Source organism: Dipodomys spectabilis, unplaced genomic scaffold (genome assembly GCF_019054845.1).
Source record: "Dipodomys spectabilis isolate Male_0828 unplaced genomic scaffold, ASM1905484v1 ptg000366l, whole genome shotgun sequence".
In the NCBI taxonomy this organism is placed as follows: domain Eukaryota; kingdom Metazoa; phylum Chordata; class Mammalia; order Rodentia; family Heteromyidae; genus Dipodomys; species Dipodomys spectabilis.
This window is the reverse complement of record NW_024871043.1, coordinates 1,231,716-1,367,445: the sequence shown is the minus strand read 5'-3', so window position 1 is coordinate 1,367,445 and position 135,730 is coordinate 1,231,716. Positions and strand designations below refer to the sequence as shown.

At 48.9% G+C, this 135,730-nt stretch overlaps 8 protein-coding genes and 1 non-coding gene across 24 annotated transcripts in view; 7 read left to right on the top strand and 2 right to left on the bottom strand.

The window, feature by feature from the left end:
* Nucleotides 1-4,555, top strand: part of Prr14 (proline rich 14) — a 5,785-nt gene extending 1,230 nt beyond the window's left edge. For all 4 annotated transcript variants that reach the window (XM_042666804.1, XM_042666803.1, XM_042666802.1 and 1 more), the window contains 9 exons: nt 1,017-1,135; nt 1,208-1,397; nt 1,941-1,981; nt 2,067-2,263; nt 2,570-3,155; nt 3,275-3,344; nt 3,641-3,732; nt 4,008-4,079; nt 4,172-4,555. In XM_042666804.1, the coding sequence (XP_042522738.1) occupies nt 1,017-1,135; nt 1,208-1,397; nt 1,941-1,981; nt 2,067-2,263; nt 2,570-3,155; nt 3,275-3,344; nt 3,641-3,732; nt 4,008-4,079; nt 4,172-4,448 (1,644 nt within the window). In that variant the 3' untranslated portion in view covers nt 4,449-4,555. The remainder of the gene's footprint in view (nt 1-1,016; nt 1,136-1,207; nt 1,398-1,940; nt 1,982-2,066; nt 2,264-2,569; nt 3,156-3,274; nt 3,345-3,640; nt 3,733-4,007; nt 4,080-4,171) is intronic.
* A 1,933-nt stretch (nt 4,556-6,488) lies between these two features.
* Nucleotides 6,489-18,804, top strand: Fbrs (fibrosin). Of its 2 annotated transcripts, none has more exons than XM_042666665.1 (18): nt 6,489-8,010; nt 8,287-8,466; nt 9,165-9,200; nt 9,295-9,324; nt 10,250-10,298; nt 10,389-10,689; nt 11,948-12,249; nt 12,459-12,664; nt 12,778-12,822; nt 13,062-13,157; nt 13,574-13,642; nt 14,529-14,558; nt 14,951-15,022; nt 15,381-15,498; nt 15,601-15,681; nt 16,579-16,662; nt 16,852-16,993; nt 17,081-18,804. In XM_042666665.1, the coding sequence occupies exons 1-18, from the start codon at nt 7,555-7,557 to the stop codon at nt 17,649-17,651; spliced, it is 2,868 nt and encodes a 955-aa protein (XP_042522599.1). In that variant the 5' UTR covers nt 6,489-7,554; the 3' UTR covers nt 17,652-18,804. The 2 variants fall into 2 exon arrangements, with proteins under 2 accessions (XP_042522599.1, XP_042522598.1); XM_042666664.1 differs by having other exon boundaries at nt 16,786-16,993.
* Nucleotides 18,805-30,566: 11,762 nt separating this feature from the next.
* LOC122096307 (Snf2 related CREBBP activator protein) lies at nt 30,567-80,434 on the top strand. Of its 5 annotated transcripts, none has more exons than XM_042666859.1 (34): nt 30,567-30,638; nt 32,510-32,583; nt 34,839-35,101; nt 35,334-35,585; nt 38,702-38,887; nt 39,573-39,713; nt 44,583-44,805; nt 44,921-45,198; nt 48,946-49,036; nt 49,141-49,230; nt 50,048-50,254; nt 50,333-50,661; nt 50,770-50,947; nt 51,445-51,581; nt 51,745-51,914; nt 52,054-52,246; nt 54,645-54,781; nt 54,869-55,055; nt 57,986-58,155; nt 58,485-58,750; nt 59,184-59,471; nt 60,160-60,324; nt 60,623-60,808; nt 61,021-61,287; nt 61,644-63,112; nt 70,303-70,568; nt 70,710-70,912; nt 75,461-75,630; nt 75,776-75,972; nt 76,054-76,168; nt 76,356-76,475; nt 76,856-77,050; nt 77,207-77,290; nt 77,397-80,434. In XM_042666859.1, exons 3-34 carry the CDS (start codon nt 35,048-35,050, stop codon nt 80,040-80,042), a joined length of 9,660 nt encoding a protein of 3,219 aa, XP_042522793.1. In that variant the 5' UTR covers nt 30,567-30,638; nt 32,510-32,583; nt 34,839-35,047; the 3' UTR covers nt 80,043-80,434. The 5 variants fall into 5 exon arrangements, with proteins under 5 accessions (XP_042522793.1, XP_042522792.1, XP_042522789.1 ...); XM_042666858.1 differs by lacking the exon at nt 30,567-30,638 and adding an exon at nt 30,856-30,919; XM_042666855.1 differs by lacking the exon at nt 30,567-30,638 and having other exon boundaries at nt 44,921-45,189.
* LOC122096328 lies at nt 48,747-48,875 on the top strand. The gene has a single exon (XR_006145274.1). It is a non-coding gene; the product is annotated as a small nucleolar RNA SNORA30/SNORA37 family (small nucleolar RNA).
* Nucleotides 80,435-80,522: 88 nt separating the features above from the next.
* On the top strand, nt 80,523-84,966 carry Tmem265 (transmembrane protein 265). Of its 2 annotated transcripts, none has more exons than XM_042666861.1 (3): nt 80,523-80,616; nt 81,985-82,155; nt 84,189-84,966. In XM_042666861.1, exons 2-3 carry the CDS (start codon nt 81,988-81,990, stop codon nt 84,348-84,350), a joined length of 330 nt encoding a protein of 109 aa, XP_042522795.1. In that variant the 5' UTR covers nt 80,523-80,616; nt 81,985-81,987; the 3' UTR covers nt 84,351-84,966. The 2 variants fall into 2 exon arrangements, with proteins under 2 accessions (XP_042522795.1, XP_042522794.1); XM_042666860.1 differs by having other exon boundaries at nt 80,523-81,005.
* A 1,864-nt stretch (nt 84,967-86,830) lies between these two features.
* On the top strand, nt 86,831-98,645 carry Phkg2 (phosphorylase kinase catalytic subunit gamma 2). Of its 5 annotated transcripts, XM_042666812.1 has the most exons (10): nt 86,831-87,635; nt 87,960-88,072; nt 92,153-92,328; nt 92,588-92,642; nt 94,175-94,240; nt 94,326-94,489; nt 97,474-97,564; nt 97,654-97,807; nt 97,880-98,005; nt 98,100-98,645. In XM_042666812.1, the coding sequence occupies exons 2-10, from the start codon at nt 87,978-87,980 to the stop codon at nt 98,391-98,393; spliced, it is 1,221 nt and encodes a 406-aa protein (XP_042522746.1). In that variant the 5' UTR covers nt 86,831-87,635; nt 87,960-87,977; the 3' UTR covers nt 98,394-98,645. The 5 variants fall into 5 exon arrangements, with proteins under 5 accessions (XP_042522746.1, XP_042522747.1, XP_042522749.1 ...); XM_042666813.1 differs by lacking the exons at nt 86,831-87,635; nt 87,960-88,072 and adding an exon at nt 88,092-88,164; XM_042666815.1 differs by lacking the exons at nt 86,831-87,635; nt 87,960-88,072 and having other exon boundaries at nt 92,172-92,264.
* A 121-nt stretch (nt 98,646-98,766) lies between these two features.
* Ccdc189 (coiled-coil domain containing 189) lies at nt 98,767-102,923 on the bottom strand. Its single transcript, XM_042666777.1, has 9 exons — nt 102,680-102,923; nt 102,000-102,031; nt 101,206-101,271; nt 100,936-101,105; nt 100,357-100,427; nt 100,070-100,186; nt 99,695-99,755; nt 99,520-99,615; nt 98,767-98,945 (listed from the first exon to the last, which is right to left on the bottom strand). The coding sequence occupies exons 1-9, from the start codon at nt 102,884-102,886 to the stop codon at nt 98,767-98,769; spliced, it is 999 nt and encodes a 332-aa protein (XP_042522711.1). The 5' UTR covers nt 102,887-102,923.
* A 498-nt stretch (nt 102,924-103,421) lies between these two features.
* On the top strand, nt 103,422-118,337 carry Rnf40 (ring finger protein 40). 2 transcript variants are annotated; one of them, XM_042666650.1, is made up of 20 exons: nt 103,422-103,501; nt 103,574-103,777; nt 104,133-104,300; nt 104,411-104,552; nt 105,640-105,846; nt 106,664-106,785; nt 106,907-107,053; nt 107,151-107,225; nt 107,867-107,986; nt 108,089-108,268; nt 108,688-108,823; nt 110,140-110,261; nt 110,352-110,779; nt 110,865-110,982; nt 111,088-111,237; nt 111,413-111,625; nt 111,703-111,828; nt 113,918-114,058; nt 114,162-114,263; nt 117,175-118,337. In XM_042666650.1, exons 2-20 carry the CDS (start codon nt 103,646-103,648, stop codon nt 117,349-117,351), a joined length of 3,006 nt encoding a protein of 1,001 aa, XP_042522584.1. In that variant the 5' UTR covers nt 103,422-103,501; nt 103,574-103,645; the 3' UTR covers nt 117,352-118,337. The 2 variants fall into 2 exon arrangements, with proteins under 2 accessions (XP_042522584.1, XP_042522585.1); XM_042666651.1 differs by having other exon boundaries at nt 103,426-103,462.
* A 2,932-nt stretch (nt 118,338-121,269) lies between these two features.
* On the bottom strand, nt 121,270-129,963 carry Znf629 (zinc finger protein 629). 2 transcript variants are annotated; one of them, XM_042666862.1, is made up of 3 exons: nt 129,764-129,963; nt 127,071-127,177; nt 121,270-126,906 (listed from the first exon to the last, which is right to left on the bottom strand). In XM_042666862.1, the coding sequence occupies exons 2-3, from the start codon at nt 127,141-127,143 to the stop codon at nt 124,442-124,444; spliced, it is 2,538 nt and encodes an 845-aa protein (XP_042522796.1). In that variant the 5' UTR covers nt 127,144-127,177; nt 129,764-129,963; the 3' UTR covers nt 121,270-124,441. The 2 variants fall into 2 exon arrangements, with proteins under 2 accessions (XP_042522796.1, XP_042522797.1); XM_042666863.1 differs by lacking the exon at nt 129,764-129,963 and having other exon boundaries at nt 121,270-126,925; nt 127,071-127,162.
* Between the last annotated feature and the right edge of the window lie 5,767 nt (nt 129,964-135,730).

Below are 135,730 nucleotides of genomic sequence, written 5' to 3'. Positions count from 1 at the left end.
AAAATCTCCCCCAGCAACTTTGTTCAAGACCAGAGTCAGACCAGATCCCGAGGAGGATACTGATGTGATTCTCATGTCCATCACCCAGGCAACTTCCTTAATGCTAGGGTCCTGCATGGCTCCCACTAATGCCACCCTAGAATAAAGCAAGGTCTTCAGTGACCCACCTCCATATCGCGCTGGGTCCACATTTTGTACAGTTCTGAAGTCTAATGAACATTTCCTGCTGAGCACAGGTGCTCACACCTGTAAATCCTAGGTATTCAGGAAGCTGAGATGAGGATCAGGGTTCAAAGTCAGCTAGGAAAGTCCTTGAGACTCTTATCTCTAATCAGTCAGCAAAAAGCTAGAAGTGGAGCTGTGGCTCAAGTGGTAGAGCACTAGCCTTGAGAAGAGAGGTGGAAGGAACAGTGCCCAGACCCTGAGTTCAAGTCCCAGTACAGGCACGCACACACACACACACGCACACCTGCATTTTTTTTTCCTTGAGAAACATGCTGATATATTTGGTTGTACTGCACAGATGAGAAAAACTGAGATTCAAAATAGGACAGGGGAGGGGGCGTGCTGGGAAGGTGGCTCGGTGGTAGAGTGCTTGCCTTGTATGCATAAGGCCCTGGGTTCAATTCCTCAGCACCACATAAACAGAAAAAGCTGGAAGTGGCACTATGGCTTAAGTGGTGGAACACTAGCCTTGAGCTGAAGAGCTCTGGGACAACGCCCAGGCCCAGAGTTCAAGCCCCACAACCCACAAAAACAGGACAGGGACCCCCCCCCCCAAATTACCGTCCTTTTTTCAGTTCTCCAAACAACCTGGGAGAGATTACCTACAGCCCACACCTGTAGCTTAGGATGCTAATATTAATCTGACCTCTAATTCAGATAATCTCACCTCTTCTTTAAGGATCTGAGTGAATTCTAGCCACAATCTCTGTCAACTATGTGTCTCAGAGCATTGTTAGGCAAAGGGAGACTTGTGTAATCCAACCTCATTCCAGCACTTCTTTTTCTCCTAGCACCCCTTGGTTCCCCAAAGGGATACACCTGTCCCACAACACCACAGCAAACATAAGGATTCTGTGTGCAGTCAGTCACTTGCCTCTCCACCTCAAGTCAAGTGGTCCTCACAGGCCAGGTGAGCATGGTGAGGAGAGAGAGTAGGCTGGGGACACAGCTGAGCCCACTGATGTTCCTGTTCCTTTTCTAGGCCTCCCGACTCGCTGCATTTGTGTCGAGAGCCCTTAAGCCGAATCCACAGGTCCTCTTCTACTCTAAGGCTGCGATCACAAACAACCCCTGGCCCAGAGGAGGGCGCTTCACAAAAGGTGGACCAGGGCCCCCAACCAACCCTGGTAGTGGTGTTGGAAGACATTACTAGTCCCAGACTCCAGGCTGAGGTATGTTAACTGGGTTGAGAATGTCAGGTTCAGCTGGGGCAAGCACTCCAGTGAGGATAGAAGACAAGGGGAGGAGTTCTGCATCTGGGTTGGCTTTCTCTGGGTTCTGCATCTGGGTTGGCAAGGACACTAGTATTTTAGGTAGCACATACTACACCAAAGCAAAGAATATATCGAAAGAAGCTGGGTGCTGGTGGCTCACACCTGTGGATTACAGCTACTCAGGAGGCTGAGATCTGAGGAGCAGAGTTTGAAGCCAGCCAAGGCAGGCAAACCCAAGTGACTCTTTTATCTCCAATTAATCAGCAAAAAGCTGGAACTGGAGCTATGGCTCAAGCAGCAAAGCACTAGCCTTAAGCAAAAAAGCTAAGGCATAGTGCTCAGGCTCTGAGTTCAAACTCCAGATCCGGCCAAAATAAAACTACACGAAAAGGTCTTTGGTATGCATCCAAGCAGATACGGGGACCAAATGAATCAAGACATAGAATGAGGAGGCCAAAGAGGGCTTCCTTGCCTTCTCACAACTTCCCTATTTATATTCAGAGCTACGCCAGTGACAGCCCCAGCCTCTTCTCTGCACAAAGGTGAGAGGGCTGGGAAAGGGATGATCAAAGTCATCATCCCAGTAGCTGAGGCATTGGGATTTATGTATCATTTCCTTCTTTGTAGCACCTCCAGAAGCCCTAAGGGACAAAGGAAGTGCTGGCCTAGGTGGGATCTGGACTCCGAAGCTCCCCCATCGCCCCTCCATCCCAGAGCTGAGCCCGTGACAATGGCTCACCAGCTCCCACCTACACTCGGAGACTCACAGCCTCCATTCCAGCCATCTATCCTGCCTGCGGACCCTCCACAGAGCCCACTACCAGGTGAGGACTCAGGGAGAAGGGATGAAACTTAGGATCTGGGAAATCCTAGCTAAGCTTTGAAAACTCAGGGTCAGAAGTGGGTATGGGCGTAACCCCTCCTAGGGCAGAACATAGTGCAGGAACTGGTATTTCGACTTCACAGACGTGTGGTTTGACTCCTCATTGCAGGACTTAATTTTTTGGAGTGGGCTCATTCCTCTGTAGACAGTAATGAGTGTGTAGGGGGGAGGGGTTGAGACAAATGAGGTGTGAGGCTTAAAAACCTGCAGTCGGGGAATGCCAACTGTGACCCTATCCTTTCTACAGCCCCAGATCCTGTTATGGAGCCCCCATCGACCCCACCACCGTCCAGCCTCTTACGCCCTCGCCTCAGTCCCTGGAGTTTGGCCCCCCTTTTCCGCTCCGTCCGCTCTAAGCTAGAGAGCTTCACTGATATCTTCCTCACACCCAACAAAATCCCAAAGCCCCCACCCCCATCACCCCCCATGAAGCTAGAGTTGAAGATTGCCATCTCTGAGGCCGAGCAGTCCAATGCTACCAAGGAAACTGCAACTGTCAGCCCCCGGCCCCCGATCCACCAATGGCGAACTCAGGGCTGTAGTACCCCAGCACCTTCCCCTAAGCTCTCTCTAGGCCGAAGCCACTCCTGCCCTGATTTGGGGCCTGCTGGCCCAGTCAGCTACACCTGGCCCCCTGCTCCACCCCAGCCAAGCCGGCCAAGGCCTCGGCGCCACACTGTGGGTGGTGGGGAAATGGCCCGAGCCCCACCACCACCCCGGCCCTGTCTCCGGAAAGAGGTCTTCCCTCTTGGAGGAGTGGGAGCCTCTCCTCTCACCACATCTTGTTCGTCCACTGCATCCACTTCTTCCTTCTCTGAACCAGCAGAACCCAGGTAGAGCCTCCTGGAAGCCTTGGCCACAGCCTGTACCCAGCTTCCTTCCCTGAGTGCCCAGTGGGCAGGAGGTGGGGTTTTGTAGTGATTTCTGTTCTTGAGCTTGCCCTTCTTTGTAGGTTGGGTTCAACCAAGGGGAAGGAAACAAGAGCCTCCAAGGACCAGGTGCTTTCAGAACCAGAGACCAAGGTAAGAATACAGATGATGGGGGCTGGGAAGGTGGCTCAGTGGTGGAGTGTTGCCTTGCATGCACGAGGCCCTAGATTCGATTCCTCAGCACCACATAAGCAGAAAAAGCCAGAAGTGGCGCCACAGCTCAAGTGGTAGAGCGCTAGCCTTGAGCTGAAGAGCTGAGGGACAGAGCCCATGCCCAGAATTCAGGCCCCATGACCGACAAAAATAAATAAATAAATACAGATGATGAGCAGGAGACAATTGAGGGGCTGAGCCTCTGCTTCTTTTTCACCCCCTTCTCATCTTTACAGGCTATGGGAAAGGTTTCTGGATTCAGAATACGCCGGACACCCGTCCGTCCTCAGCTAAAGCTCACGCCAATGGGGCTCCCTCGACCAATCAGGTGAGTGGGTCACCAGGCAGAGAGTTGGTTTAGCCAAGCGAGCAGAAGCTTATACTCCCCTGAAGTATGGCTATATCTCCTATCAGCACCAAGGTCCAGGCTGGGAAATTCAATTTGGTATGGACAAGGTTTGTGCTTAGAACTTCCTGTCTGCCTCAGATAGCACTCACTAATCCTGGCAAGTCCCAGAAACTCAACTACAAATCAGCCCTAATGGAGTCCTTTAAACTCTGCTGGGCTGTGGTTTCTTAGTGGCCTCTGCACTTTGCTCTCAGGTTGAACAAGAAGGAGTTTAGCTTGGAAGAAATTTATACCAACAAGAATTATCAATCGCCAACAACCAGGAGGTGAGATACTTGGAAGGTTTTGAAGGTGATACAGGGAAACTAGAACCAAGAGCCATGTTGGTAAACAGCTGCTCTCTCCCTGCTTGATCCAGGACCTTTGAGACCATCTTTGAGGAGCCTCGGGAGCGCAATGGGACTCTGATTCTTACCAGTTCAAAGAAGCTCCGGCGGGCTGTAGAATTTCGGGACAGCAGCCTTCCTCGATCCCGGCGGCCATCTCGTGGCATCCGAGCTGCACCTAGCAGGACCCTTACTCCCAAGGTGTCACCCAGCAAAGATGTGGGAGCCCTGCTACAGCAGCGTCTGGAGGAGCTTGACGCCTTGCTCCTGGAGGAAGAGTTGGATGGGAAGCAGCCCCATCAACCCTAGGAGCTCCAGCTGTTTTGTCCTGCCATCCATCCTGGAGGGGAAAACCTCTGAAGCAATTATATTTTTTTCCTCTATATTTCTAAGTAAAGTTTTCAATATGTTTGATTCTTTTGTGTCTCTAGCTAAGTTGGAAATTGACCATACTGATACTTTTCTATGTTGTCTGGAAAAGTGGGGGTGGGGGAGGGGGTAGGAAAAGATGAGGGACAGAGAAGAAACGGAATTGGTCATTGAAGATCTGCTCTTCTCCAAAGCACAGGGCTGGGTTTGGAACTCGGTATCTGTGTTTGCTTCACTTGCACCCTATCAATTGAGCCGTGCTTCCAGTACCACTTTTTAATGTTTTGTCAGTTCTGGGGCTTGAATTAGGCCTGGGTGCTGTCCCCAAGCTTTTCTGCTCAAGGCTGTATCTCCACCACATTGAGCCACAGCTCTACTTCCTTTCTTTTTTTTCTTTTTTTTTTTTGGGGGGGGGGGGGAGTCTGGTCATGGGGCCTGAACTCTGGGCCTGGGCGCTGTCCCTCAGCTCTTCAGCTCAAGGCTAGCGCTCTACCACTTGAGCCACAGCGCCACTTCCAGCTTTTTTCTTTTTGCTTATGTGGTATTGAGGAATCGAACCCAGGGCCTCATGCATGCAAGGCAAGTGCTCTACCACTGAGCCACCTTCCCAGCCCCATAGCTCTACTTCCTTTACTAGTTATTTTGGAGACAGATTTTTATGCCACCTCTGGATATCAGCTTCCTGAATAGCTTGGATTATAGGCATGAACTACCAGCACCAGGCCCCAAAATAACTTTTTATTTGTAAATTCTGAGAAGGATACTTCTGAATGAAACCTGGGATCCTTGTCAGAATTTTCCCATGCCATTTACATTAAAGAGGCTTAAAGATACAGAGTAAGCTAAAGCCTTGATCAAGATAGTCCTGAATCCCTTCCAACTTGCAGATTTGGATGCCAGAGCAAAAGCTAAAATCAAAGTCCTAGTGCCAATGGCTCACTGTAATCCTAGTTACTCCCGAGGCTGAGATCTGAGGATGGAAATTTGAAGCCCGCCCAGGCAGTCAAGTTAGCACCAATTAACCACCAAAAATGCCTGGAGTGAAACGGTGGCTCAAGTGGCAAAGTGCTAGCCTTGAGCGAAAAAGCTAAGGGTCAGCCCAGACCCCGAGTTCTGGCCCCAGTACTGGCACGCACACACACACACACACACACACACACACACACACACACCATAATAGCCTGTCACAGGTAACAACGTAGCCCTATGAAAGAATTAGGGTTAGGGTGTACATGACACATTAAAACGGGTCAGTCAGTGGCACTCGCCATCTTTCACGTGGAGTCGGTGGAATGCTGGCCAGAGATGGCTGGAACCAGGATCCTAGCTGCTTTACCCGTCCTCGGTAAAATGCGCAGATAGCAGCGTGTGCAGAGAATTGCTACTACCAAATGAGTTAAAAGGAGCTCGGGGAGCTCCGTCCAGCACTCTAACCCGGCTGTAACCCAACGCGGTCTTCCCACACTCCCAGGCACTAGAAAATAACGCGAGGCCTTGAAGCCATCTGACACCGCGGAGCGATCTACCAAGGAAGCCCTAGCGGTGGTGCGGTCACCAGGCGCATGCGCAAAACGCCAAGCGACGAAAATCGGAGGAACTGCACGTAGAACCGCACCTTCCGCAGCCGCGCGCCGCCAAGCGGCCAACTGCCCCCTACGACGAACTCCTCGCCCAACTCCTTGCCTGAACGCCGTCAGAAAGAAGCCAATAAACGAAGAGTAGGAAGAGGCGGGGCTACCGGGGGAACCACCCCAAACACCTACTTCTAACCAGTCGAGTCACAAGACTTGGGAGAGGGCGGAGCTAACCTGATGTAACCCAATCCAAGATTTGAGGGCGGTTACCTATTACCCACTCCCCAGAGCTTGACTCCGCCCTTCGCCTTGACGCACATTTGCCCACCTATCAATGACTAGGCCTGTGCGGGGGGAGGGGAAGGGGGCGGAGAGTGGGCGGAGGCAGAGAGAGGAAGGAGGCGTAGGCTGAGGAGGAAGAGGGAGGAGGGGCAGGGGAGTCCTGGCGGAGAAGAGGCCTGGGACTCCAAAGGAGACAACAGGAAGATGCGCTGGAGTTTTTTCGCGGCCCAACGGTCGTTCCGCATCCCCTAAAGCACAAGTTAGGCAAAGACGGAAGAAAAGAGGAAGAGACTTTTATGTCGGCGTACAGAGGAGCTACACCCGTCACCGTTGCCTCACATCCGGGGCTTTGGAGGGCTGGCCCCGGGGCCCCGCCCCCCCTCGCGCCTTTCATGGCGAACGGAGGCGGAGGATGGAAAAGCTGGGTTCGGAGAAGGCCCCTTTAAATCTTAAAGGGGTGGCCACCGATCTCTGCCGACTTGAACGCTAGCCTTAAAGGAGAAGCTGTCGAACCGAAGATTGACAAATCGTGAACTCTGCTGTTGGGAGAACCGGGACGATTGGTTTTTCTCTTCTCTGCTCCCGCCCCACGGAAGAAGTCCTTTAAACTCTGCTTAAAGGGGAAGTGGCTGCTTGTGGAGGAGTAGAAACCAGCTCTCGAGCTCTTAAAGGATCGGCCTGCTGTTAGAAGGACCCTGGACTCCTTAAAGGGGTGGCCTCTTTTAGCCGGAGGACTTGAGACACTTTTAAAGGGAAGGTCTGCGTTTCGGGTCGAGCTTTCGGCCCCTTTTAAAGGGGTGGTCCTTCCTCTTCCTCGGGGAGACTTGCCTCGACCCCTGGCAGGGGGCGGCCACCGCACTAGGCCGGCCGGACACCGGCGGGTCGTCTTAAAGGGGCCGGGGGCTGGACAGCTTGAGGACTCGCCTTAAAGGGACGGCCGCCCCGTTTTCGCCGTCGCGGCCCCGCCGGCCCCACAGGGGGGGCCCTCGGGCTTGTCGCCCCGGGGGCGGCGCCGGCTCTCCGGGCCTTGGCCTTGGGGCGAGTTCGGGGCCAGCAGATCCTGCTTTAGAGGGGAAGCCGGGGCCTTCTCTTCCCTGAGCCGCCGTCAGCACCGCGCCTGCGACCCCCGGCCTGCGGACAGGCCACTCCGGGCCGCGTCGCCTCCGGATGCGGCGCTGAGGGCCGTCGCCATGGAGACAGCAGCGGCCGCAGCCCCAGGCCCGGGCTGGGTGGCCGAGGGGGAGCGACGGCGGCGGCGCTGCTCGCGCCGGGACCGAGACCGGGAACAGCGGCGCCGCCGCGGACCGGGCGGCGACGCGCCCCGGGCCTTGCTGGCCGCCCCGCGCGGCTCTTCGTCGTCGTCGTCGCCGCCGCCGCCCGCCAGGCCCTGGTCCTCCGCCTCGTCGGGTGAGCGGCCCGGGGGCCCGAGGCGGCGGCGACCTCGTCCCAGACCGCGGCCCCCGCGGCCCCGAGCTCGGAAGCGGCCCGCCGGCTCGGGCAGCCGTGGGGAAGAGGAGGAGGAGGAGGAAGAGGGGGGCCCCGACGACGGAGAGGCCGAGGAGGAGCCGGAGGAAGAGGAGGAGGAGGAGGAGGACTTGATCGATGGCTTTGCCATCGCCAGCTTCGCCAGCCTCGAGGCCTTGCAGGTAAGGCCTGGCGGGATTGGGCCTGGGGGTCCGAGGGGCAGAGCAGGCACCGTGCCTTGGGTGGGGGAGTGGAGGGGGGGTTGCTGCCACCCAAACCAGAGCGACCGGCTCCTCTGGCCGGCCTCGCCCCACCCTAGGGTAGGAGGAGGTAGAGCAGTTAGTCTCCAGGGACCAGCTGGGTCACCAGCCAGAGGCGCTTTGGAAGCCTGATCACCCCTAAAAGAGGTGGGAAGCTTTCATTTTCCATCCACGTCAGTCCCACCTCCTCCTCCACAGAAGGATGCATCTCTTCAGCCCCCAGAGCGACTGGAACATCGGCTGAAGCATTCTGGGAAACGGAAGAGGGGGGGCTCCAGTGGGGCCACTGGGGAGCCAGGGGACAGCTCTGATCGAGAGCCTGGCCGGCCCCCTGGGGATCGAGCCCGCAAATGGCCCAATAAGCGGAGAAGGAAAGAGGTGAGCTCTTCCCAGATACACATCCTCTAAAACTGACAGGTATAGTGTCTTGACTTAGGTCCAATCAGCAGTACCACTGCCCACTCTAAACAGTGATCCCAGTCTTTAATGCAGAAAAGAATGCAAAACCAGCCAGAGTGCCCCCCCCCTTTCAGGTCTGACAAAGAATTATGTACAGTCAGATTCACCTGCTTGTGGTTGGTATTATGTCTACTTCAAACATGCTAGTAATTCAAGACACATCTAAAGGACTTGGTTGAATGATAAATAAGTTAAATGTGGTCCCTTTCCTTCCCTGGAGGTGGTGGCAGTGGACAAGTAAACATTTGGGCCATGATTTGGGAGGCTACATAAGGTGGGGATTTGGGAGCAGTGCTGCAGAAACCAACATGAGGAAGCCACTCATTCGGCCTGGGGGATGGGCAGAGGGTTGTGGTTAGGGAAAGCCCCCTATGATGTCTTAGGCCCCGAAGTACAGTCAGAAGTTTGCTAAGAGGAGAAATGGAGAAAAGCTGTTTTGAGCAAAGGCACATAGATGTGAGAACCTGTTGTACTTAAGAGCCTGGCAAGCACATTGGGAATGAGAGAAGCTAGAAAAGCATGAGGGACCTTGAATACTGAACGGGGAGTTGAAATTTTGTTGAATTGCCTGGATATCTAGTCATCCTGCCTTACCTCTGGACTCTGGTCTTTCTCAGGCCTTCTCTCGCCATTCTCTGGAAGCTGGATACATAGTAAGTGCTGTCCCCCTAAATTGGCCTGTCCTCACCCCTTGTATCCCACTTTTCTTTCCTTTCCTGACACCTCTCTTTTTTTCCCTCTTCCCAGTGTGATGCGGAAAGTGATCTGGATGAGAGGGTGAGTGGGGCTGGAACTTGTTGGGTGGGCAGTGTCACAGCCTATCAAATAGACTATAATTTAAAGACCTTCTGAATGCCCCAAAAGCCTCCTTTTGAGTGGGCAACATGAATTAGGTTGAGCCAGGAAGACTAGCTGCAAGTCTTGGTATGGCATCTCTTCTAAAGAGCCATCACCATTTCTTCATGGTAATCCAGAATGGTTCTTCCTAGCCATTAGTCCGCTTATACTATAAGGTGTTTTGAATGAGGAGTCTGAGCAAAGACAAGCCATAAGACGTGAAGCTACTTCAGTGTCATTGAAGGAGCTCTTCCATGTAGGTGAATTTCAGTTTATTATTAGAGCTTCATTTGCTTATTCTGAGCTAATGTATCCTAGGAAATAATGCTATATCCATTTACTCCTGTAAGTAACTCAGTTTGTACTTACTGATGTTTGTCTCATTTTCCTTCAGAAGTTTTCTGGGCATGGAGTATGATGACCCAGAGAACCGTCTGTCCAAGGGGAGTGGCCAGTTTCCTGCCACATGAAAATAGGGATCCATTCTCAAGAGAATTTTAAGTCTAGGTTTTTAAGGAGTCTCTAGGTTTCATAGTATTAGCAGCTTAGTTTTTTACTAAGGCTAGGGAGCCAAACAGATGTTTAGGCCAGGTGGGCCTAAGGCCTGTCTGACACTTTGATTTGCCTACTTTTTGTTACTAAAGTGCTGCCTTGATTCAGTCTTCTTGGACTAGCAGATTTTTTTTTGTTTGGCTCTGCTGCCCCACTTCTGTCTCCAAGCTTAACTCCCGCTAGAGCCCAAAGTCCAGTGATAGAATAGAGTTGCTATCACCCCCATACCTAGCAGGCTCCAGAGGCTATGGGCCTTCCTAGGTGGAGGCCTGGCTTGACTATAACTTAACCATCTTCCTGCCTTCTCTGCCAGGTCTCTGATGATGACCTCGACCCATCCTTTACTGTCTCAACCAGCAAAGGTTGGTGCCAAGGGCTGGGATGGAGGCAAGCGGGAAGAGTTGGGTGAGCATGAACTTCAGCTGAGCATGTCTGCTGTCCTGCCCTCACAGCCTCGGGGCCCCATGGCGCCTTCAATGGGAACTGTGAAGCAAAACTCTCCGTGGTCCCTAAAGTGTCGGGCCTGGAGCGGAGCCAGGAACAGCCCCCAGGGCCCGACCCGCTGCTAGTGCCTTTCCCCCCAAAGGAACCACCGCCTCCACCAGCCCCTCGGCCTCCTGTCTCACCCCCTGCACCCTTGCCGGCCACCCCCAGCCTGCCACCCCCACCCCAGCCCCAGCTGCAGCTTCGGGTCTCGCCATTCGGCCTCCGCACTTCTCCCTATGGCAGCAGCCTGGATCTCAGCACTGGCAGGTGAGTGACTCAGGTAGCTGGTCTGATCTGGAAGGGCCTGGTTATTTGGCTCCAACCCTTGCATTCTTTGATGGACATGGGATGGGGTGTGGCGTGAAAAAGGATTCTGAGGCTAAAAAGTTTGAGAGACACTGGGTGAAATACAATTTCAGAGATGACTCTAGGACTTATCTGGGCAATCAATCCTATTGGTGCCATTTCCAGGTTTTATTTTCTGGTGAGAATTTCTTCTAAAGCAAATCTGCTAGGAATAGTGCTCTTTGGAATATACTTTGGGAAATTCTGACATGATACTTAAAGAGTGCTGGCTTTGGTGTCAGTAAGACCCGGATTCAAATTATTCTTCTGCCACTTACTGGCTCTGTGATTTCTGACAAGTCATTTAACCTCTGAGCCTCAGTTTCCTCTTTCCTACAAAATGAAATAATAACGGTACTTTCATCCTAAAGCTGTTGTCTAGCTAATTCGGAGTAAATACAGTGTTTCCGAAAGCGTGTATACTCGTCACAAGTGGGGACTGGGGATGATGCCAGGTCTCACCTGAGTTAGCTCTAAACTAGCCACAGGTTAGCTTTTATGTGCTTTAGGAAAACATGGCTAGTACCACAACTTGAGTTTACGTGTTACTGCTTGGGGTGAGGCCAAAAAAAGAGAGTGAGTTGTAGAACTTGCATAGTACAGATGGTTGTATGGCCGCAGCAGTGTTGAGAAGTGGTGTAAATGCGGGAAACTTGCCATAGCTTATAAAGCAGTGCCAGCAGTTGGCCTACAGTAAATGCTCACCAAAGGGTAAGGAATCGTTGATACTGTCATTATTGTTGCTCTTTCTGTTGTCATCATCATTGTTATTATTGAGAAAACTAAGGCTCAGAGAGGGGCAGTGACTTGCTCAAGGTTTCCCATGGTGTTTGTGGCAAGATGTGCCTAGAATTCGATCTCCTGATTCCTAGGACAGGCCAGTGTGGTTGTTCCACTGTCTTAGGGTGGGAACCCAGGTGGCCCAGTGTAATTAGACATCAAAATGAATGATCTGTTTGGTGCTGTGTTTGAGTCAGAAAAGGGAAAGTCATATGGCCAGAGATGGCAGAGGTAGAAGAGAGGGGGTTTGTCGGGTGTGGGAGGCACCTCAGTCTGAGGCTGGGTTATCTGAGGGAGTTCTGTTTGGAGAAACAAAGTATTATCACCCAGGCTTCTGACCCCCTCCCGTCAGAGCTGGCACCTCCCACTTCCTCACTCATCTCCCCACTTCTCTCCCCAGCTCTTCACGGCCGCCCCCCAAGGCCCCGGCCCCTCCCGTGGCTCAGCCTCCCCCCTCATCATCCTCTTCGTCCTCCTCCTCCTCATCTGCCTCCTCCTCGTCCGCGCAGCTCACCCACCGGCCCCCAACGCCCTCACTGCCCTTGCCTCTGTCCGCCCACAGCTTTCCTCCCCCGGGCCTGCGGGCCCCCCCTCCACCCCACCACCCCTCCTTGTTCTCCCCTGGCCCTCCCCTGCCCCCACCCCCACCCCTGCTGCAGGTGCCAGGGCACCCTGGGGCCTCAGCCGCTAACGCCCTTTCTGGTGAGTGTGGGGTCCTGGCCGGGGGGTGGGGGGGACCATGGCTCTGAGCTCTGGCCCAGTTGGCTTTAGGGCCTCTGGGCCTCAGCCTACAGCAGTACTTGAGGAGGGAGTGAGTGGCTCAAGGCCAGAGGGAAGGCGAGTCACTGGGGCCTAAGGAGGCTGACATGGTGGCAACAGATACGAAAGCCTTCTCCCCTCCCCTCCCACAGAGCAGGACCTGATCGGCCAGGACCTGAACTCTCGCTACCTGAATGCCCAGGGTGGCCCTGAGGTGGTGGGAGCAGGGGGCTCAGCCCGGCCCCTGGCCTTCCAGTTCCACCAGCACAACCACCAGCACCAGCACACCCACCAGCACACCCACCAGCACTTCACCCCTTATCCCCCGGGCCTGCTGCCACCCCATGGCCCCCACATGGTGAGCTCCTCATTGGGCTGGTGATGAGGCTCAGAGGCCTGGGGGAGGGCGTGGCTTCAGGTCAAGGCCCTGGGTCCCTCGCCAGCAGCTTACTCTTCCCTTCTCTTCCCTAGTTTGAGAAATACCCAGGAAAGATGGAAGGCCTTTTCCGACATAATGTGAGTGTGTGTGAGTGTGTGTGATGTATGGATATGGATGTGTCCATGCATGCATGTGGCCCTGACTGTTGGGGTCCAATCTTTAGCTCCAGGAGCCAGAGCCTTAAGCCTGGGAGAGCTCCAAGGGGATGTGGGGAGGTAGGAGGGTTAGGGTGGAGGCCCGAGGACTGACTGATGGGTAGACCAGATCCGGACTATACCTCCACCCCCTGCTTGGACTAGTCCCCTTCTCTCCACAGCCGTACATGGCCTTTCCTCCCGCAGTGCCCGGGCTCCCTCCGGGCCTCCCGCCAGCTGTCTCCTTTGGCTCCCTGCAGGGGGCCTTCCAGCCCAAGGTGAGCCTCCAATCCAGCCATACCACTGCCTCCCACCCCTTATAGACTCAAGCATCCTGGATCTCCATGCTTTTGTTCCCATTCCTCTAAACCTGTCTAGCTTCTTGCCCTCCTTTCTGGATCCAAGTTTGTTTTTTTTTAATTTTTTTTTCCATTGTGCTGTTTCTGTGTCCCAAACATAAGATTCTTTGACTTGTGCTAGTCCTGGGGCCTGAACTCGGGGCCTAGACACTGGCCCTGAGCCTTTTTGCTCAAGGTTAGCACTCTAATACTTGAGGCACAGCTCCAGTTCCTGGACCCAAGTTTTTGTATAACCATGTTCCCTCTCTGTCCCACCCCCCAGCTTGGTTCTAGACCTCCTTTTTTAATGCTTGGTGCCAGCTCTCCTGTCTAATTCCTCCACTCCCCTTTCCCAGAGCACGAACCCTGAGCTGCCACCACGACTGGGGCCAGTGCCAAGCGGGCTCCCCCAGAAGGGGACACAGGTGAGGGGGTCAGGGCAGGTCCTGGGGAAGCTAAAAGGTATGTTGAGGGGAAAGTAGGAGAGTTAACCATTGACTCCTCCCTTTAATACACAATCAGAGGTATCCCTAGGTGTCTACAGAGAGAGGATTTCTATAAATAACAGGATTTCCCAGGCATGAGAAATAGGAGGCTTATTATGTGGGCCCAGGAATAAGGTAATATTAGGGAAATGGTTTTATTTTTGGTGCTACTGGGGATCAAACTCAGGGCCTCACCATTCCTAGCGTACATTCCACCACTGTTACATCCCCCAGCCCAAGGACAGTAGATTTTGTGGAGCTTCTTGAATTAGGTCAAATTTAATTTTTTGTTCCCCAAATGACATAGCAGGAAGCCCTGTCCACAAAGCTTTCTCTTTGAGAAGTGGTTGAGGAGCCAGAGATTTGCTTTTCTCTTTGGCACATGTAGCAGCCTTAGACTTGAAGGCTGTAAGAACATGGATGAGTACTGCATGTGTTTCCTAAGGGCTAGACTAGACCAGCGTTTTCCAGCTTCCTTGAAAGGTGTTTTTTTTTGTTTGTTTGTCTGTCTTATGTTTTTTTTTTAAGATAACTTACTTAAATTGATGCTTCCAATATATAATACTGCTCATTGAAAGAAGTATCCTGCCTGCCTGTAGCAACTCCTCAACCCTCCGAGCAGGGCACTTTCCTGGGGAGGTGTTGGAGGAGAGATGGCTGGAGTGGGAGAGAGAGAGGACAGAGAAGGGGATTTTGACACCAGAAATGTTGAAGGGAGTCAGAGACTCAGGGAGGCATCTAGGGGCAAATAGATGCTATGGATATGAAGCACCAAGGTTAGTGAACACGTGTGAATTGCCTTCAATCTTTCCTTTGCCATCCCCAGATCCCCGACCATTTCCGGCCACCTTTGAGGGTGAGTTTGTTGAGGACCTCAGGCTGCATGAGGCTGGGGGCTGGTGTTATAGGGCATTCTGACTAAAGGGTGGGAGGGTTCCTACTTGGGAAAGATGAAAAGGTCCAAGACACGGAAGAAGCCAAATGATGTGACACAATAGAAAGGGAAGGTCTTTGAAGTCACAGACCTCGGCTCAGATATAACCGGCCATGGGACCTTGGGCAAGACAGTTTTATCTCTCTGAGCCTCAGTTTCCTATACTTTAAAATGAACCTGGTCATCTCTTGGTTGTAGGAATGGTGAGTAGGGACGTTGTGTGGCAAGGCTGGGCTCACGGCCAGGCCTAGAGTGGGTGATGAGTGAATGTTCTTTGCTTCCCTTTCCCTTTGGTCATCCATCTGGGGCGACAGAAACCAGGGAAGTGGTGTGCCATGCACGTGCGCGTGGCTTACATGATCCTGAGACACCAGGAAAAGATGAAGGTACTGGGGCCGGAGGGCTGGGGAGAGTGGGTCTGAGAGTCAAGGATGGCCTGAGCTCTGGGGCAGCTGCATTCAATGGAACTCAGTAGAATCTTGGCCAGAAACATTCTCTCCTGTCTCATCAGTGCTGCACAGTGTGTCCTTTGGTTAATTCTGGGATGATGGTCAGAGAGGTAGAAGTAGAGGAAGAGGATAGCAGCTAAGCTCCTTCTCGGTGTGAGCCAGCCCTTGGAAGGGAGCTCATGGTGGGAAAACGACAGTAGGGACTTCGTAAGAAAGAGACAGAGAAAAAAAATCGCAACAGTACTGGCCCTGGCTCTTCACTCACCTATTTGCCCTCTCCCTGTGTCTCACACAGGGTGACTCCCACAAGCTTGACTTTCGGAACGACCTCCTGCCCTGCCTTCCGGGGCCCTATGGGGTCCTGCCCCCTGGGCAGGAACTCTCCCACCCGGCCTCCCTCTTCACTGCGACTGGTGAGTCTGGCCAGCCCTCCCAGGGTCTGAGATTCCCCACCTATGGCCCAGGGTCCACCTTGCGCCAACTCAGCCTCATGAGTTTCCCACCTCTCTGCCCAGGTGCCGTCCACGCTGCAACCAACCCTTTCACGGCAGCTCCCGGGGCCCACGGACCCTTCCTGAGCCCCAGCACCCACATTGGTAAGAGCCAAGGGCATGTTGGGCATCCCAGGCCTTGTCCCCAACTTCCCAGATGTTCTGGAGCTGCAAGATGGACATCAGACCCGAGAAGCAGCTAGAATGGGGTGGATTCTGGTTCCATTTGCTTTGTGGCCTTGGGCAAATTACTCGACCTGTTCTGAGCTGTGAGTTCCTTAGCTATAAATAAGTGGCAAAGAGCAGTGACTCCCTCTTTCTGCCATAGCACACTCTGTCTCTGAAATAGCCAGGAATAGAGGAGTAGCATGCTACCTGGGAGAGGAAAGGGGGAAGGGGTAGCTAGCTGTGCAGGCTCAGGGGAACTTGGCAGGTTTCTTGGGGCAAGATTTAAGCTCGCTATGGGTGGACAAGAAGGAGTTGAGCTTGGATGGAAGCATTTCTGGCTGCAGTTCCCATGGGCTAGTTGTTCTACCAGCTGTGACACATTCATGAAGTGAGGGTGAATCTGGGAAGGGCTCTACATGGGAGAAAAGACAGCTGAGATCTTCAGGCCAGTAGCTTGCTAGTGTCAAGGTCTGCTAAATGGGTCCAGGTGGCTGATGTGAGGGAATGGGAATAAGAGCTTGATCTCTAATATCAGAACGGCCCTGGTTTGTGAGTACACCTCACAGTTTGATGACCTTTGACAAGTCATTTCACCTCTCTGAGCCTATTTTATCATTTGAAAGTGGGAATACTCCTGTATCCTGGTGCTTGGGACACTGGGCTAATAAACAACATGGTACATATCAAATGACAGTGCCTTGCCTGGTCCAAGGAAATGTTTAGGACTCCTGGCCTGCTTACTGATTTGCTTCTTCCCCCCATTTCTTTTCTCCTGCTCACAGTTCTGTGCCCATGCTCTGACATCTCTCCTTTCCCCCCCCCCCCCCCCAATAGATCCTTTTGGGCGTCCCACAAGCTTCGCCTCCTTGGCTGCCCTCTCCAACGGGGCCTTTGGAGGCCTGGGCAGCCCCACATTCAGTGAGTGCTGGGTGGGGGTGTGCAGAGGGTTCTGGAGGGGGGCGGGGGATTGTCACTTATCACACAGGATCTGGAGCTTCTCACTCCTGGCCCCTATGGCTTGCTATTTCACTATCTGCCTAGACTCCGGCGCCGTCTTTGCCCAGAAAGAAAGTCCAGGGGCCCCACCAACCTTCGCCTCTCCCCCAGACCCGTGGGGCCGCCTGCACCGCAGTCCTCTGGCGTTTCCTGCCTGGGTCCGGCCCCCTGAGGCCGCCCGGACACCAGGCTCAGACAAGGAGCGGCCTGTGGAGCGCAGAGAGCCTTCTATCACCAAGGAGGAGAAGGATAGGTATGTCTCCCTGCCCTGCCAACATGCTGCTCTCGCCATCCTTCAGTCTTCTGGAACACCTTCATTATTTCCTTATCTCTGCCTTAGAGACCTCCCTTTCTCAAGGCCCCAGCTCCGAGTTTCTCCTGCTACTCCTAAGACTCGGGCTGGTGAGGAAGGGGCACGGCCAGCCAAGGAGTCTGTGCGAGTAAAGGAAGAGCGGAAAGAAGAGGCTGCTGCTGCCGCTGCCGCTGCTGCTGCCGCCGCCGCTGCCGCCGCTGCCACGGGGCCTCAAGGCCTTCACCTGCTGTTCGAGAGGCCCAGGCCACCCCCCTTTCTGGGCCCTAGTCCACCAGAGCGCTGTGCAGGCTTCCTGGAGCCAGCCTGGTTGGCAGGGCCCCCACGCCTGGCCAGGCCACCTCGCTTCTATGAGGCCGGTGAGGAGCTGACTGGACCTGGGGCTGTGGCTGCTGCCCGCCTCTATGGTCTAGAGCCTGCTCATCCACTGCTATACAGCCGCTTGGCTCCTCCACCGCCACCCGCCGCGGCCCCAGGAACCCCTCACCTTCTCAGCAAGACCCCACCAGGAGCCCTCTTGGGGGCACCACCTCCACTTGTGCCCGCCCCCCGGCCCAGCTCTCCACCTAGGGCCCCTGGCCCAGCCCGGGCTGACAGGTGAGGGGAGGGGAGGGACCAGCAAAGCTCCATTCCCCTTTTCCTTTTGATAAGGCCCTGGGCCTGAGGTTTTTGAGCCAGTGCTGGAAGGCAAAGATCATGACCCTCTCAGCCATCTCTGAGGTCATGGGCCTGGGAGTAGAACTCCAACCCCCACAAGGTCAAGTATCCTATGGACCGTGGGGACACTGGGAGGGTAGAAGTCACAAGCCTCTGGAGAGAGGTGTATGTGTACATGAGAAGAGGGGTCATTTCAGAGGTCATAGCAGACGACCTCCTGAGGTGCACCATCATCCCCTCTGAGGTCCTCTAGGCCCTTGGCCTGCCTCCCCAAGGGCTCACTCAGCCAGAGGCCAAAGTGCTCCCTCCTCTTCTACCATCCAAGTCCTTGTGCCCTTCTAGGGCTGGAGGATGAGGGGGCTAAAGGAAAGGGGGTTCCATGTACATATTTATCACCCCTTCTATATAGCCCCCAGACCTTTTGTACATTTTTACAGGGGTGCCCCTCCCAATGACCCCTTCCTGGTTAATTAAATCCTCAGACTGGTGCTGTGTTCCTAGCCTCTGGCCTCTCTGTGGGGGGAGGGGGGGTCACAGGGGAAAAGCTGGGAGGGGACAAGTAGTAGCCCCAGGGCTTGTCCCTGGGGATACATGGGGTCCAGCCAGAGGCAGACCAAGTAGGGGGAAGGACCCTAGGGACCTAAGCTAGAGGGAAACACATTGTCAGCCCAGGTTCTCCTCAACGAGTTCTGTTAACTTTGTCCCCAGCTCTAAAAAGCTCAACCTTCAAGCCTCAGACGCCACCTCTTAATGGCTCAGTCCCCACCCCTACCCCATTTCCAAGTGCCCCCAGGACTCCTGGGCCCTGCTCCACAAAACCCTGTCCTAGGCTGGGGGGTAGGGGGCAAAAAAGGTCACCATGTACCACACACCAAAGAAGGGGGTTGGCCCTGGGGTGGGCAATACAGGCAGCTTCTTCAGCAGCCTCACGGCAACAGCCCCAGCCTTCCCAAAGCAGCAGACGCCTCCAGGCTGGGGCCCAACCTAGAAGGCAGGGCTCAGTTTAACAAACCATAACGTTGACTTTTTTCCCCCGGTGGGGCTTATTCTGTAACATGACTTGCGGATATTTATATAAAAATGAGTGTTACAATGAGGCCCCCTGGCTCCTCTTTGGGTCTGTATGGGTCGCCTGGTGTGGGTTGGATTGGGTCTCGCTGTAAGGGAGGGATGGGGACAATATGGCCACGTCCTATGTTTTCCTTCTGTCCTGCATTGGAGGAGTTCTGCTTCTGGGTGCATGGATTGGTATTAGGTGTTGGTTCTCTACAATGTAGGAATACATATATAAGAATGAAGCCATCTGGAAAGACATTGAATGTAAAACATCAAATTTCCCCTTTTACCATTCTTCCCCAGCCCATTCCCTTCTCAAGAGGTTGCCACTGTTGAGTATTTGGTGTGTGTTCATCATATTTCTTCCTGTGTGTTTGCCTGTATACACATGTATAGTTACATTAGATAAGATCTGTAATGGTCACTAATTGTATTTGCCAAGTACTACACAGTCATTCTATTTTCTTTCTTATTTGTCAGTTCTGGGACTTGAACTCAGGGCCTGGGCACTATCCCTGAGTTGCTTTTGCTTTTTTGCTCAAGGCTGGCACTCTATCACTAGAGCCACAGCGCCACTTCCGGCTTTTCCTGTTTATGTGGTATTGAGGAATCAAACCCAGGGCTTGATGCGTGCCAAGCAAACACACTACCACTAAGCACTCTACCACATTCCCACCACCTACGTGGTCATTCTAAAGCAATACAAACACTAATAGTCTAGTACAAAGAGCTAGGTGCTGGTGTCTACTCAGGAGACTGAGATCTGAGGATCATGGTTCAAAGCTAGCCTGGGTCAGGCGCCCAGTGGCTCATGCCTGCAATCCTAGCTACCCAGGAGGCTGAGATTTGGGGATCATGGTTCAAAGCCAGCCCAGGCAGGAAAGTCCGTGAGGCTCTTATCTCCAATTAACCACCAGAAAACTGGAAGTGGCACTATGGTTCAACTGGTAGAGTGCCAGCCTTGAGCTAAAGAGCTCAGGATATCGCCTAGGCCTCTAGTTCAAGCCCCAGGATGAACAGAAAAAACAGTACAAAGAAAAAATGTCCTATAATCCCAGCTCTCAAGAGGTAACCACTGTTAATTATATCAAGGGTAAATTCCTCTTCTATATGACTAAGTTGTTTTTGGTTGTAGTTTTGCTGGTACCGGGGTTTGAACTCAGAGAGCCCTGAAGCACTTGTTCACCTTTTTCAATCCTAGCTGGCACTGTACCACTTGAGCCACACTTCCATGCTTGTTCATTGGAGAGGTAAGAGACAGATTTGTCTGACCAGGTTGGCTCTAAACTGATTCTCAGATCTCAACCTCTTGAACAACTGGGATTATAGACACAAGCCACCAGTGTCTGCCATGATTAAAATATTTTTGGAAAGTAGGATTGTGCCTGTGAAACCAATTGCAACCTTCATTTTGCACTGAGCATTATTGCTTTAAAAAAATTTTTTTTGGAGTCTTGTTATGGTGTTGAACCTTCCATTTTCCCTCCTTAATCTCCCAAGTAAGTGCTGGGGTAAGAGGTGGGCACCCCTATGCCTACTGAAGTAAAAGACTCTATAATTGCATAACCAGACTTCCCAGGTCTCTCCTCATACCTAAGATTGGGTCTTTTGATCACTTATGTTTCTGCCTGTGTCTTCAGCACCCAAATCAGAAACTCCGTTTTCCCTGCTTGAACTGCCTTTTATTCTTTCAACCACTATTGATTTAATCCATCATGCCAGGCACTGAACTGGTGGCAGGAGACACAGGGGTAAACAAATCCCAGCCTTTCTGGCACTTAAATTCTACTGTGAGAGATCAGCAAATATGCTGCCTGAAGAGGCTACAGGGTAAGAATGTTGAAGGGCTGCCTTTCTTGTCCTAACCACTATGCCCTATTGATTCCTCTCTGCTGTGATCCAAGCTTGGGGCAAATCCTCGGGCAGAGTTAAAATGACAGTCCAGAAAAGACTTTTAGCATTTAGGAGAAAGCTAAGCAAAAATCTTTCACCATAAAGAGGCTGGTATTAGGAAATGGATTTCTTCACTCTGAACAAGTTCACATAGTAGCTATGTTTTGTTGTATGGTTGGGTGTTTTTGTTTGTTTTTGTGACAGTCATGCTGTGTGGCCCAGACTTGTCTTCATCTCCAAATCCTGCTTCAGACTCTCAAGTGCTGGGATTTACAGGCATGAACTACCATGCTTGTCTTAAAATGGAGTTTTAATAGTCATTTCTTAGCATTACTATATAAATCTTGTGAGTCAGTAAGTAAAACAATGTCATTTCTACTGCTGATGTGTTTCTGATCAGAAACTCTTTTTAGAATCAGATTTAGAGAGATGTGATGAAGGAGAATGTTGACCTACATGCAGTTTGTGTAGGAAGCACATCTTTCACAATTGGCTGTGAAGTGGGCAGAATCTATTTGAGGGTATAGGGTGGAACAGGGAGCTAGAGTTGGGAAAGAGCACAGACAGATAGACTGACATCAACTGACCCTGGGCTTGACTTAGGCTCTATGATTTATGTGCAGGTGTAGGTAATTTCTATGGTGAGAAAACAAGGGAAATGACAATACTGATCCACAGGTCCCTGTGATACCTCCACAGGATGTGCTGAGCGCAGAACTTACAACACAGTGAACATCTGATCATCTGAAAGTTATTATATTGTAAATAATTAGAAATAATGGAGTACTTGTTTATCACATGCAAGGGCCTGTATCCCCAGCACCATAAAGAAAAAGAAAAAAGGCCTGGGAAGGTGGTTCAGTGGTAGAGCGCTTGCCTTGCATGCATGAGGCCCTGGGTTTGATTCCTCAGCACCACACAAGCAAAAAGAAAAAAGCTGGAAGTGGTGCTGTGGCTCTAGTGGTAGAGCGCTAGCCTTGAGCTGAAGAGCTGACGGTCAGCGCCCAGGCCCAGAGTTCAGGCCCCACGACTAGACCCCAGAAAAAAAAAGAAAGAAAAGGGAGTAATTTCCCTGTTTTCAGGAAGAATGAAACAGGGAGGTAGCTCAAGTGGCAGAGCAGTTGCCTAGCATTAAGCACTAGCTAGGTTCAATCTTCAGTGAAGTTTAAAAAAAAAAAAAAAAAAAGGCTGGGAAGGTGGCTCAGTGGTAGAGCGCTTGCCTTGCATGCCTGAGGCCCTGGGTTCGATTCCTCAGCACCACATAAGAAAAAAGCCGGAAGTGGCACTGTGGCTCAAGTGGTAGAGTGCTAGCCTTGGGCTGAAGAGCTGAGGGACAGCGCCCAGGCCCAGAGTTCAGGCCCCAGGACCGAACCAAAAAAAAAAAAAAAACCAAGATGAAACATGGAAGTTCAGAGAAGTAACATGACATGGTACAATTTGGTTCAATTGGATAATCAATACAATGTTAACTCCTCTTGCATGCCATCCTATCCTTGTTTTTGATGATCTTTGTGGGTTTATGGGGGTGTTGCTGGGTTTTTTTGGTGTTTTTTGTTTTTGTTGGTAGTGGAGCTTGAACTCCAGGCCCGGCCGCTGTAGCTCAGCTCTTCTGCTCAAGGCTAGCACTCTACCACTTCAGCCACAGTGCTACTTCTGGTTTTCTGGTGGTTTATTGGAGATAAAACTCATGGACTTTCCTGCCCGGGCTGGCTTTGAACTGTGATCCTCAGATCTCAGCCTCCTGAGTAGCTAGGATTACAGGTATGAGTCACCTGTGCCTGGCTTGCTGGCTTTTTTTTTTTTCTTGTCAGTTGTGGGACCTGAACTCTGGGCCTGAGCACTGTCCCTCAGCTCTTCAGCTCAAGACTACGCTACCACTTGAGCCATAGCACCACTTCTGGTTTTTTCTGCTTATGTGGTGCTGAGGAATCAAACTCAGGGCCTCATGCATGCAAGGCAAACACTACCACTGAGCCACCTTCCCAGCCCCTGGACTGGCTTTGAACCATGATCCTCAGATCTCATCTTCCTGAGTAGCTAGGATTACATGTGTGAGCCACTGGTGCCTGGCAGTTGCTGGGGTGTTTTTTTTTTTTTTTTTTTTTGTGGACTTTTAAAATGTTTTCCGCCAGGTATGGAACTCAGGGTACTTGTGCATGCTATGCATTCATATTACCACCAAACTCTGTCCCAGCCCCCACCCCCAGCATTGTACACATTAATAGAGCATTGCAGTATTTATACACATGCTGTAATAGTTAAGTCAAGCCTATCCATATCAAACCTTTCTCTCTTTCTCTCATTCCTTCCTTCCTTCCTCCCTTCCTTTCCTGCCTTCCTTCCTTCCTCTCTCTCTCTCTCTCCCTTCCTTCCTTCCTTCCTCCCTTCCTTCCTCTCCTTCCTTCCTTCCTTCCTCCCTTCCTTTCTCTCTCTTTCTCTCTCCCTTCCTTCCTTCCTTCCTTCCTTCCTTGCTTTCTTGCTTTCTTCGGCCAGAACCACAGCTTGAACTCAGGGACCCAAAGTTACTCCCACTCCTTCCCTCTTTGCACTCTTTGAAAGAAAGTCTACTAATCCCCTTTTTGAAGGCAAAGTATTTGCATATGTAATTAAGATTTATCTGCACCCACTTACTTATTCAGTCATTTATATTAGTCTAGTTTCCTGAATATTTATTTGATACTGCAAGTTATAATCTATTATTTCCTTATGATGCTCAAATTCTTCCAGTTCTGACTTGTCTCTGTCCCTTAGACATATTTTCCTTATTGTAAGGGGGCTAGATTTTTTTAATTTAACTTAATTTGTTGGTCCTGGGGCTTGAACTCAGGGCCTGGGTGCTGTCCCTCAGCTCTTCAGCTCAAGGCTAGTGCTCTACCACTTGAGCCACAGCACCACTCCCGGCCTTTACTGCTTATGTAGTGCTGAGAAATTGAACCCAGGGCCTCATGCATGCAAGGCGAGCACTCTACCACTCAGCCACCTTCCCAGCCCATCATAAACATTTCTTCATGGACTGACCAAAAAAAAAAAAAAGTTTACGTTGTTTCTAGTCTTTTAATAGAACTAGGAGGGTTGCAGTTTATATCCCCATCTTTGTGCACATGAGCAATCTGCAAGGTAATTTCTAGGAAAGAAATTGCAGAGCCAAAGAGTACATGCTTTCAGAACCCAGATAGATACTTGTCCTCTACAAACTAGTATGAGAGGATCAGTCTCCCTGCTAATGGTGAAAAGTAGCAGCTTTGTGTATGTGTTTGAGAGAGAGAGAGAGAGAGAGAGATGTGTGTGTGTGTGTGTGTGTGTGTGTGTGTGTGCTGGGCCTTGCTTTTTTTTTTTTTTGCTGGTCCTGGGGCTTGAACTCGGGAACTAGGCACTGTCCCTGAGCTATTTACTCAAAGCTAGTGCTCCATTTGAGCCACAGTGCCACTGGCAGCTTTTTCTGTGTATGTGGTACTGAGGAATTAAACCCAGGGCTTTATGCATGCTAGGCAAGCACTCTACCACTAAGTCACATACCCAGCCCAGGGGGGCTTGCTTATTTATGTATTTTATTTATTTATTTTGGCCAGTCCTGAGGCTTGAATTCAGGGTCTTGGCACCATCTCTGAGCTTCTTTTGCTCAAGACTAGCACTCTACCACTTGAGCCACAGTGCAACTTCTGGCTTTTTCTATTTATGTGGTACTGAGGCAAACTCAGGGCTTTGTGCGTGCTGGGGAAACACTCTACCTTTAAGCTACATTCCCTTAATTCAGGCCTTCCCAATCTCACTTGGCTTTTTCCACTCAAGGCTGGAATTTTACTACTTAAACCACACCTTCACTTCTAGCTTTTTGTTGATTAAGTGAAGATACCATCAGGAGTGCTAGGAAGGTGGCTTAGTGGTAGAGTGCTTACCTAAGATGCATGAAGCCCTAGATTCGATTCTTCAGTACCTCATAAACAGAACAAGCCAGAAGTGGCACTGTGGCTCCAGTGGTAGAGTGCTAGCCTTGAGCAAAAGCAGCTCAGGGACAGTGCCCAGGCCCCAAGTTCAAGCCTCAGGACTGGATTGAGATTTATTTGTTTTGGTTGTGGGGCCTGAACTTTGGGCCTGGGCACTATCCCTGAGCTCTTCAGCTCATGGTGAGTGCTCTACCACTTGAGCCACAGCGCCACTTCTGGCCTTTTTTATTTTTTTGTGCTGATGTGGTGCTGAGGAATCGAACCCAGGGCCTCGTGCATGCAAGGCAAACGCTCTACCACTGAGCAACCTTTCCAGCCCTTTTCTGGTGGTTTTTAGAAATGAGACTCTCATGGACTTTCCTGCCAGGGCTGGCTTTGAACTGTGATCCTCAGATATCAGCCTCCTGAGTAGCTAGGATTACAGGCGTGAGCTACTGGCACTCGGCTATATTGAGATTTGAGGATCACAGTTAGAAGCCAGCCTTTTCAGGAAAGTCTGTGCAACTCTTATCTCCAATTAAGTAACAAAAAGCCAGTAGTGGAGCTGTGGCTCAAGTAGCAGAGTGCTAGCTTTGAGCACAAAAGCCCAGTGATAGCTTTCAGGTCCTTAGTTCAACCCCCAGGACACACACACACACACACACACACACACACACACACACACACACACACACACACACACACACACACACACACACACACATACACACACACACTTCTACAGTTGGGTTTGCCAGGTGCCAGTAACCCATGTCTGCAATCCTAGATACTCTGTGGATCCATGACTTTTTTTTTTTACTGTCTCGGGGCTTGAACTCTGGGCCTGGACACTGTCCCTAAGCTGTTTTTTTTGTTGTTGTTGTTTTTGTTTTTGGGTCTGGTCATGGGGCCTGAACTCTGGGCCTAGGCACTGTCCCTCAGCTCATCAGCTCAAGGCTAGCGCTCTACCACTTGAGCCACAGTGCCACTTCCGTCTTATTTCTTTTTGCTTATGTGGTGCTGAGAAATCGAACCCAGGGCCTCAGGCATGCAAAGCAGCCAAGCACTCTACCACTGAGCCACTTTCCCAGCCCTCCTAAGCTGCTTTTTGCTCAAGGTTAGCACTCAATCACTTGAGCCACAGCTCCACTTGTGGCTTTTTCTGTGTATGTCAAACCTAGAGCTTCATGTGGGGCAAGCACTCTACCACTCAGCCATATTCCCAGCCCCATGAGATTCTTTTTTGTTGTTGTTTTGTCAGTTGTGGGGCTTGAACTTTGGGCTTGGGCGCTGTCCCTGTGCTCTTCAGCGCAAGGTGAGCACTCTACCACTTGAGCCACAGCACCATTCCCAGTTTCCTGGTGGTTTATTGGAGATAAGAGTCTCATGGACTTTCCTGGCCAGGCTGGCTTTGAACCATGATCCTCATATCTCAGCCTCCTGAGTAGCTAGGATTACAGGTGTGAGCCACCAGTGCCCGGCCTCCATAAGATTCTTATCTTCAAATAACTACCAAAAGGCCAGAAGTTGAGCTGTGCCTCTACTCAGGGCCTTGGGAACCACAGCTCTACTTCTGACTTGTCTGTGTGTGTGTGTGTGTGTGTGTGTAATTGGAGATAAGAGGCTGGTTTTACACCAGTATCCTCAGATCTCAGCCTCCCAAGTAGGTAGGTATGAGCCACTAGGGCCTGGCACACTATTACTTTTTCTTTTCTCTTTCCTCCCTTCCTCTCTCCCTTTTTCTTCCTTCTCACTATATTGCTCAAGCTAGCTTGAAGCTCATAATCCTTCTGCCTCAGCCTCCTGAGTGCTGTGATTACAAGCATACCACACCACACTTGGCAGGGACTCATCAATGGGAGATTGAAAGGCACTTTTGTTATGAGGACCCCCACGGCACACAGATATTTCCACTGCAAACCTGGGGCTGTTGACAGAACCCTGGGAGCTGGCAGTCCTGTAAGCACAGGCCTTCCTGGAACATTTCTAGCATCATCATCATTTTGGGTTGTGCCCTTGATATCCAGAGAAAATTACACAAGTTATGATGAAAACGCCCAAGTCAAGACTGGTGAAACTGGCTTGTGGATGTTCAACAACCAACACTGGGAAACTGAAGCCAAGGAGAATAAAAAGGCTGAGCGGGGAATAGCCAATATTTTGTTATGTCCTTTAGGTGAGCTAGCCAGAATGGGTCAGCTCCAGAGTGACCCAAGCAACCCTCCTATAATACTATCTATATGCCAAGTAAAACACCCTCCTGTAATGAGACAGTTGACAATTGCCATAGTAGTGACTGGAAACAACCATAAAAGGAGTCAAAGTAGGAAGTGTACAAATGTGTGGGTGGGGCTGAGAATCTACACTTAGAAGACATGAATATTACTCTTTTATTAGCCTATCCCTCCCCCTCATAATGTCCATAACCTCTGATTCCCCAAGGGTTGAAAAATCCATTTGTAAGTTTATCTCCCATTTCTATTCTAGGTGAATAATAAAAGTACTGCAAGGGCCAGTGACTCACACTTTTGTAATATTAGCCACTTAAGAGGCTGAGATCTGAGGATTGTGGTTCAAAGGCAGCCCAAGCAAGTGACTGGAATTAAATAAATACAAAAAAGCCAGGAATGGAACTGTGACTCAAAGTGGTAGAACACTAGCCTTGAATACAAAAGCTCAGAAATAGTGCTCAGGCCCTGAGCTGAAGTCCAAGACTAGTAGAAGCGTGTGCATGCGTGTGCGCTCACGCGTGTGCACACACACACAATAAAATACATAGTAGAGGGAATGAGGTTTTACTAGTCAATTCTTGGAAATGTCATAGATTACAAATCATCCAGGGCTTAGGATGGGGAGAGAAATGAGTAAAATGGAGAAATAGAAGCTGGGCACCAGTGTAATCCATCTCAAGATTGTGGTTTGAAGCTAGCCCAGGCAGAAAAGTCCCTGTGAGAATTATCTCCAATTAACCACTCAAAAAGTAGAAGTGGAGCTGTGGCTAGAAGTGGTTGAGTGCTATCCTTGAACAAAATTGCTCAGGGACAACTCCCAGGCCCTGAGTTCAAGCCCCACATCTAACAACAACAACAACAACAAAGAAATGAAAGATGCAAGAATACTTGCCTAACAAGCATAAGGCCCCGCTTTTTTTTTTTTGTTTTGTCGGTCATGGGGCTTGAACTCTGGGCCTGGGTGCTGTCCCTGAGCTCTTCAGCTTAAGGCAAGCACTCTACCACTTGAGGCACAATGCCACTTCCAGCTTTTTCTGCTTATGTGGTGCTGAGGAATGGAACACAGGGCTTCATGCATATAAGGCAAACACTCTACTACTGAGCCACCTTCCCAGCCCAAGACCCTGGGTTTTATCCTTACTACTGCCAAAACAAAACAACAAAACAAACCAATTAGGCTGGCATCTGTGCCTCACACCAGTTATGCTAACTACTCAGCTGGGATCTGAAGATTAGGATTCACACAAGTAATGCTAGCTACTCAGAAATTTGCAATCTGAAGATTAGGGTTCACATCAGTAATATTAGCTACTCAGGAAGCTGAGATCTGGAGATCAGAGTTCAAAAAGCCATCCCTGGCAGGAAAGTCCATGAACCTCTTATCTCTAACCACCAAAAAGTTGGAAATGGAACTATGGCTCAAGTGGTAGAGCAACAAAGCTCAGGAACAGTGCAAAGACTCTGAGTTCAAGCCCCAGGACTGGCAGCAAAAATAAACTAGTATAGTGGACAAGAGTTGGTGGCTGGCTGTTCAGTTGAAGAAGGCATTGCCTTCATTTCTAGTTTGAACAACTAGATGGATGGTGGCTCATTTCCTCGAAGCAGAAGGAAAGAGGATCAGGTTTTTGTTTCAGAAAATGGGTTCACTTTTAGTGTGTCAGTACAAAGGCTTGAACTTAGGGCCTGGGCTGCTGCCCCTGAGGGTTTTAATGCTCAAGGTAAAGTAAAGAGTCACAGTTCCAGGGCTAGAAATGTGGCTTAGTGGTAAAGTGCTTGTCTAGCATTAATGAAGCCCTGGGTTTGATTTCTCAGTACCTATAAACAGAAAAAACTGTAAGTGGTGCTGTGGTTCAAGTGGTAGAGTGCTAGTCTTGAGCAAAAGCTGCTCAGTGACAGTGCCCAAGCTCTGAGTTCGACCACCACCACCACCAACAAAAAGTTATAGTTCCGCTCTCAGCTTTAACTCTGGGCCTGAGCACTGTCCCTGAGCTCTTCAGCTCAAGGCTAGCACCTTACTACTTGAGCCATAGTGCCACTTCCAGCTTTTTCTGCTTATGTGGTGCTAAGGAATCAAACAAAAGGCCTCATGCATGCAAGGCAAGCACTCTACCACTGAGCCACCTTCCCAGCCCCTAGTTCACTGGTAAAATCAACTATCTGTAACACTGCTAAGGTAAAAGAAGTAATGCACAAAATAGTCTAGTTGAAGGTAGCTATCTTTATTGTTCTATTCTGGGGGTGAAAGTATCACATCCTTAAAAGTTTTTTTTTTTTTTTGGTCCGGCACTGGTGGCTCAGGCCTCTAATCCTAGCTACTCAGGAGGCTGAGATCTGAGGATCGCGATTCAAAGCTAGCCCAGGCGGTAAAGTCCGTGAGACTCTCATCTCCAATTAACCACCAGAAAACCGGAAGTGGCTCAAGTGGTACAGTGTTAGCCTTGAGCTGAAGAACTCTGGGCCTGGGCTTTTTTTTTTTTTTGGTCTGTCGTGGGGCTTGAACTCAGGGTCTGGGCGCTGTCCCTGAGCCTCTTTTTGCTCAAAGCTTGCTTTTGGTTTGTGAGTGGTTAATTGGAACTTTTCTGCCTGGACTGACTTCTGTGGTTGCTCTTCAGATCTCAGCCTCTGGCAGGTGCATTACAGGTGTCAGCCACTCCTGCCCGGCTTTTCTTCTTCTTCTTCTTTTTTATTTTTTGTGCCCATGGGTCTTTTGTGCCCATGTGCCCTGGGATCTTGAATTCAGAACCTGGGCTCTATTCCTTACAGTTTTCTCTCTCAAGGCTGACACTACCTTTTAGCCACCTATTCTAGGTTTCTGGTAGTTCACTAGTAGTGGACTTTCCTGCCTGGGCTGGGCTGGTTTCGAACTGCAATCCTCAGCTCTCAGCTTACTGAGTAGCTAAGATCACAGGCAGGTGACATCGGCACCTGACCTCAAAGGTTTTTTTTTTTTGTTGGTCGTGGGGCCTGAACTCTGGGCCTGGGCACTGTCCCTCAGTTCTTCAAAGCTAGCGCTCTACCACTTGAGCCACAGCGCCACTTCCGGCTTTTTTCTTTCTGCTTATGTGGTGCTGAGGAATCGAACTCAGGGTCTCATGCATGCAAGGCAAGCGATCTACCACTGGGCCACCTTCCCAGCCCCTCAATGGGGTTCTTAACCCTAGAAAGTTTGCTAAGGGATAGAGCAGGTATTTGGCAGTTATGGAGAAACCATCTTCATAAAAAGCAGCAACGCTGCAAAAGCGGGCTGCCGTCGGAGTCGGAAGGGCCAATCTCCACTGCTAATTTTCTTCATTTCACTGGGGGATCTACAAAAAAGAAATAGAAAGGGAAGCGGCGGTGGCACCCGCAATGCAGCTGGAGACTGCTTCGGTCGCAGGGGTTGAGATGGCTGGTGCGGGGCCGCGCCGAGCCTGGGGGCGTACTACACCTCCCAGCTTGCCTTGCGCGCCGAACAGCGCCCTACGCTCACAGGCGAGCCTCCCCGCCCCCAACCTCCAGTTACTGTCTCTCGCGAGAGTACCGGCCGCGCCGGCGGTAGCGGTAGCGAGCCGTGCTGGTTGTGGTTGGTGGTGGTGGCGGCCGAGACGGCGGCGGCCATTTTGGTGAGGCCTCGGGAGCAGCGGCGGCAGTTCGCTGGGAGTAGGGGCTCCCTTTTCTTCAGCACACTGCCTGCGTCTCCGCGCCGCGAGGGGAGACAGTGGAGGCAGAGCGGCGGCCGTAGCCGCGGTTCCCAGGGGAATTTAAAAGGCCGTGAAGGCGTCGGTCAAGAGGGGGCCCTCCCCCCTCCTCGGCGGGAGGGGGGTGGTGCGCACGCCCCCGAGGACGCAGGTAAGAAGAGGGAGACAAGATGGCGGACGCCCCACAGTGCCCCTCCCCCGGCCGGCAACTGCGCGCGCATCCCCGCTGCCGCCTCCCTCCCACCTTCCCGGGGTGCTGCGCGCGCACCTCCTGCCGGGGCCCGGGGCCGGTGCGCGAGGCTGTCGGCGCGCGCCCATAGAGACAGGCTGAGCGGCCTAGCCGGCAGGCGCTGAACCGCAGCGCGTCTCCACTCCCCGCGCGCCCTTCTGCGCACGCGTGCCTGAGCGAGCGAGTCCTGAGGACGGACCCAGGTGCGCTCTTGCCCGCCCACCTCAGTCCCCTTCAGGGGCGCGCGGGAAGAGGAAGGGGGGCGTGGGGCGCGTAGTCGGGGCGCACGCCCATCATGTCCAGTCTGGGCAACTGGACCTGGCACGAGCCCTCTCTCCTCGTAGCCTTTGGCCGTGTGGCAGTGTGTGTGTGGGGGGGGTCCTGGCGTGCGCGGACGAGGGGTTGCCTGGTCCGGCGGTTCTTGGGCGCGTGGGTCCGGGTGCTGGCGGGAGCCCCCAGGTCGTGCGCGCCGTCGGCTTGCTCCGCCTCCAGCCGCGCACGCGCAGGCCCCTCCCCCAGGCTGGCGCGCACGTTGGGTGGGGTGGGAGTCCTGGAGAGGGCGGGACTCTTAGGATTGGTGGCACCTTGGGCCGAGGTTAGAGGTCACGTCGGGTCATCGAGTCGGAGGGTTGGGGAGACTGCGGTGAAGGGTGGGTCAAGAGTTCAGGCTTCTTGGGAGTCTGGTTCCCTTGGGTCCTAGGAATCTGTTGTGGAGGTTGAGCGAATCAAGGCAGCACCGTGGTTAAGGGATTTCCTTAAACACTGGGAAAACGCTTCCGGGCCTTGTGTGGGTTAACCCTGCCTGTTTCCGGTGCATGGTCCTTCGCTGTGAGGCCTTCCTCGCATCTGCCAGCTCTTTAATATTTCTCGATGAAGTGCTTGGGTTTCAGGAAATATCTTGTGGAGCCGGTAGAGGATTAAAAGGGTTCTGAGATGAATCCTGGGTAGATTCTCCTGTAACCAGGAGCATTCCCGGGAATTCCATTCTTGTATCCTGATGGTTGAGGAAAGCAAGCTACCAGGTAGCCAGCATCTTTTTTGAGCTGCTGGACATGGCATATTTTTGGTTTAAGTTTGTCCACACTGCAATTGGACTCTATTACACTTAGTCTTTTACACTTGATCTTGTATGTATGCATCATTTCTTCGCTGTTCCTATTACAGGAAGAATAGTGAATTCTCCTTTCACAAAATATAGTTTGCTTTTATTTTTTATTTATTTATTTTTGGGTCCGGTCATGGGGCCTGAACTCTGGGCCTGGGCACTGTCCCTCAGCTCTTCAGCTCAAGGCTAACGCTCTACCACTTGAGCCACAGCACTACTTCTGGCTTTTTTCTTTTTGCTTATGTGGTGCTGAGGAATCGAACCCAGGGCCTCAGGCATGCAAGTCAAGCGCTCTACCACTGAGCCACCTTCCCAGCCCTGCTTTTATTTTTTGAAGCATGAGCCTTCCCTACTACTTTGCCAGCTGATTTGGGAAATATTTAAAAATCTCAGGAATCTGGAGCACATTATAAACTTAGATGAACATTGGCAAATATGAGTTTTTTTTTTTTCAATACTGGTGCTTGAACTTAAGCTCAAGTCTTCCATCTTGCTCAGAGCTGATACTCTCTTGACCCACACTTCCAGCCCAGAATTTTATTGTTAAGGAGATAGTCTTGTATATGTTGAACCATGATTCTCTGGGTCTCAGCCTCCTCCTGAGTAGCAAAGATTATAGGCATGAGTTACTGGTGAGCACTACTGTGTGTTTATTTCTCAATTCTGATTTTCTTCCATTTTGTTTTAGGTGTGATCCTTCTCATTACGGCGGCACCGTGGAAGTGCAGACTTTCACAGGGGGTGTGGTCTCAGCTCACACAGGTGAGGAGTGTTTAGATACCATTTTATATGTTGATGCTAATGGAAAAAAAATGTATGAAATGACTGGAGTCACAGTTCTATATTTCTGGGTTTTTGCTCTTGAGAACTATGGAAGAATTTGCATGTGAATTTCTTTCTTTCTTTTTTTTTTCTGGTCGTGGGGCCTGAACTCTGGGTCTGGACACTGTCCCTCAGCTCTTCAGCTCAAGGCTAGCACTCTACACTTGAGCCTCAGTCCCACTTCTGGCTTTTTCTGCTTATGTGGTGCTGAGGAATCAAGCCCAGGGCCTCATGCATGCAAGGCAAGCACTCTACCACTGAGCCACCTTCTCAGACCCTTGCATGTGAATTTCTGTGGAGGCTTTTTATTTTGTTTTGTCTTTGTTTTCTAGCTCTGGGGCTTGAACTGAGGGCCTGGGCTCCATCCATGAACTGTTTTTTTTTTTTTGTTGTTGGTCATGGGGCTTGAACTTGGCCTGGACACTGTCTCTGAGCTCTTCACCTCAAGGCAAGTGCTCTACCACTTGAGCCACAGCATTATTTGCGGTTTTCTGGTGGTTTATTAGAAGTAAGAGTCTCATAGGCTTTCCTGCCTGGGCTGGCTTTGAACCACAATCCTCAGATCTCAGCTTCCTCAGTAACTAGGATTACAGGCGTGAGCCACCAGTGCCCAGCTCCGTGAGCTGTTTTGCTCAATCCTAGTGCTCAATCACTTGAGCTACAGCTCCATTTCCAGCTTTTTGTTTTGGTAGTTCATTGTCAAATCTCATGGGATTTCCTACCTGGGCTGACTTGGCACTGTAATCCTCATATCTCGGCCTCCAGAGTAGCTAGGACTACATGCTTGAGCCACTCAAGCCCAGCTATTAGGGATTTTTGATACTGATAACAATCTGGGACTGTGGATGGGTTGAGAAAAACCCATGAGACTACCTAGCCTTAAGTTATTTGTTTTCTTTGAATCTCATTTTTGAACTTACAGAGATGATATTGGAGTTTAAGTCCCATTTCAAGCAATGATTTGTTCTACATACTTTTATTTTCAGTGTTTGGGAGAAACTATATAATCATTTTGTATGTTTTGAAAGGTACCTGGTTCACAAGTTAGGAAAGAGGATCTTACTGCTTTAGAAATGTCTTTTTTTTTTGGTCGGTCATAGGGCTTGAACTCTGGGCCTGGGCAGTGTCCCTCAGCTCTTCGGCTCTAGGTGAGCGCTCTACCACTTGAGCCACAGAACTACTTCCAGTTTTCTGGTTAATTGGAGATAAGAGTCTTACAGACTTTCCTGCTTTGGCTGGCTTTGAACTGCAATCCTCAGATCTCAGCCTCCTGAGTAGCTAGGATTACAGGCATGAGCCACCGGTGCCTGGCTGTTGGTGTGTTATTGTTTTTAAATGGGGTTTCATTATGTTTCCCAGGCTGATCATCAACTCCTAGGCTCAGTTCCATCACTGAAACTTCCCAAATAGCTATATGTGCGTGCCACTATATCCAGTTAAGCAAGTACTACTGTGTTTACCATAATGTTTTCTTGCGTTTTTTTTTTTTTAATTGTGTATGTGGTTGTATATGTGTATGCATGCACATACGTTAATACTGTTACAGGTGCTTGAACTCAGCCTTTTTTGCACTAGTCTTGAGCAAAACAGCTCAAGGACAGCACCCATGTCCTGAGTTTAAGCCCTAGGACTGGCACCAAAAAACAACCACATGCTAGGTGCCGGTGGCTCAAGCCTGTAATCCTAGCTAGTCAGAGGGCTGAGATCTGGGGGCTGGGAAGGTGACTCAGTGGTAGAGCACTTGCCTTGCATGCTTGAGGCCCTGGGTTCTATTCCTCAGCATCACATAAGCAAAAATAAAAAAGCCGGAAGTGGCACTGTGGCTCAAGTGGTAGAGCACTAGCCTTGAGCTGAAGAGCTGAGGGACAGCGTCCAGGCCCAGAGTTCAGGCCCCACGACTGGACCCCCCCCCCCCCACACACACAAAAAAAGGCTGAGATCTGAAGGTTATGGTTCAAAGCCAGCCCAGGCAGGAAAGTCCGTGAGACTCTTATCTCCAATAAACCACTCAGAAAACCAGAAGTGGCACTGTGGCTCAAGTGGTAGAGTGTTAGCCTTCAGCTGAAGAGCTCAGGTACCGTGCCCAGGGCCAGAGTTCAAGCCCCAAGACTGACAAATTAACAAACAAAAAATAAGCACCCACAATAAGCCAAACAACTTCAATCTCCTTTAATTCATTTCTATCCTACTTTTAGGTGCTCCAGAGACTGGTGGACCTGAACAGAGGCTGGGAGGCCCTGGTGGGCCCCGGGCCCTGGAAGGCGGGTCCCGGTGGCTGGTGGCCCAGAATGAGGCCAGCTCCCAGTATGCCCTGCAGCCGGACGCCAGCCCCTCGGCCTGCAGCAGTGGTAATAACAACTCAGCTATTCTTCAGGCATCCAACAAGGAGCCTGGGAGTGGGACCATGCAGAGCAGCCCCTCCCCTGCTCATCCTCAGCTCCCAATTCTACAGACACAGGTTTGAAAGTGGGAATGGTTCCATTTCTATTTCTGTTTTGTGTGTTGCTGGCTTTGAATCAGAAGTTGCAGGTCCTAACTGAGCCTCTTTGTCTAGAGAATCTTGGGTACTCAGATGGATAGAACTGTAGTGTGTCAAACATCTTGGCTTGTTCAATGGACTAGAATAGAATAATATACATAAAACAGTACGTGCTAATTGATACTTTTTTCCATCATTTCCTCTTTTCTAGATGGTGTCGGACGGCATGACAGGCAGCAATCCTGTGTCCCCTGCCTCATCTAGTTCCCCAGCCTCTAGTGGGGCAGGTGGCATCTCCCCCCAGCACATAGCTCAAGATTCTTCTTTGGATGGACCTTCAGGCTCCTCAGATGGTGCCACAGTGCCCCTGGAAGGGCTCAGCTTACCCCAGGCTGCTGACTTGGCTAATAAGGGCCCAAAGTGGGAAAAGAGCCATGCAGAAATTGCAGAGCAAGCCAAGCATGTACGTATTGGGAAAGTCTGTGAGGATTCTTGGGAGTCATCTCTTAATACTCAGTCGTGTCCCATGGGTATTTTACATGTCTCTGTTTCTTGTGGATTTAGGGTATAGGGTCTATCTTAGCTTTTATCCTGTTAAGTGTATGCTTAAATTCTAAGATTCATTTTCTCTTTTATTTATTTTGTTCTGTCAAACCCAGGGCCTCATAAATGCTAGGCAAGTGCTTTGCTACTGAGATAATCCCCAGCCCAGATTTTTTAAGATAGAGATATCTGATCTAGGCACAGTGGCTCATACCTGTAATCCTACCTACTTTGGACGCTGAGATTTGAGGATCTTGGATTGAGGCCAACCCAGGCAGGAAAGCCTGTGATACTCTTAATCTCCAATTAAGCACCAAAAATGAAGTGGCTGTACTATGACTCACGTAATAAAGTACTAGCCTTTAACACAAAAGTTTAGGGACAAGCTGGGCACTGGTGGCTCACACCTGTAATCCTAGCTACTCAGGAGACTGAGATCTGAGGATTGCAGTTTAAACCCAGTCCAGGCAGGAAAGTCCATGAGACTTTTATCTCCAATTAACCACCAGAAAACCAGAAGTGGCGCTGTGGCCCAAGTGGTAGAGCATTCACCTTGAGCTGAAGAGCTCAGGGACAGCGCTCAGACCCCGAGTTCAAGCAGAGAGGGGGGGGGGGGGGAGGGAGAGGGAGAGAGGGAGACACACAAACAGAGAGAGAGGGAGAGACACACACACACATACAAACACACACACGAGAAACTAAGGAACACTACCTAGGCCCTGAGTTCAAGCCCCGCGACACACACATACACGGACGAAGCTAAGGGACACTACCTAGGCCCTGAGTTCAAGCCCCAGGACTGACACTAAAGAAAAAAAAAATCTGTTAACATATCTGTTACCATGCTTATGTTTTTTTCTTCCTGGGATTTACTGGAGATTGAAATCAGAGCACATGTTTGGCAAGTGCTTATCTATAGTGAAGTTAAAATTAAAGGAAGAATTAGACATGAAAGTACTTGATAAACTTTGATGCTCTTAAGATTTACTAATTTCTACTTACTTCTATTCTGCTGCCTGTTAAGTTTATCCAGTGGTAAGTGTGGTAGTCCCTGGGTGTCTGCATCACCTGGAAGCTTATTATAAATACATATTCTTGGTACTATTCATTTAAAATTTTGGGATGATACCTAGCAATATTTTAAAACTTCAGGTCATTTTATGCATGCTTAAATTCGAGAGCCACTGCTATCCATGACTTCCTTTATTTTTTCCTCCCACCATCAGGCTAATTCTTTGCCTCATCTCTATCATTTTCCCCAATTTAACATTTATCTTGAGGGATTTTCCCTTTCCAAATTACAAGTTTGATGGTGGCCTAAAACTTGTAATGCTTCTATTCCAGCCTCCCTAGTGCTGGGATTATAGTTGTATATCAGCAGTTTGGCCCTGTGCTGAGGTTTTTGCTATTATTTGTAGTCCTTGGGTTTGAATTTGGGGCTGTGCCTCTTTTTTCTTTTTGCCTATCATGGGGCTTGAACTCTGGGCCTGGGCACTGTCCTTCAGCTCTTCAGCTCAAGGCTAGCGCTCTACCACTTCAGCCACAGCACCACTTCCAGCTTTTTCTGCTTATGTGGTGCTGAGGACTCAAAACCCAGGGCCTCATGCATGCAAGGCAAGCACTCTACCACTGAGCCACCTTCCCAGCCTCTCTTTTTTTGTTTGTTTGTTTTATTGAGCCAGCACTGGGACTTGAACTCAAGTCTTAGCTCTGGCTGACACTCTGGCTTAGCATTTTCATTCAAGACTGATGGTCTACCACTTGAGCCACATCTCTGCTTCTAGCTTTTGCTAGTTAATTGGAACTTTGTCCAGTTTTTTTTTTGCCTGGGCTGTCTGACTTTGTAAACTGGCATTCTCAGATCTCAAGTTTCTCAGTAGTTTAGGATTATAATCATGAACCACTGGCAACTGGTGGGAGCTTTTTCTCTTTAGCTGTGCCCCCAGCCTTTTTTTAAATTTAGTAATTTTTTTGTTATACCCAACCACTGTTGTCATGTATAGCTTTTCAGTAGTTTTTGCATGAAAAGCAGTGTTGGCAACCATTTTTTTGTGGGGGTGGAGGGGTAGGGGTTTCTATTTTGTTTCTGTTCTGTGGTAGGTATTGAACACCTGGTCTTATATGTGTTGGGCAAACGTTCTAACATGAAGCTACAGAGCTAGCAACCTTAAAAGTATATTTGAAAGCAAAAATGATTGTATAAATTAGACTCTATAACAAATTTATAAGCTTAAACATTACTCCGAGGAAATATAGTTCTATTGTTTTAAAGAGCCCTTTTATATAGAGTTTAAAAAAAGGATACTTGTATTCTTTGCTTCTCTGGGAGATGTTTCTCACTCATGTCCATGGGTTACAAACAAATATTGTGTGGAATAATGGAAAAAGCATGAAATCTGGTGTCTGGAGTTCTTAGACCTGTTTTTGATTCCCAGTTCTTAGCTCCATTCTGTCAGAGAAATGATTTTAATCTCTTTGGTCTTTTTTCCTTCATCTGAGGAGAACATGAAACAGCCCTCTCAGTGCTTAAGAATTCAGCTTTTATGTCCAGGAACTTTTTTTTTCCCCCGTCAGTTATGGGTCTTGAACTCAGGGTCTGGGTGTTGTCCATGGGCTTTTTTTTTGGGTCCGGTCATGGGGCTTGAACTCTGGATGCTGTCCCTCAGCTCTTCAGCTCAAGGCTAGCACTCTACCACTTGAGCCACAACGCCACTTCCGGCTTTTTTTTCTGCTTATATGGTGCTTAGGAATTGAACCCAGGGCCTCATGCATGCAAGGCAAGCGTTCTACCATTGAGCCACCTTCCTAGCCCGTCTATGGGCTTTTTTGCTCAAGGCTAGCTCTCTAACTTTGAGCCACAGTGCCACTTCTGGTTTTCTGGTGGTTAATTGTAATAAGAGTCTCACAGACTTTATTTTTGGACTGGTTTCAAACTGTGATCTATAGATCTCAGCCTCTGAGTAGCTAAGATTACAAGTGTGAGCCATCAGTGCCCAGCTTCAGGAACTGTTGATTGACCTAACTGCCCCTTCTTAGGAAGCTGAAATTGAAACTCGGATTGCTGAGCTTCGGAAGGAGGGATTCTGGTCACTGAAGAGGCTACCTAAGGTGCCAGAGCCTCCACGGCCAAAAGGCCACTGGGATTATCTGTGTGAGGAGATGCAGTGGCTCTCTGCTGACTTTGCTCAGGAGCGCCGATGGAAACGGGGTGTGGCTCGTAAGGTATGTACTCAACTGGGTCAACCTTTCAAGTGTGCTTTCCTTTGATAGTTGGGTTATTTGGAAAGAAACAAAACAGAACAGTGTGATCTTTTTTGCTACTTGTAGCACTAAGAAGAAGCTCCTACATCCCTGATTTTTTTTTTCCTCTTCATTGTTTTTTTTTTTTTCTTTGTCGGTATTCAGGGCATGGATGTTGTCCCTGAGCCTCTTTGTGCTCAAGGCTACTCCTCAACCACTTCAGCCACAGCACCACTTCGGCTTTTTCTGATTAGTTTATTGGAGCTAAAAGTCTAGTGGACTTTACTGCCAGGAGTGGCTTCAAACCATGATCCTCAGATCTCAGCCTCCTGAGTAGCTAGGATTACAGGCATGAACCACCAGCACCCCCGACTTCCCTGGATTGATTTCTTTGCCTTTTGTTTGGGTGGTTGATAAGGAGCTTTGCCTTTTTCAGTTTGTTTTTTTTGTTTTTTCTTTTGTGCCAGTCTTGGACTTGTTCCAAGAGCTTAATTTGCAGAAGGCTAGCATTCTACCACTTGAGCCACAGTTCTATTTCCTTTGGCTGTTTTTGGTGATTGAACTGCGATCCTCAGATTTCAGCCTCCTGAGTAGCTGGGATTACAGTAATAACCCACCAGTGCCCAGTGGCTTTGAGTGTTTTTATGTTTGGTCTTTATTGCCATAGGTGGTACGCATGGTGATCAGGCATCACGAGGAACAGCGGCAGAAAGAAGAACGGGCTCGGAGGGAGGAGCAGGCCAAGCTTCGAAGAATTGCTTCCACCATGGCCAAGGATGTCCGGCAGTTCTGGAGCAATGTTGAGAAGGTAAGTAGTAGAAATTGAGAGAGGGTAGTGGCCTTAGGAGTGTAGGTTGGCATGTTAGTAGGAATGATCAAAAATTTTCCTTGAAGCCAGGCGCTGGTGGCTCACGCCTGTAATCCTAGCTACTCAGGAAGCTGAGATCTGAGGATCGCGGTTCAAAGCCAGCCCGGGCAGGAGAGACCGTGAGACTCCTATCTCCAATAAACCACCAGAAAACCGGAAGTGGCGCTGTAGCTCAAGTGGTAGAGCGCTCGCCTTGAGCTGAAGAGCTGAGGGACAGCGCCCAGGCCCAGAGTTCAAGCCCCACGACCGACAAAAAAAAAAAAAAAATTTTCCTTGAGGTATGAATATACAACTTAAAGCAACTATTATTGCTTCGGACTTTTCTAGTATTGAGTGCTGAGGAAGAAGGAAATACTTGGTAACCCTTTCCCACCTTTACATTTAAAAATCTAAGGCCCAGTACCTCTTTTCCCCCCCTTTTTTTTTTTTTGCCAGTCCTGGGGCTTGAACTCAGGGCTTTGGCACTATCCCTGAGCTGCTTTTTGCTCAAGGCTGGCACTCTACCACTTCAGCCACACTTCTGGCTTTTTCTGTTTATGTGGTACTGAAGAATTGAACCCAGGGCTTCATGCATGCTAGGCAAGCACTCTATTACTAAGGCGGACCCAGCCCTGCTTTTTTTTTTTGTCCTGGGCTTTGAACTCTGGGCCTGGGCACTGTCCTTCAGCTCATCAGCTCAAGGTGAGCACTCTACCACTTGAGCCATAGTGGCACTTCTGGTTTTCTTGTGGTTAATTGGAGATAAGAGTCTCATGGACTTACCTGCCTGGGCTGGCTTTGAACTGGCATCCTCAGATCTCAGCCTCTTGAGTAGCTAGGATTATAGGCATGAGCCACTGGCACTCAGCATTTTTTTTTTTTTTTTTCTTTCTTAGTAAGCAATCTAGTTTTTTTGGTGCCAATCCTGGGGCTTGTATTCAGGGCTTGGGTATCAGAGTTTACATTGGTAAAGGCTAGCATTCTACCATTTGAGCTTTGTTTGGATACTTTAGTGGAGATAATAGGTTCACAGGCTTTCCTGCCCAGGCTGATTTCGAACAGCAATCCTCAGATCTCAACCTCCTGAGAAGCTAGGAGTACAGGTGTGATCCACTGGCCCCTGGCCTAAGCAATCTGTTCCTTTATGGTGTTTTAATACATAGATATTTGCACTGTTACTGTTTACCCTCCATCTTTTTTTCCCCTCTCTGCTTCATCTTCCTACATACTCCTATAATCATGTCCTTTATATATGTGTGTATGTGTGTATATTATGTAGTTTATACATATTACATGTCCACGAACATGTTTCTTTTAGGTCTAGCTTCCACACATGAGTGTAAACATAATTGGCTATTCATATGTTCCCTGTCCATATGCTCACCAATTCCATCCATTTTCCTCCAGATTACATGATTTCATTTTTCTTGATGACTGTGTAATATTTCATGGTATATATGTACCATATCTTCTTTATTTATCTGTTGTTGGATACCTTAGTTGATTTTATCATTTATTGTGAACAGTGTTGCAATAAACATGAACATTGATTTATACTCCTTCAAATATATGCCCAATGGTTGTATGATAGTGTCATAGTGTCGTAGGCAAGGTCTAATTTTATCATTTGAAGAACTTCCACATGGATTTCTTTTTTCGGGGGGGAGAGGTCTGGTTGTGGGGCCTGAACTCTGGGTCTGGGCGCTGTCCCTCAGCTCTTCAGCTCAAGGCTAGCGCTCTACCACTTGAGCCACAGCGCCACTCCGGCTTTTTTCTTTTTGCTTATGTGGTGCTGAGGAATCGACCAGGGCCTTAGGTATGCAAGGCAAGTGCTCTACCACTGAGCCACCTTCCCAGCCTCTTCCACATGGATTTCTACAGTGGTTGCTCTAGTTTACATCCCTATCAGTAATGTATGACAATTCCTTTTTTTCCCCCTGAATCCTCACTAGCGTTTGTTTTCTTCTCTCTCTCTCTCTCTCTCTCTCTCTCTCTCTTTTGTTCGGTGGTGAGGCTTGAACTCTGGGCCTGGGCACTGCCTCTCAGCTCTTCAGCTCAAGGCTAGGACTCTACCACTTGCGCCACAGTGCCACTTCCCGTTTTCTGAGTGGTTTATTAGAGATAAGTCTCATGGACTTTCCTGCCCAGGCTGGCTTTGAACTGGCTAGCTTTGAACCATGATTCTCAGATCTCAGCCTCCTGAGTAGCTAGGATTATAAGCGTGATCCACCAGTGCCCGGCTTCTTTTTTCTTTCTTTCTCTGCCCCCTGCCCCCCCCCCCCCCCCCCCCCCCCAGTGTTTGCTGCTCCTGGGGCTTGAACTCAACAGGGCCTGGGTGCTGTTCCTAAGTTTTTTGCCACCCTTCATGCATTTTGGTGGCTAACAGAGATATGAGTCCCTTAGACTTTCATGTTCAGGCTGGCTGAACCACAATCCTCAGATCTCAGCCTCCTGAATAGGTAGGATTACAGGAGTGAGCCACCAATGCTTAATGTTTGTTTTCTTGATGATTGCCATTCTGACAGGTAAGATAGAATTTTACTATACTTTTCCATTTTTTTTTCTTTTTTTTTTTTTTTTTTTTTGGTTGGTTGTGGGGCCTGAACTCTGGGCCTAGGTGCTGTCCCTCAGCTCTTCAGCTCAAGGCTAATGCTCTACCACTTGAGCCACAGTGCCACTTTTGGCTTTTTCTGCTTATGTGGTGCTGAGGAATTGAACCCAGGGCCTCATGCATGCAAGGCAAGCACTCTACCACTGAGCCACTTTCCCAGCCCTATACTTTTCCTTTTAAGCCTGGCTCTCTACCACTTCTGACTTTTGCTGATAAATGGGAGATAAAATAGTTTCTCAGACTTACCTGCCCAGAGTGGCTTCAAATCATGATCCTCGAATCTCAGCCTCCAGAGTAGCTAGGATAACAAGCATAAATCACTGACATTTAATTCTGTATTTTCTTTTTTTTTGTGTGTGTGTGTGTGGGGGGGTCAGTTGTGGGGCTTGAACTTTCCTTGCTCGGCCTGGCTTTGTACCATGATCATCAGATTTTAGCCTCCTGAGTAGCTAGGGTTATTGGTGTGAGCCACAAGCACACTATGTCATTTGTCAATTCTTGTTTTTATTTTCTGGGCAATTAGAGTTCTGTTAAAATTACCTGAATCCATAACTTCCAGGGTTTTTCTTGTTTTCTTGTGTTAGACATAAAGTTTCTGGTCTTACTTTGAGTATTTTGATTCTTTGGAGTTGGTTTTTGTGCAGAGTGACACATAAGGGTCAATTGTCTCCTGCTGGTGATAACTAGTTTTCCCAGCACCATTTGTTGGTTGCAGAGACTTAGTATAATTTGAAGTTTGATCATTGTGATGTTTCCAGCATTGTTCTTTTTACCCAGAATTGCTTTTGCTATTTGTGGTTTTTAAAACTTCTATATAATTTTTTGGATTTTTCCTATTTCTATGAAGAATTGACATTGAGATTTTGATTAGTATTTCCTTGAATCTGTAGATTACTTTTAGGAGTATTGACATTTTCTCTCTCTATCTAGTTACCTAATTGTAGGGCTTGAACTTAGGGCCCTGTCCTTGAACTTTTCTACTCAAGACTAGCGCTCTACCACTTTGAGGCACAGGAACCACTTTCAGTTTTTAAGTGGTTAATTGGACATAAGAATTTCATGATCCTCAGATCTCAGTCTCCTGAATAGGATTACAGGTGTGAGCCATCAGGATCCAGCCCCTGAACTTTTTTTTTTTAGTCATGGGGCTTGAATTCTGGGCCTGGGTATTATCTCTAAGCTCTTCTGCTCAAGGTGAGCACTCTAACACTTGAGCCACACCACCACTTTCTGGTGGTTAATTGGAGGTAAGAGTCTCACGGACTTTCCTGCCCCAGCTGGCTTTGAACCGCCATCCTCAGAGCTCAGCCTCTTGAGTAGCTAGGGTTACATGTGTGAGCCACTGGCGCCTGGCTGGCCCTAAGCTTTTTAATAAGAATTTTATGTTTCGTTGAGGCTTTTATTTTGACTTCATAAAAGTATCTGAAGCAAACAAACAAAAAAAGACTCAATAAAAAAATAACACTAGAGAAAATCATTGTATAGCTGGGTGCCAGTGTAATCCTAGCTAATCAGGATGCTGAGATCTGAGAATCATGGTTCAGAGCCAGCCTGAGCAGGAAAATCTATGAGACTGTTTATCTCCATTTAGCCACCAGAAAACTGGAAGTGACACTGTGGCTTAGGTAGTAGAGTGCTTGCTTTGAGCTGAAGAGTGCAGGGACAGTGCCTAGGGCCAGAGTTCGAGCTTCAGTACTGACAAACAGAAAAGAAAAGAATTGTATAAACTAGCATTCATATCATATCTGTTCAGCCTTATATGCATGTTAGGAGTTATGTATGCCAAAATTGCAGTAGTAGTGTTATAAACAGTAAAACAAGTAACTTCCATGAATTTATTGTAAAAATACTGCCAATTACTTAACCTAACAATCTATAAAAACAAACTTGAAAGGACCTAGATAAGTCCGCTTTTTGTGTGTGTGTTAAGTAGGGAGTGAACTCAGCCTTAAGCATGCAAGGCAAGTGCTTTATTAGTGGACTACATCTGTTGCTTCAGATACATTTGCAAATCATCTATAGCTGTTTGATGTGTTGTTCCCTTTCTGTTTTCCTCAGACGTATTCTGAAATAATGAGCTCCTTAAAAACAACCTTAAGAATTTTTTTTCTAATTCTCCTAAATGGTTTGTGGCTTGGCTAGAGCCACCTTCAGTGTTGGGTAAAAGTATATAAATTAGTGGGTTTGTTGGTGACTGGTCTATTTCATGGTTATTGCAGGTTGTTCAATTCAAGCAGCAGTCCCGGCTTGAAGAAAAGCGCAAAAAAGCTTTGGACTTGCACCTAGACTTCATTGTGGGACAAACTGAAAAGTACTCTGATCTACTGTCTCAGAGCCTCAACCAGCCACTAGCTTCCAGCAAAGCTGGTTCCTCCCCTTGCCTTGGTTCTTCCTCAGCTGCCTCTAGTCCTCCGCCCCCTGCTTCCCGGCTGGATGATGAAGGTGTGTGTTATCTCTGGTCCTGTTACTCTTCCCCATGTACCCTTTCCTGAGCTGAAAAACCCACCCTGTGGCTTGCAGGGCCCGTGGACTTTGTGACCTTATTCTCCTGCTATAGATGGGGACTTCCAACCCCAAGAGGAGGAGGAAGAGGATGATGAGGAGACTATTGAGGTTGAAGAACAGCAGGAAGGCAATGATGCAGAGACACAGAGACGTGAGATTGAGCTGCTTCGACGTGAGGGAGAACTGCCATTGGAAGAGCTGCTTCGTTCCCTCCCACCTCAGCTGCTGGAAGAGCCTTCCAGTCCCTCTCAAACCCCCTCATCTCATGATAGTGATACCCGAGATGGACCTGAAGAATGTGTTGAAGAGGATCCCTCTCAGGTGGTGGAGGTATAGGTAGAAGACATGGAGGGAGGAAGGCTCAGAGTGGGAGTATAGAGAGAGAGGTACTAGTCTGAGTCCTGGGCTTACTGTGGGTTTTTTTTTCCCCCTACAGTTTATTCCAGAAATGTAAGAAGAGCTCAATACTCACTAAGCTACTTTAATGCATTAAAACATTAATATTTAGCTACTTTACTAGATTAAAATTAATAACTACATTATCATCTTGCTATTGCCTTGTCCGATGTCTTCAAAGACTTTTTTTTTGTGAAGTGGAGGTGTGGCTCAAATGGTAGAACACCAGTCAAAGTGAGACCGTGAGGCCCTGAGTTGAAGCTCCAGTACCAACACTCCGAAAAAAAGTGAAAAAGATTTTTATAACATTCTGTACCTATCTCTGATAAAAATTACAAGTAGAAATAAAGGCATCTCTAACTTGAAAAGAAGCATATTTCAGAAACAGGGAGATGTATATTTTATTTATTTTCTTTTTCTTTTTTTCTTTGCTTGACCCGGGACTTGAACTCAGGGCTTGGGCACTGTCCCTGAGCTGCTTTTTGCTTAAGGTTAGCACTCTGCCACTTGAACCACAGACCCACTTCTGGCTTTTTCTGTTTATGTGGTACTAAGGAATTGAACCCAGGGCTTCATGCATGCTAGGCAAGCATTCTACCACTAAGGCATATTCCCAGCCCCTCCCTGACCTTTTTTGCACAAGGCTGTAGCACCACTTCAGCCATAGGCTCTACTTAGGGCTATTTTGATTCTTTTTGTTGTTGTTGTTGTTTTTTTGTCGGTCGTGGGGCTTGATCTCTGGGCCTGGGCGCTGTCCCTCAGCTCTTCAGCTCAAGGCGAGCGCTCTACCACTTGAGCTACAGCGCCACTTCCGGTTTTCTGGTGGTTTATTGGAGATAGGAGTCTCACAGTCTCTCCTGCCCGGGCTGGCTTTGAACCGCGATCCTCAGATCTCAGCCTCCTGAGTAGCTAGGATTACAGGCGTGAGCCACCAGCGCCTGGCCTATTTTGATTCTTAATTGGAGATAAGAATTTCGTGGATTTTCCTACCTATGCTGGCTTTGAACTACAATCTTCAGATCTCAGTCTCCTGAGTAGCTAAGGGGCATGAGCCATCAGTGCCCAGCCCATTCATTCATTCATGAGATTGGAACTCAGCTCCTTGCACTCTTGCTCGGCTTTTTACTCAAGGCAGGCACTCTACCACTTGTACTACACCTTTACTTGCAGCTTTTTGGTGGTTAATTGGAGATAAGAGTCTCATTGACTTCCTGCCTAGGCTGTCTTTGAACTGAGATCCTCAGATCTCATACTCATGAGTAGCTAGGATTACAGGCATGAACCATTGGCACCAGGCACAGTAATATTTTAGAAGGAACTAAAGTAAAAATAGAAGAGAAGGTTTCTTGCTGTTTATTGGTGATTGTTTTTGTTGTTATAGTTCTCTTTTGGTTGGTTATGGGGCTTGAACTCAGGGTCTAGGCACTGTCCCTGAGTTTTTTCACTCAAGGCTAGTACTCTACCACTTTGAGCCACAGCTCCACTTTTGGTTCCTGGTGGGTAATTGAAGGAAAGAGTCTTACAGACTTTCCTTCCCAGGCTAGCTTTGAACCATGATCTTCAGATCTTAGCCTTCTGAGTAGCTAGGTTTACAGGTGTGAGCCATCAGTGCCCAGTTTTGTTATAATAATAACAAGTCGTGGGGCTTGAACTCTGGGCTTAGGTGCTCAAGGCAAGTGCCCTTACCGCTTGAGCCACAGCGCCACTTCTGGTTTTCGAGTAGTTTATTGGAGATAAGAGTCTCATTTACTTCCTGCCTAGGCTGTCTTTGAACTGAGAGCCTCAGATCTCAGCCTCCTGAGTAGCTAGGATTACAGGTGTGAGCCACTGGGTGCCCTGCTTGTTATAACTCTTATAGTTAAGGAAAGTTGTTCTATCATTTTGGAATAATAGCTGGGAGAAATGGGTTTGTGGCAAGTTCCAGCCTTTAATTTGGCTGATGCTATGGTAGAGGGTTGTGTGTGTGTGTGTGTACGCACGTGTAGCTAGGATTACAGGTGTGATCCACTGGCACCTAGCTCTTATGTGGTTTTTTGGCTCATGTCTGATGCTCTACCACTTGAATCACACCTGCAGTTCAGCATTTTGCTAATTGGATATAGTATCTTACAGTCTTTGTTCAGCCTGTCTTCAAACTGATCTTCAGATCTCAGCCTCCTGAATAACTAGGATTACAGGTGTGAGCCACCAGCACCTGGCACTTTTTTTCTTTTATATTAGTTACATAGGGTGGTGATTTTGTTACATTTCCACACATGTTCACACTATATTCCCATCAGTCTTACTCTCAACTTTCATTCTCCATGCTTCTCCCCCACCCCAAGTCTTCAAATGATTTCATTGTTCGATTTTCATAGTTACAAATCTATTTTGGCAGTATTTAACCACTTTCATCATTCTCAGAGCCCAACTTTCTAGTACCCACTGACCTCCTATCCCCCTAACTAATCAAAAGCTTTTACTGAGTTTATGTTGCCCTCATACTTGTCATGTATTATAAAGTTACTCACCTTGTTTCTTTTCCTTTTTCCCTTCCCTCTGAGTAGTCCCTTAGTTTGATTCATGTTCTATGTTTTTTTGTTTTTTGGGGGCGGTTGGTCATGGGGCTTGAACTCTGAGCCTGGGGACTGTCCCTGAGCTCTTCAGCTCAAGGCTAACACTCTACTACTTGAGCTACAGCACCATTTCCAGCTTTTTCTGTTTATGTGGTGCTGAGGAATTGAACCCAGGGCCTCATGCCCTGGCAAGCACTCTACCACTGAGCTACCTTCCCTGCCTCATGTTCTATGTTTAACCATATAAATACTTAAGTTATAGATATATATATATACATATCTACATGCCAGTGCTGGGGCTTAAACTCAGGGCCTGGGCACTGTCCCTGAGCTTTTGCTCAAAACTAGCACTCTACAACTTGAGCCATAGCAATACTTCCAGCTTTATCCGTTTATGTGGTACTGAGGAGTCGAACCTGAAACTTCCATGCATGCTACACAAGTACTCTACCCCTCGGCCACATTCCCAGCCCAAGAGTTTACTTTTTAGTTTGTTATGTGCTTTTTTCTTTTTCTTCTTTTTGGGGGGAGATCGGTTTTGGGGCTTGAACTGTGGGCCTGAGCACTGTCCCTCAGCTCTTCAGCTCAAGGCTAGTGCTCTACCACTTGAGCCACAGTGCTACTTCTGGTTTTCTGAATGGTTTATTGGACATGAGTCTCATGGGCTTACCTGCCTGGGCTGGCTTTGAACCACGATCCTCAGATCTCAGCCTTCTGAGTAGCTAGGATTGTATGCGTAAGCCACAGTGCCTGACGCTGCTATGTGAGTTTCTCTTGGTCTTATTTTCCTGTTCTGTAAAACATCCTTAATATTTTATTGGATTATAATTAGGGATCTGGGATGACTACCTCAAAATCTCTTCTAGACCTTTGTGCTTATTGGTCCATATGTCTGGGTTGGGGCGGGGCGGGGGGCACTTTAATTACATAGCACTTTCACAGGTCCTCCTCTAGGAAGTGGGGTTAGGATTTGGTAGCTGGTGCTGAAAGAAAATCCTTGATTGCATCCTTGCCCTGGTATTGTGCCAGTGGCAGCTGTCACTCAACGGGACAGAGAATTTTCTCATGTCTTCTTTAGCATTATGTCTTCCTTCTGTTGCTCTAACTTTTCATACCTTGTTCACAGGTAAAGCCCTCACCTTCAGTCACACAGTGCAACAAACAGCCTTGGCATCCAGAGGAAGATGATGAAGAGTTTACTGCCAATGAGGATGAAGGTTAGACTTGTTCTCTTTATCCTGTTTAGAGCTTTTTCACCTATTTGTATTAGATTATGTCTTATATCTCACTCTCCATTTATATTACTTCATTCTCTTTCTAGCGGAAGATGAAGAGGATACCATAGCAGCTGAGGAGCAGTTGGAAGGGGAGGTGGATCATGCCATGGAACTGAGCGAATTGGCTCGAGAAGGTGATATTCACCGGATGTTTTGCTGAGCATCTACTTAGAATTCCACTGTGGAAAATGTTGGGGATAAAGAGATAATAAATTAAATACTGTCTAGTCCTCCAGCTTGACTGGGTACTCTGTATCTTCCTTGTAGAACTTTAGCTCTAGTGACAAAGATAAAGCTGACAATGATAGACTTATAAGGAATAAGTTTCTTAGGAACTTCTAAGTACAAAATGATGAGAGTTTATGATGGAAATTTGAACAAAGTTATATGGATATTTATACAAGGAATCTCTAATAAGACCCTAACAGTCTTTGATTGATTTAACCTAAATCAATCAATCTCTCTCTTTCTTTCTCTTTCTCTCTCTCTCTCTTTCTCTCTCTTTTTCTCTTTTTTTTTTTTTTTGCCAGTCCTGGGACTTGAACTCGGGGCCTGGGTACTGTTCCTGAGCTTCTTTTGCTCAAGGCTAGCACTCTAACTTGAGCCACAGCGCCACTTCTGGCTTTTCCTGTTTATCTGGTAATGAAAAATGGAACCCAGGGCTTGATGCATGCTAGGCAAGCACTCTACCTACCGCTAAGCCACATTCCCAGCCCTTGACCTAAATCTTAAAAGTCTACCAGGTAATGTCCTTCCAGGAAAAAGGCAGCTCCTCCCATGGTTGTAGCCTAGGTTTTTTTGGCTTGGATTTGGTAATGGGAACTGAAAGTAAACTACAGTTTTTCATTAAACTTTCACCTGGTAATATCTAACAAAAAGCTAGTAATATGAACTGATACCACCTAAAATTCCCTTAAAGCCACCAAAAGCTTACCATTCATTTCCCCCCAGGTGAGCTATCTATGGAAGAGCTACTACAACAGTATGCAGGAGCCTATGCTTCTGATGCCTCTGCTCCAGGCTCTGGGAGTAGCGATGAGGATGAGGAAGATGAAGATGAAGAGGTTGACACTAACAGTTCTGACTGTGAACCAGAGGAGGCGACAGAAACTGAAGAGGCAGCTCAAGAGGATCAAGAGGATAGTAGCAGTCAGTCAGGTGAATGTGTAGTTTTGAGAGAAGTGGGGAGGACAAGTGTTTGAGGAACAAGTTCTGAATTTTGATCTTGTGATTTAGACTCTGATGAGGAGCAGAGTGAGGATGAAGAAGATGAGCATTCAGAGGAGGAAGAAACGAGCAGAAGTTCCGAATCAGAAGAATCTGAGTCTGATGAGTCTGAAGATGCCCAGTCACAGAGCCAAGTAGATGAAGAAGAGGAGGAAGATGATGATTTTGGGGTGGAGTACTTGCTTGCCCGGGATGAAGAGCAAAGTGAGGCAGATGGAGGTAGTGGGCCTCCCACTCCAGGGCCTACCACTACTCTAGGCCCTAAGAAAGAAATTACTGACATCGCTGCAGCAGCTGAAAGTCTCCAGCCCAAGGGTTATACCTTGGCCACTACCCAGGTATCCCAATGCCTCAATGTCTGCTTTTTCGTATCTTGACTTTACTGTTTCTAGTGACAGATGCCTCAGTTCAGTGTGGTAAAACCTCTTTTTTTTTTTTCTCGTCAGGTGAAAACTCCCATCCCCCTATTACTACGGGGCCAGCTCCGGGAATACCAACACATTGGACTCGACTGGCTAGTGACTATGTATGAGAAGAAACTCAATGGCATTCTTGCTGATGAGATGGGGCTGGGGAAGACAATCCAGACCATCTCCTTGCTTGCGCACTTGGCCTATGAGAAAGGTGAATAGGCAGGGCCCTTCTTGGGGCCTCTTGGCCAATTCCCTGGCAAACTTGTTTAGTGGTGATTCAGCTGCAAGAAGGTGAAATAGGTGGATCCAGTGGCTCATGTCTGTAATCCTAGCTGTTGAGGAGGCTAAGATCTGAAGATCAAAGCCAAGCTGGCAGAAAAGTCTTTGAGACTCTTGAATTAAACACCAAAAAGCCGGAAGTGGAGCTGGGCTCAAATAATAGAGCACTATTCTTGAGCACAAAAGAGCTCAGACAGCATCCAGGCTCTGAATTCAAGGCCCAAGACTATTCTAAAGTAAAGGTGAAATATTTTCTCCCTTACTGATCTATTGTAGCTTCATTGACTCTGGCCAGTAATTCCACAGGAAGAACTGTGCAAGTACTAGTATTCTTCAGAGGCCAGTAAAGGAGGTATTCATCAGGGTTATACTTAAGGAACCAGGATTGCAAGGTTTAGCCTTATTGTGTCTTCTCCTTTTGTTAAACAGGTAACTGGGGTCCCCATTTAATCATTGTTCCCACCAGTGTGATGTTGAACTGGGAGATGGAGCTGAAACGTTGGTGCCCCAGCTTTAAAATCCTCACTTACTATGGAGCCCAAAAAGAGAGGAAGCTCAAGCGGCAGGTTTGATCCTTTATGTAATCACTATGCCACATTGATGCCTAATTTGTTTTTAGGCCTTTAGATGGGCTTCTTTACATTTTTTGCTGAAACCTTGTCATTTTTTTTCTAATTCCATTGTTCGTTGCTTTCTTTGACACCCCCTTCCCCCACCCCCCAACTTCAGGGCTGGACCAAGCCCAATGCCTTCCATGTGTGTATTACATCTTACAAGCTGGTGCTGCAGGACCACCAGGCCTTCCGCCGCAAGAACTGGCGATATCTCATTCTGGACGAAGCTCAGAACATAAAGAACTTCAAGTCCCAGCGCTGGCAGTCTCTGCTCAACTTCAACAGGTAGAGATGAAGATGGAGGTTTGTGGGAAGCTTGGGCTGGCCTGAATTCAGGGTCAACTCCTGGGTCGAGGAAGTTATTAAAGACATTAAGTCTGGGACCTTGCTGATCATCCTTTCTGATTCTCTTTATTTCTTTCAGCCAGAGACGTCTACTCCTGACAGGAACTCCCTTGCAGAATAGCCTCATGGAACTGTGGTCTTTGATGCACTTTTTGATGCCCCATGTCTTCCAGTCTCATCGAGAGTTCAAGGAATGGTTCTCTAACCCTCTAACTGGCATGATTGAAGGCAGCCAAGAGTATAATGAAGGTCTAGTCAAACGCTTGCATAAGGTAGGGCTAACAATAGTTCTTTGAGATATGACAATATGAGGAGTTAAGAATAATGTCTAGGGCTGGAAAGGTGGCTCAATGGTAGTAGAGTGCTTGCCTTTCACACATGAGGCCCTGGGTTCGATTCCTCAGCACCACATGAGCAGGAAAAAGCTGGAGATGGTGCTGTGGCTCAGTGGTAGAGTGCTAGCCTTGAGCTTAAGAGCTGAGGGACAGTGCCTAGGCCCAGAGTTGAGGCCCCACAACCAACCAAAAATGAAAATAAAAAGAATAATGTCTATTAAATCTTTGGAGGAAAAAAAAAGAATAATGTCTATTAAATTTTTGGAGAGAAAAAAAAAGTGTCTCCAAAGATTTAATAGACATTATTCTTTTTGTTGTTGTTGGTTGTGGGGCCTCAACTCTGGGCCTAGGCGCTGTCCCTCAGCTCTTCAGCTCAAGGCTAGCACTCTACTACTTGAGCCACAAGCACCACTTCTGGCTTTTTTCTGCTTATGTGGTGCTGAGGAATTGAACCCAGGGCCTTATGCATGCAAGGCAAGCACTCTACCACTGAGCCAACTTCCCAGCCCTAGCTGCTTCAGCTTTTAAAGAACAGTATCTTTCAGCATTCTGGTCCCTTTTTTTTTCTTTAAAAATTTTTTTCTCTTTTCTTTTCCTTCCTTCCTTCCTTCCTTCCTTCCTTCCTTCCTTCCTTCCTTCCTTCCTTCTTCTTTTTCTCTCTTTCTTTCTCTCTCTCTTTCTCTCTTTCTTTTGCCAGTCCTAGGGCTTGAACTCAGGGCCTGAGCACTGTCTCTGAGCTTTTTTTGCTCAAGACTAGTACTCTTAACACTGAAGTCATAGCACAACTTCTGGCTTTTAAAATTTTTTTTATGTGGTAGTGAGGAATGGAACCCATGGCTTCATGCATGCTAGGCAAGCAACTCTACCACTAGGACACATTCCCAGCCTGTGTTTTTTTTCTTAATCTTTATGTGTTTCAAGCATACTTGTTGATTGTTGCCTGTGTGGTAATGCCTTTTTAGTTTATTTGTAATCACTTGAATTTCTAGATTCCTGGAGCTGAATTTTAATTAATTCCTTCTCTTTTTCCTTTCTTCTCTCTTTTATATGAGGGATTGAACCCAGGGCCTTGGACTTGTTAAGCAAACAAACGTTGTACTATTTGAGCTGTATGTTTACTTAGTTCTTTTGCTTTTATTATTTTTTTGACACTAGGTTCTGCTAACTTTATTAGATTGGCCTTGAACTTAAAGTTCTGCCTCTGGTATACCAGGGATTATATGTGTATGTACCACATCAAACTCTTGAGTTGGTGTTTTTTTTCTTTGGTCTTGGGGCTTGAATTCAAGACCTGGGTGCTGTCCCTGAGCTTTTTTGCTTACAGTGCCACTTCTGGTTTTCTGATGATTAATTGGAGATAAGAGTCACAGACTTTCCTGCCCTGGCTAGCATTGAACTTGATCCTCAGATCTCAGCCTCCTAAGTAGCTAGGATGATAGACATGTGGCACTGGTGCCCAGCTGAGTCACTATCTTTAATTGGAAAATTCCTCTTGAATTCATTCTGTCATCAACCACATATCTATTCTTAGAACCTATTAATTTTTTACTCAGATATTTCTGGTTATAACTCCCATCTTAGTTGCACCACCATTTGGTTAAAAACAAAACAAAAAAAAGCTAGAAACCAGGAAATCTTCCTAAATTACTAAACTCCATTTGTCTTGTTTTCCTCATTTCCTTTATGTTGTATATATTGAAAACTGTACAAGGCCACTATCAAGGCCACTTCTTTTGGTTGTTTGGGTGCTCTGGATTACACTATGGGCCCTATGAGCATATTAACCCCCCAACCTCCATATCACTGAGCTATACATGCATCTCAAGGCATAAATTTTATTCTCAGGTTCTCGCCTGTTTTTATACTTTCTTGTTTACTTTTTGAAATTGTGTCTTGCTGTGTTGCTCAGATTGTCCTTGACCTTCTAGGTTCAGGTGATTCTTGTGCTTTAGCTTTCTGAATATCTGAGACTATAGTCATATAATTCACAATGCTTGGCTTCGTTTCATAATCTTAGGAACTTAAGTCACTCCTCAAAATATAGTTTAATCTTTCCTTCATAGTTTGTGGTTTGCTTTCAGTACTTTGTATCATTTTTGTATGTTATGGTACTGTTATCTTTGTGTAAGTCTTCAGCAGACAGTAAGTTCCTTTTGAAAAGGGACTGCATTTTACTTACCTTTGTGTGGCTCATAACTAATAAGCCTCATAACTTCGTGATTGCAGATGAATTAAGCCAGTTCTTGACCAATCACCAGACCAAGACTCACCTAGAAGGGCTCAGCTATGGCTTAGTGTCCGCCCTTCCGTCAGCCTCCTTCATATTTGCTTTTAGGTTTTGAGGCCTTTTTTGCTGCGCCGCGTTAAAGTGGACGTTGAGAAACAGATGCCCAAAAAGTATGAGCATGTTATCCGCTGCCGACTCTCCAAGCGCCAACGATGTCTCTATGATGACTTCATGGCACAGACCACGTAAGGGAGAGCAGAGGATGGGCTCTGGGACCCTGAATAGGAGTGCAGGTGGCTGTCATGATGTCTGATTAATTTTTGTTTCCCCAGAACTAAGGAGACACTAGCCACAGGCCATTTCATGAGCGTTATCAACATTTTGATGCAGCTGCGAAAAGTCTGCAACCATCCAAATCTTTTTGATCCTCGACCTGTTACCTCTCCCTTCATTACCCCAGGCATCTGTTTCAGCACCGCCTCTTTGGTGCTAAGGGCCACTGATGTCCATCCACTCGAGGTAAGTAGTTGTTTTCAAGCTTAGTAGTTCTTACCCAACCTTTAGATAGTTTAATATTCTACAGCCATACTACTTCCCTTACATTCATCCTCAATGCTGTTCCTAGTTTCATCATTTTGTTCCGAGATGACTTAGCAAATTTTTTAACCTACGTTTCCTTCCCCATCAAAATGGAGATTATAAGATAAATCCTGCAGTGTGTTTGAGAATTAAATTAACTTTTTTTTGGGGGGGGGGATGCAAGTTGTAGGGCTTCCACTCAGGGCATAGGTGCTGTCCTTGAGCTTTTTTGCTTAGGGCTAGTAGTTTACCACTCTACCACTTGAGCCAGAGCTCTACTTCCGGCTTTATTGATGGCTAATTGTAGATTAAGCTCCTGAGTAGCCAAGATTACATTCAGGTCTGAGCTACCAGTGCTCGGATTTTTTTGTTGTTGTTGTTTTGGTCAGTCATGGATCTTGAACTCTGGGCCTGTGCACTGTCCTTCAGCTCTTCAGCTCAAAGCTAGCTCTCTACCACTTGAGCCACAGTGCCACTTCCGATTTTCTGGGGGTGTATGGAGATAAGAGTCTCATAGACTTTATTGCCTAGGCTGGCTTTGAACCTCGATCCTCAGATCTCAGCCTTCTCTGAGTAGCTAGGATTACAGGTGTGAGCCACTGGCAGCTGGCTACCATTAGGTAGCTAGGCTGGACTGAAATGACATCTTCCTGCCTTAGCTTTCTTAGTGCTAAGATTACAGACATGCATGACTATACTGTAATGATGGTTACAATTAATGATGCTATGAACATAAACAACTATGTTTATTGGCTCCTGCTGTTCTTTGAGTATATGCTCCAAAATGTAATTTTTTTTTTTTTTTTTTTTGGTTGATCATGGGGCTTGAACTCTGGGCTTGGGCACTATCCCTCAGCTCTTCAGCTCAAGGCGAGCGCTCTACTGCATGAGCCACAGAGCCACTTCTGGTTTTCTAGTGGTTTATTGGAGATAAGAGTCTCGTGGACTTTTCTGCCTGGCTGGCTTTGAACTGTGATCCTCAGATCTCAGCCTCCTGAGTAGCTAGGGTTACAGGCATGAGCCACTGGTGTCCCGCCAAAACGTAATTATTATATCATATAACTATTTTTCACTTCTGTTTTTTGGTGCTAGTCCTAGAACTTGAACTAAGGGCTTGAGGCAGTCCCTGAGTTTTTTTTGTTCAAGGCTAGCATTCTTCCACTTGTCTTTTTTTTTTTTTTGGTCGGCCGTGGGGCTTGAACTCTGGGCCTGGGCGCTGTCCCTCAGCTCTTCAGTTCAAGGCGAGCGCTCTACCACTTGAGCTACAGCGCCACTTCCTGTTTTCTGGTGGTTTATTGGAGATAGGAGTCTCACGGTCTCTCCTGCCCGGGCTGGCTTTCAATTGTGATCCTCAGATCTCAGCCTCCTGAGTAGCTAGGATTACAGGCGTGAGCCACCAGCGCCCGGCTCTTCTACTTGTCTTTTTGGTGGTTAAGCAGCTCACAGGCTTTCCTGCCTGGGCTTGTTTCAAACCATGATCCTCAGATCTGAGCCTCCTGACTAGTTAAGATTACAAGTGTGAGCCACTAGCACCTGTTTTTCACTCTGGAGGAGGTACTTTACTTTAGTGTTTATTTTTTATAGCAGCTTCATATTTTAAATTCCAGGTACAGTTACAGGAGTTTTAATTTTTCTAAATCTTTCGAAGGATTTTTTTTTTTTTAGCTTGTGTTTGAATTTAGCATTATGCTTGGTTAGTCAAGTATTCTGCCATGTTAGCTATGCTTCCAGCATTGTTTGGTTTAGGTTGGTTTTTGCTTAGGTATAGCATCTTATTCTGTGGCTGTTCTGAAATGAGATCTACCTACAGCCTCCTATATATAATTGAGACCGTAAGGTGCATGCTGTCGTATCTGTCTTAGTTGTTGAGATGAGGTCTGACTTTTTTGCCTGTGTGGGTCCAGAGCTTTCATCTTCCCAATCTTTACTACTTGAGTCTCTGGGATTAAAGATGTATACCACTGCATTTTGCTAGGAATTTTTTTTTTTTTTTTTTTTTTTGTCGGGTGTGGGGCTTGAACTCTGGGCCTGGGCGCTGTCCCTCAGCTCTTCAGCTCAAGGCGAGCGCTCTACCACTTGAACTACAGCGCCACTTCCGGTTTTCTGGTGGTTTATTGGAGATAGGAGTCTCATGGTCTTTCCTGCCCGGGCTGGCTTTGAACTGTGATCCTCAGATCTCAGCCTCCTGAGTAGCTAGGATTACAGGCGTGAGCCACCAGCGCCCGGCGCTAGGAATTTTTTTTTTAGTAGCCATATTAATATTTGTAAAATGCCTTATTTCAATTTGGTTTGCATTTCCCCAAATATTAGTATTCATCTTTTTCATGTGGTTATTGGAATTATTACATCTTTGTTTAGAAACATGTCTAAGACTTGGGTTTTTTTTTGTTTTGTTTTGTTTTGTTTTTTTGCCAATTATGGGGCTTGATCTCAGGGCCTGGGCACTGTCCCTGTGCTGCTTTTGCTCAGGGTAGCACTCTACCACAGCGCCACTTCAAGCTTTTTCAGTTTATGTGGTACTGAGGAATCGAACTCAGGGATTCATGCATGCTAGGCAAGCACTCTACCACTAAGCCATATCCCCAGCCCTTTGTTATATTTTTTAAACTGTTTTGTTTTTTTATAGATGAGTTACAGTTCTTTGTGTCAGACTTTGGTAGTTAACACCGAGTCAATTGTATGATTTGCAAATACCTTGTCCCATTGTGTGGGTTGTATTTTTAGTCTTGATAATACCCACTGATACATAGAAGTTTTGAGTTTTGATGATCATTTTGTCAGTTTTGTTGTTGTTACTGTTACTACTTGTGCTTTTGGTGTCATTATCTGAGAAATCATTGCCATTGTGCTTTGTGTTTCCCCTTGGGCAGCGGATAGACATGGACCGGTTTGACCTTATTGGCCTGGAGGGTCGTGTCTCCCGGTATGAGTCTGATACGTTTCTGCCTCGGCATCGCCTCTCCCGCCGGGTACTGCTAGAGGTAGCTACTGCTCCTGACCCCCCGCCTCGGCCCAAGCCAGTCAAGATGAAAGTCAACAGGTACCAGTACTAAGGATTAAGGGATGGGTTCTTAGAAAAAGTAGAGGGGTTAGGAATAGGAGGAAAGAATTGAAGACTAGATTAGGATGTTTATGGTATGAGTGCAAAGTACTATGGAGAGATTGGGGGAGAGAATAATTTGAAGAGAATTTTAGGAGGAGTTCCTGTGTTTGTCCCCAGTTTTTGTTTTATTTGCTTCCCCTATTGGCTGGGTGCTTTTTTCCTCCCTTTCTCCTTTGGATCTTTTTTTCCCCTCTGATTTTGCAATCTTTCTACTTTATGTTCCTTATTCTCCCTTTCTTTCCACCCACCCCTTGTTTTCCTCATAGGATGCTACAGCCGGTGCCTAAGCAAGAAGGTCGCACAGTGGTGGTCGTGAATAGCCCACGGACGCCCCTTGGCCCTGTCCCACTCAGACCTCCTCCAGTCCCTGAGCTCTCAACCCAAAATACTCCTAGCCTAACGCCTCCAGTGTTGCCAGCGCCATTGATGGTGTCTGCCTCACCTGCTGCATCCTCACTTGTTCCTGCATCCCGGCCCCCTGGACCTGTTCTTTTGCCTCCTCTGCAGCCTAACAGTGGTTCTCTCCCCCAGGGTGAGTTGAAAAAGGGCCAAGGTTAATGGTCATAAATTATTCAGACTAGAAAAGAGGTAAAGAAATGCCTGGCTGAGGTGATTTACACTGTAATCCTAGCTACTCAGATTGCCATTCAAAGCCAGCCTGGGCAAGAAAGTCCATGAGATTCTTACTACCAACTAACTACTATAGAATGCCAGAAGTAGAGTTGTGGCTCACGTGGTAGAGCACTGGCCTTGAGTGAAAAAGCTATGAGACAGCGCTTATAGAGTTCAAGCTCTAGTACTGACACAAAAGGCAAAAAGGAAAGTAATGAAATTAAAAGGTTTACAAAGCTGATTTGTGGGTAATGGTAGAGTGTTCAGTAGGCTGTAAAGGCTATTATGGAGGTTTCTGGGACCAGGCTATGACATGAGGATATATGTGATGAGTTTTTGGTTTGTGTCTACAGTGTTGCCATCTCCCCTGGGGGTTTCGAGTGGCACTTCACAGCCTCCCACACCAACCCTGTCCCTGAAGCCAACTCCACCTGCCCCAGTTCGTTTGAGTCCAGCCCCACCCCCAGGCTCCTCTAGCCTACTGAAACCCCTCACAGTACCTCCAGGCTATACCTTCTCTCCTGTTGCTGCTACTACCACCTCTATCACCACAGCGACCACTACCACCACAGCAGTGCCAGCTCCAACTCCTGCACCACAGCGTCTCATCCTGTCTCCTGAAATGCAGGCTCGCCTGCCATGTAAGTTCCCAGGGCTCTTTGGGAAGGGACTTGATATGGATGACTTAACAACTAGGAGCTAAAGAAGAAAAGAAACATGAGAGTATGAAGTTCTAGCCAACAAATGTGTGTGTGTGTAATATGTACAATATGTATATATATATATATATGTATGTATAATATGTATGTGTATATAATATATGGTTTAAAAGTACTTTGTAATAAGAACCATCAGTGAATTCAGTCTAGTGGGAGAAATTCAAAGATGAGTAAATAGTGGTAAGCTGAGAAATAGAAAAGTATTTGGAGGACTGGTTAGGTAGTTCAGTGGTAGAATACTTACCTAGTATTGTGAGCCCTGGGTTCAGTCTGTGGCTTTGGGCTGCTCTCTAATCTGCAAAAACAATTAGGGGAAAAAAATTGTGGTAAAAGGGTAGAGTAGAGCAAGAGGTGGTTATTTACTTAGTCTGGTATATGACTATTAGAGAATGTAAAGGATATTTTATTGGAAACAAGGGGGGATTGGAAAATGTGCAGAGTAACATATCAAAAACACAAATACTGGGTGCAGTCTTAGTTTAATGAGCATGGTAAATTGTGGGAAAGGTTTAGAGGAACTGGAGACTAAGGGAGAGGTGTGTGGTGCATGGGGATCTGAGGAGTATGACCAGGATGAGCCCTGTGTACAGTAAAGCCTTCTCTGTTTTAGCCGGTGAAGTGGTCAGCATTGGGCAGTTGGCCTCTTTGGCACAACGTCCAGTGGCTAGTGCCGGGGGAAGCAAACCTCTCACCTTCCAAATCCAGGGCAACAAACTGACTTTGACTGGTGCCCAGGTGCGCCAGCTTGCTGTGGGGCAGCCCCGCCCGCTGCAAAGTAGGTAAAACCCACCCCCTGTCCTGCTTATTTCTTCTTTTTCTCTGTCCTTGTTTTTTAAAATTTACTTTTATTTTAAAATTTTTTCATGGCACTTTTAAATCACCTGACTTTGTGTTTCTTTTCCTGGCTTTTAATGGGCAGGCCAAAGGGGAATAGAATGGTTGGAAGGGGTCTTTTGATAAAAATAGGAAAAGGTCATACTCAGAATTTACTCTCTGTTATTTCTCTTACTCTGCCTCTGCTCTCCTCTGGCTGATAGGTGCTTCTCTCTCTCTTCTCTCTTCCTTTCACCCAGGGAATGTGGTGCACCTGGTGTCAGCAGGGGGGCAGCACCACCTCATCAGCCAGCCTGCCCATGTGGCCCTCATCCAGGCCGTCGCCCCGACCCCTGGCCCCACCCCTGTCTCTGTGCTGCCTTCTTCGACCCCCAGCACCACCCCTGCCCCTACTGGCCTCAGCCTTCCGCTTGCTGCTAACCAGGGTGAGGCTCCTGGCCTTCCTACTTAGCCCTTGCTGGCCTTGATCCTTCCAGGCACGCCTTGGTCTGCTATCATCTAGCCTTGCCTTGGTATTGTTTTCCCATGTCAAAATCTCTAATATCTGTTGCCACCCTTTCTTTCCCCTGGACTTCTTCCATTCTTTGGGTCTCTTGTTTCTTTTCTACCTTCCTCTCAATGTAGCTTCCTCTTGCAGTGCCATCATCCATGGTGAATAGTACAGGCGTGGTGAAGATTGTAGTGAGACAGGCCCCTCGGGATGGACTGACTCCTGTTCCACCGTTGGCACCAGCACCTCGACCTCCGGGTTCTGGGCTTCCAGCTATGTTGACTCCACGCCCCACATTAAGTCCTGGCAGGTTACCCACACCTACTCTGGGTACTGCTCGGGCCCCCATACCTACACCCACTCTGGTGAGGCCCCTTCTCAAGCTGGTCCACAGTCCTTCACCTGAAATCACTGGTGAGTCCATATGGCTGAGGCCAGAAATTTTTGCTAGGAATGCAGATGAAATGGATAGTCCTGAAGATTGCTTAGTCACAGCAGATCCCTTCCTCATAAGCATGCTCTCTTAACTTTCAATTGGCCTTAGAAATAGGGTACCCAAGTTCTGACTTAATCCTAAAATATGCTTGTTGGAATCTTGAAGGAGAAAGAAATGTTAAGCAGTCCTGTTCTGAAGTTTTGACCCTATGTGGGTGGGAATGAAGGCTTTCTGGGAAATAATTTAGCTTGGGAGTAAGAGGAAAGATAGGACTAGGAAGTAGAATGTATAAGAAAGAAAATTTCTGAAGCTAACTCAACTTCTGTTTCCACAGCTTCAGCGCCCGGAGCTGCTCCCATGACTATATCCTCTTCTCTTCATGTGCCATCCTCACTTCCCGGGCCAGCCTCGTCACCAATACCAATGCCTAATTCCTCTCCCCTTCCTAGTCCTGTGTCGTCTACAGTGTCAGTCCCCGTATCATCTTCCCTTCCCATTCCTGTCCCTACCACACTTCCTGCCCAAACTTCTGTTCCCCTGACCATCCCCATTTCAACCCCCTTGCCTGTTTCAGCATCAGGCTCAGCTCTGTTGACCAGTGCAACTCCAGCACTGGCACCCATTGTCTCAGCGGCTTCTGGGCCACCTCCATTGGCATCAGCTGGGCCTTCCCCATCCATGTCAGCCTTGACTCTAGGTTTGGCCGCAGCTCCAGCCCTGTCCCCACCACAGACAGCTGGTCATCCTCTCTTGTTGGCTCCCACTTCTTCACATGTTTCAGGGTTGAACTCACCTGTGGCCCCAGCATGCTCACCTGTACTGGTGCCAGCTTCTGCTCTAGCCAGTACTTTCCCATCAGCGCCAAATCCAGCTCCAGCTTCCCTTCTGGCTCCAGCACCTTCTGCATCTCAGACTTTAGCCAACTCTATGGCTCCTATGACGGCTTCACAGACAGCAGTCCTGGGTCCTTCTCCAGCTCCTCTGACTCCTCTTCCTGTCCTGGCTCCATCGCCAGGCTCTGCTCCTGTCCTGGCTTCACCGCAGACTCCACTTCCAGTTATGGCTCCGTCATCAGTGCCAGGAACCCCTTTAGCCTCATCTTCATTGGTGTCAGCTCCAACTCCTGTGTTGGCTCCAGCATCAACTCAGACTATGGTACCAAATCCAGTTCCATCGCCTCTCTCAAGCCTGGCTTCTACGCAGCAGACACTGGCCCTAGCCCCAACCTTAGCATCCACTTTCAGCGGCTCGTCTCCATCTCAGACACACTCTTTGGGGACAGGGAACCCTCAGGGCCCCTTTCCAGCTCAGACGTTGTCATTGACTCCAGTTTCATCCCTGGTACCACCTGCAGCCCAGACACTGTCTTTGGCACCAGGAGCACCACTGGGTCCAACACAGACACTGTCTCTGACTCCAGCACCTCCTCTGGCTCCAGCTTCTCCTATGGGACTGGCCCCAGCTCACACACTGACTTTGGCTCCAGCATCGTCATCTGCTTCACTCCTGGCCCCAGCTTCAGTGCAAACACTGACCTTGAGCCCCACCTCTGTTCCTGTGCCCACCCTGGGAACAGCTGCAGCTCAGACCCTGGCACTGGCCCCAGCTTCCCAGGCATCTTCCCTTGTGGGTGCAGCTTCTTTGCCTGTCACCATGGCAAACCGGCTGCCTGTTGCCAAGGATGAGCCTGAGACACTGATGTTTCGCTCTGGTCCCCCCAGCCCTCCCTCCACTGCTACCTCGTTCAGTGGCCCCCGGCCTCGACGGCAGCCCCCACCACCACCTCGTTCCCCTTTCTATCTGGTAAGTTTTGCTTCCTCAAAGGAAGTTGTGTCTCTTTGGAATATTGGTAGAATGGATAGAACAAAATAATGTCTGTTTTAACTTTGCAAATTACAAAACTTAGTGGGACCATGTACTTCATTGATGTTTGGACAAGTTCCTTCCCATTTGTGGGTTTATCCCATCCTCTATAAAAACTTTTATCTCCTGCATTTCTCAAGATACATAAAAGATCAAATGTGATTTTCCTCCCCAAGTGTGCCTCTCCCTACTCTATGATGAGGATTGAACCAAGCACCTTGTGCCTCCATTTGGGCCACATACCCCAAGACTAAATATGGTTGTTTGTTTTGCACTAACACTGGGGCTTGATAGAGCCTCTCAATGCAGCTTAGTGTTTGGTGTTCTTACTACTTAGTCATAGCTCCCCTTTCTGGCTCTTTGCTGGTTAATTGGAGGTAAGAGTCATGTACTTTTCTACCCATGCTGGTTTCAAATCTTGATCACCAGATTTCAGCCTCCTGAGTAGCTAGGATTGCAGATGTGAGCCACTGGCACCCAGCTTAAATGTTTGCTTTCTTCGTGGTGGAGGAGGTTGAACCTAGGGGCCTCACCCATGCCAAGTAAACTTAGTTTAGGTGAGATCTACCATACCTCACAAACGTCCTTTTTTTTCTTTGAGTACTACAGCTTTAATTCAGAGCCTCTCACTTTGGCTTTTTTCTCTCAACCTACCATTACTTGCCACAGAAATTTCTGTCCTTTTGCTTATTAATTGGAATAAGAGAGTCTCATGAATTTGCCTGCCTGGGTTAGCTTTGAACTGAGATCCTCAGATTTTAGCTTCCCGAGTAGCTAGGATTATAGGCGTGAGCCACCAACACTCAACACAAATGTACTTTATTTTTAATTTTTTTTTTCAGTTTCATGGGTTCTTCATCTTATTGGTGTATATTAAATTGTACATTGTATGTACAATTGTACAACTGTACAAATGTAAATTTTACATTGTATATTGTATGAGGTTTCATCGTGACATTTTCATACATACATTGAACGTGATTTTGTGTATGTACTTCTTGATCCAAGGTCTCACTGTTGCTTAGGATGGCAACTAGTGATTGTTCTGCCTTGGCCTTTGGAGTGGCTAACACTACAGATATGTACATTACTTTACCTGGCTACTCAAATGTGATTTAAAAAATAATTCTCGCTGATGTATTCAAGCCCTTTTTTGTTACCAATGATCTCTTTGCTTCTTGCTCACAAGGAGTTAATTGTTGGAATGTAATTGCTTTATTTTACAAATGAGGAAACTCATGCTGATTCCATTGCTTTTTCCTCTTCCCCTTAAGAGGCAATCTTCCAAGACAGCAAGACTGTTTTCAGTTGCTAAAATGATCTGGATCTGATGATCAAGTATGTAGAATTGGTAGATGGATGTTATGATGGAATATAACTCCCTATAGTTCCTGTGTCTTGGATTTTGACAGCCAACTGACTTTTACCTCCATAGTGACAAACAGGCAATAAAGGGAACTTTTATCTTGTTTGTTCATGAGATTTCTCAGTCATTTTTTCGCTTTAGTTCTGTATGTATGTTAAACTTACAGACCATCTTAGAGTGAATAACCCAGAAACTAATAAGAAAGGTACAGTGAAGCCTTCTAGACCTTATGTCTTTATGAAACTTGCTGGTTATTTTCCATTAAGCCCCCCACATTCCACTTTTGGTATTTTCCTAATACCACCAGGTTTGGCCCTGCCTTGTTGAAAATAAAGTACTGAATTTCCATATTTCCATTGTTTGGCAAGTAGATAGGTAGATAGTAGCTCTTGACTTCTTTTTTTTTTTTTTGCCAGTCCTGGGGCTTGCACTCAGGGCCTGGGCACTGTCCTTGAGCTTCTTTTGCTCAAGGCTAGTGCTCTACCACTTGAGCCACAGTGCTACTTCCAGCTGTTTCTGTTTATGTGGTATGGAAGAATTGAACCCTGGGCTTCAAGATTTTTATTTAAACTGTACTTCAGGGCTGAGGTTGTAAATGCCTTAACATGCAGAAGGTCTTGGGTTTGACCCCACCAGCACTGCTACCACCAAAAAAAGTATATACTGGCTTGGTGCTGGTGGCTCACGCCTACAATCCTAGCTACTCAGGAGGCTGAGATCTAAGGATCACAGTTCAAAGCCAGCGCAAGCCAGAAGTGCAGCTGTGGCTCAGTGGTACAGAGCAAGTGCTAGCCTTGAGCAAAAGAGCTCAGGGATGGCCCTAGGTCCTGAGTTCAAGCCCTAGGACCACGACCAGAAACAAAAGTATATGCTATTTGATGTTTTAGCTTATTGAGTGCATTGTGCAACCAAAACTAGTAGCATTTTAGAGCTTTTTCATGGGTCTAGAGAGAGTTTATTGTATTCCTTAAGCCTCCCATCCCCTCCATTACTACTATCCTGCATAACTATTTGTATGTATATCTGCTTATGGAATCATTCTTTCCTCACCAGCATCTTTGCGTGTCTTCTGTGTGTGTGATCTTGGGGTTTACACTCGGCATGGGTCCTTTCCCTGAGTCTTTTTGTTCAAGCTTAGCACTCTTACCACTTGAACCACAGCTCCATTTCTGGCTTTGGGAGGAGGGGGGACATGTAAATGGAAATAAGCCTTACAGACTTTCCTGCTCATGCTGGCTTTAAACTGTAATCCTTAGAGTTCAGTTTTTTAAGCTAGGAATTCAGTCCTGAGCCACTGTCTCCCAGCTTGAATGTCTTTTTTTCTTTTTAATGCTGTAATGGTGCTTGAGCTTTGGGCCTTGCAACTCTTGCTGGGCTTTGTTGCTCATGGCTAGTGTTCTACCACTGAGCCATGCCTCTAGTTCTTTTTTTTTTGCTGGTTAGTTGTAGAATACCCCAGACTTTTCTGCCTGGTCTGGCTTCAAACTTTGATCTTAGATCTTACTCTCCTAAGTAACTTGGATTATAGGTGAGAATCATTGGCTCCTGGCCAGGTTAGTGTGGTTTTGATTTGTCTATTTTTTAAATTTTTTGAGTAATAATTCATTATATAAGAGATTTTTTTTTTTTTGTGGGGGTCTGGTTGTGGGGCCTGAACTCTGGGCCTGGGCCCTGTCCCTCAGCTCTTCAGCTCAAGGCTAGCGCTCTACCACTTGAGCCACAGTGCCACTTCTGGCTTTTTTCTTTTTGCTTATGTGGTGCTGAGGAATTGAACCCAGGGCCTCAGGCATGCAAGGCAAGCGCTCTACCACTGAGCCACCTTCCCAGTCCCTCCCTTAGCTCTTTTTGCTCAAGATACTTTTATCATTTTGAGCCCACAGCACTACTCTGGTTTTCTGGTGGCTAGCTATGGCCTTTCATGCCTGGGGTGCCTTTGAACTGCAGTCCTCAGTTTTCAGCCTCCTGAGTAGCTAGGATTATAGGTGTGAGATGCCTTTGCCCAGATATATACATATTTTTCTTTTCTTTTTCTTTTTTTGATCCATGTTTTTCTATGGACATGTGTTTTGATTTTTCTTTGATAGAAATGGGAGAAAAGTTGCTGAGATGTATTGGAGGAACTGCCAAACTATTGGAGGAACTGCCAACCGTTTCCAAAGTAGCAAAAGCACTTAATATTCCTTTTTTTTTGTCGGTCATGGGGCTTGAACTCTGGGCCTGGGCGCTGTCCCTCAGCTCTTCAGCTCAAGGCGAGCGCTCTACCACTTGAGCTATAGCGCCACTTCCCACTTCCACTTTTCTGGTGGAGATAGGAGTCTCACGGTCTCTCCTGCCCGGGCTGGCTTTGAACCGCGATCCTCAGATCTCAGCCTCCTGAGTAGCTAGGATTACAGGCGTGAGCCACCAGCACCCGGCTAGCACTTAATATTCTTGCAGTCTGTGAGGGTTTCAGCCTAGTCAGGCTAGTCTTGAATTCCTGATTTCATGAAACCCTCTTGTCAGCCTCCCAAGAAGCTGGAACTATCTGCATGTGCCATCATGCCTAGTTTGTTCATCCTGGGGTTTTTTTTGTTTGTTTGTTTTGTTTTGCTTTACAGCTTACTTCAACAGTACAGTTGAAGTTTCCCTAGTGTTGGGAATACAAGCCTGTCCTACCATGCCCAAATTTGTCCTCCCTCTCCCCCTCCTTTCTAATTTTCTAGCTTTCTTTTTTTCTAGCTTTTCCCTCCTTTCTTTCTTTTTCTTTGTACTAGTACTGAGGGCCTCCTGTGCTCTTGCTTATTTTTCTCCTCAAAGCTGGCAAGCATACCTCCACTTCTTGTTAATTGAGAGAGAGCTTTATAGACTTTTCTATCTAGACTAGCTTTGAATTGCACTGCTTAGATCTGAGCTTCCTCAGTAGCTTGGTTTGGAGGTGTAAGCCATCAGCACCTGGCTGACTTTGCCTCTAATTGTAACTATCTTAATGAGTTTGATACGGAGTATCATTTTGGGTTTAGGAAGTAGTGCTGTGGCTCAAGCCTTAGAGTGCTTGCCTTGAGCTGAAGAGCGCAGGGACAGTGCCCAAGCCCAGAGTTCAAGCCCCGCAACCAACAAAAAAACAAAACAAAACAAACAATCATTTTGGTTTTAACTTGGATTTCTAGGTTGGCTAGTGTAGAGCATCTTTTTGTGTGTTTTTAGGCCATTTGTGTATACCTTCTGTGAGGAAGTACCCATTCCTGTCCTTTGCCCTTTTTAAAATAATTGTTTAATGTGCTCATAATGGTGCCTTAATCTCAGGGCCTGCACACTGTCCCTTTTTTGTTCATTTGAGCTACCCTCCGTGTCTTAACTTTCTGGTAGTTAATTGGAGATATTTCATGGACTTTTCTGTCCAGGCTGTTTTTGAACCTTGATCCTTAGATCTCAGCCTCCTAAATAACTAGGATTAAGGCATAAGCCAGTCATCCTTTGCCTTTTTTATTTTTATTTATTTATTTTTTTTTTTGGGTCCGGTCGTGGGGCCTGAACTCTGGGCCTGGGCGCTGTCCCTCAGCTCTTCAGCTCAAGGCTAGCACTCTACCACTTGAGCCACAGCGCCACTTCCGGCTTTTTTTCTTATGTAGTGCTGAGGAATCGAACCCAGGGCCTCGAGCATGCAAGGCAAGTGCTCTACCACTGAGCCACCTTCCCAGCCCCTGCCTTTTTTATTTTTATTTTACTTTTTATCTGTTTAAGGCCACCACTTGAAGCACAGTTCCACTTTAACCCTTTTTGTTGGTTAATTAGAATCTGAGTCTCACCAACTTTCCTGCCAAGGCTAGCTTTGAACTGTTATCCACAGATCTTAGCCTGCTGACTAAGATTGTAGGCATGAACTACCAGCTCTGGGCTTTGTCCTTTTGAATTTTATTAGTACTGGAATTTGAACTCAGGGCCCTGTTAGACTTGGTAAATGCTCTACTATTTGAGCCATGCCTATAACCCTGCTTACATTATTTTTCAGATTGAGTCTTATATTTTTTTCCTGGGCTGGCATGATTCTTCCAAGCTTGGATGACTATCACGGTACCATCACACCCAACTTTTTAGTTGAGATAATGTCCCACTAATTTAGGCCTGTGTTAGTCTGAAACCACATTCTGCCCAATCTCCATTTCCCAGAAAGCAGGAATTACAGATTTGAACCATTTCCTCCCATTCCACTTTAGTCTTGGGACTTGAAGTCAGAGCCTGGGTGCTGTCTTTGAGCTGCTTTTTGTCTCAGGCTAGTGCTCTATCACTTGAGCCACAGCTTCACTTCCAGCTTTTTGCTGATTAATTGGAGTCTCATGGATTTTCTTGCCAGGATTGGCTTTGATCTGTGGTTCTCAGATCTCAGCTTCCTGAGTAGCTAGGATTATTGCATGTGGCTATTTTAAGTTTTAAAATTTTTGAATGTATTTTGGCTTCAACTCCTTTTTTCAAATGTATGAATTTGTTTTCCCTATTCTTAGCCAACTCTTTCTTCATTTATACAACATCCCATGCCAAGAGGTGAAGCTTTAGGTAGTTGAAAAATGAATAAAAGGGACACTCCTTTTTTTTTCTTTTTCAGGATCAATTCATAAGGTACAGTTTTTTTTTGTTCACTTTTGTTTTGTTTTTGTTTTGGCTGTATGAGTAGCCATTCTATGCTTTGGTCAGTGATTTGAGGAAAACTTATAATAATTGTTTTGGACCCACAAAAAGAAAATAAGAGTTCTAGAGTTGAATGCTGCATACTGTAATTCCCACAAATCTATAAACTGTTGGATACATAAATCTTAACTTTGGATATTTCAAGCATTCTGCTCTGTTAATATACAAGAGAAGATATTTTTGTTTTGTAGACAGATTTAGCATTGTAAAAGAAAAAGTTCTTAATGCCAGTTTGGAAAACAAGAAAAATCAGGGTTTGAGTTTTTTGTTTTGATGGTCATAGGCCTGAATTCTGGGCCTGGGCACTGTCCCTGATCTCTTCAGCTCAAGGCTAGCGCTCCTGTGGTACTGAGGAATCAAACCCAGGGCCTCATGCATGCAAGGCAAGCACTCTACCACTGAGCCACCTTCCTAGCCCTGGGTTTTTGGTTTTTAGAGATTATGCTGGTGATTTCCTTCTAGGAAAGACTTGTGATTTTAAGATTTTTTTTTTTTGCCGGGCACCAGTGGCTCACGCCTGTAATCCTAGCTACTCTGGAGGCTGAGATCTGAGGATAATAGTTCAAAGCCAGCCTGGGCAAGAAAGTCCGAGAGACTCTTATCTCCAATAAACCACTAGAAAACCAGAAGTGGTGCTGTGGCTCAAGTGGTAGAGCGCTCACCTTGAGCTGAAGAGCGCAGGGAAAGCGCCCAAACCCAGAGTTCAAGCCCCACAACCGACAAAAAAAAAAAAAAGATTTTTTTTTTTCTTAGTATGCATTACTTGTACAAGAGGCGTTAGTGTACAAGAGGGATTTCATTGTAACATTTCCATACTTTGCTTATAACCTTATCACCTCTATCACACTCCTTTATCCTCCCTCTACCCTTCTTAAGACAATTTCAACAGGTTTAATTCTGTTTTCATACATGCATATAAAGTATGTCTACTATATTCACCCTCAAGGCCTCATGCTTGATTAGCAGGTGCTCTACCACTTAAGCCACATCTCCATAAATTTCATTTTTGAATTAGCATATAAGAATTTAGGTTTTCTATAGAATTCTGATGTGAACTTTTGAGTACACTGTTTTTGTTTTGTTTTCTTTCTGTTCTCTGTAGGATTCTCTGGAGGAAAAGCGGAAGCGACAACGGTCCGAACGCCTGGAACGGATTTTCCGACTTAGTGAGGCTCATGGGGCCCTGGCTCCTATATATGGGACTGAAGTCCTGGATTTTTGTACCCTGCCCCAACCTGTTGCCAGCCCCATCGGCCCTCGTTCTCCTGGCCCCAGCCACCCCACCTTTTGGACTTATACTGAGGCTGCCCACCAGGCTGTTCTGTTTCCCCAGCAGCGACTAGACCAGCTATCAGAAATCATTGAGAGGTTGGCATAGCTAAGTGCTAATGGGGAGTGGGTCTTGGGGTCTCAAGAGTAGATGATAGTGCTCAGGATTGGTGATGGTACTAACCTTTGGGGTTATTTCAGAGTCCCATCTTTTACACTCTTGCCTTTTTCCTTTCACAGGTTCATCTTTGTCATGCCTCCTGTGGAGGCACCTCCCCCTTCCCTGCATGCCTGCCACCCACCTCCTTGGCTGGCCCCCCGCCAGGCAGCCTTCCAGGAGCAATTGGCCTGTGAGCTTTGGCCCCGGGCTCGTCCTTTGCACCGTATTGTGTGTAACATGCGCACCCAGTTCCCTGACTTGAGACTCATCCAGTATGACTGCGGTGAGTTCATTGGCTAGTACAAGACTTTTGACCTCTTTTTGTACCTTATAGCAAGACTTATTTTGGATGCATGCATCAGTCTCTAGGGATTTGTGTAAAGCATTCAATTTTTTAAATTATTCTTACGGACACAACAGAGAAATGTACAGGGATTGATGAACCATTGTTTTATGAACATTTGGGATATAGTAACAACTAAGACAGCATTGCACAGAGATTTTACATTTATAGGACAATTTGTGGTATTGTAGGACTTCGAGTTAATAGTAAATTTTTGATTGAAAGAGAACAAAGACTGTCTGGACACTGATGGGTCATGCCTGTGATCCTAGCTATTCAAGAGTCTGAGATCTGAGGACCCTGGTTCAAAGCCTTAGGAGCAGAAAAATTGGAGAAACTCTTAGTCTCCAGGTAACAACTGAAAAGCAGAAGTAGGAGCTGTGGCTCAAGTGACAGAGTGCCAGCCTTGAGCAAAAAACTAAGGGATAGCTCCCAGGTCCCGACTTCAAGTTTCCCAGTACTGCTGTATGCACACACAGAATATAAGGACTCTTAGATAAAATGCATTTGGCTGGTAAATAACAAAACTGACTTAACAATGGCTTAAACCACTAGAACATCTGTTGTTTATGAAAAATTCTGAGAAGTAGCATATAGCTGGTTTATCAACTTTATATTTTCATAGACCCCAGGACCTTTTGTTTTTGTTTTTATTTCACCCACCTTCCCCCGCCTGTCACTCTTAGCTGTTATCTAGTTTTTTTTTTGTTTTTGTTTTTGTTTTTTTTTTGGGTCCGGTTGTGGGGCCTGAACCCTGGGTCTGGGCACTGTCCCTCAGCTCTTCAGCTCAAGGCTAGCGCTCTACCACTTGAGCCACAACGCCACTTCCGGCTTTTTTTTTCTTTTTGCTGATGTGGTGCTGGAATCGAACCTAGGGCCTCAGGCATGCAAGGCAAGCACTCTACCACTGAGCCACCTTCCCAGTCCCACTGTTACCTAGTTTTATTTTTTGGGTCCAGTCGTGGGGCCTGAACTCTGGGCCTGGGCACTATCGCTCAGCTCTTCAGCTCAAGGCTAGCACTCTACCACCTGAGCCACAGTGCCACTTCCGGCTTTTTCTTTTTGCTTATGTGGTGCTGAGGAATCGAACCCAGGGCCTCAGGCATGCAAGGCAAGTGCTCTACCACTGAGCCACCTTTCCAGCCCCCCTAGTTTTATTTTTTAAATAAACTCAGGACCTGGTGCTGTCCCTGAGTTCTTTTGTGAAGGGTAGCATTCTACCACTTGAGCCATAGCTCTACTTCTGGTTTTCTGGTGGTTAATTGGAGTCTCATGGAGTTTCCTGCCTGTGCTGGCTTTTTTTTTTTGGGTCCAGTTGTGGGGCCTGAACTCTGGGCCTGGGCGCTGTCCCTCAGCTCTTCAGCTCAAGGCGAGCGCTCTACAGACACTTGAGCCACACAGCACCACTTCCGGCTTTTTTCTTATGTGGTGCTGAGGAATCGAACCCAGGGCCTCGAGCATGCAAGGCAAGTGCTCTACCACTGAGCCACCTTCCCAGCCCCCCTGTGCTGGCTTTGAACCATGATTCTCAGATTTCAACCCTAGCTAGGGTTACAGGTGTGAACCACCAACTAGTTCCTTCCTGTTCTCTTGCTTGCTTCGTCATGGTAAAGTAGCTCCAGGAAGCCAATGGACTTCCTCTAAGCAGGAAGTAAGTGGTTGAAATAAAAGCATTCATTCTTAGAACAATGTTTAATTGTTCTTTTTTGTGGGGTGGGGCTTGAACTCAGGTCTTGGGCACTATTCTTGAGCTTTTGTGCTGAAGGTTAGTGCTCTACCACTTGAGCCACAACTCCAATTCCTGCTTTTTCTGTAGTTAATTGGAGATAGGAGTCTATTGCATTTTCCTGCCTAGGCTGGCTTCAAATGATAATCCTTAGATCTCAGCCTCCTAAATAGCTGGGATTATAAATAAACATGAGCCACCAGTGCTGCCTGAGATGTATTTCTGGGAAAGAAAGTTTTCACAGTCCATTGACTAGAACTGAACCACATTCACATCCCTAGGGTAATCACTGAAAAAGAGGAATGGCAGAAGAAATATGGTTTATTTAGATCAATCATGATTTATTTCCTGGGGTTGGATGAGGCCTCACTCCCCTAGGAACAAAGGATCTCTGGCTGGTGTCCACAGTATTCTATCAGTTTCTTTTGCCCAAAAGTGGCTGTTGGGATACTAGTGATTAGTTTCTGTCATAATAAATAATTTTTTGTAATACTTGAGTCTTTGGTAAAAGTGTTCAATCTGGTGATAGAGTCCCTGTGTTCTATCTCCAACACTTACCTCACTCCACTACTCCCATTCTCCCCCCCTCCCCCTAAAAAAAGGGGGGCCCTGGGCATGATGTTATATACCAGTAGTCTAACTACTAGAGAAACTTGGTGATAATCTCAGAAGTTTGAGACCAGGCTAGACAAATTAGGGAGACTCCATTAAAAATACTCAAGCTGGGCACTGGTGGCTCATGCTTGTAATCCTAGCTACTTAGGAGGCTGAGATCTGAGGATCATGGTTCAAGGCCAGCCCAGGCAGGAAAGTCAGTGAGACTCTTATCTCCAATAAACCACTCAGAAAACCAGAAATGTCACTACAGCTCAAGTGGTAGAGCACTCACCTTGAGCCCTCAGGCCCAGAGTTCAAGCCCCATATCACCACCAGGAAAAAAAAAAGAAAAGAAAAGAAATTAATACTCAAATGTGCTTTTAAAAAATATAGAAGTGGGCTGGGAAGGTGGCTCAGTGGTAGCGAGTGCTTGCATGAGGCCCTGGGTTTGATTCCTCAGCACCACATAAACAGAAAAAGCTGAAGTGGGTGCTGTGGCTTAAGTGGTAGAACGGTAGCCTTGAGCTGAAGAGCTGAAGGACAGCGCCCAGGCCCAGAGTTCAAGCCCCAAGATGAACAAAAAGAAAAAGAAAAAAATTCAAGTTTTTTGTGTTGGGCACTGGTGGTTCATGCCTATAATCCTAGCTACTCAGGAGGCTGAGAGCTGAGGATCACAGTTTGAAGCCAGCCTGGGCAAGAAAGTCCATGAGACTTTTTTTTTTTTGGTCAGTTGTGGGCTTGAACTAAGGGCCTGGGTGCTGTCCCTGAGCTTCTTTGTGCTCAAGGCTAGTGCTTGACCACTTGAACCACAGTGCCACTTCTGGTTTTTAAGTGGTTAATTGGGAACTTTTCTGCCCAGACCGCTACAAATCACGATCCTCAGATCTCAGTCTCCTGAGTAGATAGGATTACAGGCATGAGCCACTGGCACCCAGACTGAAAGACTCTTACCTCCAGTTAATCACAGAAAAAGTGAAGCCAGAAGTGGTGCTGTGGCTCAGATGGTAGAGAACAAAGGAGTCCAGGGACAGCACCCAGGCTCAGAGTTTAAGCCCCAGGACTGGCAAAAAATAAAACATAGAGAAGTTATTTGTGTTTGATGGAAGGTTGACTAGATAAGAATCCCCTCTTTTATGGTTCTGATGTGTGATTTTCAAATCTCTGTGTATAAGCTACAACCATAGGTGTCTATTCTGTGAGTCTGTTTTGGTTTCAGCTGGACTTTTATTTTTTTTGTCGGTCGTGGAGCTTGAACTCTGGGCCTGGGTGCTGTCCCTCAGCTCTTCAGTTCAAGGATAGCGCTCTACCACTTGAGCTACAGCACCACTTCCGGGTTTTCTAGTGGTTTATTGGAGATAAGAGTCTCTTTGGGGCTGGGAAGGTGGCTCAGTGGTAGAGCGCTTGCCTTTCATGCCTGAGGTCCTGGGTTCGATTCCTCAGCACCACATAAGCAAAAAGAAAAAAGCGGGAAGTGGTGCACGTGGCTCAAGTGGTAGAGCGCTAGCCTTGAGCTGAAGAGCTGAGGGACAGCGCCCAGGCCCAGAGTTCAAGCCCCCCCAGAGTTCAGCTACTGGTGCCCGGCTTCAGCTAGTATGACTTTTGTAGTACTTAAAGGTGTCTTGCTGCCCAGGCTCTGGTGGCTCACACCTGTAATTCTAGCTACTCAGGAGCCTAAGATCTGAGGATCACAGTTCAAAGCCAGCCGGAGCAGGAAAGTCTGTGAGACTCTTATCTCCAATTAACTACCAGAAAACTGGAAGTGGCGCTGTGGCTCAAGCGGTAGAATATCCTTAAGCTGAAGAGCTCAAGGACAACACTCAGGCCAGACCCAGAGTTCAAGCCCCATGACTGACCTCCCCCCACATCCCCCAAAAAATGTCTTGCTAATAAACTAAGAGATCAGGTTTTTTTTTTTTTTTGGTGGTGATATGTTGATACCTGTATCCCTAGTGAAACTCAGAACTTAGATCCCTGATGAGAGTACTCTCTAAGAAGGGGAATCTATAAGGGGAAAATATGTGTAAAGTAAGTATTTTTGTTCAGTAGGCTGATTGAAACCTTGGTTAAAGCCTTAATTACTTTTCACGTATAGCTTTCCAGTACTACGTATTCTCCCCCTTTCCAACATGGAGAATTAGTTCCTTCTACTCTTCGTATCTCTTCAGGAAAGTTGCAGACATTGGCAGTGCTGTTGAGACAGCTCAAGGCAGAGGGCCACCGGGTGCTCATCTTCACACAGATGACCCGAATGCTGGATGTATTAGAGCAGTTTCTCACTTACCATGGTCACCTCTACTTACGTCTGGATGGGTCTACTAGGGTTGAACAGAGACAGGTAACCAGGACATTTTCAACTCTTTACAGCTTAGCTTTGGCTCTTTTTCTTAATCCTTGGGTTTTCAGAAGGGGCCCTCCAAGGTTACTTGGACCATTTTTGAAGTAGATCTCTAAATAGCATTTTTTTTTCTTCCCCCTTCTAGGCCTTGATGGAACGGTTCAATGCAGACAAACGAATATTCTGCTTCATCCTTTCAACTCGAAGTGGGGGTGTAGGCGTGAACCTGACAGGAGCAGACACTGTTGTTTTTTATGACAGTGACTGGAATCCCACAATGGATGCTCAGGCCCAAGATCGTTGTCACCGAATTGGTCAGACTAGAGATGTACACATCTATAGGTAATTGATTGGTCTTCCTTACTTTTTGTTAGGAAGGCATTGATACTTGTCTGTTTACACCTTTCCTCCATCTCCTCCTAGGCTTATTAGTGAGCGGACAGTGGAGGAGAACATCCTAAAAAAGGCAAATCAGAAGAGAATGTTAGGAGACATGGCCATTGAGGGAGGCAACTTCACCACAGCCTATTTTAAACAGGTACATGGCAGAAGAGAATTGTTGTGTTTATAGAAATGCTTCCTGCTTGCTAAAGAGCTGCTGCTTTGGCCCCCACAGATCTTTCAACAAGAGGAACTTTTCATACTTCTAGGCCTCATAGGTATAGACGTAAGAGTAGCATTCTGTTGGTTAACATCTTAAAGATCTCTTCTGTTGTATCCAATAGCAGACCATCCGAGAGCTGTTTGATATGCCTCTGGAGGAATCATCTGGCTCATCTGTACCCTCGGCCCTTGAGGAAGAGGAGGAGACTATGGCTAGCAAACAGACCCATATTCTAGAGCAGGTGGGTACGCGTAGAGTTGCTGCTTAACATGTTTCTATGTTTCTTCTCTTTTTGTTCATCCATGGAGGAAAGAACAGTTTCTGCTCTTTTCCAGATTATAGTCAGCCTTCGCTTGTGTGTGTGTGTGTGTGTGTGTGTGTGTGTGTGTGTGTGTGTGTGTGTGTGTGTGTGTGTGTGTGTGTGTGTGTGTGTGTGTGTGTGTGTGTGTGTGTGTGTGTGTGTGTGTGTGTGTGTGTGTTACTAGAACTTGAACTCTGAGCCTCATCCTTTTGTGTTGCATATCTGGTTTTATCTAAACTTGGCCTTGGATTTTTGCCATAATCAAATCATAGATACAATGTTTTTTAAGTGTTTTCTTTGTCTTTTCTATATTCTGGAAGGCCTTGTGCCGGGCAGAGGATGAAGAGGATATTCGTGCGGCTACCCAGGCCAAGGCTGAACAAGTGGCTGAACTTGCAGAATTTAATGAGAATGATGGGTTTCCTGCTGGTGAGGGAGAAGAGGCCAGTCGCCCTGGGGTGGAGGATGAGGAGATGTCCCGTGCTGAGCAGGAGATTGCTGCCCTTGTAGAACAGGTCAGTGTTGGATCTACTAGTACTTGCCTTCATCCTTCTGTTTTTTTCCCCTACACTTATAGTGCCTTTTTCTGTCATATATGAGTGATAATGAACAAGGTGATTGGGCCTTGGGCACCAAACCCCTTTGTTTATCACCTCTGTATTTTCCTGTAGCTGACTCCCATTGAGCGCTATGCCATGAAATTCCTGGAAGCCTCATTGGAGGAAGTGAGCCGAGAGGAGCTCAAGCAGGCGGAAGTGAGTATTTCTGGGGAATGAGACTTTGAGTGGGAAGCTGTTAATTGCTTACACCTTTTCACTTTTCTTGCCTCCTGCTGACCTCCTTGGGTTCTGCTGTTGGTAGGAACAAGTGGAAGCTGCCCGCAAAGACCTTGATCAAGCCAAGGAAGAGGTGTTCCGCCTACCTCAAGAACAGGAGGAAGGGCCAGGGGCTGGGGATGAGATGTCCTGTGGGATTGGTGGAGGCAGCCACCGGCGCAGTAAGAAAGTCAAGGCTCCTGAGAGGCCGGGGACTCGTGTCAGTGAGCGTCTTCGTGGAGCCCGGGCTGAGAATCAAGGGGCAAACCACACTCCTGTCACGTCTACCCATCATACCCGTAGTACCTCCACACCCTCACGTTGCAGCCCTGCCAGGGAGCGAGCTCCCAGGCCAGTGCCTAAACCACGACCTACTCCAACTTTAGTTCCTGCTACAATTCCTGCCCCAGTCCCTGCCCCAATTCCCATTTCAGCCTCAAATCCACTAACTGTTCCTATCCATATCTCACCTTCTTCCCCACCTCCTCCAAAGATTCCTCCCTCTTGTTCTTCTCCTGCCTGTACCCCTCCTCCTACCTGTACCCCTCCACCACCTCATACCCCACCACCAGTCCAACCCTCTCCCCTAAGTCCTTCCTCTCTTGTCCAGCTCGATTTGCCTTCTCTTCCTGACTCTCCCCCAGTCACGAATCCCCCTTTGAGCTTGAGGCCTGAGCCAGAACTGGGTACACAAGCTTTGGCATCTGTGGAGACCTTGGAGATGGCTGGTGTGACCAATTCTGGGAGTTCCCCGCTTACTCTTGTACCCCCGAAGGATCTGCTGCCAGTTGCTGTTGAGATCCTACCTGTGTCAGAGAAGAACCTTCCTGTCATTCCTTCTACACCAAGTCCAACCCTGGAGGCTGGCAGCATCCCCAATGGTCAAGAGCAGGAAGTCTCAGATCCTGCTGAGGGACCCATCCTCACAGTACTGCCTGGCAGGGAGGAATTGCCCACCAGTCGGAGTGAGAGCAATGGGCTGGAGCTCCCACCTTCAGCAGCATCTGATGAGCCACTTCAGGAGCCACTGGAACCTGACAGGAACTTGGAAGAGCTGGTAGAAGTTCAGACCCTAACCTCCAGCCCAGAGAAGCCACAGGAACTTGTTACAGCTGAAGTCACAGCTCCATCCACCTCTTCTTCAGTCACCTCCTCTCCTGAGGATCCTTCACCTGCCCGGCCCCCTCGGCGTCGCACCAGTGCTGATGTGGAAATTAGGGGTCAGGGGACTGGCCAGCCAGGGCAACCTCCAGGCCCCAAAGTGCTTCGCAAGCTGCCAGGACGGCTTGTAACAGTAGTAGAGGAGAAAGAACTTGTGAGGCGACGGCGACACCGGGCAGCTGTCAGCACTCTAGTACCTGGGGTCTCTGAGACAAGCACCAGCCCAGGAAGCCCATCAACCCGCAGCATGTCAGGGCCAGAATCCTCACCTCCCGCTGGCGGGCTCTGTGAAACTGCTCCCACATCCTCACTGCCCACCCCAACCCAACCACCCTTCATAGCTCGTCGTCGAATTGAGCTGGGGGTGACTGGTGGGGGCAGCCCAGAGAATGGAGAAAGGGCACTGCTCACCATCACTCCCCCTGCTGTGAAACGACGGAGGGGGAGGCCCCCAAAGAAGAACAGGTCGCCAGCAGATGCTGGCAGAGGGGTGGATGAGGCTCCTTCATCTTCATCTACATCAAAGGGAAAAACCAACGGGGCTGATCCAGGCCCTGGAGCTGAAACGCTCATTGTAGCCGAGCCTGTCCTAGGGCCCGATCCCTTTCACAAACCAGAGCCCATCATTCTGTCACCTGTGGAGAAAAGAAGGCGGGGGCGTCCCCCTAAAGCAAGGGAATTGCCCATCCCTGGGACCATTTCCTCTCCAGGAGATGTCAATTTAGAGAGCCGGACACAGCCACTCCCACTACCATCATCCCTGCCACCACTCCCACCACTGCTAGCCTATCCCACTGCTACTGTCACCAACACTGTCACCACTGTTACCATTTCAACATCCCCACCCAAACGGAAGCGAGGCCGGCCTCCTAAGAATCCATCATCGCCTCGGCCCAGCCAGCTCCCTGTCTTGGACCGTGACAGCTCTTCTGTCCTTGAGAGTTGTGGATTGGGAAGGCGGCAGCAACCCCTGGGCCAAGGAGAGAGTGAGGGTAGTTCCTCTGACGAGGATGGAAGCCGTCCCCTCACTCGCCTGGCCCGCCTGCGGCTTGAAGCAGAAGGGGTGCGAGGACGGAAGAGTGAAGGGTCCATGGTGGTGGCTGTAATTCAGGATGACCTGGATCTAGCGGATAGCGGGCCAGGCGGGTTAGAACTGGCACCTCCTGTGGTCTCATTAACCCCCAAATTGCGTTCGACCCGGCTGCGTCCAGGGTCTCTAGTCCCCCCACTAGAGACTGAAAAGGTGCCTCGCAAACGGTCAGGGGCTCCCCTTGGTGGGAGTCCTGGGCTAACAAAGCGGGGTCGTCTGCAGCCCCCAAGTCCCCTGGGGCCTGAGGGTTCAGTAGAGGAGTCTGAGGCTGAAGCCTCAGGTGAGGAAGAAGACGGGGATGAGACCTCACGCCGCAGGCCCGGCCCCCGCAGGCTTGCTGGGACCACCAACCAAGGGGACCAGCGCATCCTACGCAGCAATGCTCCTCCCCACCTGTCTGGCCCTACCATTAGTCACAGAGGCCGAAAGGCCAAGACGTGAGTGGACTGCCTTCTCCCAGGCTTTCCACCACAGCCGTTCTCCCTCCATGACCAGGCCTGACTCTTAACCACTACTTGAAGTCTTTTGAGGGGGAAAGCCTCCAGGGAGACAAAGAGGCCTTCTCCCTTTCACCAAAGTAGGGAGTAGGCAACTGGTTGTCATGGAATGGGCTGATCACAATCCCCCTCCATCCCACCCCTTATGGCTGGGCAGTGTTAAGGGTGGCAAGATAGTCTCTGTCCCCACCCCCTTGTACTTGATTCCCCAGCTATCTTTCACAGCCCCATGCCCTTAGGGGGACGGGGAGGGGCTTCTCTACAATGAGTTTTTTTTTTCTTTTCTTTTTTTTTTAAGAAGAAAAAAAAATAATAAACTTAGTTTCTGTACAAGCATCCGCGTAAGGAGGCTTCTGATTTTCTGGTCTGGTGGAGGGCTGGGTGGGAACTTCGGCATCATTTTTCCCTTCTCTCCCTCTTGCAAAGGCCATAATACTGATCTGCAATCCAGGATTGTATACCACTGAGGCTGTAATTTCACCTCAAGAAGAGGGAAGATTGGCAAAGCTGACCTCCTGGTAGAGTTTCCCAAAAAGTTTTAGTTCTAAATTACGAGAACGTATTTATCCTCTCTCCTAATCCCTTCGTTATGTGGAGCTCTTTGATGCCTCAGTCCGCCCTTCTTTTAACCCTTTGGCTCAGATGCTTCCTTTCACTCCTTTCTCCAGAAGGCAAGCAGCCTACCTCTTCTTGCTTCATCCCAGGGCCCTACACAGCGTTCCATCTAGCCAAACTGGTTTGAGTCAGCCACACCCCTTTCCCAGCTCCTGGGGCTCTTCAGAAGGTGGCTGGCCACCCAACCCTAGCCCTGGGTGGGGCTTGGAGCCCCGAGTCTGCTCCTCCACCCAAGTCAAATCAAACCTGAGGCTGGAGCTGAAACTCTCAATCCCTCCAGGCCTATAGCCAGGTAAGAGCCCCTGTTTACATTTTCTGACCTCAACCCCCTGTTACCCCTCTATGGGTGCTTTATGTTTACTTCAGCTGAGTTACTTATACCTATTCCCCTGCAGTTTTGTGGCATATACCTTCACTTTCTGCTTGTCTGGCCTCTTTCCCCCAGTCTGTCTTTTGTTGTATTTGAGGAATCATAGATGGTTCCGTTTTGTTTAGGCTTTAAGGGAATGGTTGGACGTAAGATTGAAGAGGGTTTTATGATGAAGGCCTGAGAAGATGTGAAATGAGTAGGGCATCATTATGCAAGTTTCTATGTGGAGATGAGGTCATTTGGACTCTTGTTAATCTGATTATGTAGGTTAAAATGGGGGAGAGGAGGTGGCAAGGAGGCAGCCTAGAAAATAAGGTACCAGCTTGGGGGAACTAAGGTCTTTGTGATGTTCAGGTTCTTCAACTGTTTAAAAAGGAGGAGGGGCTTATATGGTAGGCCTCTCCCCTGGGTTACATGTCTCCTCTCTTCCCCCCCCCCCCCCCCCCCCCCACACACACACACTTCTATCCTTGGGATTGCTTATATGTGAAATGGCTGCTTTGAAGAAGGTTGCAAGACCTAGGATCTTGCTAGGTCCTCAGTACTTGGGAGCGGTCTCTGGGGAACTTAAGGGGCCTTTGAAATACAGTTTAAAATCACTTGTTCATGAGCCATATATGCTGGTACACACCTGTAATTCCAGCAATCCCAAACTAAGCTAGGAAAATTGGAATTTTAAGGGCCAGCCTGGATTATATCATAAGATGCTGCCTTAAATGTCTTCAGCTTTAAGCTTTTTTTCTGGTCTGAGTCACTCACTAGAGGAATTTCCAAGTGAGGCAGCATTCCGAAGACTTGGGCCAAGCTTTCAAGACAGCATGCTTTAAGAGGGGTGGAGTTACAGCAAGCCAGTTCAAGGGCTTATTGTTGGGCTTACAAGTGCCTTGACTATCGCCCACAGGTGATGGAGGACGAGGAGAAGGCAGTGGAGAGCTTGGTGAGCAACACAGAAGCTGCTCATTCTCCATCCCCCATCCGTTGCTGCTGGCTCCGCCTTCGCTGTTTGGCAGCCACTAGCATTATCTGTGGCTGCTCTTGCCTGGGAGTCATGGCTCTTGTGTTTGCCATCAAGGTGAGGAATACAGTTCTGTGGGAGCAGGGGTGGGAATAAGGCAGTGGTTTTATCTGACCTGTCTGTTGGTCAGACAGTAGGTAAATAGCTATCAGTGCTTGGCTCTGGGCCTCAAGCCAGAATAAGGTGTGATTACTGTCATCAAAGGACCATGCATAGCCTAATAAAATAGGTAGCTATAAAAATGGGTAATATTAATAGTTCATCAGTAGCAGGAAGCATAGAGTATCTTGGGAGCCAGGAGGGTTTGTGTGTGTATGCATAAGTAGTAGAGCTGCTAGCTAATGAGGCATTTTAGGGGAGGTAACAAAAAATAACCTTAAAGATGAATGAATGAAGTGAAAGGTCATTCCCAGTAAAGTAAGTGGTAAGACCTGGACCATTAGTTCAGTATGGCTGGTCCAGTGAGAGTAAAAGATGAAATCAGAGAGGATCCAGATTTCTGAGAGCCAGTTTTATGCTTAGGAACCTTTACCTTCAGTACTTAAGAGTCATGTTAGGAGTTTTGCAAGGGGAGAGGGGCATGGTCAAATTTGTTTCAGAAGGGTGTACTCTTGAGTTAAGTGTTGGTGGTTTACACTTGCAGTTCTAGCTATTCAGAGTTCAAGGCCAGCATGGGCAGATACATTTTTGAGACTTAACCAGTCAACCAGCAAAAGAAGTGGATCTGAGGCTAGAATACCAGCCTCAAGCGGAAAAGCCAAGTCCCTGAGTTCAAGCCCCCTTGCTGATATCAAAAAGGAAAAGTCTGTTCTCAAGGCCTCCCTCAGGGTGAACTGGTAGGGGACAAGACTGGAGAATTGCTAGGGGTCAAGACTGGAGGCAATGTGTCACATTGGCAGCAATTTCAAGGAGTAATGAAGCACTGATGAGAAGGCATCATCTGGATAGGTAGCTTTTGTTTTTAGTTAGAGGGGTGTGTGTGTGTGTATGTGTGTAACTAAACTCTCATCCTCACATGTTCTAGGAAATTACCACTAGCATATCCCACCTGCACATAATTTTTTTTTTTAAATGCCAGTCCTGGGACTTGAATGGGGAATTTAAAAAATTAAACAGTTTTTTCCAAGGTAATCTTCACTACTTGGGAAGCAGGGGCAGGAAGATTTCAAGTTTAAAGCTAGTGTGGTCTGGGAGCCATGGCTCATATCTATAATTCTAGGGAGGCTGAGATTTTAAAGGATCCCAGTTCAAAGCCACTCCAGGCAAGAAATTCTTAGCTCTAATTAACCACCCAAACTTTGAAGTAAGTCGGGCGCCGGTGGTTCACGCCTGTAATCCTAGCTACTCAGGAGGCTGAGATCTGAGGATCTCAGTTCAAAGCCAACCCAGGGAGGAAACTCCACGAGACTCTTATCTCCAATAAACCACTAGAAAGCTGGAAGTGGCGCTGTAGCTCAAGTGGTAGAGTGCTCACCTTGAGCTGAAGAGCACAGGGACAGTGCCTAAGCCCAAAGTTGAAGCCCCATGACCAACGAAAGAAAACCTACAAGTAGAGCTGTAACTCAAGTGGTAAAGTGCTAGCTTTGAGCAAAAAAAGCTAAGGAACAGTGCCCAGATCCTGAGTTCAAGCCCTAGAACTGGCACAAAAATAATCTGGATTAAGATACTGAGATTCTGTCTCAAAAACAACACAAAAAGGGCTAGAGGATAGCTTAAATGGTAGATGCAAGGCCCTGAGTTCAGTCCCCAGTACCAAGGAAAGGGAGGTACTTTTCAGGCTGGAGATGTAGTTAAGTAGTAGAATGCTTGCTGGGAATATAGGAGGTCCTGGGTTTAATCCCTAGCAATGCACAAACAGGCACACACACAATGTGGGACTTTGTAACCTAACCAGGGCCACCTTGGAAAGTAGGCAGGGCAGAGATATATACCTTTACTTTGCAGATGAGGTATGAGAGACATACTAGAAAGGAAGGTAATATGTTAGAGTGTGAGGTTATAAGCTGTGGTGGATGGTGGAGTGGAGCGGGACGGTGGGTACTTTGGGGCAGAAGCAGGGGAAGAACCTAACCAAGAACCTGCCCCCACAGGCAGAAGAGCGGCATAAGGCAGGCCGGTCCGAGGAAGCAGTGCACTGGGGGGCCAAGTCCCGGAGGCTCATCCTGGCTAGCTTTGCTGTCTGGCTTGCTGTCCTTGTTCTGGGTCCCCTGCTGCTGTGGCTGCTCTCCTACACCATCGCTCAGGCTGAGTGACCCAGTGTGGCCTCTGTTGAGTGTCAGCTGAGACCGCCTGAATCCAGTTGGATAGTGCAGCACTGCTCAGTTCTGGTGACAGCTGTGGTCCTTTTGGCTGGAAGGATGGTACCTGTCTCAAAGGCCCTTGAAAGAGCTCATCTAGCCCTTTATAAAAGAAGGGCAGCAGCTGAGACTGAGGAGAGGTCCACTTACTCTGTTCTTCCAGTGCCCTTACCTTCTGTCTCCCTTACCCCACTACATCCTAGGGGCCTCCACCCAGAAATGATTGAAGACCAGGCCTGATTTTATTAGATGTTTTATAATAAAGAACAAACAAACCTTTTTTGTTGGTAAAAATGTTCCAGTCTAATTGCTTTTTTCTTTTCCCTGGGTTTTTGGTGAGAGTCAGACTGAACATCTGACTGATAGCTTAAGCCTGCACCTGGCCTCTAAGCCTCACCTACCTAGGAGCTCCAAGAGAAAGGAAGGAAGGATTTTGTTTCTTTGGCAAATTTCCCTTATTGTGAAAACCCTAGCTTCTTTATACATAAACAGAGACTTTGAGGCCAGAAAGGAAAAACAGTAGCAGTAACTACTATTCAGAGTACTGTCAGGCTGTGTTCTAATAAAGTACTTTGTTTCTTCCCTCCTAGTAACGATTCAGTAGTAGTTTCTATTATTCTTTATAGTTGAGACTATAGGTGCAGATTCATCAAGATCATTCAGCTAATAAAAGGCTGATACAAGCTGGTGTCAGTGGCTCACTCCTGTAATCCTAGCTACTCTGGAGACTGAGATCTGAGGATCCTGAGGATCATGGTTCAAAGCCAGTCCAGGCAGGAAAATCCCTGAGACTCTTTATTTCCAATTAGTCCCCAAAAACTGGAAGTGGCATTGTGGTTCAAAGTGGTGGGGTGCTAGCCTTGAGTAAAAATAGCTGGACTGGGCTGGGAAAGTGGCTCAGTGGTACATGCTTGCCTTGCATGCATGAGGCCCTGGGTTCAATTCCTCAGCACCATATAAGCAGGAAAAAAAAGCCAGAAGTGGCGCTGTGGCTCAAGTGGTAGAGCACTAGCCTTGAGCTGAAGAGCTGAGGGACAGCGCCCAGGCCCAGAGTTCAGGCCCACGACCAGACCCCCATACCCCCCCCCCCCCCCAAAAAAAAAATAGCTGGACTGAGGCCAGGCCCTAAGCTCAAGCCCCATGACAAAAAAAAAAAAAAAAAAAAAAGGCAGAACAAGATTGAACCAAGACAGTTTGGTTCCAGATCTGAGAGGGAAAAGTGGGGCTGGAAAAGTTAACAAGCACACTTTCTCTTGAGCCTTTGATTCAGATCATGGTTCTGGACACAGTTGAGGGGCTCCATATGGTATCCAAAGACAGTATAGGTGTCATTTGGCCAGAGAGCTGACATGTTAGAAGCCTAACCAAACTGGCTTTTATAGTGTGCTCATTCTTTTTGTTGTTGTTGTTGTTGGTCATGGTGCTTGAACTCTGGGCTTGGGTGCTTTCTCTGAGCTCTTCTGCTCAAGGTTAGCACTCTACCACTTGAGTGACTGCACCACCACTTCCAGTTCTCTGGTAGTTAATTGGAGATCAGAGACTCACAGACTTTCCTGCCTGGGCTGGCTTTGAACCGAGATCCTCAGATCTCAGCCTCCTGAGGAGCTAGGATTACGGGTGTGAACCACTAGCACCTGGCTTTTTTTTTTTGTCGGTCATGGGGCTTGAACTCTGGGCTTGGGTGCTGTCCCTCAGCTCTTCAGCTCTAGGTGAGCACTCTAACACTTGAGCTACAGCACCACTTCCGGTTTTCTAGTGGTTTATTGGAGATAGGAGTCTCACAATCTTTCCTGCCTGGGCTGGCTTTGAACCAAGGTCCTCAGATCTCAACCTCCTGAGTAGCTAGGATTACAGGCGTGAGCCACTGGCGCCCTGCCCCCTGGCTTGTTTTTGTTTTTTTTTTTTTTAATGGTGGTAGGGATTTGATTAAGATGAGCTGCCACCTCGGCCCTTGAGCTGTATATTTATTTGTGTGCTTTTTTTGTAGAGTTTTTTTAGGTTTAATAGTGCTGGGGATGTAGCTTTGGTAGAGCATCTGTCTAACATGCTCAAGTTGATTCCTAAGCACTTCAAGAACATAAAACAGCGGTGGTGGTTTATGCCTGTAATCCTAGCTTCTCAAGAAGATGAAATCTGAGGATCAAGGTTGCAAGCCAGCCTAGATAGAAAAGCCAGTAAGATTCTTAACTCCAGTTAACCACCAAAAAGCCAGAGCTGTGGCTCAATGGTAGAACACCAACCTTAGCAAAAAAATCTAAGGAACAGTATTCAGGCCCTGAGTTCAAGCCCCAGGATGGAAACCAAACACAAAACAACACAATATACAGTTAACACAAAGCCAGTATGTGAAATCACCAATGAGGAAACTTAAACTTCTTGTCCCTTTATGTGGTTGATTCCAAAGTGTTGGAAACGTTGTTGAAAGACGAAATTTATTCTGTTCCCCCACAAGTAGTCCTTTTTCATTGCTGTTAGCCTGTGCCTAGGTGATAGTCACAACTATTTGTTGAGTATTTAGTGAATATCAGGAGTGAGCTGGCTTCGGAAGTCACTCCGGGAAGAATCTCGTGTGCGTAGAACAGTTTCACACAGTCCGAGCGCTTGAGGGAAGGGTGCAAGCGTAATCCCCGTCCGCTGCCGCCACCGAACCAGGCAGCTCTCTCGCCCATCTTAATTCCGCGCCAAACGACCAAAGGGGTCTGAGCTGCAACTGGGCGTTTCAACAGCTAGCGTCCCCACCAAGAGAGCACTTTGAACTAACCTGTTGCTTCAGATTCAGATAAGAAAGCTGGGTAGAGAAGGGTCAAAGGCCTGCCCAAATTCGGGAACTGGCGGCCAGGCGGAGTCAGCCTCCAGACGACCCAGACGTGGGCACTTCCGGGTAAACCTAACTTCCGGGTCCCATTCCTGGCCGCTGACGACATTTGATGGCAAGCCCCGCCCTCCGCGGTAGATGGTTGGCTAGATCAGAGATTTTTCCCTGTGGTGGCGGCCTTAGGGAACTTTGAACTCCAATGCTCACTCCAGCCCGAGGACTTCCAGCTCCCAATTGGACTGCTAGTTTCCAATCCAAAGGATCTCTGAACCTTAGTCTTCCGGCAGCGCTGGCCATTGGCTGTTACGGTGAGGGCGGAACCTTAGGTCGTCCCGGGTACTCCTGCGGCGAAAGCCAAGGATTAAAACGCGGCCCGGAAGCCGAGGGGCTTCAACTAGACCCCGATCTTGTCGCCGCCCCTGCGGGTGAGTCTGCGCGAGACCCTGTGCCCCCCGCCCCCCCTCAGCGATCTTTAAGTGCGCCTGCGCGGCAACAGCCACTCGCCCTTGAGCCTTTTCCCCCTTCTTCCTGGCCGCCTTCTCCCCTCCCTCCCCCTGCCCCCTCCCTCTCCCGGCCCTCAGACCCTCCAGTGGAGTCTTCCCAGCCCCATCCTCCCCCTGCCCCGCCCCTATTCCCCCAGGACCCTGGCGCCCCAGCCGCAGGGACTGCGCCTCAGGGAGCCGCGATGTGCGTCCTCTCAGAACCTGTGGGCCTCCCTCCCCTCACTGCCCTCGGTTTCCTCCACGCAGACCCCCTCCTCCTTCAGAATGACGCTGGACGTGGGTCCGGAGGATGAGCTGCCTGACTGGGCTGCGGCCAAGGAGTTTTACCAAAAGTACGATCCGAAGGACGTCATTGGCAGGTGAGCCGCAGCCAGGAAAACGAAGGTCCTCAGAGGTCGGGTCCAAGCCAGGATGCACACAGTTCCATCCGAGGGCTGGATAGATGGGAAAGGTCAGTGGTCGGTGGAGAACCTTTAGTAACTAGACTGGTATTCTAAGTTAACCCTCTCCCCTCCACTCCACGAATTCACTTATTTATGTATTCAGCAAATGTGATTAAAGCACCCCACTGTGGATCATACTGAAGCTAAGCACTAGAATTGGAGTAGAATACATGTTCAATTCTCTAAGAGAAGTAGCTGAAAGAGAGTATCAAGATGCCTGGGCACCTGGATGACTCACGCCTGTAATCCTAGCTACTCAGAAGGCTGAGATCTGAGGATCAGGATTCATAGGCAATACAGGCAAAAATGTCATGTGAGATTCATCTCTAATTAACCACCAAAAAAATGCTGGAAGTGGAGTTGTGGATCAAGTGGTAGAGTGCTACTTTTAACAAAAAAGCTCAGCGATAGCACCCAGACCCTTGAGTACAGCCTTGGGACTAGTGCGCACACACACACACACACACACACACACACACACAATCAAGATAGGTAGGGGTCCGTGCCAAATGCTGTGACGTTCCAAAAAGCCATACCTGCCAGGAGTTGTGATCTTTGCTCTGTTTTTGTTGTTGTTGTTGTTGTTTTGTTTTTTATTTTTTGTCGGTTGTGGGGCCTGAACTCTGGGCCTGGGCACTGTCCCTCAGCTCTTTAGCTCAAGGCTAGTGTTCTACCACTTGAGCCACAGCACCACTTGAGCATTTTCTGCGTATGTGGTGCTGAGGAATTGAACCCAGGACCTTATGCTTGCATGCAAGGCAGATACTCTATCACTGAGCCACCTTCCCAGCCCCATGCTCTGGGTTTTGAAGTAAGAATAGAAGTGGTTGACCATAAACTGAGACAGGAGATATTCCTAGCAGAGGGAACAGTAAATATGAAGGCTTACACCAATGGCTAGAATATGATAAGAGTAGAAGGGTCAGGGAACCATGGCTCATGACTGTAATCCTGGACACCCAGGAGCCTGAGATCTAAGGACCAAAGTTTGAAGTCCCACCTGGGCACAAAAGTCTGAGAGACTTATCTCCATTTAACCACCAAAAAGGTAGAAGTGGAACTGTGACGCAATTTGTAGAGTCCTAGCCCTCAGCAAACTCAGGGACAGTACCCAGGCTTTTAGTTCAGTTCGCAGTATATATATACTCCAAGGAAAGAGATCAGTGTAGGATAATTGCTTAGCCTGAGGCTCAAAATTCCATCTCTAGGTTCATACATACACACACCAAAAGGATAGTAACCTTAAACATCTTGCTAAGAAGTAAGAATACACATACTATGATAAAGAAATTAGGCTGGAAGTACTATTTGATTGATTGAGTGAGTGAGTGAGTGAGTCAAGAGACCCACTGTGTAGCTCAGCCTGGCTGGAACTCAAAATTCTCCTGCCTCACCCTCCTTAGTACTGGAATTACAGTTGTGCTTCACAATACCTAGCTTTGGTTATTTTATTTCATTTTATTGTGCTGGTCCTGGGGCTTGAAATCAGGGTGCAGGCACTAATTCTGAGCTTTTTTGCTCAAAGTTAGCACTCTACTACTTGAGCCATAGCCCCACTTCTGGATTTTTGGTGGTTTGGAAATAAGAGTCTCAAGGGCTTTTCAGCCTAGGCTGGCTTCAAACTGCTATCCTCAGATCTCAGCTCTTGAGTAAGCGAGGATTAGTGCAGCTATTTGTTTATATTATACAATGTTGGTACATGCTATGCAAGCATACTATCATTGAACTGTACCCACGTCCCAGGTCTGACAGTTAAGGACATGAGCAAGGCACTGAGAAACAATTTGGGCTTTGAATACAAAGATCTGGATAATCATGAAACATAGTAGGAAGGCATAATTACTAAAGAGCAAATGCTCTTTTTTAAAAAAAAATAAGTTTTTTATTGTGAAAATACTGTACAGAGGGGTTACAAGAACAAATGCTTTTAAGGTAAAAAGTTTATTATACCAGAGGAGGAAGTAGTCTCTTCCTATTGAAAAATAAACATAGAATCCGTAGAGGTAGCATTTAGTTCAGGCCTTAAAGCAGGGATTCTTAATTGGATGATTTCAGGTGTCTTTAAACCTCCTTAAAGATGAGTAATCTAAGCTGTACTCCCAGGACTCACACCTATAATCCTAGCTTCACAGGAGGCTGAGATCTGAGGATCATGGTTCAAAGCCAGCCTGGGCAGGAAAGACTGTAGACTCTTATCTCCAATAAACCTCCAGAAAACCAGAAGTGGCACTGTGGCTCAAGTGGTAGAATGCTTGCCTTGAGCTGAAGAGCTGAGGAACAGTGCCCAGGCCCAGAGTTCAAGCGCCACAACCGACAAAAAAAAAAAAGAAAAAGAAAAAGAAAAGTTGAGTAATTTATTACTAAATCTATTACTAAAGTGGGAATCAAGAAAGTAGAGGGAAGCAGGGAATGTGGCTTAGTGGTAGATTGCTTGCCTAGCATGCGTGAAGCCTTGGGTTCGATTCCTCAGTACCACATAAACAGAAGGAAAAAAAAAAGCCAGAAGTGGTGCTGTGGCTCAAGTGGTAGAGGACGAGTGTTGAGCAAACAAAGCTTAGAGACAGTGCCCAGGCCCTGAGTTCCAGTCCCAGGACTGGCTGGAAAAAAAGAAAAGAAAGTAGAGGGAGGAAAAGATGAAGGGAAGAAGAGAGGGAGGAAGGGGGGATATTCTAGAAGCTAAAAGGTTCTGTCCTACTTGATAGAGCCAAAACTGAACATACCTATGAGCTGCTGCGTTTGGTCTGAAAAGCAATAGTTCTCATTCCCTGATTTAATTAGATGGATGACAGAATTCTAAACAAATTAGTAGGTGAGCAAATCCATGGGAGTCCCAAGAAAACATGGCAGGCAGTAAGGCCATGTAAAAGGCAGCTGAGGAACCAACCTAAGAAATGTGGAGCAATCTGGACGCTGGTGGTTCATGCCTGTAATACTAGTTACTCAGGAGGCTGAGATCTGAGGATCACAGTTCGAAAACTCAGTGAGACTCTTATCTCCAATAAACCATTAGAAAACCGGAAGTGGCACTGTGGCTCAAGCGGTAGAGTGCTTGCCTTGAGCTAGAGAGCTGAGGGACATCGTCCAAGCCCAGAGTTCAAGCCCCAGGACCGACGAAAAAAAAAAAAAAAAAAGAAATGTGTAGCAATTTACACCTGAACCTGAGCTACTTGTAGGGCCATATGGAGTTGATGATGTGGTCTGAGCAAGGAAATTTGTGTTCCTCTTTAGAAAGAAAGCCATGGACTGTGAGTGTGTATGTATGTTTGTGTGTTGGTATTGATATGGGGCTTGATTTTAGGGCCTGGCACTGTCCCTTAGCTTTTTCACTCAAGGCTGCTGCTCTACCACTTCTGGCTTTTTATTAGTTAATTGGAGATTATAGTCTCTTGGGCTTTCCAAGCTAGGTAGCTTTGTACCTTGAGCCTTAGATCTCAGCCTCCTGAGTAGCTAGGATTATAAGTGTGAACCTCCAATGGGCTTTCTTATAGATGCTTTTCAAGATGATCACGTTCACATTTCAGAGTTACAGAACTGAAGCCTAGAGACTGTATGTCATTGTGTCAATTGGTGGTAAATTGGGGCTGAACTAAGATCTAATTCTCAACTTTGGTCTTCCAGCTACCAAAGACTCCATGTCTCTGTGATTCCTTTTATATTTGAAGTATTGTAGGGGAACTCTGGGATTTGGATGGGGTGATCAGAGAAATATGAGTAGCAGGTGATTTCTTTCCCCTTCCTGTAATGGAAAGGTTCTGAGGCTCAGTGTAGAAAGGCCTTGCCTAGGTTTACCCATGAAGGGAGTGGAGGAACCTAGATTAAACCCAGATCTTCTGTTTGGTTAGCAAAGTGCCTGACTATGAAGCTATTATAGGTGAGGGTGAGTTTTTCAGGTGGTTCCTTGTCCAGAGTCTTTAGAATCTGGTGCAGAGAGTATGAGGCTGCTGAAGCTCTAATCTGTATGAGACCCTGACTTGTGCTGTGGTCTGACTCTGGCAGAGGAGTGAGCTCTGTGGTCCGTCGTTGTGTTCATCGAGCTACTGGTAATGAGTTTGCAGTGAAGATCATGGAGGTGACCGCTGAGCGGCTGAGTCCTGAGCAACTGGAGGAGGTGCGGGAAGCCACACGGCGAGAGACACACATTCTTCGCCAGGTCGCTGGCCACCCCCACATCAGTGAGGCTGCATCCCCTGTTCTTGCTGACAGCCCCACTGTTTACTGGCCCTGCCCCCAGCCCACACCCCAATGTTGCCTCTAGGCCTTTCCTTCTCTTCCTCCTGGCTTTCTGCCACCTCCCAAGAGTGTGGCCAGACTTTGGGTCCCTACTGCCGCCTTCCTTCCCAGTAATAGCCCACTGTTGCTTCAGGGTGGAAATCCTCCTGGAATATGTATCTCTCCTTCCATCTGTCTCTGCCTTTCTGCCTCTTTCCCCAGTCACTCTCATCGATTCCTACGAGTCTTCTAGCTTCATGTTCCTGGTGTTTGACTTGTGAGTATCACCCTGCCCTGTCTGAGAAGCCTCTTCCCCACCTCTTTATATGGCTCCAGCCTTATAGCTTAGTGAGACCACTGTGCTCAAACCCCCTGTATCTGTTCTAGGCAGAGACCTGCCTCCCTGCCAGTGCGTGGCCCATTCTGAAGGTGCCTTCAGTTAGTTTATAGAAATGATTTTCTGCCAACTCTCAGAAGTAGTCCCATTATACCACCTTAACAATTTTGCAAGACAATGACCCTTTTGAGGATTGAATCAGAGTTGCAGGTATTATTATTTTTATTTTTTGTCTGTCCTGGGTCTTGAACTCAGGGGGCTTGGGCACTATACCTGAACTTTTACACTCAAGGCTAGAACTTTACCACTTTGAGCCACAGCACCACTTCTGGTTTTTCTGGTAGTTAATTGGAGATTAGAATCTCATGGGCTTTCCTCCCTGGGCTGGCTTCAAAATGTGATCCTCAGATCTCAGCCTCCTGAGTGGCTAGGATTACAGGTGTTAGCCACTAGTGCCCAACTCCAAGTTGTAATTATAACTTCAAAATTTTTTTTTCTGGTTTTAAGGCTTGAATTTTGGGCCAGGGCACTTTCCCTGAGCTCCTTTTGCTTAAGGCTAGTACTCTACCCCTTGAGCCACAGCACCACTTTGGGCTTTTTCTGTGTTAATTGGAGATAAGATTTTCCTGCCCAGGCTGGCTTCAAACTGTGATCCTCAGATCTCAGCCTCCCAAGTAGCTACCAGTGCCCAGCTATAACTTCAATTTTAAAGATACAAAAACTAAGCACAATTTCAAAATAAAGCTGTAGTTTGTTTTGGTAGCAACTGAAATCTTGGTCTATATTACCAAAAGAGCCACTTTAAGATACTTTTTAGGTACAGCTATTCTCAGATAATAAGAACCTGCTGTGACTTAAACAATGTTTTTACTTACCTAATTTCCCACTCTTTCCTAATTGACTTTAAATGAATTAATCCAAATAAAATCAGGAGAAAAATGAGAAAAAAAAAAAAAAAGAACTGCTGTGAATTACTGTCACGAATCATTTCTTGCTAGAGTAGCCTCATCACCACATCATCCATACTCTGGCCAACTCAATAGCCAAATTGCCCCTGTCATCCATTTTACTAGAGTGCTTTTTTTGTTTTGTTTTTGATGCTGGTCCTGGGGCTTGAATTCAGGGCTTCAGCACTATCCTTTAGCTTTTTTTCACTCAAGTTTGGTGCTGGTGCTCTACCACTTGAGCCATAGCTCCACTTCTGGCTTTCTGGTGGTTAATTGGAGATAGCCTCATAGACTTTTCTACCCGGGCTAGCTTTGAACTTCAATCCTCAGATCTCAGACTCCAGAGAAGCCAGAATTAAAGGCATAAGCCAGTAGTACCCAGCCAGAGTGCTCTGTCTGTGAGTGTTCCTCAGGGGAATCTCTTGGCACTGGCCTTTCTGTGATATTTTATGTGAGCACTGGCTTACTTTCTCAGCACCTCTGTGGGGGTGTATATTCTCCTCCTGTGGCCCTCCTATTCCTTAGGATGCGGAAGGGAGAGCTGTTTGACTATCTCACGGAGAAGGTGGCTCTCTCAGAAAAGGAAACAAGGTAAGGGCAGAGCCTGCAGCCCCTGGGATGAGTTGGGGGTAACAATTGGGGTGAGGAGAAGCAGAAGAGATTGCACCTCCCCCAGGTCCATCATGAGGTCTCTGCTGGAAGCAGTGAACTTTCTCCATGACAACAACATTGTGCACCGAGACCTGAAGCCTGAGAATATTCTCCTAGATGACAATATGCAGATCCGGGTTTCAGACTTTGGGTTCTCCTGCCACTTGGAACCTGGCGAGAAGCTTCGAGGTGAGGGATCCAGGTCCCTAAGAAGCTGGGGAGGGATCAAGACTCAGCCTGAAGTTGTTTGGCTGGATCCGAGCACTGAGTCCCAAACACCGGCAAAGTATCTTCTGGATTCAAAGCCTTTTGTACAACTCAGTGCGCTGCCTGATCTGGGAGGATGGAGTGAGATGGGTACTCAGCTGGCAAAGGGAAGCTAGAAGGAAAAAGCTTACTGATTGAACCTGAGAGATATACAGAGGAGGGACCTCTGTGGCTGGGCTTGTCCCAAGAGGGAGGGCTCAGCAGCATGTTTGGGGTCTGTATAAGACCACAGTGTGCCTTTTCAGTATTGTGAAGACCCGGATCAAGTCTAGATAACCTGATATCACTTCTTAGCAGGGAGCGGAAGACAGCCTCACCCAAGGTTATGGCAAGAAGTAGTTCCAATGCAAATGGGAAATCTTGAGCAAAACTCAACTGTGAGAATCTTTTGAGCTTTTATTTGTGCTGCTAACAGGGCTTGAACTCAGGGCAATGTGTTCTCCTTTTTTTATTCATGGCTTGAATTATACCACCAGTTCAGATTTGTTTTGCTAGTTAATTGGAGATAGCCTTTTATTTTTTATTTTTTGGTCAGTTGTGGGGCTTGAACTCTGGGCCTGGGTGCTGTCCCTCAGCTCAAGGCGAGTGCTCTACCACTTGAACCACAGCACCACTTCTGGTTTTCTAATAGTTTATTGGAGATAAGAGTCTCATGGACTTTCCTGCCCGGGCTGGCTTTGAACTGTGATCCTCAGATCTCAGCCTCCTGAGTACCTAGGATTACAGGTGTGAGCCACTGGCACCCAGCTGTAGATAGATAGCCTTTTGAACTATCCTGCCTTGGCTGGCTTTGAACTGAGATTCCCTGAGGATCTCAGGTTTAGCTTCCTCAGTACAGTAGCTAGGATTGCAGGCATGCATCACCATCACCCAGCTTCTCAGAGCTTTTGGTATTCTATCTGTCCCTCAGGGGCTTTATTGGATCTATTAGTAGTTTAGCTATACAAGACACTGATGTAGACAACCACACCAAGCCTTTTACATTTTGCTTCTGTAAGTCTTCTCAATAACACTTGGAGATAAAATTTGTATCTTTCTAGACGTATCTTGTTTTAAAGCTATAAGATGACTTGTCCAAGGTCATTCTGTCAGAATTTGAACTTAGGCAGTCTGAACGAAGCTCATACTATTCATCTATGGACTCACAAATGCTGTGTTTTTTTATTTCTCTCTGGGCTCCACATACATTTTCCTCCTTATACAGTCATCTCTACTTTGCCTCCTCCACTGCCTTCCTTGGCGTAAGTGATGTAGTCCTCCTCTGCTTTATGTTCTTATATATAGTCTTCCTTTATGACCTACATCTTACTCTATTATTGTTAGCTTTTTGGAAGACAGTGAGCTCGGTAAGAGCATATTCACTACTGAGTCTTTAATAGAGTTAATGGTACATTCAATAAATACTTGGTGTAGGAATAAAATTCCCAAGAATGTAATGGCTTTCCCAAGAACGGCTTTTTTTTTTCTTTTTTTTGTTGTGGCGCTTGAACTCTGGACCTGGGTGCTGTCCCTCAACTCTTCAGCTCAAGACAAGCATTCTACTGCTTGACCCACTTCTGGTTTTCTGGTGGTTTATTGGAGATGAGTCTCACAGACTTTCCTGCTCATGCTGGCTTTGAACCTCGATCCTAAGATCTCAGCCTCCTAAGTACCTAGGATTACAGGCGCCCGGCAAGAAAGGCATTCTTAATTTAGGCCTGTTAACATTTCCTGGGAGTGTGCCATGGGACAGTTTGGAAATTACTAGAATGGAAGAATTGGTGCTTTTTTTTTTTTTTTTTTTTTTTGGTCATGGGGCTTGAACTCTGGGCTTGGGTGCTGTCCCTGCGCTCTTCAGCTCAAGGCGAGCGCTCTACCACTTCAGCCACAGTGCCACTTCTGGTTTTCGAGTGTTTATTGGAGATAAGAGTCTCACGGAGTTTTTCTGCCCAGGCTGGCTTTAAACCAAGATCCTCAGATCTCAGCCTCCTGAGTAGCTAGGATTATAGGCGTGGCCACCGGCGCCCAGAAGAATTGGTGCTTTGAAGTGGTAGAAGAAACTAAAACATACAGTATTTGATCAAGTCATAGAAAGCTCAAGGCTTTATGAGCGTACACTTCATACTGACACCAAGATGGGAAATCTGAATCTGAATCAGGGGAGGGTTTGATTTTGGTTTATTTTTGTCAGTCATGGGGCTTGAACTCAGGGTCTATACTGCCCTGAGCTCCTTTTGCTCAAGGATAGTGCTCTAATGCTTTCAGCCACAGCATCACTTCCAGTTTTCTGGTAGTTAATTGGAGATTAACTTTCCTGCCCAGGTGGCTTTGAACCATGATGCTCAGATCTCAGCCTCCTGTGTAGCTAGGATTTCAGGTGTGAGCCATTAGTACCCAGCTAAGGGAGGGTTTTAAACAAGGCCTTACCCAGTATGTTCTTTAAAAAGTCCCACATTTCCACTTAGTTCTTCCATATTACAGGACAGAAAGGAATGTAAAAAATAAAATTGCCTTCCCATATGTATTACATATGTAATGAGGGGATAGGTGTACTGAGAGGTTCTCTACAGTAGCGTGATCAGTAAGGGGCCTAGCTAGGCAAGGGGGTAATAAGGCCAGACCTTGAGAGACTCTCCTTTTGGTAGACTCTCCTTATGAGTGGTAGAGCTAGCTTGACTGGGAAGTTAAAGGAGGCAAATGATATGGTTGGGTAGGACCAGGCATTCCTAGGAAGTCCACCAGGGGCCATAGGCAGTATTTGGGCTGTTTAACAGGAGTAGTGGCTAGTTCAGAGGCTTGCAGGACACAAGCAGGAACAGAATCATAACACGGGACAGCAGTGTTAAGGAGGTTCCAGCAGAGATCTGGTGCTAAGAGTCCTGGAGAAGGTTTGTTGAACCCCTTCAGTCTCTGCTCTCTCTCCCCAGAATTGTGTGGAACCCCAGGGTATCTAGCTCCAGAGATCCTTAAATGCTCCATGGATGAAACCCACCCAGGCTATGGCAAGGAAGTGGACCTGTGAGTTTCTGGCATCCCTCTCCCTCCTCTGTGTGTACTGTCCTTTATATTTGCCTATTACCTAATCCTAATCATGGTCTCTTTCTCAGCTGGGCCTGTGGGGTGATCTTGTTCACACTCTTGGCTGGCTCACCACCATTCTGGCACCGGCGCCAGATCCTGATGTTACGCATGATCATGGAGGGCCAATACCAGTTTAGTTCACCCGAATGGGATGATCGCTCAAACACCGTCAAAGACCTGGTGAGCTGGGACCATAAGAGGTCCATGGGGAAGGCCCAAGATCTGCCCCTCATGCTCTGGGGTTTCCCCTAGATCTCAAGGCTACTACAGGTGGATCCTGAGGAGCGCCTGACAGCTGAGCAGGCCCTACAGCACCCTTTCTTTGAGCGCTGTGAAGGCAGTCAAATCTGGAACCTCACACCTCGCCAGCGTTTCCGGGTAAGACATAGAGTGGCAGGGTCTACATCTGCCTATTCTGCAAACATCTCTGGGCTGGATGTTCCACTGGAGCTCACACTGCCTCCCTTCTCAGGTGGCAGTGTGGACAGTGCTAGCTGCTGGACGAGTAGCCTTAAGTACCCACCGTATACGACCGCTGACCAAGAATGCACTGCTGAGGGACCCCTATGCGCTGCGGCCAGTGCGGCGCCTCATTGACAACTGTGCCTTCCGGCTCTATGGGCACTGGGTGAAGAAGGGTGAACAGCAGAACCGGGCAGCCCTCTTCCAGCACCGGCCCCCTGGGCCCTTTCCCCTCGTGGGGACTGAAGAGGAAGCGGACTCCACTGCTGTCACAGAAGATGAGGCTGCACTGGCGCTGAGCTAGCACCTCAGCCATGAGAAGTCTCAGGAAGCACGACTCTCCAAAAGGAGAGTCTGTCAAGGTCTGGCCTCAGGACCCCCCTTGTCTAGCTAGGCCCCTCACTGATCAGGCTACTGTAGAGAACCCCCCAGTATACCTACCCCCTCAGGCCGATACTTGCAGATCAGAGCTGGAGTGGAAAGAAGCCACTCAGAATACCATGCTCAGCCTTGTCAGTACTGCGTCTGAAATAAAATCTGCTACACGCCAGGGAAAGCAAGTGTCCCAGGTCTGCTATCTTTCCTGTCTTCCACAGTGAAGCCTAGAAGGTTGCTTAGGAGAAAGGCTGAGTGTGGGGCGCTCTGGCCCAGGTTTTTATTGGTGAGAATTCTGAAGATCACTTTGTCTTGTTCTTGCCTTTGCTGGGTGGTGGCTGGTTGGGTCGCTCCAGTGCATTCAATTTGCTGTTAAGCCTGTCCTCACTGGCCTTAAGTTGTTCCTCCATCACCTGCTGGAGCTGTCCCAACTCCTTATTCAGCTGAGTCTTGATGTAGGTTTGGAGGGTACAGACCTTGTCTGCAGGGGTGGAGGAGAAGTAACAAGTAGGGGATACTTGTCCCTAGCTATGGAAAAACAATCCCACAGGCTACATAGGAAGACATACTGCTGTGACTTAGGAAATGTCAGCCAGGCCCTTCTGTGAGCCACAATTGGGCACAACAGCTATGTTGGACTTTTGGAATCAGATTCTAGAAGGCATTATCACAGCACCGCTCCCTGCAGCAGCAACCTCTTCTGGGATGACCAGCTGCTGATCCTGGTAGCTTAATAGCTACCTGACTAGCTGTTTGGCCTTGGGCAGGTTAGTGATCTTCTCCACTCCAGGTAAAATGTGAATAGTCTTGAGATCTAGCATGTAGGACTTGGTACACAGTGTCACCAGATCTCTGTTGGTATTGTTGTTGATGGTTTTCTAATCATCCTCTTCCTGCAGCCACCTCTTTTGCCCTACCCCCTCCCAGAAGCAGGTGCTTTTATTTGTCATTGTGGACTTCTGCATTAGGAATCAGAGAGGACACTGAAATGGTGCAAATCCGTTCTTTCACAATGGCTCTGAGTTACAGGGTTCCCTGACACCCCTGGTACTCACTTGTCTTTTGCTCTAGCTCCACTTCTTCCTCTGGTTCTTCTGCCTCTGGGATAACTGGCTCTTCCTCCACCTCCTCTTCACCGCTGCCTTCTTTCGCTGTAAACCAGAAGTGGGAAGAGGCATTGGCCCCAGCCATGGCCTAGCCTCTGCCCTTCTACTCTGGTACACATCTTACCCTCTAGCCAGGGCTTACACGGCTCTAGCCCTATGTAAGCCAAAGAGAGATCCAGCCGCACCTAGAAAGAGACAGGAAAAAGGAGGCTAAGAGAAAGGCACCTGCCCTGAGAGAAAAGGAAAGATAGAGGGGCTGGGAAGGTGGCTCAGTGGTAGAGCGCTTGCCTTGCATGCATGAGGTCCTGGGGTCGACTCCTCAGCACCACATAAGCAAAAAGAAAAAAGCCGGAGGTGGTGCTGTGGCTCAAGTGGTAAAGCGCTAGCCTTGAGCTGAAGAGCTGAGGGACAGCGCCCAGGCCCAGAGTTCAAGCCCCATGACTGGACTCAAAAAAAAAGGAAAGATAGAGACAGCCTCTTGCAAGCCCATTGCCAGTACCTGGGGTGTGAAGACGTATTTGTAGAGCTTGAAGTGGCGGAAGTAGGTGTTGACCACATAGTCGGCTAGTGCCAGCAGCTGTTCCTCCTTAAAGAGGTCAATGCTGAAGGGGGGGCGCTGTGGTTAAGGACTAGGAGTTAGAGTGTCAATAGCTTCCTGAAGCCTGGCCCTTTTCTAAGAGCCCAGCTATCTAGGAGCAGGGTGATGGCCTTCAAAGAAGCATGATGAGCAGGAAATTAGGTTAGACCCTGTCTGGGAAAGGGTGATGGGTACTCCAGGGTACTGACCCTGACTCCATGGCAAAAAAGAACACTGGTAAAGTAGCGGTAGCATTCCTCCACGTTGCCCAAAGGGGTTGCTGGTAGGGAAAGCAAGGTGCAGCCATGAGTTCTCCCTCTTTTTTTAATCCCTTCATCTCTTAAACTTCAATGTGAGCTTCAATGGTGGACAGAGCTAAGCTTAAAGTCTGGCTTGTTCCCTCAAACTTACTTAACTGACCCTTGCTACATACTGTTTGAGGCACTCAAGAAGACAAAGTCCTACCTTTAGGAAGCTTATATTCTAATGATAAGTAAACTAGGGAATAATATTTCAGCTATTATCAAACATCCTCAAGAGGGAAAATATATAAAAACTATTTTATTGAGCACAATGGCAGACATTTACATATGCCTCAGAGCAGTCCCACAAAGTTAGTGCTGTGTAACTTATTGATAAGAAAACAGGATTTCAAAGGCAATAACTGGCATGCAGTTAGTAATGGCGGAACAAAGATTCAAGGTGGTAATCTCCCTACTTCTGCCCATGGTCATTTGTGCCAGCCCAACTTGGAACTCAAAACTTTCTGGTAGCCACCTCCCTCTCACCAACACAGGCCTTGTGAAGATCTTGGAGCATGGCACAAGCCGCTGACATCTGCTCTAGTGAGAAGCCCTGCTGGCGGCAGAAGATGAGTGCGTAGGAGAAGAGGTCCAGGGTGATGGCATCCCGCAGGCTCTGTTGAGGACTGCCAAGCTCCAAGAGCTCAGCCAGTACCCTTGGGAGGGAAAGGAAGGAGTGACAAGTCATTACCCTACATTCATCACATCTTCCCTCCCTAAACGCTTTCCCTGCCCCCTCCCTGTATAGTCCCATACTCCCTCATCTCCTCTAGGGTGGTTGTCTTCTCCAGCCTTTGCATGGAATGAATATCCAGATATTTCCTGTCAGATGAAAAGGAGAAACAGAATTGATGGCTAGTATACAAATGTTTCATAACAGGACTATCTGGTTACTACACCATCAGACTGGAAATCAGGAGGATCTAAGTTTTAAGGTTGAGCTTTTTGGTAACACCGTGTTTAACTTTTGGCAAGTCACTTAGCTCTGTGGGCTTCATTTGAGTAAATGAGAGATGTGGCCTAGATGATACCTAAGAATTTTCTCCATTTATAAAGTGTATAGCTACAGGCTGGGAAGGTAGCTCAGTGGTAGAGCGCATGAGGCCCTGGGTTCGATTCCTCAGCACCACATAAGCAAAAAGAAAAAAGCCATATGTGGCACTGTGGCTCAAGTGGTAGAGCGCTAGCCTTGAGCTGAAGAGCTGAGGGACAGCGCCCAGGCCGAGTTCAGGCCCCATGGCCTGATCCCCCCCCCCCAAAAAAAAGTGTATAGCTAGGAAGTGAGTTACTGTCTCTACAACTATTTCACTGTAGGATCCTGGTGAAATCTCTACTGTGGACTCATTTACACTCTCAGTCCTTGTCTGTTTGCTCTCATTACTACTTGAGACTGAGGAGTCTGGGAAAATGTAGAATTGCAACTGTAGCCTCAGTCTCATCTGTAAACTGGGACTGCCCTGGACAGGACTGGTTGGGGGGGGAGGGGAGGGTCACTAAAGGAATAATGCATGTATGAAGTGTAACTTTTCCCCAAAGTTCTTCACACTCACCACATGCAGATTGCAGGCTGGGGCAACGGTGGCTGTGGAAAGAAGGTGAGTTGATTGAGGTACTTGTCCCCTATGGGTTGTGAAGTTCCAGTGGAGCTAAGCACTGCGTGCTTTCTCATTTCTGGAACTACAGGACAAAGAGGGCAGCACTGGGTTTCACAAGCCCTAAGTATTATTTATAGCATTTTAACAATCTGATCACACACACCCTTACCTCATTTTACCAGAGTGATTGGAGAAAGCTCCCGAATTAAGTTACTAAATGTAATGAAACCTGGCAGGTTTTTGTTTGGGCATAAAAACCAAGGGCCCTTGGAAGTGGCGCTGTGGCTCAAGCGGCAGAGCGTTCGCCTTGAGCTGAAGAGTGCAAGGACAGGGCCCAAGCCCAGAGTTCAAGCCCCACGACCGACCAAAAACAAATCAAAAACAAAACCAAGGGCCCTGCACGTTGTCCCTGGGCGTTTTTGCTCAAGGCTAGCGATCTACCATTTTGGCCACAGCTTCATTTCTATCATTTTCCCGGTCAATTGGACTTTCTTGCCCCGGGCTGGCTTCGAACAGTAGTCCTCAGATCTTAGCCTCCTGAGTAGCTAGGATAACAGACGTGAGCCCCTGGGCACCCGGCCAAGGGTAAGGCTATTATAAACATTCACGAACGGATCGCTGCGTCCTGCTCTCACCGGGAACAAGTTGGCTGTAGGGTCGTCCATCCCCACAGAGGCGGAGGCCGCGGTGACCGAATCGCTCCGTGTCCCCGTTCTGCTCCTCATGGTTAATCCACTCACTGAGCTGCGACCCTTCTCTAATTCCCGCTGCAGTTCAGAGAGGTGTTCAGACTCCGACGGCACCCTCATTCCTAGGACGTGGCTGGACTTAGAGCTAATCATCTTGTCCTCGGTGCAGACTCCCAGGGCCAGGTTTGGAGTACAGATCTCCCGCAACGACTGCTAAGTCCTGGCGCGCCCGCGATTCTCAGCCAATCAATGCGGCCCTGGGGGTGGACGCAGCCAATCCGCGGTGGGGCGTCTTTCCGCCCTCCTCCGTGGTGACCGTTGCTAGGGCGGCTTTGGAAGGAAAAAGGACTGGAAGAAGGAAGGTAACAATTTCAGACACCCTCCAACCACGGAGAAGATACGCGTATTCGTAATAAGATGCAAGTGCCCACCTAGATGCCCCCTTGAAAGGTGCTGTTAGCAGGGCCGGTCAGTGCTCAGGGAGGGAAAGCGGAGTGTGGTGACAGTTACTATGGAAACCACCCTCTGGCCAATCACTGAGAGAAAGTAGAGGCGTTCGGGAAGAAATCACACGACTCGACAAGAGGAACCCAGCGCGACCAATAAAAACAGGAAATGGAGGCGTTTCGCCACATCCGGTACCGCCTCTGGCGCCTGCGCCGTAGTCCTGGGAGGCCGGCGACGTCCGGTGAAATCCAAGATGGCGGCGCTCGGTTGAGTGTGCTGTCGGTGAGGCCCCGGGGCCCGCGGAGGCTGAACGCCGCAGGTGTGCGCAGCGGAGGCGGTTCGGGGGTTCAGAACACCGGCCACTTCCACGTCTCTGTTCTCTGTCTCTTCCAGGTGACACAAGTGTCGCCACCGTCCTCCTGACGCCCCGCGAGGGTCCTTGCGCCGCTCCTCGCCATCGCAGTTATGTCTGGGCCCGGCAACAAACGCGCCGCCGGCGACGGGGGCTCAGGGCCCCCTGAGAAGAAGCTGAGTCGCGAGGAGAAGACTACAACCACTCTAATTGAGCCCATTCGGCTTGGGGGCATCTCTTCCACGGTTCGTGGGCTCTTGCTAAAATGCCATATTTCTGTCTCCACCCACATTGTCCAGAATCTTGCTGCCAGTTTTCCAAGCTTAGCAAGGTCCGCTTTACAGCACATAACAAGAGCTTGATAAACAGGACCCCAGAGAGCGTGTGACTTTTGTAAAAACAAAACAAAAAACCAAAAGCAAAAAAACAAAAAAACTTCAGAGTTGCAAAGGCAGAGAGGCGGAAGCAGAAAACTAGCCTTCTCTTGTGTCTGAGCCTCTTTGAATCCTCTCTTCTATCCCTTCCAGTTGCTCTTCTCTGTCTCTAGGTTTCTGAATCTTACTTGAAAATGTCCTGGGCCCTTCTTGTTTTCTGCCGTAGGAGGAGATGGACTTGAAGGTTCTGCAGTTCAAGAACAAGAAACTGGCCGAGCGGTTGGAACAGCGTCAAGCCTGTGAAGACGAGCTCCGAGAACGAATTGAAAAATTGGAAAAGCGGCAGGCCACAGATGATGCCACTCTCCTAATTGTCAATCGCTACTGGGCCCAGGTGGCTTGTTTTCCACCATCAGCTGCAAATTCTCAGCCCTTCTGATCAAAGAATGTCACGTTGGAAATGAATGAGAGATTCATAACCTTTCTGATGCTTTCTCCCTTCAGCTGGATGAAACTGTGGAAGCCCTTCTCCGATGCCACGAGAATCAGGGGGACATGTCTGCAGGGACAGAGCCACCTGGGGCCCAGGAGGGACCTACTCGCGATGTGATCCCTCTCACAGAGCCAGGGACTTCGGATCTAAGGGGTAGGGCAGATCTTAGGAACTGGAGAGTTTATTTTCTGGGAAAGGTCTAGGGGAGGAGGTAGCCTTTGAGGACAAATTCCTAAATCCCCCACTCTACCTGCAATCTCTGAAAAACTGATTTCATGTTTGGGAATCAGTAAAGCACAGTAGGTAAGAATAAAAGGACTTAAGAGTCTTAACTTGATTTAGAATGCTATTCATATTAATACTTGAATAGTGCTAAAAGAGTAAATGTATTTGATACTGTTCTAAACCTAGCCAGATGAGAGTCAAGCAGAAATACTGTTCATGTCACCAGGGAGGAAAATTTTATTTATTTATTTTTTTGGGGGGGGGTCCGGTCGTGGGGCCTGAACTCTGGGCCTGGGCACTGTCCCTCAACTCAAAGCTAGCACTCTACCACTTGAGCCAAAGTGCCACTTCCGGCTTTTTTTCTTTTTGCTTATGTGGTGCTGGGGAATCCAGCCCAGGGCCTCAGGCATGCAAGGCAAGCGCTCTACCACTGCGCCACCTTCCCAGCCCCGGGAGGAAATTTTTTTAAAAATAGTTTTATTGCTACTGTTAAGATTTTTTCTCCTATTGTGGGGCTTGAACTCAGGGCCTAGATGTTATCCTTGAGCTCTTTCACTCAAGGCTAGCACTCTCCCACTTTCCGCCACAGCACCACTTGCAGTTGTCTGGTGGTTAATTGGAGATAAAGAGTCTCATGGACTTTCTTGCCCCGGCTGGCTTTGAACTGTGATCCTCAGATCTCAGCCTCCTGAGCAGCTAGGATTATAGGTGTGAACCACCAACATCTGGCCTGGAGGAAATTTTTATAAATCATAAAGGCATTGGGGCCCCTCAATGGGAATCAATGTGGTATGAGTGTATGGTTGTAGTTTAGACAGAGGAAGTGATTTATCATCTCTGTACCCTTGAGGAAATTACTTCCCTAAACACTGGTGCCACTTTCAAGGTGCAGATAACTGCACTACAGATTTTGTTAAATGAGCCATGGAGTATTGAAGGGCTTGTTCTGGAGCTTGGTACTGGCTGGTGGTCATTGCTACTGTTATTTTCATCAGTGTCTGTTTCTCTCTCCTAGAGGCCTTGCCAATGCAACTGAGACCTCCTCTTAGTGAGCCAGCCTTGGCCTTTGTGGTAGCACTGGGTGCCAGCAGCAATGAAGAAGTGGAACTGCAACTTCAGGGACGGATGGAGTTTTCCAAGGCAGCGGTGTCCCGAGTAGTAGAGGCGTCAGACCGCCTGCAGCGCCGGGTGGAGGAGCTCTGTCAGCGAGTATACAGCCGAGGTTAGTTCTTAGTACCCCTCTGCTAGAGTTGTCTGTCTCCACTTGCATCTTTGTGCCCATCCCTCCCCCTCTAGATTCCACTAATTTCTCATGTTCAGGCAGTAAGCCATCTTCATGGTGGAAAGAATTAGTCTATGAAATGGGAATTCCAGCTTTCATTTATGGAATTGAACTCCAGAGAAATGGGTGGAGGAGGGGGGGGTGTGTGTGCACACGTGCACTGCTCCTGAAACAAGGCCTCAGCTTTGTCCTTGAGCTTTTGTGCTCAAGACTAGCTAGCACTTTACTATTTAACACATAGCTCTGTGGCTGGGAAGGTGGCTCATTGTTTGAGTGTAGAGTGCTTGCCTAAGACATACCTCCACTTCCAGCTTTTTCCTGGTTAAGTGGAGATAAGAGTCTCATGGACTTCCCTCCCCAGTTTGGCTTTGAACTATGATCCTCCAATCTCAGTCTGCTCAGTAGCTAAGATTATAAGCATGAGTTACAAGTGCCCTGCTTCCAGCTACAGGCCTCTGCAGAACATAGTGTAAACTTCAGTGGCGAGTAGTGATCCATAAGCAGAGCAGCAAATGCCTAGGTGACAAGTCTTTTCCCAGCCTTAGTACTGCCTCCCTAGCCTGTGCTTTCTGGGAAAATAGTTCCATTTTCTGAGCTGCTTTCCTTCTCTGTGCAGTGGGGATAAAGACTTCTGGCTTTGTCATGAAAAATTGGCAAGATAGCTGGTGGATCACACTATACATAGCAGATTCCAGAATGAGTTAGTTCTTGCCCCATTGCCAAGGGCTTGGCTCTTACCTGGGCCTTGCCTTCTCAGGGGATAATGAACCCCCCAGTGAAGTGGCACGGGCACACACCCGGGAGCTGGGCCGTGAGAACCGGCGGCTGCAGGACTTGGCCACTCAGCTCCAGGAGAAGCATCATCGCATCTCATTGGAGGTGGGACTTGGTTTTGAGGGGATGGAATTAGAACTGGGGCAGGGTTTGGGTTAAATGGGTACTTGTGGATCTCAAGAAACTAAGTCCTTTATCTAAGTATCTGTTTCTCCATTGTGTCTAGTATTCTGAACTCCAGGATAAAGTAACATCATCAGAGACTAAGGTGCTTGAGATGGAGACAACAGTGGAGGACCTGAAGTGGGACATTGAGAAGCTGCGCAAACGAGAACAAAAGCTCAATAAGCACCTAGCAGAAGCCTTGGAGCAGGTAAGGCTGCAGGGCTAGGCAGATGGTGCCAGGCCTGGGGGCTTTGGGCCCTAGCTTCTGCTTTTCATACCCATCTTCATGTCTCTTCCTTCCACAGCTCAACTCTGGGTACTATGTCTCTGGGAGCTCCTCAGGCTTCCAGGGGGGTCAGATCACACTCAACATGCAAAAGGTGAGCAGCAGCATGCTTTTTGCCATGTCATAGCATCATCTTTTTCTCAACTGACATCTACCTCTGAGCCCTGTCCCCGTCACTCCTGCAGCTCTTTAATTCCCTTATTAAATAATTCCTAAACACGTAAGTGCTAGGCTCTAGGCATATTGGAGAGGACATGATAGGTTAAAACTTCCATAACAGCACAAAGAGAAAACACAGAGAAGAAATGAGGAGCATAGTAGAAGTCTATTGGCATTCTGTGGCCCCCACACTGTTTTCCCTTTACTTTAGCTGCTACATCTGGGTTTGTTTTTTGGGGGAAGGTAGTTACTAAAGTTTGAGCTCAAGTCTTGCCAGGCTTTGCCACTTGTATTGTGCCCCTGAGTTCTTCAGTCTTAAGAACCTTAGTCCTTACTCATGTAACTGTAACCCCTCTGTACAGCATCTTTACAATTAAAAAAGAAAGAACCTTAGTCCTTAGTATTTAGCACTCAAATACAGAATTTTTCTCCCACTTGTCTGGGGTCCCTTAAGAAAGCCGTTGGCTTGGGGCTTCAGAATTTACCAATGTCCTACACTTGGGTTGTGGGAGATGAGAAGAACATGTCACCCTCCTGGCTCTACTATCACAGCCTCCCTCCCCTCCCCCTCCTTAGTTTGAGATGTTGAATGCAGAGTTGGAGGAAAACCAGGAATTGGCCAACAGTCGTATGGCAGAGTTGGAGAAGTTGCAGACAGAGCTTCAGGGGGCTGTGCGGACGAATGAACGCCTCAAGGTAGGCTGTGGTTGTGGGTGAGAGGATATGGGGATACAAGGTAGGGACTTAGTCTTGAATCCTCTTGCATCATTGAATCATTGGTGGCGTCTTCACTTCTAGGTGGCCTTGCGGAGCCTTCCTGAGGAGGTGGTTCGTGAGACAGGGGAGTACCGAATGCTGCAGGCCCAGTTCTCCCTGCTCTACAACGAGTCTCTACAAGTGAAGACCCAGCTGGATGAGGCTCGGGGACTGCTGCTAGCCACCAAGAACTCCCACTTGAGACACATTGAACACATGGAGGTATGGCCCTGGAATGCGTTGAGAGCCAGACCCTTAAGATGGGTCATTCCTGGTTTGTTTTTGTTGTTGTTGTTTGTTGTAGGGCTTGAACTCTAGGCCTGGGCGCTGTCCCTAAGCTGTTCAGCTCAAGGTGAGCACTCTACTGCTTGAGCCACAGCGCCACTTCCGGTTTTCTAGTGGTTTATTGGAGATAGAGAGTCTTGTGGAGTTTTCCTGCCAGGGCTAGCTTTGAACCGTGATCCTCAGATCTCAGCCTCCAGAATAGCTAGGATTACAGGCGTGAGCCACCGGCACCCGGCTTTTATTCTTGTATTTGTAGGCCCTGCATGTTTGCCCAGAGTCACATGGGCATAGATTTCTTCCTAAGGCCTGGGGTGGGGCTGAGAGTTACGAGGATCTCTTAACGCCACGCCCTATAGAGTGATGAGCTGGGGCTGCAGAAGAAGCTGCGCACGGAGGTCATACAATTGGAAGACACCCTGGCCCAGGTGCGCAAGGAGTATGAGATGCTGCGCATTGAGTTTGAACAGAACCTAGCTGCCAACGAGCAGGCAGGTATGTGGTGAGACTTAATAGAGCTGGGCACTTATTTGGGGGTATTGGACCATGCTATGGGTGGGGGACGGGTGTTGCTTGTGCACACGCAAGAAGTTAAGCCCCTTGGGCTGGGAAGGTGGCTCAGTGGTAGAGCGCTTGCCTTACATGCATGAAGCCCTGGGTTCGATTCCTCAGCACCACATAAACAAAAAGAAAAAAAGTCGGAAGTGGTGCTGTGGCTCAAGTGGTAGAGCGCTAGTCTTGAGCTGAAGAGCTGAGGGGCAGTGCCCAGGCCCAGAGTTCAGGCCTCATGAGAGGACCCCCCCCCCCAAAAAAAAAAAAAAAAAAAAAAAAGAAGAAGTTAAGCCCCTTCCTTTCACAGAGCTTTAGCAACCTGGGGCAAATGAATACCCTAGAGGGCACCCAGATTTAGGATTACAGGCTAATAAGGAAGCAGACCCAGCATAACTCCTCACAACTCAGGAGCTCCTGAGTTGTTGTTTCTGGGCTTCTCTGGCTTCTGGTGTCTCTGAGATACTTGTTTCACAAGATTTTTTTTTTGTTATTGTTGGACATGGGGCTTGAATTTGGAGCCTGCGCTGTCTCTGAGCTCTTTTGCTCTAATGCTCCACCACTTTGAGCCACAGTTTGCTGCTGTTTAATTGGAGATGAGAGTCTCCCCGCCTTTCCTGCCTGGTCTGGCTTTGGATCATGATATATTTCTCATATCTCAGCCTCTTGAGTAGCTAGGGTTACAGGCATAAGCTACCGGCACCCAGCCACAAGATTGATTGAGTACCATCAGTCATCTAGGCTTTCAGGTTGTGCCAGTAGATAGAACAAGGAGAATCCCTGCCATTGTGGGGCAGTTCTAGTAGAAGGAAGACAGACACTAGAAGAGAAATGAAATGTGTAATTAGTGATAAAGGTATCCAAAAATATGAATCAGGAAAGGTAAATACAGTATCCAGAGATAGGGTGTTGCAGTTTGGGATTGAATACAGGCATATGTAAAGGAGATGGTAACATTTGTCTAAGCTTCTGAAAGAAATTCATGAGCATCTGTGAATGTTAGTTAACTATTCCATTGGAGGAAATTGGGAAATATCGAAAAATCTACCTTAGCAAAAGTAACAAACAGGCAATGTCACTTTCACTTTTGGATGAGTTTTCTTCAAGTCTACATTATTAAGCAAAGGTGAAACCTTTAAAGCCTCAGGTCTCCACCCTCCTGCACAGTAATGATGATGATTGGTTCAGCCTCTTCCCCTGCTGAAGTGTTGGGGCCCTAATGGGAGACCGGTGTGATAACCTTATTTCCCTCCCTTCCCCAGGGCCCATCAACCGGGAGATGCGCCACCTGATTAGTAGTCTCCAGAACCATAACCACCAGCTAAAAGGGGATGCCCAGCGATATAAGCGGAAGCTTCGAGAAGTTCAGGCTGAGATTGGCAAAGTGAGGAGTGGGGGAATGCCCATGAAAGGCCGTGGCTAGACTCCGGGGAACACTGGCTTATTTCATCCCTGTTCCTTTCTCTCTCTGCAGCTCCGGGCCCAAGCCAGTGGCTCTACCCATCCCATCCCCAGCCTGGGTCACCCAGACGATCCTGGCCTTAGTGCCCCAGCTCCAGGGAAAGAAGAGTGTGGTCCAGGCCCTGTGGGTACCCCTGACAGCAGAAAGGAGATGGCTTTAGTGCCTGGTGCCACCACCACTACTTCCTCAGTGAAGAAAGAGGAGCAGGTCCCCTCAGAAGAGGATGCCCAGGCCTTAACTCCTGGAGCTCAAGGACCCTCTTCCAGGGGTCGAGAACCTGAGGCCAGGCCCAAAAGAGAACTTCGGGAACGAGAGGGGCCAGGTGTGGGAACCCCACCTGTAGCCTCAGCTCTCTCAAGGGTGGATCGAGAGAAGGCCAAATTAGAAGAAGCCAAGAGAAAAGAATCAGAACTACTCAAAGGTCTCCGAGCGGAGCTCAAGTGAGGCCCTATTGCTATCCCTTCCTAACTCTGACAAGGGACCTGTCACCCAACATACTGAACCTGCCTCCTATACCCTTCCTAGGAAGGCCCAGGAGAGCCAAAAGGAAATGAAGCTGCTGCTCGATATGTATAAATCAGCCCCCAAGGAGCAGCGGGACAAGGTGCAGCTCATGGCGGCTGAACGCAAGGCCAAGGCCGAGGTGAGGGCAGCCAGGGTTGATGTGGTATGCTGAGGGGCATGCTGCAGGCTTCTCACCAGAGCAGGCCTAGGTCAGGAAGCAGTAACAGAGGTCCTTCCGTTACAGGTCGATGAGCTAAGGAGCCGTATCCGAGAACTGGAAGAGAGGGATCGAAGGGAGAGCAAGAAGATTGCCGACGAGGATGCCCTGAGGCGCATCCGTCAGGCTGAGGAGCAGATCGAACACCTGCAGCGCAAGTTGGGTGCCACCAAGCAGGTGCATTCTCCTGTAGTCCCCTTGCTTCTAATACTGGCTTTCCTAGCTTCTAATAGGTGCTTCCAGCTGTGGTGACACTTAAGTGGCTTCATCCACTCTCTGTCTTTGCCACAGTTTTCTGTGGTTCTCCACCAGCATCTTGTCCACCAGCACTTTGCTCTTGTCTTACTTGCAGGAGGAGGAAGCTCTGCTGTCAGAGATGGATGTGACAGGTCAGGCTTTTGAGGACATGCAGGAACAAAATGGGCGGCTGCTACAGCAGTTGCGTGAAAAGGACGATGCCAACTTTAAGCTGATGTCAGAGCGGATCAAGGCCAACCAGATTCACAAGTTGCTTCGAGAGGAGAAGGATGAGTTGGGCGAGCAGGTTCTTGGCCTCAAGTCCCAGGTATAGCCATCTCAGGGAAGAGCTTGAGGGTGGAGCTGGAGAGGTAGGGCTCCCAGCACTGAGGCCCTTGTCCTCAGGTGGATGCCCAGCTGTTGACCGTACAGAAGCTGGAGGAAAAGGAGCGGGCCTTGCAGGGCAGTCTTGGTGGTGTGGAGAAGGAACTGACACTGCGTAGCCAGGCCCTGGAGCTCAACAAAAGGAAGGTGAGGTTGGCCTGTGGGGAAAGTGGTCTGGCTCGTAGCTCCCAGCCAAATCTGATATGGTCTGGAAGCCTGCAATGCATCTTCAATCACATAGGAATGTGCTAGGTCCTGTGCCTAGTACTTGACATGCTCAGTTATATTTTAGGTTCAAAGTAATTCTACCATGATGGTGTTTGTTATCACTCTCATTTTATTTATTTTATATTTTAATTGTGAGTGTGTGTTGTGCTAGGACTGGGGCTTAAACTCAGGACCTGTGCATTATCCCTGAACTTTTTTTTTTTTTTTGCTCAGGGCTTGTGCTTTACACTTGAGCCACAGCTCTATTTCTGGCTCCCCCCTACCCCTCCTTTCTCTTTGGTGATTAATTGAAGACAAATCTCACAGACTTTCCTGCCTGAGTTGGCTTCGAACCTTGATCCTCACGTCTTAAGCCTCCTCATTAGCTAGAATTATAGGCATGAGACATAGCACCTGGCTCTCACTTCCACTTTTTATTTTTTTTGGGGGGGGGGGGGGGTCCAGTCATGGGGCCTGAACTCTGGGCCTGGGCGCTGTCCCTCAGCTCTTCAGCTCAAGGCTAGCGCTCTACCACTTGAGCCACAGTGCCACTTCCAGCTTTTTTCTTTTTGCTTATGTGGTGCTGAGGAATCGAACCCAGGGCCTCATGATGCAAGGCAAGGGCTCTACCACTGAGCCACCTTCCCAGCCCTCACTTCCACTTTTAATGGGAGAAACTGTGGCTCAGGGACTTGCTGAAGAAAGAACAGAGGTAGGAGTTGAGTCCATGCCAGTCTCACTCCTAGATGCATGTCATATCCATTCATCCACCAAGTGACGAATGACTTAATTGGCAGTGGTGATACCTGCCGCATAATTGTATTAAGCATTCAGAAGTTGCATGTTGGTGACTCACTCCTGTAATCATAGCTACTAAAGAGGCTGAAATTCAAAGAATTTTAGTTTGAAGCTAACCTTAGTAGGAAAGTCCATAAGACTCTTATCCCAAAATAAGCAAAAAGCTGAGCTAGGTGCATGGTAGAGTACCAGCTGTGAGCAAGCATACCAAGCACACTAGAGGCTCTAAGTTGAAATCCTGCTACCAGCAACAGTAACGACAAAAAAGCCATACAAACAGAAACCTCTATCCAAGTACCAGTGGCCCACGCCTATAATCATAGCTACCTAGTAGGCTGATAACTGTTTGAAGTTATCCAGTAAAGGAAAGTCTTATGAACCTGTTATCTCCAACTAACAATCAAAAGGCCAGAAATGGAGCTGTGGCTCAAGTGATAAAGTGCTAGCCTTCAGCACAAAAGCTCAGGGATAGCACCCAGGTCCTAAGTTCAGGATGGGCATTTGAAAAAAGAAAAGAAAACTATCTAGTTTATGGTATAGTATTCAGATTAACTTTGATTTTTCATCTTACTGTGTGGCTATTTTCTCTAATTCATTCATTTATCATTTTCTATGTCCCTGATATATACTAGATTTCATGAAGGAGTTCCTCTCTTCTTTAAAGGCTGAGACATCTTGTCTTGAGGGGTAGATAGCAAGCTAGTAACTCCACAAATAATGGTGTTACAGATCACAGACCGTCATGTAAGGAAACTGAGGTGGTGCCTGTGTATTAGAGGAATTAAAGGGAATACAGATAATGGCCCACTGGGAGCTCAGAGACCAGGCAAAGCAAAGGCCAGTTGCTCATGCCTGTAATACTAACTCCTTAGAAGGCTGAGATCTGAAAGTCAGTTCAAAGTCAGCCTAAGCAACAAAGTCCATTAGACAATCTCTCCAACTAAGCAGCAGAAAGCCAGAAATGGAGGCATAGCTCAAGTGGTAGAACAGCAGCTTTGAGCAAAAAGTTGAGCAAGAGTGAGAGGCTTTGAATTCATACCCCAGTTCCAGTGCACACACGTGCACAGAATAGGAGCACACCATGAAGTGAAGAAGAGTTGGGAGGATGGAGCAGGAGGAGGTACAACAGGGTCACAGAGTGCAGATGTCACCCGAATGTTCTGATGCATTAGTGTTTCGTGCCTCTGCTAACTCAGACAAATGCACTTCTCCTTCCTTCTACCCTCCTCAGGCTGTGGAGGCGGCCCAGCTGGCTGAGGATCTAAAGGTGCAGCTGGAGCACGTGCAGACCCGGCTAAGGGAGATCCAGCCCTGCCTGGCAGAGAGCCGGGCTGCCCGAGAGAAAGAGAGCTTCAACCTCAAGAGGGCTCAGGTGTGTGCCCCAGAGAGAGCAAGTGAGCTAGTGTTGGTACCTGGCAGGCACAGAGCTCCAAGATGAAGTCCCTTACGCTGAGCCTTTCCTCTCTCTGCTCCAGGAGGACATCTCTAGGCTGCGACGCAAACTGGAGAAGCAGAGGAAAGTAGAAGTTTATGCAGATGCTGATGAAATCCTGCAGGAGGAGATCAAGGAGTATAAGGTGGGGCTTCTGGTTGAGTAGTGTCACTTCAACCCAGGGATTATAGTGAGGAAGTTGGGAGGAGTTGTCATAGGTATTTTGGAGACTCTGGAGGTAAGGTAGGACAGCAGAAAACACTGGAGTCAGTTGGCCAAAGGCTTGTTGGTTACATGCCATGTACTAGGTACTCTGTGTACCCAGCTATGAAGTGGGAAGACTGAGACCCTGAGACCAAGCAAGGAGAGGTGGGAGAGGTGGTCAACTAATTCTCCCATTCCAATGATGAGTGATATGATAGCAGAGACCACAGGGGTCATGGGAACACTAGGGAAGCCCTTAAATACCTGGAGATGGAAGGATTCCTGCCAGAAATGTCACTCTAGATCGATCTGAAGAAAGGGCTGTCCAGGGAAAATGGGGATGAATGCATTTAGGGAAAAGGAAAGAGAAAATATGTGTAAAGTAATGAGAGTGCTGGACAGAGCTGGCCACTGGGTTGGAGGAGGGAATGGAGTATTGGACAATGGCAGATCCCAGGAGAGTGTCAGCAGCTAGGTTGACCAGCTTGTCTTTCCCTGTAGGGAGTTTGGAGATTTTGAAGCATATTTCTGTCTTGGTTTTCTTTTGGGGGCCGGGGGTAGAACCAAGGGCCATATACATGCTAATAAGCGCAAGCTCTACCCTAACCAGACTCCAGGCTCATCAAAGATTTAAACAGGAATGACACATGTGTTGCTGGGTTTGGTCTGGAGGCTAGAGGCAAGGAAGATTTTTGTGTGTATGTGTGCTGGTCCTGGGGCTTGAACTTGGGATCAGGGCACTATCCCTGAGCTCTTTCCTGAAGCCTTGCAATCTGTCACTCGAGCCACAGCTCCATTTCCAGCTTTTTGGTGGTTGAGGGTAGAGTCTCATGGACTTTGAACTACAGTCCTCAGATCTCAACCTTCTCAGTAGCCTCGGAGTTAAGGTATGAGCCACTGGTGCCCAGAAAGGGATGGAAATTTTTAGGCTATTACATAAGTCACTGTAGTGAAAACTAGTATTTAACTAGTTGAAGGTACTGGAGATAATAGATGGGCTTAGGAGGTACTTAGGAGACAGAATTGCTTGGACTTAGGCTTAGATTGGCAACTTAATGAGGGAAGGGCAGTGCTGGGGAGACTCTTGGCTCTTGGGTTCAGTTAAATGAAGTAAAAAATGAAAAGAAAAAGAAATGAACTGAACGGTAAGTACCCCCTTGTGAGTTAGGAAGACTGCAAGAGCAGCCCATGGCAGGCAGTGTATAAGGATGCTGAGATTGAGGTACCTAGAGGCCTTAAGAGAATGGAGGTGCCAGGCGCTGGTGGCCCACACTTGTAATTCTAGCTACTCAGGAGGCTGAGATCTGAGGATCGCGGTTCAAAGCCAGCCCTGGCAGAAAACTCCGTGAAACTCATCTCCAAAAAACCACCAGAAAACCGGAAGTGGCGCTGTAGCTCAAGTGGTAGAGCGCTAGCCTTGAGCTGAAGAACTGAGGGACAGCCCTCAGGCCCAGAGTTCAAGACCCACAACCAACAACAAAAAAAAAAAAATTAAGAGGAGAATCAGAGGCAGAGGTAAAAGGCACACATGACTGGTCATCCAGGGAGAGTTTGTGGCATAAAAAGAGATCCTTCTCTCCCTTTAGGAACCTCAAAGCTTAAGTGACAGGCAGAGGAAGAAAAGCCTAGAGATTGGAAGGAGAGTGATATACAAGGCAGCAAATGAACTATGCCATGAGAGAAGCCCAAAGCCCTTGTGACTTGGTAGTCTTGGTGGAAATGGCTCCTGGGCTGGGAGAGGGAAGAGGTCAGAGCTGTGCTCTAAGCCACTGGAGTGAGGAAGGAGGTCAGTTGACTCTATGGCAGTTGGGCCTTGGAGGGACAGAGATGCTGGTGGCAAAGTCTTGAGGAATCAGGAAGAAAAATGCTGGGAAGGCTGGACACAGCTGGCATTCCAAGCAGGCCAAAGGAGTGTTGAGCTGTGCTTGTTGCTAGGTAATAACCTGTTTGGAGTTAAAAGACAAGCCCTTCTTGGTCTGACCTCATGGCAGGTGGGAGGTGTTGGGCTAAGAGTATAGCCACAGCAGTTTCCAGTCCCAGCAAAGATCAGCCTGGTTGAGGGTAGAAAGCACATTTCTGGTGGCACTGTCATACCCAGCTGTGACCTCACAGGTAGACAGGATTGGAATTTTGCCACAGAAAGCCAGTGGGGCAGGAAATGAAACTCCAGTTTCATAGTCTCCCAGGATACCTACTTCTTTAGTGTCAGTGCCCTACTCGGTAGAATGTTGGTTCCCACCTAGGAGGCTATAGTGAAGAATGCTACATCTACTATTTGGTGGGTTTTGCCTGAACTGCCTCCAACTATCAGTTTACAGTCTGGGCACTGGGAAGTTATTCCATGCTGGGTGCTGGTGGCTCACACCTGTCATCCTAACTACTCAGGAGGCTAAGACCTTGAGGATCTCAGAGCTAGCCCAGGCAGAAAAGTCCATGACATTCTTTTTGTTTGTTTTGTTTTTTTGTTTTTTGGGTCCGGTCGTGGGGCCTGAACTCTGGGCCTGGGCACTATCCCTCAGCTCTTCAGCTCAAGGCTAGCGCTCTACCACTTGAGCCATAGCTCCACTTCCGGCCTTTTTCTTTTTTGCTTGTGTGGTGCTGAGGAATCGAACCCAGGGCCTCATGCATGCAAGGCAAGCGCTCTACCACTGAGCCACCTTCCCAGTCACCCCATGACATTCTTATCTCCAGTTAACCTGCAAAAAATGCTGAACTGGATGTATGGCTCAAATGGTAGAGCACCAACTATGAGCAAGAAAGCTGAGAGCACAATGTCCAGAGTTCAAACCCCAGAGCTGACTTATGCAGGCCCACGCACAATTATTCCACGGTTCATGCCTTTACCTATCCAGGCGCGGTTGACCTGCCCTTGCTGTAATACCCGCAAGAAGGATGCGGTCCTTACCAAGTGTTTCCACGTGTTCTGCTTCGAGTGTGTGCGGGGCCGATATGAGGCCCGCCAGAGGAAGTGCCCCAAGTGCAATGCAGCCTTTGGCGCCCATGATTTCCACCGTGTCTACATCAGCTGAACCTGAAACTTGGGGGACTTTTGGAAGACTCATGGACCTAAGGGGCTGCTCCTCCCCACCCCAGGTTCAGTGGCCCCTCCATTCCATACCCTTTAGCCTCCAGCCCCTGGCTGTCTAGTTGGTTTGGTGGCACTGGTGCATGCTAACGGGAGTGGGATGAGCCAGGCTCAGTTCCATCCTTTGCTGAAGGGCAGAGCCGCAGCTCATGGGGCTCTCCCTGGGACCCAGAACACTCAGCTGAGCTAGAATCTGGCCCTAATCTTGCTCCTGTTTTCCACAGACCCATCCAACCCCTAAGGAGGGATTCCCCCACCCAGGAGGAGGCTCTCTACTTGCCTACACACAGTAAGGAGCAGGAATGGGCCAAGGGCTCAGCTTCTTGCCTAAGACAGGCCCTGGGTTCCTGGGACTTTCTAAACCTACTTACCCACCAATCCTGGACAGGGCTTTGGACACTGGTGTGGCTCTTGTGCCAAGAGCTAAAGGAGCTATCCCCTGAGGGCACTATCCTTATTTCTGGGAAGCTCTGCAGTTGCTGTGGTCACCATCCTGTTGGAGTGCTGAACCGTAATCACGTTTCTCCTAACCAATGCCCAATCTCTGCTGCTCTCCCAGGCCCACCTAGCTCCACCCCATGCATCCCACTGGACCCTCACCTTGCTTTCATCCTGGTGGCCTTAACTGCAGTGTAGGTGAAACTTCCCAGGAGGGGGAGGGGAAGACTAGCCGCAGCCGCTGGGCCAACTTCTGATCATTCCAAGTAGAAGAGCTTTACCCAGCACCGTGTGACTGAACCTGTACTAGGGATCCTGTGCACCTTCCCAGGCTGGCTCCATGGTCTATGAAAGCAGCACCAGGGGGTGCCTGGGAGAGGCTGCTGACAGATGCAGGGACCCATTTGGACACTGCCTGTGCTCTAGAGATGTCTTACACAGGCAGTTAATTGTTACAAATAAACATCCAGCCTTCAACCTGCAGAAAAACCAGATATCCCAGGTTTTCATTGCTATGTCTGACCTAGGGGGTGAGGGTCTGCGCGGGCATGAGAGTTCCCTCCCTCCCCACCAGAATACTTGGACCAAGCAGCGCTCAAGGTCCCAAATGAGCCTGAGGTGCAGCCAAAAAGCTGCAGCTGGCCACGCCCCCGGCGGTCGTTGGCTGTCAGGATGCTACCGTCTCGCACAGCATCCTGGGAAGTGTGGTCCTCTTCCCCTACCCCGCCCCCTGCCCCGCGTGTTCCGTGGACGACGTCTCCGGAAGCGGGGGGTTGGGGTTCGGGTGGTCAGAACCCCTCGGCGTTCCCCAGCGGCTTCGCTCGCCCTAACCTAGAGACGCACGGGGCAGGACGCCTTCGTGAGGAGACTTGCTTCATTGAGCCTGCGCGGCCTGCAGCGCGCCTGCGGATCAGCGCGCCGTGGGCTCAGCAGGCCGAGCCCCTGCGGCCCTGGGGCTGGCACCGGGACCCGCAGCGAGCGGGGCTGGTGTGGGGGCCGGGCCCGTGCTCACGGCCTTGGTGGCGGCCATCGCACCTTCGCAGGGCAACGTAGGTTTGGCCGTGATGCTTTCGTGCGCACTCGCTGCTTTGTCGGCTGTGGAAGTCCGCCAGGCTCCCGGAGTTTCGGCGGGGCCGCAGCCACTGATCCCGATGGGACTGGAGACGGAGATGCGGGCTGCGGTGGCTTCCGGCGCGGAGGTGGCGGCGGCCGGGACGCTCGTGGAAGCCCGGGCCGCGGTGGGGGATGACATGGGGCCCCTGAGCCAATGTCCGCGGCTGGAGCGTCCGGAGCGCCGCGCCGGCCAGGGCTGGGAAAACGCAGGGCGTTGCATCACAGAGACGTGGGCACCTGCACCCTGCAGAGGATCGGTGTCCGGGACTGGCGCGGGAACGGGCCGGGCGCAACCAGCCCCCTTTCCTGTAGCTCTGAACTAATGCAAGTAGTAGCTGCACATCGGGTGCCCCCAAAATCTGTGCGTCTCCACATCCAATACTAAGATAGGTATCAACCCTTCTCAAGGTCAAGCCCAAGGGAATGGGGGGAAATTCCCAGAATCTCAGTGTCTGATGCCACAACAGCAGAAACAATAAGTTTCCGTTAAGGTGAGCCTCCAGGCGCTGGAGGGACTACCTTTGATGGTTGTCAGGAGGTTTGACCTCTTAGTAGCCCTAGTGATCTCAGTGGTGTCCCGGGGTCACAAGGATAAGGAGGCCAGAACTCTTCTTGAGGGAACAGATGGCATCCCTGATTTGGATGTGCCTAGTGCCTATCCCGGCCAGAAATTGACCAGTAGAGCATTTGACTGGGATCACTTCCAAAACTTCCACTGGGTCCCGTGGTGCTACACTAATCTGGTTTTTCTTGTGTTCATTGCCTTCTGCTGGTCCTATTCCCCCACCCCTTAACTAGATCTCTCCTTTCTACCTTCCTCTATTCCTATACCCCTATTCCTCCAGCCCAGTCTAGGAAGCCACCACTGTTTACAGGTAGGAAGGAACATGGCATTCTCAATCCTTCAGTAACACCCTTTCCCTAAGCTCCTCAAAACAAGATGCCCACTCTCTGTCCTCTGCTCCCTCCCCGATTTCTTTAATCTCCTCTAAGCTCACACCTGACTGTGTGCCCCATTTATCCCGGCCTCACTTCTGACCTTTCCACAGGACTGTGTCTCCTGAGACAACCCCACAAATACACACTTGAGTCACTTCCTCCTGAGTTATACCTGGCCCTCTGCTGTGGCAACATCATCACTGGGTCCACAACCTCTTCTGCTAAGACTGAAAACCAATCCCTGTGCTCTGGTGCCTGCAGTCTCCCTGGAGTTCCCTCTCTTTCCTGAGGAAGACTCCAGCTCTGTTGTAGCTCAGTGTCCTCAAAGGTGGAGTCCTAGGAGTGTGGAGAAGGCTTCATTACTCATCTTTCCATAAGAAGCAGGTCCCTCCTCTCGCCTGCTGCACCTTCCCACCTCCCTTTCTAGGTGGGGAAAGAAAAAGGAGACAGCCTGCAATGGGATCAAGGTCAGAGAGGCTCAGAACACACTTTCCTGCTTAGAGAGAGTCCCCAAGAGAGAGGTAGAGCCAAGTGATAGGCTAGAGCCAGGCAGCCACTCGGGGGCCACAGTCAGGCTCGGGAGACAGCTCTGAAGGAGGCTTGGCATTGAAGACTGCTTGGAGCAGCCCCAAATAGTCCAGACAATGTGGAGCCCAGGCTAGGCCCAGGCAGGCCCAGCCCTGAGGAAGAAAGGTTTGTCTGGTGCAATACCTGTTTGCAGAATGCCTAGCTGGTCTGGCTTTCCTCACTGGCTTGCTTGTATCTTGGGCAAGTGGCAGCCCTTCCCCAAACTCAGCCTCTCCACAGGATCTATGGACAGGGAAAGGACAAGACAAGTCTCAGTCCAGGGAAGGAGCTGAGTCTGGACCCAGGACACCAGAAGAGGTGGCACCAAGGGGGTGGGGGTGGGGTGGCGAGCCAGCGAGGCCACCCTGGGCCAAACAGCTGGGCCTGAGTTGCCAGAAATTTGTTCCCATACACTAGTGTTGGAACTAGGTACCAGTGAGAGTGGTTCCATTCTGTCACCAGGTCATGAGATTTCTCTGTCCTGCAAGGGGGGGTTGTGTGTGTGTGTGTGTGTGTGTGTGTGTGTGTGTAGGTCTGAGACTGGAACTAGAACTCAGTACCTGTCACTTTTGCTCATTGCCAAGTGCTCTACCAATTGAGTCACTCCTCCAACCCCAAAAATGTGGATTTTGGTAAACTCTATAAAGCTACCGAACTTGCACAAGCACTGGACAGGGACCCTAGAGGCCACAGGTTAAAGGGTGGGCCTGGAACTGCATCTAGCTTAGTGGTCACTCATGAACTGGCCCTGGGAGGGCAAACTGGGCTTGTTAGAGGCTGGACGGAGAAGACAAAGAACACCTGGGAAATCTTATTCCCTTTATTCTCTTCAACTAATCAACATGACCACCGGTGACACGACACTTATCGACACATAACACTCAAAAGTGGGGCCTCTCCACTTCCCTGGGGGACAAGTCAGGTGAGCAGGGGTTCCCTTGTTATAAGAGCCAAGGAGTCTGGGAACTGCTCACCTCAGGGGGAGTGCCACGGGAACCCCCATCTCACGGTTATGATGGTTTCAAGTTTCCCCCATTCAGGATTCACACCCAGTTCCCATCTGACCTCCTCATCCACAGCAGCTTCAAGTTGCACCCTAAGCTGAGATCACTTTGTCCTTCCTTCCCTCTGTTTTCACCAATGGCTCTGCTACTGGCTGTGGGGATCCTCCCGCCCCTACCCCTACCCCCCCCCCCAGCACTTGGGGCCCAGCCCAGAGGTAGGGAAGAGGGTTTGACTACATTCATCACACCTTGCAGACTCAGTTCTCTTGGTTCTGTGCCTGAATTGGTCGGACGGACAGATGCTGGGCACCACAACCTCCTCAGTGCGGATCCTCCTAACATACAGCTGGCTCTGGGAAGGAGGCGGCCAAGAGGGCAGGCTTCACTCAGGGTCCCCCATTCTGTTTCCTAGTAGGAAGCCCCAGATCCCACCAGCCTTGTCTACATGGTTCATTTGGCACCGGGGTCGACCTTCAGCTGTCACCTGTCCCCACAACATGCGAGCATCCTACTAAGTACGCTACACTCTAGTTCTCAACAGGCTACACTGATCACCTTCCCCCAGACTGGCCTCTGAACCCCAAAAGCTGTTCCCCAGCACGCTTTTGGGAACAGATTCTCAGACTTCTATCTGAGGGAATCTGCTTCTAGCTTTAAATTTGTCTCTACAACTTGACTTCTGTTACCATCTTAGAGGGCTTATAGGCTTAGACTCAGAGGACTTTCTCCTCTTTGTCTTAGGGACTGTCCCCCATTTGTTGACCTTTGTCAATCTGGAGACCCGCAGGCAGGGCTCCCTCCCGCGGTGGTGGGCTTTTACCTGGCACTTGGGTAAGCGGGGGCTTTTTGTGACTGCGATCAAGGCTCCCCTCTCCCCACAGCCATAGAAAGCTGCCTCACCTCCCCAGCAGGCTGGGTGGGGAGGGGGTGGTTCTCCCACAATGTTCTAGATTCGATCCTTTGGGGGGCAGGATAGATGAAAGGAAGGATTTTTCACCTTTAGAACCTTTACGTAATGGAATTAGAGGTTTCTCCTCCACAACGTTGCAGGAATGTTAGGGCATCCCTTTTCTGGGTACCCATCTCCTGAAGGGCCCCTCACCTGGCATCTTGATCCTATTATTCCAGGACAGTGTGTCACTGGTGTCAACACGGAGTCAGGGAGCAGCACTTCCTCTCTGCCCCATCTTTAAGGAACTCCAGGGCTGGGGGTGGGATGGGCTTCTTGCTGCAGATGTTTCTTGCCAAAAATTTCCCCCATTCCACCTGGTGATCATCTCTCCTTGGTCATAAGCTCCAGTCACGTGAGCAGGCTTGGCTGAATTTCTGAAGTGTGTCACACTGAGTGGTGTGAAGAGAGATGAGCCTGGCAGGACCGTGTGTCTCCTCATCCATTTCCCTCTGAAGGTTTCAGGCTAAGAGAGGAGCTAAGGGGATGGAATTTGTCCCTTCCCAAGGCCAAGATGGAGCTGGGTCATTCCCGTCTCCGACAGGCTCAAGTACTGGATGGGAAAGGTGGCTAGGCTTCCGTTGGACTCTTGAGGGACTCTGGTCCAGTCGGAGAGTTGGCTCATCCTTGCCACATGAAAGGCTGAGGTGGGAAATCAGGTTGCTGGTCAATCAAAACTTTCTGTTCTGCCATCTTGTTGGCCACAGGGAAGTCAGGGAGGACAAGCCTGCAACAAGCCTTGAGTCTCTGAAGGAATTTATTCTTTGGAGGTCGACTAGCAGCGATTCTCCCTCTCTACTGAGGACAGCACTTGGAGGAAATTTGCTGCCACTGAAGCAAGTATGGTGGCAGTTAGATTGCAGGGAGGAAAAATAAAACAAAACCAAAAAAAACCCCAAAACCAAAAACCTGATCGTGAGACCTGAGATTGTGAGGGAGGCCCCCTCCATGGTGGAGGCCTCTCAGAGTAGACATTTCCAGCTGTGCTGGGAAAAAGGTGAGTCCACCCAGCTCGTGAGAGTCTGGGGCGGGATCTGCTTGCACTTGAAGTTTAACAAGCTCCCAAGGAAGGGAAGAAACTGGCCTGGAGTTCGCTGGGTTCCAACTGAACCGTTTCTCCACCTTGCTCTGTGTCCCTCCAAACACTAACGGAAATTCCTCCTATTTTTATTTTTATTTATTTTTGGTGGTGGTGGTTTTCCACTATTCCTACACTGTTTCTTTTTACTGCATTCCAAACTTCAGCCCTTAAAAAGGCTTGAGATCATTGCCTGCCTTCCCCATTTTTTTGGCTCTTGTGGATTCCCAGATTCCATGGGTCTCTTCCCCACACACAGTTCACCTAAGATTAACCTCTTGTATCCCAAAGAACCCCCCAGTGTAACGGGATGAATTAGCCCTTTCCTGGTCGCTGTGGTTTAGCTCCTCTGTGGGCTTGAAAGCTCCTCATTTGTCATCTTCCAGTTCCACCCATTCCTACCCTATCCCCCAGCTGAGCTTTGTCTTCAGTATAAGTGTCCAAGGTGGCTGGGAGAAGTGGACCAGGTGTAGGGAGGGCGTAACCCTATGCATTCTGGGAGTTACCCTCTCAAGTCAATGCCACGCTGTACCACCCCGGCCCTACAGGATCTGGATACGGTTTTATGGGGTTCGTCTAGAGACATATTAGGACCTCTTCCTACAATTAATAGGGCTTTTGTCCACTATGGTTTATAGGGTTTTTCTGCTACAGACTTAAAGGACTTTATTTTCCTACATAGGTATAGGGTTTCTAACCCAACAGTTTTTCTCTACTGCCTTACAAGTGATTCCCACGGACAATTTTATAAGGATTTCTCATCACTGGTGTAAAAGCACTATTTTCCCCAGGGTGCTTTCCGTCCCGCTTCTCTACAAGAAGATCGGGTTGTCCTCCTTCCCCCGACTTGTTATTTGTGTGTGGGGTGTGGTGTGTGGGGTGGGGAGAGTGCGGGAAATCCAGCGTTCCTCTCTCTAGAGAGAGGCCCCTGGTCTCTAAATCCATCTCACAGGGAGACACCCGGGTGACAGCTCCCGTGGAGGAGGAGGGCGGCCACTTCTGTGAAGCCGTCTCCACACTCCGGGCACAAATAGGGCTTCTCTTCCAAGGGGGCTTTGGGGCTCTCCCCTTCCCCGTGGCTGCTGCTCGGGGCGGGGGCGGGGGCCCCTCCCTCCGCTGCCTGGCTTGTGGATAGGCTGGCTGGCTCGGGCAGGGGGTCCTCGGACCTGGGGGGCTTTTCTTGGGTGTGGGTTTCCTGGTGGCGGAGGAGGGCCAGGCGATCGAGGAAGGAGGCCCCGCAGTCGGAGCAGCTGTAGGGTCGGGCCCCGAGAGGGCTCCTGAGGTGCTCCAGGAGGACGGAGGAGCTCTTCCCCACCTCGGGGTTCTTCTGGGACTTCCGGCCCGCGTGGACTTTCTGGTGCTGGAGCAGCTCTGAGCTGAGGCCAAAGCTCTTTTTGCACTCAGGGCATTTAAAGGGCTTTCTGCCGAGGAAGGGGCTGGGCCCGGACCCTTCCCCGGGGCCGGTCCTCCCCACGCCGCCGCCGTGCGTGAGCTGGTGTTGGAGGAACACCGCGCGATCCGGGAAGCTTTCGCCACAGTGGGAACAGATGTAGGATTTGGAGGCCAGCAGCCCCCCCAGCCTGTGGCCCAGGCCTTCCTGAGCCTCGGACGCTTTCAAGGGCGGTCCCGGGGGGTCCGCTCTGCCCTCTGCCGCCCCGGGGTGGGAGTTGCCTCCGAAAGGGAGCCTCGGGGGGCGGAGCTGGGGGGGCTTGGGGGCGGGGGGCGCGGGGAGGCCGTCGGCGTTCTTGTAGGGGTTCTCGCCGATGTGGATCCGCTGGTGCTGCATGAAGATGCCCTCGTCGTTGAAGCCCTTGCCACACACCAGACACTTGTGCGGCTTGGCTCCGGGCGGCGGGGTGAGCAGGGCGGGGTCCCCGAGGCCCAGCAGGGCGTCGCCCTGGGCTCTCCGCGCGGGGGCCTTGCCCCGCTCGTGGATCACCCGGTGCTGCTCGAGCTCGTGGGCCTCCAGGAAGGCCTTGCCGCAGTCGGAGCACACGAAGAGGTTCTCGTCCATGTGCGTGCGCACGTGCGTGATGAGGTTGGAGCTCTGGCTGAAGCTCTTGCCGCACTCGGGGCACTTGTAGGGCTTCTCGCCGGTGTGCGTGCGCCGGTGCTGGATGAGGTGCGAGCTGCGGATGAAGCTCTTGCCGCAGTCGGAGCACTTGTAGGGCTTCTCGCCGGTGTGGATGCGCTGGTGGCGGATGAGCGTGGAGCTCATGATGAAGCTCTTGCCGCAGTCGGCGCAGATGTAGGGCCGCTCGCCGCGGTGGATGCGCTGGTGGTTGATGAGGTTGGAGCTGACGCTGAAGCTCTTGCCGCACTCGGGGCACTTGTAGGGCCGCTCGCCCGTGTGCGTGCGCTGGTGGCGCAGCAGCGTGGCGCTCAGCGTGAAGGTCTTGCCGCACACGGGGCACTTGAAGGGGTCCTCGCGCAGGTGCGTGCGCTGGTGCTTGATGAGCGTGGAGCTGTGGCCGAAGCTCTTGCCGCACTCGAGGCACTCGTAGGGCTTCTCGCCGGTGTGCGTGCGCTGGTGCTGCGTGAGCTCCGAGCTCTGGATGAAGCTCTTGCCGCACTCGGTGCAGCGGTACGGCTTCTCGCCGGCGTGGATCTTCTGGTGCTTGAGCAGGTTGTGGTTCTGGCCGAAGCGTTTGCCGCACTCGGGGCACTTGTAGGGCTTCTCGCCGGTGTGCGTGGCCTGGTGCTGGATGAGGTCGGAGCTGCGGTAGAAGGCGCGCCGGCACTCGCCGCACTTGTAGGGCTTCTCGCCCGTGTGCGAGCGCTGGTGCTTGATGAGGTTGGTGCTCTGCGTGAACGCCTTCTCGCACTCGGTGCACTTGTAGGGCTTCTCGCCCGTGTGCGTGCGCTGGTGCTGCACCAGGTTCGAGCTCCAGCTGAAGCACTTGCCGCAGTCGGGGCACTTGTAGGGCTTCTCGCCCGTGTGCGTGCGCTGGTGCTGCACCAGGTGCGAGCTCTGCGTGAAGCTCTTGCCGCACTCGGAGCACGTGTTGGGCCTCTCGCCCGTGTGGATGCGCTGGTGGCGCAGCAGCTTGGACCACTGGCTGAAGCTCTTCCCGCACTCGTTACAGATGTACGGCTTCTCCGCCCCAGCCGGCCGGCCCTGCACCAGCTCCCGCAGACTGGGCTCGCTGGCGGGGACCACTGGGGGGCTGTTCCACGTGGTGAGAGTCCCCCACTGCCAACTGGCCTCGCAGGCCTTGGTCCACTCAGATGGGGGAGGCACTGCCTCCGGGGCTGGGGGGTCGCCAGGGGTCTGGTGGTCTAAGGGGGTGGGGGAGTCCCGGGGGGCTGGTGGGTCCTTGGGTTCTGGACTCTGAGCTGGATTTCCCAGGATGATCTCCTCCCCAGCACTTCCCCGCCGAGGGCTGTCCTCTTCATTCCCACTCTCGGCACCTACAGACAGAAAGGGAGTCTCCAGCCCCCGGCTTCTTTCAGAACCCGGGCTCTGGCCTCTCTTCCCTCCCCTGCCATTTTTTTCCCCCAGAGTCTGGGCCCCTCCCTGAACGGGGATCGGTCGGTGTCTCTCAGGACTAGCAGTCCCTGCTCTTGGCCCTCACCTCTGTGAGCCTCATCTGGACTCTCTTCAGGAGCCTCCAGATCCGGGCCCCACAGCACTGTCTCGGGCTCCATCCCACAGCTCAGGACTGCCAAGGCTTCAGGGACCCTAGGGGAAGAGAGAGGTGGGCACAGGGTGGGAGATGATTCTATTTATTCCTCTGAGCCTCACCTTATCCTTTATGCCTTCTTCGACAAACCAGAAAAATGAGCGAAGCCAGAGGTCGGTGGCTCACACCTGTAATCCTGGCTACTCAAGAGGCTGAGATCTGAGGATGGAGGTACCAAGCCAGCCAGGGCAGAAAAGTCTGTGAATCTCTTATCTCCAGGTAACCAGTAAAAAAACAGAAGTAGTGTCGTAGCTCAAGTGATAAGAGTACTACCTTTGAGTGGAAAAACTGAGAGCCCAAAATCCTCAGCTCAAGCCCAAGAGAGAGAGGGGAGAGGAGAGGGGGGAGGGAGAGGAGCACTGGATTTTCACTGTGACCTCTTTCACCCTGTAGGCCTGATTGCTTCTCCAGATCTTAAGATCACAACGAAGCAAGTCAGTGAATTTAAGAGTGCAATTAAAAACTCATCAGTCATAACCCTTTGAACCCGGACTGGGGGCTTAGAGAAAATCTAGCACTTACAATGAAGAGAGGTTCTCACCCCATACCTCCAATGCCCAGAGGCTGAGAAACCTGTTATTTTGCGAATTAGAGGAAGCTCATTAAGGCACCAATTTTCCTCCTTAATAGGGCTGCTAATTGAGACCAATAAACTTTCCCCTTACAAGCCCCAGAGAGAACTGAGGCTGAAACTAAAGGGTTAAAGAAACTATCCTCTCCCACCTCCCCACCCCCAATTTCCCAGAGGGGACAGGAGTGCATCAAAATGACTGGGCCTGGGCATTCACCCATTATCTAAGTGCAGAAAGAGTCAGGCTAGAGGTTGGGGCAGGGAGGTTTAACATGAGGGGCCTCTTCAGGAGCCTCTGGGGAGGGAAGCAGAAAGGAAGGAGAGGTGGACAATTGTGGAGGACACTTGCAGGGCACAGGGCGCCTGCTGACAAGCCCCCATTTCTCTCACCCAGTCTTCCCAGGAGCAACCCCGTGAGGAGACTCAGGACCCAGGCTGTCCATTGTACAGATTAGTAAACGGAAGGACTTCTCCAAGGTTCCAGGCTGGGAGGCCGCAGTGCTAGGACCACAAATGCAGGGCTCTGTATGGCTTAGTCTGCCCCCATCTCTGAGAACAGGAGGTGACCTTGGGAGTCATGTGAGACTCAGACTCATAGGGCTGCTGGCAGGAGCCAGAGAATGGGGACGAGCAAAACTCTGGCCCTGAGAATGGGTTGGAGAAATTCCTGGGAGGAGAGTTCCCTTGGCTAGAAAAGGAGGAGCTGGACTCAGAGACAAAGGCCTGATAATCTGTGTCTGTGATAATGGAGATCAGACTGAAGCCATTGAAGCCACCATTACCAACACCCTGGGAACCTTCATTCCTCTCTCTCTCTCTCTTTCCATTTTAATGCCTAGGACAGCACCGAACACATCATAAATGCTCAGTAAACATTTGCACGAGATGAAATGAATGAGCTCCATGCACCCTTACTCCTGGAAAGCCTGCTGTTGGGTTCAGTGCCTTTAAGGAATAATTGCCAAAGGACTGTCAGCAAAGGAACCCAAGTTCGCAGTGACCAGCCCACTCCCTGGGGAAAACACAGCCAGCTGTCACTGCCTGAAAGCCGTGAGAAGATTCCAGGATGAGAGACCCAGGCCAAATAGCAGAGTGCCTGGAGGAAGACTTCTCCCAACACTTAGACCCTCGAGGGATGCCTCAGGAGTGACCTACATCCACCACGTGGGCAGGGAAGGGCAGGGCAGGGGGCACCTAGGTGGACGGATGGGCAGCGCGGGCACAGACAGACAATGGTGCAAAGGAGGACCCAAGGAGGCAGGTGGAGGGGCCGGCGGGCCCCTGCCGAGGAGCAGCAGGAGAGACAGCAGTTAGCTCTGAGGAAGTCAATCCATTTCTTCATAGGGGTAGCAGCTTGACCTCGGAGACGCCTCCCCTCCCCGACCTGCCAGGGACTTTGGGGAGGTGGAGGCAGGACGCTCTGAGGAGGCCGGGAAGGGTGGACGGGACGGGCGAGGGCTCCCGCGGGCTCCACTGCCGGATCCACAACTCGTTGGTCCCGAGTGGGAAGGCGAAGGGTTAATGGCCAGGCCACATGGACCAGGCAGGTGGGAAGGGGGGTGCGGGCGGGCCGGAGGACGTCGCGGCGGCCCCGCGGCGGGGAGAGGAGCGGGAGCGGCCCAGGGTGACCCGGGCGGGCGGCGGCCGGCCCGCGGGCCCCCTTCCCGCAGCGCCCCGCAGCCGGCTGGACCCCGACGCGCGAGTCGGCCGGGCGAGGAGCGCGCTCGCGGCCCGCGGGTGCGGACCCCGGGCCTCCCGCCGGGCTCGGCGCCCCGAGCCCCGGTTCCCGGCCGGCCGCCCGCCGCCCCGCGGCTCTTCCCGGAACGCCCCTCCCCCACGGACCCCCGCTCCCAGAATCCTCCGCCGGCCCGGGGCCCCCACCCTGCCCGGCGGCGGGCGGCGGGGGAGCGGGGGGCGCCCCCTCCCGCCCATTGTTCCCCGCGGCCGCCCCGGGCCCTCGGGGCCAGCCCCCCCCCCCCCCGCCTTCCCCCCGACCCAGGCGTCCCCAACTCACGGCTCTGGGGTCTGGGAACCAGCCCGAGGGCGGATCGGGCCCCGGGGGACTTAACCCCCGAGCGCCCTGTCCCGGCGGGGAGGGCGACCGGACGCCCCGAGCGCTGGGGTCCGGCGCGCGGGGTGATTCCAGGCTGAGGACCCGGGGACCAGTTCAGGGTGACTGGGACGGAGCAGGAAGTGACCCCAGCTTCCCGGGCCCCTCTAGCCTGAAGTCAGAGCATCAGCTCTATGGGATTTAACCCTTTGCTGCCCGCAGCCTGGGAAAAAAAAAAAGAGTGGGCCGGAGGAGCGCGGGGGGCGGCGACGGCGCCCCCCGACCCGACCCCGCGGGAAGGGCTCCCGGCACCCACAGGCCAGCGAGGGTCTCCGGGGCGGGGGCCGCTGGCCATCCTGCAGGGGTTCCCCGCTGGCCCCGATGGGTCGCAGATCCGCTGGCTGCCGGTGGTCCCCCCGGGGCGGGCCTTTGTCCCCACTCACCCTGCCGTGGGGCGGGGACGCCCGAGTGCTGGGGTCCCGCCCGGGCGGGCGCCGCGGACCCCGGGGTAACTCGCTGCAGTCTAGAAAGGACTGAAATAAGTCATGGCAAAATGATTGCCAGCAAGGATCTGCCCCTCTTCCTCATCAGATGCCCTTAGAAGAGGAAACTGAGGCCCAGGGTGGCAGCAAAGAAACCAGTGGGGGAGGGTTTCTCTGATAAAGGAGGGTGTGCGTGGGGCCCGCAGCTGGTGGGGGAGGAACCTCCAGAAACTCAGGAACAAGGCCAGGGTTAGGCAGTCCTGAACCCCATTTCCTCTTTCCCACAATCCCAGGAGGCAGGATTGTCCATCATGCCCATTTATAGATGAGGAAATCAAGGCATGAGAAATGAGGACACAGGCTTAAGACCACGCTTAAGGGATGAGGAGCCCTCAGAAATGAACAACAACAACAAAATTGAGCTTTCCAACCTCCAGAAGTCTGACAAGGAGCTGGGCACCGGCGGCTCACACATCTAACCCTAGCTTCACAGGAGGCTGAACTCTAGGGATCAAGGTTCAAAGCTAAGCACAGACAGGAAAGTCCTTGAAACTCTTATCTCCAAGTCATTAGCCACCAGTGGAGTTGTAGCTCAAGTGATAGAGTACCTGTCTTTAGCAAAAGAAAACTAAGGGACTATATGCCCAGGCCCTGAATTCAAGCCCCAGTTGACACAAGTTTGATAGGAAGCCAGAAGTTGGGGTACAAGCCTGTAATCCCAGCATTTGGGAGGCAGAGGCAAGAGGATGGAGACAAGCCAGCTTGGGCATAAAAAGACCCTGTCTGAAGATAAGAAGTGTGATTGTGTGTATGTTGGATGTGTGGCAGACACAAAGGAATTACAAAATGTGGAAAAAGTTTCCCCAACAAGGAAAGGGAGAAGGGGTGGTACAAACCAGAGAAACCTAGGGCTGGGAGAAGGCGGAAAGCCGCACCCTGGAGGCTCACAGAAGAGGGTAATTAGGCCTACACAGTTTTTGTTTGTTTGCTTGCTGTTTAAACTGAATTAATTGCGGCACTTACACATCAGTACATAAAAGCCAGGCACAATGGTGCACCTGCACCTTGCCCCAGCTTGAGGCAAAAGATCACCTGAGCCCAGGAATTCAAGGCTACTCTGGGAAGCAGAGTAAGATCCTATCTCCAAGAAAAGTTTCTTCACATAAAAATAAGGATTGTCCTGCTTCTTGGGAAACTCCAAAGCTGTGATGACATGACTACATAACCCAAATAGTTATTCAGTGTGTGTGTGTGTGTGTGTGAGAGTGTGTGTATGTGTGCATTCGTGCATGCATGTGTACACATGCAGCAGCAGTCCTGGGGCTTGAACTCAGAGTCTGGACACTGTCCCTTAGCTTTTTCACTCAAGGCTGGTGCTCTACCATTTCAGCCACAGTTCCACTTCCAGCTCTTTGTGGTTAATCGAAGATAAGCATCTCAAGGACTTTCTTGCCTGGGCTGGCTTTGAATCATAATCCTTAAATCTCAGTCTCCTTACAGGCATGAGCTACCAGTTCTGGTTTAAGATCATGAGATCTGGAGGTCTTGGATATTCTGACTGCAAATCTGGGGCTTTTTTGCTTTTTTTTTTTTTTTTTGGGGGGGGGAGCTTGAACTCGGCCTGGGTGCTGTCCCTCCACTCTTCAGCTCAACGATAGCGTTCTACCACTTGAGCCACGATGTGACTTCCAGTTTTCTGAGTGGTTTATTGGAGATAAGAGTCCCCTAGCTGAGAGGCTGGGAAGGTGGCTCAGTGGTAGAGCGCTTGCCTTGCTATGCCTAAAGCCCTGGGTTCGATTCCTCAGCACCACATAAGAAAAAAGCCGGAAGTGGCGCTGTGGTTCAAGTGGTAGAGCGCTAGCCTTGAGCTGAAGAGCTGAGGGACAGCGCCCAGGCCCAGAGTTCAGGCCCCATGACCAGACCCAAAAAAAAAAAAGTCTCCTAGCTGAGTGCCGGTGGCTTATGCCTATAATCCTAGCTACTCAGGAGGCTCAGATCTGAGGATCCAGGTTCAAAGCCAGCTTGGGCAGGAAACTCTGTAAGACTCTTATCTCCAATAAGCCACCAGAAAACTGGAAGTGGCACTGTAGCTCAAGTGGTAGAGTGCTAGCCTTGAGCTGAAGAGCTGAGGGACAGTGCTCAGGACCAGAGTTCAAGCCCTACGACCAACAACAAAAAAAAGAGTCTCATGGACTTTTCTCCCTGGGCTGGCTTAGAACCCTGATTGTCAGATCTCAGCCTCCTGAGTAGCTAGGATTACAGGTGGGAGCCACCTGTGAATGGCTTTACTTTTCTCAAGTAAAAGAAGTGTATCTGGGCTGGGAAGGTGGCTCAGTGGTAGAGTACTTGCCTTGCATGCATGAGGCCCTGGGTTCGATTCCTCAGCACCACATAAACAAAAAAAGCCGGAAGTGACACTGTGGCTCAAGTGGTAGAGCACTTGTCTTGAGCTGAAGAGCTCTGGGACAGCCCAGGCCCAGAGTTCAAGCCCCATGACTGAGAAAAAAAAAGAAAAAGAGAAATCATCAATATGCTAAATAGAAAAACGGCTTATTTACAAATTTTAAAAATAATGCAGAATAACCCAAAATGGACCAAAGACAAGAAGTTTAAGATTTTTAAACTATATAACTGTTAGGAAAAAATATGGAAATCTTCCTAAGCTTGGATTTGGCAATGGTTTCTTAGGTACTGATACAAAAGCACAAGCATCAAAAGAAAAACTTATCCTAGCTTCTCCGGAGGCTGAGATCTGAGGATCCTGATGTGAAGCCAGCCAGGCAGGAAAGTCCATGAGACTCTTATGTGTCCAATGAGCCACCAAAAAGTCAGAAGTGGAGGTGTGGCTAAAATAGTAGGGCACCAGCCTTGAACAAAAAAGCCAAGGGACAGAGCCCTGGCCCTGAGTTCACACACACACACGCACACACACGTGCACACACCAGCACAAATGGCCAATGAGCACATGAAAAGAGCTCATCATAACTAATCATTAGGGAGATGCAAATCAAAACCACAATCACCTCAAACCTACGAGGGAGGTTAATAATGACAGTCTAAAACAGGTGCCCACAACTTGTAACTGTAATCCTAGCTACTCAGGAGACTGAGATGTGAAGATTGAGGGTCAAAACCAGCCTGGGCAGGAAGTCCTTGAGACTCTTTTTTTTTTTTTTTAAATTTTATTTTATTTTAATTGAGAACATACTGTACAGAGGGGTTACAATTACATGGGCAGGATAATGCATACATTTCTTACCAAGCATTGCAGCCTCCTCCTTTATTTACCCTTCACCTCCCTTCCCAGCCTCCCCCTCCCCCCCACCCAATCCTTTCCCCCCTCCCCCCCCACACCGACATTGTAAAGCTCATTTTTGACATGACATTTTGTACTTCTCATTGTTGCAACAGGTCCACCTGAATCCTTAAACGACTTGTTTGTCCCCATCTCCTCCACAAGTTATACTGACATCAAATATAGTGAAAGCGGGGGTTATACTGTGGGGGAGGGACATACAAAGCAACAAAGAAATAATCTTATAAATGCATTAGTCCTTGAGACTCTTATCTCCAATTAACCAACCAAAACACACACACACACACACACACACACACACACACACACACACACACACGGGGCTGGGAAGGTGGCTCAGTGGTAGAACGCTTGCCTTGCATGCATGAGGCCTTGGGTTTGATTCCTCAGCACCATATAAACAGAAAAAGTTGGAAGTGGCGCTATGGCTCAAGTGGTAGAGCACTAGCCTTGAGCTGAAGAGCCCAGAGACAGTGCCTAGGCCCAGAGTTCAAGCCCCACAACCCACACACAACCGACAAAAAAAAAAAAAAGAGTCTCATGGCCTTTCCTGCCTGGACTGGCTTTGAGCCATAATCCTCAGACCTCAGCCTCCTGAGTAGCTAGGATTACAAGTGTGAGCCACCACTCCTGGCTGGAGGGCCAGTCTTCAGGAAAATATCTAAGGGACAGCAGCTGGGCCAAATATTGCAGAGCAGGGGCCTGTAGGAGGGATCAGTATCATAAAAGAGAAAACAGCAAAGGACAAGCTTGCTAGAGCTTGTCCACAAAACAAAGTTCTGTCTAAAACTGCTAAAAATAGCTTGCAGTTTAGTAGAGTCTCTAGAGGCCTAGGGAAATAGTGGTACATAATCATAGGAGACTTCAGGGTAGGTTCTTCTTTGAGTCCTTACCTCAGTGGTATTTTGTGATGCAAAGTACCACACCTTCTACCTTGTCCCTTAGTTCTGGACCCAAAGCATCTGAGACAGCTGGTAAATAAAGCCCTAGACATGTAGGCGACCAAGTATGGTTGCCATGAGGTTACAGTCATCGTTTATTTTCTTCATTCATTCATTTCTTTTGTGCTGGTACTGGGGATTGAACTCAAAGGCTCGGGCTGTCCTGTGACAGCTCAAGGCTGGCATTTTGCTACTTGAGCCACACCTCCACTCCTGGCTTATTGCTGGTTAAGTAGAGAATTTAAGTCTCAAGGATGTTTCTGCCTGCATTGGTTTCAAACCATGATCCTCACATTTCAGTTTCCTGAGTAGTTAGGATTGATTATAGTTGTAAGCTTCAAGCACCTGGCTTGCAGTCATACTTTTAAAGCTCCTCTTACAAATCATACATCGCAGAGTGCCACTTTTTATGCGTGTCGGGGAGGGGGGTCCTGGAGATTGGACCATGCTTGTGTTAGGCAAGTGCTCTATCACTGAGCTATATCCCTAGTGCAGAATGTCACATTTTAAGAAGGGATATACTGCTGGGTGCCAGTGGCTCACACCTGTCCTTCTAGCTACTCAGGAGACTGAGCTCTGAGGATCACAGTGAAAAGCCAAGCTAGGCAGGAAAGTTTGTGAGACTCTTATTTTCAATTAATCACCAGAAAACTGGAAGTGGCACCATGGCTGAAAGTGGTAGACCGCTAGTCTTGAGTGAAAAAGCTGAAGGACAGCGCCCAGGCCCTGAGTTCAAGCCCAATGACAGGACCCCTCCACCCCTAAAAAAGAAACTCTAAGAAAAAACTAGATACAGCATGCATCTATGTCCTCAGGGGTTCTGAGGACATAGATGCTTCTCTGGCTGCTCCAGAGGTGACATCCACTAAGAATAAAACAAGGACAAGGTGCTCCTAGACAGAGATACCGGATAGATCTACCCAACTGATGTATCTAACAAAAACAAAACAACAAAAGCCTAGCTAACTGCTTGCTGGTGGCTCTCGCCTATAATCCTAGCTACTCAGGAGGTTGAGATCTGAGGATGATAGTTCTCAGCCAGCCTGAGTAAGAAGGTCTATGAGATTTTTTTTTTTTTTTGTCGGCCGTGGATCTTGAACTCTGGGCCTGGGCGCTGCCCCTCGTTCTTCAGCTCAAGGCTAGCGCTCTAGCATTTGAGCCACAGCGCCACTTCTGGCTTTTTCTGTGTATG

Excerpts from the sequence above, each read along its gene's own strand:
- Fbrs (XM_042666664.1), top strand. The coding sequence starts at position 7,555 with ATGGAGACAGCAGCGGCCGCAGCCCCAGGCCCGGGCTGGGTGGCCGAG. Across the intron at positions 12,823-13,061 it reads AAGGCCTTTTCCGACATAAT|CCGTACATGGCCTTTCCTCC; the intron begins GTGAGTGTGTGT and ends TTCTCTCCACAG. Across the intron at positions 15,023-15,380 it reads GACACCAGGAAAAGATGAAG|GGTGACTCCCACAAGCTTGA; the intron begins GTACTGGGGCCG and ends TGTCTCACACAG.
- LOC122096307 (XM_042666859.1), top strand. The coding sequence starts at position 35,048 with ATGCAGAGCAGCCCCTCCCCTGCTCATCCTCAGCTCCCAATTCTACAG. Across the intron at positions 38,888-39,572 it reads AACGGGGTGTGGCTCGTAAG|GTGGTACGCATGGTGATCAG; the intron begins GTATGTACTCAA and ends TTATTGCCATAG. Across the intron at positions 58,751-59,183 it reads CAGTGGTTCTCTCCCCCAGG|TGTTGCCATCTCCCCTGGGG; the intron begins GTGAGTTGAAAA and ends TTGTGTCTACAG.
- Tmem265 (XM_042666861.1), top strand. The coding sequence starts at position 81,988 with ATGGAGGACGAGGAGAAGGCAGTGGAGAGCTTGGTGAGCAACACAGAA. Across the intron at positions 82,156-84,188 it reads CTCTTGTGTTTGCCATCAAG|GCAGAAGAGCGGCATAAGGC; the intron begins GTGAGGAATACA and ends CTGCCCCCACAG.
- Phkg2 (XM_042666812.1), top strand. The coding sequence starts at position 87,978 with ATGACGCTGGACGTGGGTCCGGAGGATGAGCTGCCTGACTGGGCTGCG. Across the intron at positions 94,241-94,325 it reads CTCTCAGAAAAGGAAACAAG|GTCCATCATGAGGTCTCTGC; the intron begins GTAAGGGCAGAG and ends CACCTCCCCCAG. Across the intron at positions 98,006-98,099 it reads CACCTCGCCAGCGTTTCCGG|GTGGCAGTGTGGACAGTGCT; the intron begins GTAAGACATAGA and ends CTCCCTTCTCAG.
- Ccdc189 (XM_042666777.1), bottom strand. The coding sequence starts at position 102,886 with ATGATTAGCTCTAAGTCCAGCCACGTCCTAGGAATGAGGGTGCCGTCG. Across the intron at positions 101,272-101,999 it reads CAGCCTGCAATCTGCATGTG|GAAATATCTGGATATTCATT; the intron begins GTGAGTGTGAAG and ends TTCATCTGACAG. Across the intron at positions 100,428-100,935 it reads TCTTCACAAGGCCTGTGTTG|CAACCCCTTTGGGCAACGTG; the intron begins GTGAGAGGGAGG and ends TTTCCCTACCAG.
- Rnf40 (XM_042666650.1), top strand. The coding sequence starts at position 103,646 with ATGTCTGGGCCCGGCAACAAACGCGCCGCCGGCGACGGGGGCTCAGGG. Across the intron at positions 108,824-110,139 it reads AGCTGCCAACGAGCAGGCAG|GGCCCATCAACCGGGAGATG; the intron begins GTATGTGGTGAG and ends TCCCTTCCCCAG. Across the intron at positions 110,983-111,087 it reads AACGCAAGGCCAAGGCCGAG|GTCGATGAGCTAAGGAGCCG; the intron begins GTGAGGGCAGCC and ends CTTCCGTTACAG.
- Znf629 (XM_042666862.1), bottom strand. The coding sequence starts at position 127,143 with ATGGAGCCCGAGACAGTGCTGTGGGGCCCGGATCTGGAGGCTCCTGAA. Across the intron at positions 126,907-127,070 it reads TCCAGATGAGGCTCACAGAG|GTGCCGAGAGTGGGAATGAA; the intron begins GTGAGGGCCAAG and ends TTCTGTCTGTAG.